The sequence below is a fragment of the Chenopodium quinoa genome, unplaced genomic scaffold (genome assembly GCF_001683475.1).
Source record: "Chenopodium quinoa cultivar QQ74 unplaced genomic scaffold, ASM168347v1, whole genome shotgun sequence".
Lineage (NCBI taxonomy): Eukaryota > Viridiplantae > Streptophyta > Magnoliopsida > Caryophyllales > Amaranthaceae > Chenopodium > Chenopodium quinoa.
Genome location: NW_018742931.1, coordinates 166,609 through 286,595, shown reverse-complemented (window position 1 = coordinate 286,595; position 119,987 = coordinate 166,609). Strand labels below are relative to the sequence as shown.

At 35.2% G+C, this 119,987-nt stretch overlaps 4 protein-coding genes, 2 non-coding genes and 1 pseudogene across 7 annotated transcripts; 4 read left to right on the top strand and 3 right to left on the bottom strand.

Annotated features, from left to right (window-relative positions):
- The first annotated feature begins 26,493 nt into the window (after nucleotides 1–26,493).
- On the top strand, nucleotides 26,494–30,578 carry LOC110728377 (protein indeterminate-domain 7-like). The gene is made up of 4 exons (XM_021908025.1): nucleotides 26,494–26,756; nucleotides 27,091–27,420; nucleotides 27,624–28,023; nucleotides 29,210–30,578. Exons 2-4 carry the CDS (start codon nucleotides 27,165–27,167, stop codon nucleotides 30,309–30,311), a joined length of 1,758 nt encoding a protein of 585 aa, XP_021763717.1. The 5' UTR covers nucleotides 26,494–26,756; nucleotides 27,091–27,164; the 3' UTR covers nucleotides 30,312–30,578.
- Nucleotides 30,579–40,151: 9,573 nt separating this feature from the next.
- On the top strand, nucleotides 40,152–48,345 carry LOC110728376 (ATP-dependent zinc metalloprotease FTSH 4, mitochondrial-like). Its single transcript, XM_021908024.1, has 7 exons — nucleotides 40,152–40,548; nucleotides 41,126–41,213; nucleotides 42,057–42,314; nucleotides 43,486–43,731; nucleotides 43,865–43,989; nucleotides 44,752–45,228; nucleotides 47,074–48,345. The coding sequence occupies exons 1-7, from the start codon at nucleotides 40,522–40,524 to the stop codon at nucleotides 47,998–48,000; spliced, it is 2,148 nt and encodes a 715-aa protein (XP_021763716.1). The 5' UTR covers nucleotides 40,152–40,521; the 3' UTR covers nucleotides 48,001–48,345.
- A 9,655-nt stretch (nucleotides 48,346–58,000) lies between these two features.
- LOC110728364 lies at nucleotides 58,001–60,247 on the top strand. The gene is made up of 2 exons (XM_021908011.1): nucleotides 58,001–58,192; nucleotides 59,645–60,247. The coding sequence occupies exon 2, from the start codon at nucleotides 59,658–59,660 to the stop codon at nucleotides 60,096–60,098; it is 441 nt and encodes a 146-aa protein (XP_021763703.1). The 5' UTR covers nucleotides 58,001–58,192; nucleotides 59,645–59,657; the 3' UTR covers nucleotides 60,099–60,247.
- A 753-nt stretch (nucleotides 60,248–61,000) lies between these two features.
- Nucleotides 61,001–61,074, bottom strand: TRNAI-AAU. Its single transcript has one exon. It is a non-coding gene; the product is annotated as a tRNA-Ile (tRNA).
- Nucleotides 61,075–61,156: 82 nt separating this feature from the next.
- On the bottom strand, nucleotides 61,157–61,230 carry TRNAI-AAU. The gene has a single exon. It is a non-coding gene; the product is annotated as a tRNA-Ile (tRNA).
- Nucleotides 61,231–61,800: 570 nt separating this feature from the next.
- Nucleotides 61,801–68,987, top strand: LOC110728374 (annotated as a pseudogene).
- Nucleotides 68,988–69,612: 625 nt separating this feature from the next.
- LOC110728373 (UDP-sulfoquinovose synthase, chloroplastic) lies at nucleotides 69,613–73,570 on the bottom strand. Of its 2 annotated transcripts, none has more exons than XM_021908023.1 (3): nucleotides 73,368–73,570; nucleotides 71,198–72,282; nucleotides 69,613–70,447 (listed from the first exon to the last, which is right to left on the bottom strand). In XM_021908023.1, exons 2-3 carry the CDS (start codon nucleotides 72,242–72,244, stop codon nucleotides 70,046–70,048), a joined length of 1,449 nt encoding a protein of 482 aa, XP_021763715.1. In that variant the 5' UTR covers nucleotides 72,245–72,282; nucleotides 73,368–73,570; the 3' UTR covers nucleotides 69,613–70,045. The 2 variants fall into 2 exon arrangements, with proteins under 2 accessions (XP_021763715.1, XP_021763714.1); XM_021908022.1 differs by having other exon boundaries at nucleotides 71,198–72,268; nucleotides 73,368–73,569.
- Between the last annotated feature and the right edge of the window lie 46,417 nt (nucleotides 73,571–119,987).

The window sequence follows — 119,987 nt, the reverse complement described above, 5'->3', positions numbered from 1 at the left end:
TCCACCAGAGTCTGTTGTACGACCACCACGGCTGCCTCGACCACCCCCACGGCCAGACCTGCCACCACGCTGACCACCACGCCCACCTGAATTGAAAGAGTCGGGCCAGCCATTCAAATCAAAACACTTCTCCTTGATGTGTCCTTTTTTGCCACAATGATCACAAACCCGAGACTCACCATTACCTGACCACGCGCCTCTGCCTGGAGTAGAACCCGAGGCGGCAAACCCAATAACATCCGTGCGTGAGTCCTGAGAATCAGAAACAGTCTGCTTTCTCTCATCCAACTCTACTTTCGCGTAAGCCACGTTCAAAGATCGATGGAACCGGGTCCATCATGAGAAGAGTCGTCGACCCAATACTCCCTGTTTCGGGTGAAAACAATGGGACCTTGTCGAAGGTCCGATAAAGTGGAGAAGACTGGATTCGGTCCAAGTGATGTTGGGCCGAAGGTTTCCTACACAGTAAACACACGTAAACTAGCCTCGGGGGTGTTGCCGAGGAAGGCCCCTCCGATGCTAAAGTCAGTACAGTGTGTAGAAAGAGAACACTATGCAAGAGAATTAATTGCTTGAGGCTTTTCTTGAATGAATGTACAAATGTAATATTGATGGCTTTTATACCTTTGCATATATGGAGAAGTTGGGCCTTAGCCCAATTGGCTTGCCTTGAGGACTGATCTTTGACTTTAGCACAATTGGAGAGATGAACCTTGACCTTGGGCTTTTAATTGGATCATTTAATGCCTAGGCCCAATTGGACTAAATTGGACCCAAACAACTTGCCCCCCAGACCCGATTTGGAAGGATGACGGGTCGGGTTTGATTTAATCAGAAAAGGAGGGAAGTGAATGATTTAATTAATTCAAAAATTTGAATTTAAACCGTAATTAAACCGTAATTAATGAGATAACAACAGTTAAGGCGGATAATTGTGGAAGTTGGACAGATAATGGGCCGTTTAATCGCAAGGTCGTGTGTTTAACGGTTACTTAGTGGGGTATTTAAGAGAAATTGAAACGCGGACTCCCCGTATTCCCATTTCTGGAGATATAATTCGAGGCGCGTCATCTCTCCTCACTTATTAACCAACACAAACCCAGAATTCTCGAGAGAACCCAAGAACCCGCATCAAAACTTCGCAAATTCCCCGAGCATTAAGCTTAGAAACTGAGACTCGCCACTACCAATTCGTAAATCGGCAATTTTCGCTTCAGATTAAGGTAAATTCCTTTGATTTTAGTTTATTTTTCTTCGAATTTGAACTCCTTCCCCTTTTTTCGACTTTTTTCTTCGAAATTATCAATGGCGAGAGGAGTTAGGGGTAGAGCTCGTGCTCCAAGAAGAGCAAGGCCAATTCCCGATCCCAGGAACAGGATTGGGACCTGGAATGGACAAAGAGCAGAGTCTGACCCTGCTGAAGGGATTAGGGCGACTCCAATTTCTTCGGCTCCTCCTCAGAGAACGGAGGGGCCGAGCGCTTCTGGGCGGGACGATGAAGTTCCCGCTGTCCTTTGGGATATCCTTCCCGAGTTTTCAGAGTGGGAGGATGCCGAAGTAGCTTCGGCCATGATAAAGAACCGCCCCTACTCATGGTGGGTGGAGAATGCCGAACAGTATCGGTTTGCCGAACAAATTGAGTTGCATTACGGCATCCTTGAAGCTGATGGGTATTGGTGCCGAATGCCCGTGGCATCCGATAGAATCCATCGTCCACCCCCGGGGTATGTGGGGGTGTACACAAGACAACTTCAGTATGGGCTGAGGTTCCCTTTGGGCGTATTCGTCCGAGACTTGCTGATCCATTACAATATTTTCCTATGTTAGCTAACTCCTATTAGCATCCGAAGGGTGATGACATACTTATGGGTCTGCAAGTTCTTCAGGTATGTGCCGAACCTGCACTGCTTCAAAAAGCTTCATCGGCTAGTGCCAAATATTCAAAGTGGGCACGGAAGTCATGGTTCTGGGTGGTACCGGATTGAGTCTCGGCCCGAGTACCTAACCATGTGGCCGAACGACTCTTCAGACAAGGACTGGAGAGGTCAATGGATTTGGGTTAGGGCACCCACGGACCCGGGCCACCCTTGCGTCTTCAGCGCTCCCCGGTACCTTGCTGAGCCTGATCCCGACATGGGAAGTTTAGGTCCCCCCGCAGATAACGGCCCAGATCCGAACCTTAATTAACAGAATATCTTCGGCAAGCTGCCGAACCGGGGGGGGGGGGCAGCGGCCAAATGCAGCATATCCCGGAGACTTGGCTCCCTGATACGCATTATGTTTTCCAAGAAAACATGCTAGCAGCTGTCGGCCTCAGCCAAAAGTTTAAGGATGGTAAGCTTCTTCGGCTGGGGCCGAGGCCTTTTAATTATCTCTTTTTTCTCCTCTTTCACTTCGCTTTTTTATGCTGTGCCAACCTAACTGAACTGACCTTTCCCCTTTTCTTTTTCAGAGCGGGACGAGACCAACGTCGGCATTAACTACGCTCGTCTTGGCGTCAACCGAGAATGAGTTGTAACTGATCGAGCCCCCTCTATCACTGACCGAGGCATAGAGAAGTTCATCTAGACTCTTCCCATTTCCAAATTGAGGCTGTTGCTCTGTATCAGAGGCAGAAGCCTTGGTAGAAGAAGAGAGATCCCTGGTTTCAGCTGCTGGACGAAGAAGCTGAAGCTGCCCGTACGGCCGAAGAGGTTGCACGGGTTATTGAAGCTTGTGAAGGAGGAGAAGGGTCCTCCAGGGCTGCTGAAGAAGAAGCTGCAGCTAGGGCAGCTGAAGAAGACGAGGCTTTGCTGAAGACCTCGGTGAGCTTTCAGACTTAATTTTGTCTGTTTCTGTTTGTTGTTTTGTTTTTTTTTTTTTTTTACTCACATTCTTCCTCCCCCCTGTCTTTTACAGTCTGAAGAGAGTAATAGACACAGAGAAGGGAAAGCCCCTGTTCGTCCCGAAGACCAGATACAAGAAGAGTCCTCAGACTCAGACATGGACGAGCAGCCGCTTCAGAAAAGGCGCCGAAGAATGGCCATCATCGGCCCCCATGACTTTCAGCGGAGGCCGATGACCATCGGCGTCGAAATAAGGGAACCCGAGGAAGGCAATGGATCGCCGAGGGTTCCCCGGCCACCACCTCAATCACCTCCAAAGACCCCTCCGCCACCTCCCGAGATGGAGGTGGATCAGAAAACTCCCGAACCTAAGGGAGGGGTCCAAGAAGAAGTTCAAGAGAGTGCTGCTGAGCACAATAATGAGGATGTTGTGATGCCCAGTGCAGAGGGTTTCACGGCAGACATTGCAAGAGAGGTTGAGGCCTTCGTCCTCACCCCTGAAGAAGAAGAAGTCAAAATAATTGACTCTTCTGAGAAGAAGGAGGATGCTGAGCCATCCAAAGTTAAAGAAGCTCCATCGTCATCCTTTCCTTCCTTCCAGACTCTGCAATATGGAGAAATGGGTTTCTCGGCCCCCCGAATTCCAATCCCATATCACATCTGGGACCTCATATGGGGTCAGAACCGAGAAGGTGCTGCAGCCTACTTCGGCGATTTTGCTGGCATGTCCGAAGTAGATAGGGCAAGAATCTGGTCGCTGAAGGCCACTGCTGGGATGGGCGAATCCAGCAGATCAGTTCCTGACCCAGCCAGGTCTAACCAACTGCTGATGATGCAGGTGATTTTCCTTGCCTTTATCTCCTTTAAAATTCAGCTCTTCAATTATCATTATTATTATTATTATTTATTTTAACTTGTGCTCCTGTTTTTAGTTCGTGCACAATCAGACTCTCACTGTAGAGCTGATAGATACCCTACAAGATAGGGTGGACGCTGCCGAGCACGACAAAAAGGTAGCCGAAGAGGAGTTAAAGCTTGCTAAGATGAAGCAAGCAGCAGCTGAAGAGAAGCAGCAGAATGGTGAAGAATATGAGAAAAAAGCTGCTGAAGCCCTCAAAACCTTCTGCGATGCTATGGAGAAGGAAGTTTTTCCCCCACTGATGGAAGGGGAAAAATTCCTCCAAGAGCACATGGGAGTGGACATCTCCAAATTCAAGGCTACCATTGAGAGCCGAATCCAGGAAGGAGCTGCTGCACAAGCTGAAGTGCAGCAACAGCTAGAAGCTCTTGATGCCAGCAGAATGGCTGATGAAGAGATACTCCAAGCCAGGGATGTCCAACTCTCAGAGGCTGCTGCTGAAGCTCAGAGAGCTAAGCTCCAAGAAGCTGAGGATCAGCTGATGGCCAAAAAGGAAGAAGTGGCCCAGGCTCAGACAGAGGCTTCCCAAGTTCAGCAGGAGCTGAATAAGCTGAAAGGTTCCTCCTCCAAGCTCGCCGATGAGCTGAAGAAATCCAAGGAAGACTTGGAGGAGACAAAGAAGAAGTTGGTTGATGCTGAGGCTCTACTCAAAGTCCGTGTCTATACCCAGGAAGAATATGAAATGGGTTTCAGAAACGAGTTCAGAGTGTGCCGAAGAGTCTGCCTTCATGCTGAGCCGAAGTTGGACTGGTCCAAATGTGCTGAATGGGTCCAGGATCCCGAAGACCCTCATATGAAGTATGCAACTCCAGTCGAAGCTGAAATCCTTAAGGCTGAGGAAGCCGAAGAAGAAGCTGAGAGAATGGAGTTGGAGGCTGAACAGAGGGAAAGGGAGGCTCGGCAGAGTGCAAAGCCTGCTTCTTCTACTGCTGGGGCTGAGACCACCATGGGGCCCAACAATGCTGACCAGTCTGATCCTCGGGCTGAAGCATAGGATCTCGGGCAGTCGTCTTCAGAATCTTGCGGTTCATCATGCGCTCAACTTTAGACTTGCCGCTTTCTGAATTTTTGCCTTGTTTGTTTTTTGCTTCAGCTTGCCTTGTCGTACAAAACAGTTTATTTTTTTGCTTCTGTACGTATTTCGGCAGCTGTTATTTTCCACTTGTGGGCGGCTGCCGATATAGTTTTTTAACTTATTTGAACTTGTAGCTCAATTTCTGAGCATGAATTATTAATTTGATGTTCTTTTCTTCAGCTGCTTTGTTTTTGAATGCTTTATCGTTTCTTCAATTCTGCTGAACATAAACTTGCACTGGTAGTGCTTCTTGCCCCCCCCCAGAAATTGAAGTATGGCTTCAGCTGAATAAACAATTTCTTTATTTCTTAAAAATGGGTATTCGAAACACAGGGCCAACTGAAGGCAATGCTTCGGATAATGGCTTTCTGGGATACAAGGCTCAGTTAAGGCAATATCCCAGAATTGTCCATGGACTCATGCCTTTGGAGAACAGATCTTACTGAAGCTTAACTTCAGCTGAAAGACTAGAGTTCTTTAAAAAGACGAGTTTGTCAGCAATCTGAAACACAGTTACCCGAAGGCGAAGGTTTCAGACGAGGCTGAATAAACAATTTCCAACAGTTGTTGTTATCCTTGATTTTCTGTCTATCATTGAAAAATGGATATCCGAAACACAGGGCCAACTGAAGGCAATGTTTCGGATAATGGCTTTCTGGGATACAAGGCTCAGTTAAGGCAATATCCCAGAATTGTCCATGGACTCATGTCTTTGGAGAACAAGTCTTACTAAAGTTTGACTTCAGCTGAAAGACCAGTGTTCTTTAAAAAGACGAGTTTTGTTAGCAATCTGAAACCCAGTTACCCGAAGGCGAAGGTTTCAGACGAGGCTGAATAAAAAACCCTTAAAGAGTAGATAGAACCAAGAAAACTTTGAAAGGATAAAAAGTTGCAAATATTTATATAAATGGTGGCTCCAAGGCCTTTCATTAATTCAAAATGTACTTACAAAGATTATTCTGCCCCGAAGGGTTTACACATGATATTTTTTCAGTACATCAGCGTTCCAGTGATTTTTCAACTCAGTTCCATCCAACTGCCGAAGTCGGTATGACCCTGGCTGAAGCTCATCACAGATTTCATAAGGCCCTTCCCATGCAGCTGAGAGTTTCCCATGGATTCGGCCTTTCTGAACTGCAGCAGCATTCCGAAGGACAAGGTCTCCAATTTTAAGAGGCCTTGCATGGACCCTTCGGTTATAAAATTTGCTGATTCTCTGCTTATAAGCAGCCATTCTGTCTCGGGCTGAGTCTCTTACTTCGTCGAGGAAATTGAGAGATTCCCTCATCAGTCGCTCATTCTCAGCCGAGAAGTGGTGCACTCGTAGGCTCTCAGAGCCAATTTCCACTAGAAGAACGGCTTCGGCACCATACACCAGTTCAAAATGTGAATAGCCCATTGCCTCTTTTTCAGTTGTCCGAAGGGACCAAAGGGTTCCAGGGAGCTCCTCCAGCCACTTGGACTTTTGATCTTCCACCCTCTTTTTGAGGGCATTTAGGATCTGTTTATTTGCAGCTTCGGCTTGTCCGTTACTTTGCGGGTGGCATACCGCTGAATATGCCAGTTTGATGCCGAACTGATCTGTATACCGCTTCAGTGGTAAGTTATCAAATTGCCTCCCATGATCGAAGACAAATACTCTCGGGATGCCAAAACGAGTGATGATATTCTGCCAGATAAATTTTCTGACAGTTTGCTCTGTAATGTTCGAGGCTGCTTCGGCCTCGATCCATTTACTGAAGTAGTCAACACCAACTATCAGCCATTTTTTCTGGTACACAGCCTCTAGAAATGGTCCTAGTATATCCAGTCCCCATTGGGCAAACGGGAGTGGATTAAGGATCGGCTGAAGATCCCTTGCTGGCTGGTGGATAACTGGAGCGTATTTTTGACATTTTTCGCATTTCCGGACCAGCTCCTTAGCATCTGCGATCATGGTGGGCCAGTAATATCCAGCCCTCAATGCCTTGTGGGCTAAGGTCCTTCCCCCAATGTGGTTCCCACAGATGCCGAGGTGAATCTCCCGTAGGATATAATCAGCATCTGTTGGTCCCACGCATTTCAGCAATGGGGCTGAGAAGGACTTTTTCAGAAGTTCCCCCCTGAAGACAATGAACCTTGAGCTGGTTCTCTTCATCTTGGAGGCCAAAGCTTTATCTTCGGGAGTTTCTCCCCGAAGTTTGAAAGCTAGGATGGGGTCCATCCAACTAGGCTCTGGGTCAGTGCAGCACACTTCAGGTGCTTCGTCGACACTTCTCTCTCGACGCACATCTACATATACAGATCTGTTCAGCTTGGTAAGAGTTGAACTGGCAAGTTTGGAGAGTGCTTCGGCTTGAGTATTCTGACCCCTTGGGATCAGCTGAACCTCAAAAGTTTTCAGCTTTGCAATGACTGATTTGGTCTTGGCAAGATAAGCTATCATGGAGGGCTCTTTGGCCTCGTAGCTGCCGCTAATCTGATATGCAACTAGCTGAGAGTCTGTTTTCAGGAAGACATGATCGGCTTCCAGGGAGATGCACAATTCTAGGCCGGCGATTGCTGCCTCATATTCGGCTTCGTTGTTCAAGGCCTTAAAAGAAAATTTTAGTGCATACTCGAAGGATTTTCCTTCGGGAGAAGTTATCACTACTCCTGCCCCCGAACCGTTTTTCATTGTCTAGCGCTTCTTGGTATGAGCATTCGGCCAAGAAATCCGCTAGAGCTTGAGTCTTAATGGCAGCCCTCGGACGGTAGCTGATGCTGAATTCGGTGAGCTCAAAAGCCCACTTGGCTAGCCTACCAGATTTTTCAACCTTGCCGAGAACTTTTTCCAACGGCTAATCAGTTAAGAACACTATCTGATGGCAATCAAAATAGGGCCTCAGCTTCCGAGCAGCTACTACTACCGCGAAAGCGACTTTCTCGAGTAGAGGGTAGCGAGTCTCGGCATCCGTCAGTGTATGACTGACAAAGTAGATCGGTTGCTGACTTTTGCTTTCTTCCTTCAGCAGTACTGCACTGATGGTGGCTGGGCTAACGGCCACATACAGGTACAAAGTTTCTCCTTCTGCTGGGCTAGCCAGCGTTGGGAGTTGAGCCAGATGCTCCCGAAGCTGTTTAAAGGCGTCTTTTTGCTCTTCCTCCCAAACGAGCTCTTTTGTTTTCGGGAGTTTCAGGGCTTTGAAGAAAGGTAACCCCTTATCCGAAGCTCTGGAAATGAACCTCGAGAGGGCTGCCATTCTTCCGGTGAGCCGCTAAACATCCCGCTTTGTTTTCGGCTTAGGAAGGTCGAGCGCTGCTTTGACTTTGGAGGGATTGGCATCAATCCCCCTCTTGCTGACTATGAACCCAAGGAATTTCCCTGACTTCACGCCGAAGACACACTTCTTCGGATTCAGCTTCATTTGATGCTTTCTTAAGGTGGCGAAAGTTTCAGCCAGATCCTTAACATGGTCCTCAGATTTTTTGCTTTTGACGATCGAATCGTCGACATAGACTTCCATGTTTCGGCCCTTTTGATCGGCGAAAACTTGATCCACCAGCCTTTGATAGGTTGCTCCCGCATTTTTCAATCCGAAGGGCATCATTTTGTAATTGTACACCCCAGCGTTCGTGACGAATGCCGTCTTTGCTCGATCGTCGGGGTGCATGAAGATCTGATGATACCCCGAGAATGCGTCCATGAAACTAAGCAAGGCATGGCCACTTGTCGAATTGACTAGCTGATCGATCCTCGGCAAGGGATAGAAATCCTTCGGACAAGCCTTATTTAGGTCCGTGAAGTCAACGCACATCCTCCAGGTACCATTGGCCTTCTGAACCATCACCACATTTGCCAGCCATTCTGGATATTGGCAACGCTCGATGAAGCCTGCCTCCAGCAAATTTTTAACCTCGGCTGCGATGTCTCGGTTCTTATTAGCGGAGTAATTCTGCTTCTTTTGCTTAATTGGTCGACACGTTGGGTCAACATTAAGCTTATGGGAGATGAGGTCTGGACTTATCCCGGGCATATCAGCTGCCGAGAAAGCAAACACATCTCTGTTGTCCCGAAGGAGCTGAATAAGTTCACAACGGGTGTTCGGATCAAGGTCCATCCCGATTGTTACACATTTCTCAACGTCTCCTTCGGCCAACTCAACTGTTTCAGTCTGTTGGTCCATGTCCATTGCTGATGGACTGGACTCTTCAGAATCTGGCCTGCTGCCTATGTCAGCAGGTGTCCCAGTCTTTTTGTTCTTCGGCTGGCTCTCTGAGTCTTGCTGTTCAGCTGAAGAGCTAGCCTTTTCCCTTTCGGGCCCTTTACCTCTGGGTACAGATCCTTGGGTCGAAGCACTTAGGCCTTTCGGCTTTTTTGTGCTTGGCTCTCTTTCTTTTTCTTTCTCCTCCTCATCCTTGTCGTCATCTGGGCGACTACTGGATGGTTTGAGGTAGTTGCACCTTCGGGCGTCCTTTTGGTTGCCCTGTATCCTTTCGGGGAAGCCAGCGTCTAAGACGTAAATCATCAGCTGATGATAAGTTGAGACGACCCCTTGGATCTCATGAATTATGGGTCTCCCCAAAATCACGTTGTACACTGAAGGAGCGTCAATGACCAAAAATTCAATCATGACGTTCCTGGTTGCCTCATCGCAGCCGATGGTGATAGGAAGTGTCACCTTCCCATCTGGATAAGTTGAAGCCCCGTTGAACCCGGATACCGGGTAGGGTACCGGCGTAAGGTGCTTGGGCTTCAGCTTGATTTGATTGTAGGCCTTTCGGAACAGAATGTTTGCTCCGCTGCCACCGTCAACAAGGACCTTACTGACGTCGTGGTTGGCCACCGTGGCGATGATCACCAACGGATCCTCGTGAGGGAACGTTACCCCCCGGCAGTCGGCGGCTGTGAACGTCATGTTCGGCACCGGCGATTGGGGAGACTGAATGTCAGCGTTGTTCACCTGGTGAGTCAAAGCCCTAAGGTGTCGCTTGTGCTCCCTCCGAGAGCATATTCCTCCCTAGATAACATTGATCGGAGAGAATTTCCCCTCTGGCTTTTTACTGTTCTTCCGGGGGAAGTCAAGGTCTTGCCGAGAGTCCTTTGCTGACTTCTCGGACTCTTTTTTCTCGCGGTGATCCGCGATGTATTTTTTCAAGTATCCCTTCCGGACCATGTCCTCTATCTGGTCCTTCAGTTGGATACACTCCTCAGTGTTGTGTCTCGGAGATTCGTGGAACTCGCACCACTGATTTTTATTTTTTCGCTGATACCACTCTGGGAGTAGTCTCGGCTTTTGGTAACTCTGCTCCTCCTTCGTCACGCTGTAAATTTTGGCGCGTGGAAGAGAGAGCGGAGTGTAGGACTCGTATCTGCCTGTGTATGAGGCAGATTTTTCCTCCTTTGGGTCGCTGGCCGAAGATTGCTCCGAGGCTTTTGACTTTCCCTTTGCCTTATGGCCTTGGCCTTCAGACAAGGGTATTTGTTTTTGTTTCCCTCCCCCGAATTGAGGTTGGGTTTTCTCTTTGTTCCATTTTTCGGCTCGGATGAACTTATCCGAGGCATTCAGAGCTTCCTCCAAGGTCTGCGGGGTATGCATGACCATGAAGTCTAGGAACTTCCCGGGCTGAAGGCCATTCTGCATTGCAAAAACGGCTAGCCCCTGGTCCAGCTGAGAGACGCTGGATGACTCGTTACTGAAACGGGTCAGATAGTCTCGGAGGCTTTCGGTTTCCCCCTGTTGCAGACTCATGAGTTCTGCAGTAGTCTTCTCTCGGCGGTTTTCCGTGGAAAACTTGCTCCTAAATTTGGAGGACAGATCATCCCACCCTGTTATGGAGCCTTGCTTTACTCCCTTGGAGATCCACGCTTGCGCGACCCCTTGAGAGTGGTTGGGAAATATTTGCACCAAGTCGCTTCGGATCTGGGGCAAAGATGCATATGAGTCTCATACGAGGCCACGTGGTCCTTCGGATCCGAGGTCCCGTCATATGTGATGTGCGACGGTATTTTAACCGTGGGCACGTGCTCTTCCAGTATCCATTGCTCGAATGGCGAACTGGCGGGTAGCATAACGGCCTTGCCCTTGTTCCTGGCCGAAGGGACCGCGCTCCGCCCTCTTAGAGAGGTAGGAGTGGTTTTCGTCCCTGGCTGGGAAGTCTGGGCCTCGGCCGCAGGGAACGAGAGGCGACTGTGCACGCTCGGTTCCTTGCCGCCAAGTCGGTCGAGGACGCTTCGGCGATCAGTCTCAGGTTGTTCTCGGTGAGTAGATTCTAGCCGAGAAGCTGAGCTGCTGCTCTTATGCGTTTCTGGTCGGGAGGATGAGGATCCTTTGAAATATTGAGGGTTCTTTTTCCTCTCTTTTTCAGTTTTCCAGGTATCCTCTTCCCACTCTTCCAGTTCCCGGAAGGAAGGAAGCTTCCCACCATCATGGTCTAGCTTCCTCCGTTGATGCCGGGTATGCGGAGGAGTTCGATCACGAGGTGGTGGCATATTTTGTGCCCTCATTGCCTCCATGAGCACTGCCAGCGCTCTTGCCACCTCCTCCGAGCTGGGCCCCGTCAAAGGGGTCCTCGGCCGAGTATGGGAATGAGAGCGCACAGTCGATGGTTGGCTTTGGGGTACTGAATGTGTCCTATGATCGGACTCACCCCTGCTAGACCGAGAGTGACTCGGCCTATGATGAGAGTTATGAATTACGGGAGAAAGGGAATCCTCCCTGTATGATCCTCCCCCCGAGCTGGCACCCTTGGGAGAGTTCCGGTCCGGCGAGGGTGATGGTGTAGGGGTTTTAGGCTTTTCGCCCGCTCCTTGACGGAGGACTTTGCTCTTGCGGTTCTTAGCCATTGCTACTAAGATAATTGCAAGATGATCTTGGTTAGAAATTTGGCTTAAAGATTTTTGAAAGTCTTCCCCACAGACGGCGCCAAATTGTTTCGGGTGAAAACAATGGGACCTTGTCGAAGGTCCGATGAAGTGGAGAAGACTGGATTCGGTCCAAGTGATGTTGGGCCGAAGGTTTCCTACACAGTAAACACACGTAAACTAGCCTCGGGGGTGTTGCCGAGGAAGGCCCCTCCGATGCTAAAGTCAGTACAGTGTGTAGAAAGAGAACCCTATGCAAGAGAATTAATTGCTTGAGGCTTTTCTTGAATGAATGTACAAATGTAATATTGATGGCTTTTATACCTTTGCATATATGGAGAAGTTGGGCCTTAGCCCAATTGGCTTGCCTTGAGGACTGATCTTTGACTTTAGCACAATTGGAGAGATGAACCTTGACCTTGGGCTTTTAATTGGATCATTTAATGCCTAGGCCCAATTGGACTAAATTGGACCCAAACACTCCCAAATTTCTTTGGGTCTAAACCAATACAAAATTGGTGAAGTATTCACTTTCAAGAATTTTGACATATTCAGAAGCAGCTTCACACGTACAATTAGGCAACTTACAATAGCTTGCTAATTCAGCTTGTATTTTCCTCAATTCACCAAAATATACGGTCATCTGCCTACCACTTTGCTTGCAATCCACAATTTGAGCCTTCAACTCAAGGATACGAGGACCATTGCCAAGGGAATATCTATCACGTAGATCATCCCATAAAGATTTGACATGGTCGGGAAAACGAACCATAGAACGCACCAAAACATCTACCGTATTCACGAGCATAGAGTTAACAATACCCCATTCATCAAAATCAGGAGACTCCTTGTCCGGCACCGCAATTGTCCCATCAATAAAACCAAGTTTGTTCTTAGAACAAAGATTATTGCGCAAAGAACAAGACCACTCCTCGTAGTTACCTCCTGTCAGCATAATAGGGCTAATCACAGCCCATGTACCTTCACTAGGGTGGAGATAATAGGCAGAAAACGGTTCATAACGGGGGCCCGTAGGAGGCGGAACATCACCACTAGTCATCACAACTCAAAGAATGATCAACACGAAGCAAAAGCACAACCAAGAACACTCAAACAAACTGGACGTTTTGTAAAATAAATAAAGAGGAACAAAATTAGAAGAAACTAGGGTTTGTTAGGAATAAACTGGAAAAAAAAACAAAAAAAACATAAAAAAAATCTCTAAATTAGAGGGCTCTTGATATCATGTTAGACTCACAAGAAATTTAGGAGAAAATGGCTTAATGAGCCTTTACCATTAATTACGAATATACAGACTTACAGCATTAACCTAATTGCCAAAAACTCCTAACAAGATATATACAAAATAACCACATAAACCCATGCATATCCTGTTTACATTCTTGATTGCTTTCACAGCTTATAACTTATTGTAGATTATTGTTCCACAAAAGTCAAACACCTCCGTTTCTTTTTAGTTGCGATAAAGGGGTATTATTTGTGAGACCTAAAAAATTCCTTTGTTACAACTAAAATGAAACGGAGGTAGTACAACACCAACTGGCCGCCTATTTCAAGTATCGATTGGGGTGGTATCAAATCTTGCATACAGCATACTAGATGATGTCTAAGGTTAAATATGAACTACGTATGGGCCGGGCATCATGTCTTATTCAAGTGCATATACCAACGAACTATTATTCAAAGTAACTGAATTTTCATCACCTAACCATGTGGGCTAACGCTTAATGGGCTTGGAGCATGAAAGAGGCCAACAGAATTCCTTCGTGATAAGACGAAAGACCGGACTCCCTGTCTAACATAAACATTCTACAAATTTAGAATAGAAAACACTGCGAATGATCATACAACATACAAGTGATACAACATGGTTTTGTAGAATTTGATAGCTATTAGAAAGATAATATTTGTCGCAGATTTAGAATACTATTTCTTATATGTTGTGAAACTCTTTCTTACCCACTTATATTTCTTTCTCATTCTCATTTCGATACTAGTAATTCATTAATTTGGGTCTATGGAATTTTAATTAAATTGTAGGCTTTATATTTCATGTTTAAGGGTTTTAATTTGATTATAAAGTGTATCAAAAATCTTAGATCAAATTTTGAAATAACATGCTAATGAACAACGCAAAAGATACACTAATTAAGATGAAAGATAAATGAATTTAATTGTATTTTATAAATAAAATTGATAATCTAATACGGAGTAATACGCATTACTAAACATTACATATTTCATGGTTAGAATTTCACAGAAATGCAACCCCAGCAAACCAGTATCAATCATGTCTAATGCAATTTTTACTTTCAAAAAAATACTACTATCATTGATAATTCAAGATTCCGAGCCTAAACCGTATTCAACGAATAACTAAAACATAAAATTACATGTTAAACCCCGAATTCAACTTGACTTATTACTTTTTTTTTTTTCTTTTTTTTAGTGTAAACTTGACTTGTTACTAACTTGACTCGAATTAATGTCGTCCTTGTTCACCTGTTGGTCTGTCTTGCTTGCAAGTTTTCCTAGATAAGTCTGAAAATTTTCAAAAGAAAGAAGTTTTCTTTGGTGGAGATCGAGCGCGGTTTCGTGATCAACCGTAGTAATGTCATGGATGCTAGCCCTCTTAGTGTTTTTTGGTTTTTTTTCCCTATCGTGAAACTTTTGGGCATGGCTAGCTACTTGGGTTGAAGACCTTGTTTTCACAATCATCCTTGCTATACTTCTCCAATCACCTCCTCCATAAATCACCTCACCGATCAAAAATAACCTACAATTTATAAAAGAAAATTATTTGAGATGTCAATTAATAACGTGCAAATATTATGCAAAATAATTTGATGTATAAGATTAATTATATTAGTTTTCATACCACGTATTCATTAGAAATTAAACATTATAATACAATCAAACTCGTAACAAATTAAAAGTTACCTTAAAGGAATTAAGGTTACCATAAAATTGTTAAAGTTACCCTTAAATGAAGGGTCATACAATAAAATTTACTTAAACCCACCTTATACAAGTAATGATAAGATGATACGTAGGGTTACGAGTTACTACACCAATTTTATTTTTATTTTTTCCAAATACAGGTTAAATCTGTATAGAATAATTTGTTAAAAAAGAAAAAAAAAAATTGTTAAAATAATTTGACGGATAACATATAATCAAACAGATGTTTTAAGAGAACAAAAATATTAAAAAAACTTACTTTCTCTAAACATAAATAGTTAAACATTGATGTATGTTAAATTATGATCAAAATTATATATAAAGATTATAAATTGATTGACTTGTGTTTCTTTTAATAATATATTACGTACCTGTGTTCATCTTTAGACCATTGAGTATATTTAGCATTGTTGTGGATGAAGCTGTCCTGACCATTATCGTAGTTTTCGTAGTTGTCGTCCTTGTACTTGGGTACGCAAACCTCACCATTTTCGATCGCGTTCACATCGTGCACAAGCTTGTAGTAGTGATTCTTAACCTCTTCCGGTGTTCTTTTGCCTCTGAGATATACGTTAGAGATTACATCCCACCAGCCGAACTCGTCCGAACTGTTATGGAAGTCCATTGCTAGACAATTTTCAAACAGCTTGTTTTCCTCAAAAGTCCACGCTTGGTAATTACTCAATGATGATGATGATGATGGTAATTCCATTATTTTTCACTAATTATAATTTAGTGGACCACTTAATCTATTTTGTACAAACAACAAAGTCAAACCTTCAAACCCTAATATTGTACTAGGGTATAGTATAAGAATTTATGAAACCTTTTCCCCTCAAATATATAAGACAAGTAGAAGAAATTTGGGAGAATGTAAGTTAGTTTGATATGAATAAAAGTTTGTGTATATATACAGTTTTAATATGAATAAAAGTTTGATTATACATAGGAAACCTGTAATTGAAAAGCTTATGCAACTAGATATTTTTTGGGTACAATGTACAAATAATACAACCAACTAGGTATTCCATTGGATAATATTTTTTTAAAAAGGAATTAATAAGATAGATTTTTCCAGAATCTTTCGAGTATTAAACTAGATACTATTAATTGGATATAATTTTATTTTTATTCTTATTTTTATTTATTTTTGAAGAAATTAATTGGCTATATTTATTACGGAATAAATTCTAAGTTTAATTATTTATCTAATTAAATAATAGAGTTACAATGATGAGCAAATAAGGTTACCCTGACATATGTGAGGTTACTTCATTGTGGAGTTATTTTTTCATTAGTCAAAACAAAATCATGCGAGGTTATTCGAATGAATATATGAGGCTATTATTTTTTAATTGCATGATATTACTCGCACAATGAATTAAGGTTACTCTCAAAGACAAAATTTGGTTATTTTGAGTAAATGAGTTTACTCATATAAATGAATAAATATTACTCATATAAACCAATGTGGCCATACACAAGAATTACTAAATTTTGTACGTTAATATATGCTAATATAATTAAAAAAAATTGATAATAATAATAATAATAATAATATAATAATAATAATAATAATTAAACATATAAATAAATAATACTAGGTAAAAAAAATTGGGATCTATACTTACATACTAAAGTAATCCCCATAATTATCCCAAAATAACGTGTCATCACCTTAGAAAAAAATTTCCCGCCAAAAAAATTTGTTATAATATTTTTATTTTTATTTTTATTGAAAAAAGGTTGTTACTACATATTAGGAAGAAGTTTTTGGTCTTATATTTAGGAAATGATGCACAACAAGAATTATTTAAATAAAATAAAATAAAAATTAGTGTAAGAAATGTTACGTAATACTATAAGATACCATGTGGTAGGATATTATAAAAAAGTTTTTTTTTTTTTTCAACAAGAATAACATAAATAGTGAGTACTGTTTGATTGAGAACAAGAGTATGAATAATATTTCATTACTCCATCCCACATAATACATTTTAATGAAACACTATTGCAAAACCGTGCATGGCACGAATTCTATACTAATGCTAAATAAATAACACTTAGTAAACAAATTGAAATGCTAAGAGTAAATAACACTGAGTAAAATAATTGGGGAAATGCCGCAATTTCGGGATGTGGTGTTGGGTTGAGAGTGGTAACTAGAGACCATATGCTGATGTCCAATGAAATACATCCCTAAGCCCAAAATCATAACCCAACTTTCTAAAACCTTTGGGCCTTTCTAAACCCTATACTCATATCAAATATTACAGTAGAAGCAAATAGAACTTCCAAATAGCAAGTTGTATGTATGTATTCAATAGATTATATTTAGGATTATATTTGTAGTAGATTAGGATAGATTTTGTGTATATTTTTTTAATCCTTATCGACTTATCGTATTAGGTTTTCTAACGTGATTAGGACTAATTTTGTAAACGCTATATATATTAATCAATGGTACACACTCTAAATTAAAGAGTTTTTCCGAAATCTAACATAGTATCAAAGCTTAGGTTATAGATCACAATTTTTATTCTTAGTTTTTTACGCTATAAATAATAATATATGAAAGTTGTAATCAAATTTGAGAGCTCTTCATTTGCTCCTTCATACTTCCGAAATCAATTTGTTTTACCTATGAAGTTGAAGTCAATGTGTTTCAGAATATAGACGAAGAACTGATATTTACGAATTTTAGGACTTTAAAACCTTAAAAAGCTCAAATTACCTAATCTTCATTCGATTATAGCAATTTGGGCATGGCTTTATAATTTGGCTCTAAAGGTATACTTGAACCAATATTTTAGCTCGAAACGACCTCTTAAGTTGCTAAATAAAAGTCCGGCCCGTCTGATGATCAAGTGTTAGTATGTTACCCTTACACATATTGATGAGGTACTGAACTAGTTAATAATGTTAGGACTTGTTTAGTTGACATAAAAAAATTAAAAAAAAAATTAAAAAAAATAAAAAAAACATAGAAAGCAAGGGAGATTTTCAAAGAATTACAAGGTAGATGTGTTAGTAACAAAAGTTTGATGAAATGGGTGAAGTGAACTTCATAGAAACTTATATACTTCCAACAAAATGTAAGAATTTGCTTATCAAATCCTCTTAAGTAAGTAGAAACTCTTATAAAAAAATAATTCCGATCTCTCATTCTTAATCAAACAATTTTAGAAAATTTTCATAATTTTGATTAATGAAGTTGATTCTCATATATTGTTACTAACCAAAGGTTGTACAAGTAGTTTAAGATTTGCTAATAGACAAAGAAGGCCACGGGTGGGCATGTCTCCTTGGGGATACGGGACACCAGCCGTCAACATCGCTTCACATGCTACTCTTTCTTTCTTTATTCACTCGCAACGTGTCCTTCTCTATATTGGACGACATTCGTCGACAGCTCACGTACACCTCCCATATTATTATTTTCATTCCTACATAAATATTGCACTTAGGTTATACTTAGTCGAGTTATTCCGATCCATCTTATATTAATTGCAACAATTTTATTCTCTATGTAATAAAACGATACTTTGATCTTTATTACTACATCTAATTAGCTCGACTATATTATGAAGTATTATGTACATATGTAACGGTTAAAATGGGGCAAATGTAATGATCTCATATATAGTCGTTGCAATAAAAGGGTCTAAGGCAACAATTTCATTATAACCATTGCAATGGATTTATCCAAAGTTATTGCATTAATTAGGTTTAAGAAAAAGTTATAGGGCATTATTGCTAGAGAACCTACTGGTTTAATGTGCTCTTTAAAGTAATCTTAAGGGTTTGAAACCCGCTGTCATATAGTTAAAAATAAGTAATTTACTATCTCATAATAAGTAATTTGAGACGAATAAAGTAATAATGGATTAATCTCATGTTAGGTTAAAATCATGCATGGAAAGTCGCCATAAAAATATACGAAGTACTATAAAAATAATAATAATAATAATAATAATAATAATAATAATATATAAAAATAAATAAAAAAGAAAAGCAAGTTTGATTGCCACTTAGAAGTTTGATGTCTGATGGTGCATGAGATCCTTTCATTTATGAATGCTTCCAAGGCTAGGAAACGTTTTTATGCGGCCTTGAAGCTAGATATGAATAAAGCATATGACAGAGTTGAGTGGGATTTCCTGAGTCGAGTTCTTCAGGTTTTTGGGTTTCCTCCCTACTGGGTTCATCTGATTATGCAGTGTGTTTCTACGGTCTCTTATCAGGTGTTGGTTAATGGTTCACCTACAAAGGGTTTTTGTCCTGAGCGTGGTCTGCGTCAAGGAGTTCTCTATCTAGCTCCATACTTGTTTGTTTTATGCATGGAGGTTCTTTTGGCAATGCTTCGTAAGGCGGAATCTGAAGGCCTATTTCAGGGTATTAAAATTGCTAGGGGGGCTCCTTCCATTTCACACTTGTTCTTTGCTGATGACTCCTTGCTATTCTTCCAGGTCTCTCCCCTTGCGTGTGATTAGGTGTTGAATGTGATTTCTGCATTTTGTGATATTTCAGGTCAAATGTTTAATTTGTAAAAGTCGTTTGTCAAGTTTAGCCCTCATACGCCGGAGGATTATCGAGCTTATTTGTCTAGTTGTCTGAAAATGCGGTCTGAATCTAAATTGGGCTCTTATTTGGGTCTTCTTGTTGATTTGGGTCGTAGTAAATGCTCTGAGTTTGGGTTCCTCTTGGACAAGGTGGCTAAACGGCTAGATGTCTTTGCAGCTCTGCATCTTTCGCCGGCAACCAAGCTTGTTATTATTAACTCAGTGCTCATTGCCTCCTTTAATCACATCTTGTCTGTTTTCAAAATTCTTGGTTCTATATGTTCTAAAATGGATAATTTGCTAGCCAGATTTTGGTGGAAGTCTTCTTCTTCTAGTCGAGGGTTGGCTCTTCGTTCTTCATCGTTGCTCCATCTTTCGAAGGGTTTAGAAGGATTGGGAATTCGCAGTATTGCCCCTTTTAACTCTGCTTTGTTAGTTAAGCAGAGTTGGAGGCTAATTCAAGGCCCTTAGTTGTTGGTTTCCCGGCTTTTGTTTGCGAAGTATTCCGCTCTTTGTTCCATTGACTCGATCTCGGCTTCTCGTTCATCTTGGGGTTGTAGGGGTCTTATTTCAGGATTGTCCTCGTTGTCAAAGGGTCTATTTTGGAAGGTTGGTTCCGGTTCTCGAGTTTATATTTTGGAGGATTCTTGGGTTCCGGGGGGACTGGTTCATTTTAAGGATCTTCCGTCCGAGTCGGTTCGACCGACTCTTGTGTCTTCTTTACTTAATCAGCGTTCTTACGCATGGGATGCTACTCTTATTCACAGGCTATTTGATTCTAGCTCTGCTGCTAGAATTCTTTCGTTGGATCAGCCAATACGTTTTATGGATGATTTTGTTTACTGGAAGTTTACTACGGATGGTGTTTTTTCAACGAAATCTGCTTATGTCCTTCTTTCTGAGCCTAGGGTCATGTATGGCGTTCAATCTCTATTTCTCCAGCATGGTGGAGGAAGTTTTGGGCTTTACCAATTCTTCCTAGGTGGAAAATCTTTGGTTGGAAATTGCTGCATGACGCTCTTCCTTTGGCGGCTGCTCTCCATTCTCGAGGCCTCCCGATTGATCCAGTTTGCGCCTTTTGTCATGTGGAGGTGGAATTTGTAACTCATATATTCAGAGATTGTCCTGCTATCTGCAGTCTTTGGTTGTCTAGAAAGTTGGGCATTTATTGGGATCTTATGTAGTTTCCTCCGTTTAGTGTTTGGTTATTGAGTACAATTTCCATTTTTCGTCATTGAGATATTGGAAGGGTATTGCTTCTTTATTTACTCTTCTCTAGGAAATTTGGATTTCTTGTAATCAACTGAGGTTAAGGAAAGTTGTTTGGTCCCCTAGGACGATCGTTGGTTAAGCGATAGATTGGTTTCTTTGTAGTATGCAGGCTCTGGATTGGAAGAGGTCTTCGGAGTCTTCTTGTTTGGTTCGTTTGGAGGCTAGGCGGGATGTCCAATGGCTATGTCTGCGGGGGTTTCCTTATATTTATCCAACGGCTTGTTTGATTATAGATGGGGCTTGGGATGGTTCTACTTATAGGAATGGAGCAAGATGGATAGTTCGTGATCTTCATTCTTCTAAGGTACTGGGAGGTGGATGTCGGGCTTTTATGGCAAGTTTAGCGTTGCAGTCTGAGCTTCAGGCCTGTGTCTGGGGTTTGGAGTTTGCTATTCGTACAGGCTTCCTAAAAATCCGAATTTATACAGATTGTGCTGCCCTCCTTGCTTATCTTCCTCCTTCTGGTTCAATGGAAATTTGTGCTTGGTGGCTCATTCAAGAGTTGCGAGCTTCGGTTCAATCTCCTTTGGTTTGCCAAGTTCAAAAGGTTCCTCGTTTGTGGGTTACTCCTGCTCACTGGTTGGCTGGTCATGCTAGGATTCGCCAGTTATTGTATTTTCTGTTTTAGCTGTTTGTTGACCGTTGTTGGTTTTGTTTTTCCTTTTATTTGTTAGCTCTTTTGTCAAAAAAAAAAAAAAAAAAAAAAGGTTGTTCATTTTTTGTTTATTGTTGAGAAGCAGCAGCTTACGGGATCATGAATAAGAGTAATGGATGTGTATACGTAGTAGGGTCTAGCAAAGCAATTTAACAAAGATTAAAACTTAAAGAATGTTACTCGTATATTTCATTACTAGGTGGAAGCCCGTGCGATGCACGGTTTTTTCATCTAAGATTTTTAATTATTTGATTTATTGTATTTAATAATTTTAGACAAAATTACAAAAGTTTAATTTTTTTTTTACTATAATTTATAATGAATTTATTAAATATAAATAAATTGTAAATATGATATTTTTTTCCGTTATATAAAATCTTTAATGTGAATGATAAATTTTTGATAATTTAAATCCTAAATCATTATTCATTGTTTTACCATATCTTTTATTTCGATAGAATCACCAACTTCGTCCACAACCAACCTACTACATCAATGGATAAATTGAACCGTGAAATGTTAGCCAAACTGAAATTGATATAAATTAAATCTTTACATTTATATAAAACAAATCAATATTTTTACCAATAAATGAAAAATTGTTGCGATATAAAATAAATCTATGCATTGGAATTTTTTCATCATCTCCAATAATAACCAAAGCCATACATATTAAGTATACAACATCTAATCGTATGCCATTACATAAACAAATAATCGTTAAGTATTCTAAATAAATACAGTGTAACTAATAATTACAAATATAAATTTAAACATAAGAATTTAAAAAATACCTGACATTGATGACCTAAAACTAACACAAAATTCGCTTGATGGGGTTTTGTATTGATACGAAATTTTATTTGTGTCGTATGATGTGTTAGATCTGCATGTAAAAAATATTTAGTAAATAAAACATAAACATATATCGTTGAGTATCCCAAATTAATACAATGTAAGTAATAATTAGAAATACTAATTTAAACATAGGATTTTAAAAATTAAGCTAAAAATTACCCGGCCATTGATGACCAAAAATTAACACAAAATTACTAACACAAAATTCGCTTGATGGGTTTTTTATTGATATGAAATTTTGTTCGTGTCGTATGATGTGTCAAATTATAATGGTAGGTATCACAAATTTTAATTTAATTATAATTAACGAACAGTTTGTATTTCTTATCATAAATACTATCAAAATCTATCTTGATAGGTATCAAACTTTATTATAAGTGTTTATCATTTAAATATTTTTTAGTTTTTTTTTTTTTTTTGGATTTCTTATACTTGTAGTATTGAATTAATAAATTTATCTTTTCCTATATTTTTACTTTATTTTTTTTCATTAAAATAATTTATTTCGTGGATTATATTCTACGTGGCATTAAAATTTTAGATACATCAAATCTAATTTGTTACTTTTATCTAGGTTGCGACATAATTTTTTAATTCAAAAATAAAATACAAATCTTTCTTCTTATTGGTCGAAATAAGTATATTTCTTTCTTGGCGCTCGGAATGCTCGCCTACTTTATTTATATAATATATATATATATATATATATATATATAATATATATATATATATATATATATATATTATATATATATATATATATATATATATATATATATATATATATATATTAGATTATTAAATGTATATATTTGTCTATATAGGAGTGAGCTATAAGTATGCATACATGATGTATTTGAGAATTATCTTATCTCTGGTAACTATATAAATATATTCTATAAGTATTATAATATAATAGTCTAGTATTTTATTTATTTATTTATTTTTTTGAATAGTATAATAATCTGTTATTAGAATAGTAGTATTATCCCAATTTTGAATTGAATCAGATTCGATCCATTGTCATCAATCCCTAGTTGCATGTGTGAATCTAGCAATATATCTTAAGTGTAAAGTGTCCGCTAATGAGGAAGCAAGCTGCGTGTGAGAAATGAGGAAGCTAAGGTAAAGTAGTCTTCACATACATTAGGAGCTGTAACTCTTAAGCAAAATAATACGAATTTATTGTGTGAATGCCCGAAAACTATAAGGTGAATTAAATACGAATGTATGTGAATCATAGTAACTAGATATCCTCGCATAAGGATTAGCTCGATTAAAATTAATTAAGACGCAATAAATTAATATATATCTTTTTGTAGACGGATTTTTTTTTAAAGTACGAGTATTTAATAAAATTAAACATAAAATATGCACCTATTTTTAATTTATAGTACTCATAGTTAACATCATTGAAAGTTAAAAATAATGAAATTTAAAAAAGAATAAGGGGGAAAGCATGCTAATCACTGGACCAATCATGCAAGTAAAGAGGGTCAGAGGAAAGATGATTTCCTTTTAAACAAAATTTCATTACATTTTATCGGTCCACAAAATCCAAGTCTTCATCTTCATCATTTCTCTCTGCCCTAGCTTTTGGTTTACGCTCAGGAACTTCTGAACCAAAAGAAATTATTTTAAATTTTGACTATTTCATTATGTTCTGTGTTTATATTATTATTTTTATTAGATCCATTAAAACGTCTTTTAATTAAATTGCGTGTCATTATAGTCCTGGTTTATACATTTTACTTATATAAAAGTTATTTCCATTTCAATTAACTTATACATTTCATCTAAATTTCCACTATTTTTACAATTAACTTTTAACCTATCAACTATTTCATCTAATTGGTAAATATGGTAACCTATCAACCATATATTGTTACAAGTGCTTTAACTGAGCACTTAGCTATTTATTTCAATGAGTGAGTGACACTAAAAAAGTCACACCTATACCTTTATTTTCTCTATGGGATGAGATCCCATAATCTTTTTCCTCATATTATTCGGATCATTCCTTACCATCCATCTTTGTAACTTGAAAGACACGTTAACTTTGATGGCTCAGTTTGCAACAACTTAACAGCAACAGGAGTGATCATCACATTCATTAGAGACATCAGTAGAGCCTTCATCAAGGCATATACGTTCAACATCGACAATACAAAGACATTCATAGCATAAAGTATAGCGCTTCATGAGGGAGTCCAACTAGCCTTTCATCATCAAGACATTCGTAAAATTCAAATTAAAGGTGATAATTTACTAGTAATCATTCAATAAAAGACATTTGGACAATCCCTTGGCAAATCGAGCATATCATTATAGACATCAATAATAACATACATTCGCTCCTCAACCAATTTCACATTACTAAGAAAATAAAAATATTTTCTAATTTACTACGAAATAGTAGTTATATCTATAATATTAACAATATGTTAGAAGTTCTAATGAATATACAGATACTATTTAGTAACAACACTAATTTAAGTATTTTATGGCTTAACGACTTAAAAGATTTGTGTTATTTTAGTAACAACACTACTTTGTGTTTCTTTTGACATTTGGGTTTCACTAATGTTTTTCTATTGCACATGCTTTATATACCAATATACCATCCATCTAAATAAAAGTGTTTTAAGTCAATACGACAATACAAATAGGTGAGGATTGCCACACTAATTTTTGGTTATTTTATTTCGATGATTTTAAATTTGTGTCTATTTTCATATTAAGCTAACTTTTCACTACTTTATTAAAAATAATATAAGAGGGAGAAGGTTGTGGACATTAATAAAGAGGAGGTGGGGGTGGGGGTGGGGGTGCGAGGGGGATTGGAGAAGGTAGTTATCAACCTTTTTTTCTTTTCTTTTTATTTTTTTATTAAATGTTGAAAGCAAAATGTCATTGAGTTTTCGCTTATCGGCAATTTTGCTCCGTAACAATCACCTATTAATTAAGAAGTTATAAAAATCAAAGTCGAAAAAATATTTAAAAGTTTAGACATAAGATCAAATCTCATCTGTATAATATATTTTTATAGCTCTTTTAAAATCTACTCATACAAAAGTAAATAAATAAATCATGCTGCAATATTAGAGGTATGAATTCTTTTTAATTATTTATTTAAGTTGCAGTTCTATCAAACACTACAAATGTGCTTTTCTATCATTTTAGGGCCATGTGGGCCATTGGTGTGGACTGAGGTTGAAAAAGAAATGAAATCCGCCTCTCCACCGGTAGGAATGTGTCTCCATACTTTTAGTTTTTTATTTACCAATGTGCTCCTATAAATTTTATTATTGTCTTAATCTAAATTATTTATTTAATTTCTTACTCCATTTATTTCTTAATAATTATTGAGCTATAACATTAAGTTTTATATATTAAAAAATGAATTTGGTTGTACTTTTCTTCTTTTGGATATACAGGAAATGACTTTTAAATTTTTTTATGTTTGTGTTATACATGGCTATATTTTTTTACAAATATATTAACAGTAAATTTAAATGAAAAGTAATGACGGATAAATTAATATCAAATGAAAAAACTGTACTCCGTAACATCTAATTATAATTTTTACTAATATACCAAAGTACTACAAATATTAATATAATGGTCGAAGTTGATTGATGTTGTTTATAGTACAGTAATTAAGAATCTCTTGAGTTATTTCTGTTAAAACAAAAAACTAATAGCTAAATTAGATTTCACTATGTATGTATACTCAATTACTCACTACTTTGCAACAATATAGAAGTGATAACAACTCAGTACACCATGACCACTTTTCACACAAAGATGATGAAGTCACATTGTGTGAATAATATGATGATCAATGTCCCATGTAATTTTAGCATAGTGCCCTTTTTTGGCATAGTGGTCACAGTAAGTTTTCCATTCTCAATTGTGTACTTACTGTACTTATCATTGCATCTCCTGATTAATAAATATACTCCATAACACAAATATAGAGCTAGTACACAACTCGACCAATCGATCAATTAATTTATACGACCTAAAAAAAAATGATCATTGCCCGTATATATCTATATTTTTCACAATGCAATAACTATCTACTTTTAAGATGGTTTAGCAATATTATATGTATCGAAGGGTGATTTGTAATGCTATAGAGATAGATGACACAACATATTGTTAGGGTGATCGACTTTTCATTTATAAAAGATTTATCAAATAATTATATAGTTCAAGGGTAACTTGCTACATATCGCACCTACTCCATATAAATTAACCGTGATCAATCATACCAATGACCAACAATAACACATCCAATCATTGACCCTCATTCAATGCATATACATATAATGGTATGAATGTCTCTAGTTACTTAATTCGAAGGTACAAGTACAAGCAAGCTAGGTTATTCAATAGAAGTAGCAGTAAAATTTACACACACACAAATGAGACAATAATAATTATTATTACTATTAACAAGCAAAGACAAATTAACTTGATAGTAGTAATAGTAAGAAAGAAAGAGAACAAAGGATAGGACAGAAAGTGCAACTTCAGAGGAGTGTGACTGCCCCAGTTTTTAGCTTTGGAAGTGTACATTACATAATTTAATTTAAATTACTAAATGATTTTTTTTTTTTTTTTTTTTTTTTTTTTTTGAGTGGTGGACTTTACAAGGGGGAGGAATCACCCTTACCTTCTCATCCACATCTCTTTCTCTCTCTACTTTCTCTCTCCTCTCTCCCCTTCTCTCTCTGTCTGTGGTTGCTGTTTTGTCTATCTTTATAAGCATCATCCAAGGTCAGTTTTATTTATTTATTTTTCCCTAATAATAATATCCTCTTTTTGGTTTCTTCTTCTTTGTTTTTAGCATCTTAGCAAGTATCAAAGAATTTTTCTATTTTAATAAACCTCATATCATTTAATTTTATTTGATTTCTACCTCCTTTTAAGATATATTCTTATTCATCAAAATTATTAATATACCTTAATATTAAATCAGATTTTATTTGATATTTATTTTTGTTATTAGGGTTTGTTTGTTGTTTTTTTTAGATCTCAACTCATCAAATAATTAAACATCTTGATCAAAATTATTGTTTTCTTACCATAATTATTTTTTTAATTGTTATAGATAGAATCACTATGCTTCATTAAGCAAGGTATAGTACAAGTACAAGTTTATTTATTTATCAAAGAATTTTGAAGATGATGAAAGGGTTGGGTTTAGATGAGAGCATGTCCAATTTGACTTCTACTATATCTGGTGAAACAAGCATTTCCTCAAATGCTAGGAATGATCAATCTTCCTCTACCACCACCACCAACGCCAACAACGCCACCAACACGAACACAAACACGAACACGATGCTATACACTCAAGCATCTTCCTCATCATTCGCCTCGCCTCATCAAGTTCAACCTCCTCCTCCTAAGAAGAAACGAGGCCTCCCCGGTAACCCAGGTTGGTATAATAATATCCTCGTAACATATCTATATCTGTATCTATATATATATCTGCAGTATCTAATACTGATAGAGTATAAAACCAGTCATGTGACTTCAACCATCAGCTTAAACCTTTGGTTAAGTAAGTTTCGCCGTTACATATATGTAACATTGATATAGTTATTATTATGACAACTCGATTTTAATGTCTATTATCAGACCCGGATGCGGAGGTGATAGCACTATCACCAAAGAGTTTACTAGCAACAAACAGGTTTATCTGCGAGATCTGTAACAAAGGATTTCAAAGAGATCAAAATCTTCAGCTTCATCGTCGAGGTCACAACCTACCTTGGAAGCTTAAACAAAGAGCGAAAGATCAGATAATACGAAAAAAGGTGTATGTGTGTCCCGAGCCTAGCTGTGTTCATCACGAGCCGTCGCGAGCGCTCGGCGACTTAACCGGAATTAAGAAGCATTTCTGTAGGAAGCATGGTGAGAAGAAGTGGAAATGTGAGAAGTGTTCGAAGAAATATGCAGTTCAATCTGATTGGAAGGCTCATTCCAAGATTTGTGGTACTAGAGAGTATAGATGTGATTGTGGTACCCTTTTCTCTAGGTAAGTTTATTACATATGTAACACATTATATTCATGTTCATATTTTGTTATTAATAGTATGGTGGTATATAGTATGAGCTTAATCTTATTTGGGAAATAATCACAATCCAATGATGATAACGTGTTGAGGTTTAATTTTTACTTTTTGTTCCAAGTCTTAGTTTCTAGTTTACATGCATGTATCCTTGACTATATGTATTGGTTCAAATGTGTCTAATTATTATGTTGTAAGTCATCACTAAACGTAATTGCACTTGTTGATCGAACACTCAATCTAGGATTTTTATTAGGAGAGGGGTTGAGGCGAAATTTAATAATTAAAAGGAGTTTCAAACGAAATCATCCTTTTTACAGTATCATCAGGATAATAAATACACTAGTAATAAGCTAACTGCTTTTGAAATCATATGCAAATTAGTCACCTTAAATTACTCAATGTAATGCAAGATGACTTGTATGATTGCATGTGAATTTCCCAAAATGGAATTATTATAAGCTAGATTTGTAATATAATCAAACTCTTTTCTCACATAGACTATCTTTTATACTAAGACTTTTAAACCCAACCATGGGAATCCCACTTTTAATTTTTATAATTATGTTTCACTCATTATTACAATTTGAATAACAAACATACATGATGCATAAAAATGTATTGGGATTACCAATTTGTATTCTTTTCTTGTAAAAATAAACAACTTTATTCTTTAAAACCTTGGGATGTCTTTTCATGAGTCAAGCCAATAATTATAATGTGCCCGTGAATGTGTGTGTAATGTGTATGTATTCATATGTGTGTGAAAGAAAAGAAGGGAAAAGCATACATGTGGGGTTATGCAATGAAAAAAACTGGTTGAAATTTTTCTAGCTGTTTGTTTCCAACTTACCTCCATCTTAGTTGTACTATTGCTAAATTTCATTCAGAGTTCATGTGTTTTTTTTGTCAAACAACAAAGATGGTTAGTACTCAGAAAAAGAGGAGAAAAGCCTTGCATTTCGGTGTTATTATTATTTTTTTTAACGGAGTGTGAGAATTGCGAAATAATCATTAATGACATGCAACGAACTAGTAATGCTACTATTTTAGCCTATTGCATTGTGGTGTAACGAAAATACTTTTGATGGTATGAGTAGTGTATTTTGTAATTTTTTAAATATATGGTCGATGTTGTTGTGGTGTGTGCAGGAGGGACAGTTTTATAACACACAGAGCATTTTGTGATGCATTAGCAGAAGAGAGTGCAAGAGCCATTAACCCTCTTAGTACACTTCCATCATCAGTATCACACCAAAGTGGTGGACTTGCAGGAATTACCGCTAATAATTCTTCATCTCACTTTTCTCTTCCACCTCACTTGACTTCTCATCATCAACTCCTTCAGTCTCTTCCTCTCAAGAGAGAACAACCTGATCACCACCAACACCAATTCGGCCAACACTCGAATATGATCAATGTTAGGTCGGATATCCCACCGTGGTTAGCTTGTCCTCCTCCTCCGCAACAACAGAATGTTGTTGATGGTGGAGGTGGACAACTCGATCATCACCCGCATTCGTCTCATTTGTACTCCTTCCAACACCACCACCAGCAACAACAACAGCAACAGCAACAACAACAGCATCAGCAGCAGCAGCAGCAGCAGCAACAACAACAACAACAACAGTATGAACAACAAAGTTCAAGTAATAATGCAATGGGGTCTACATTGTCATCTTTTCAAGCCCCGGCCAATCCCCAAATGTCCGCCACCGCCCTCTTACAGAAGGCGGCGGAGATGGGGGTGACCGTAAGTAATCAACAACACCGACAGCAACAGCAACAACACGGCGGCCATCAAGTAGTACTAACAAATAGTACTAGCTGTGGACTAACCGTTAACCCAGGGTTCATGGAACAAAATCAAGGTATGACAACACCCGAGGGGGACGGAGTCGGTGGAGGACAATCCTCCATGCTGCATGATGTAATGATGTTAAGCTCATTTCAATCTTCAGCATCATCAGTAAGTGGCGGATTTGACTCGTCGAGTTTTGGTGACTTTCATCACCAAGCTATGACCGCGACAAAGTCACAACTTAACGGTGGCGGTGGTGGTGGAGGAGGAGGAGGCAATGGTGGCGGTAATGGCGGCAACGACGGGTTGACAAGAGATTTCCTAGGGTTGAGAACATTTACACATAAAGACTTCCTAAACATGGCAGGGTTAGGACATATGAGCCCATCATCAGCCTCTTTTGAACAACAACATGAGCAACATCAGAATAATAATCAACAAACACCTTGGTAAGGGCATGTTATGGGTAAATGAGTTAAAATTACATTTTGTTTTGTTTTTGTATTTAAAATTTTTGTAATGCATGTTTATAGAAATTAGTGAACAATATTTCTCATGTTACAAACTTTGTAATTTGTCACCATGTTTAAGACAAAATAAACTTTTTGAGTAAATTTTTTTCAAAATTTTTATTTTTTATTTTTTGATGGGTATTGGTAGAGTTTATAATGGAATCTTGAACATGAGGGCAACTGATGATAATGCCAATTCATTTCTTCAGTCAGACACCTTTTTTTCCTCACTCCCGAGAAGTATAGTGTAGCACTGTATGCTTTAGTTTTTTTTTTTTTTTTTTTTTTTTTTTGAAACAACTGTATGCTTTAGTTTTGATTCCCCTTTTATCAAAATTTTTAACACAAAAATAGTTTTTGAAAATAATAAAAAGTCTTAATTTTTAATGGCCTGGAATATAATTCAAAGTAATATAGCTAGGTCCAGTTGAAATTAATTGTCATTCATGTTGATGTTAATATAATGAATGACATGCACTGTAGTTCACTAACAAATGCAAGTCACTTATTAGCTTATTATTGAGATATTGCATTCAATCAATAGTGCATTATCACCATATAATTGGGATATGTAAAAAAATACGGTCTATATATAATACAATTAGTACGGTTATCATACAATTATATTGCCCTAAAGTAAATTAAGATCAATGATATATTGTCCTAAAAATTCTATTATTAAAAACTAATCTAAACAAATGTATGATTCGATTAACCTTCATGGTTAACCATATAGTCATATAAAGACAATCTAGTGAAATTCATAGAAATCTTGCTTTTACAAGATAATGCTACACTATAGTGCGTAGCTTACTAGTTAACTATTTTCCATAATATATACTATTCCCATCGTCTTTATAAGTTCTTATTATTTTGATTTATATGTAAGATATTTGCTATTAAAACTGGCAAACTTTTAGAGACGAAAGAAGCACTTCATGTTTTCAATTAATCCGCATGGTATAACAAATTTTGTTGCTTTTGAATATTAATACAACAATATTACTTGTGTTTATAATTCCAATGCACATAAATACATTATTATTAGTCACTTTAAATAAAATACTACATCGTTTTTGAAAATTCAACTCACTTACTATTCATCTGGTCAAAATAAAATAACTTTGACCACATATTATGATTTATACAATAGAAATAAATTAGTATGAGGGATTTTATTAGATTCCCCTTATTATAAATTTTTCAAATATTAACTTTTTATGATTTTCACTTATGCATAGCCGAAGATATTCATGGTCAAAGATGTTCATTGGAGACCACGCAAATGCAAAGTGAGTCGAATTTTTAGGAACGGAGGGAGTACTAAGTTTACTAACCCTCCATCTCTATCTATATAAGTTCTTTAAGTGGAGTTTTTTGGAGCAAAATTTTCCTCCAATACCATTTTTAATTAATTTTTAGTTTATCTTGAAAATAATAAATCTATTACTCCGTATATAATTTTCCAAAAGCATTTATGATAACTCTATATCTTATGAATTAAGGTAGTTATTTTCTCTAAACTTTCTAATAATTGAATATACCAAATTTATTTATATTAATTGTATTGCTCCTCATTATACAATTTTTTTGTTAAAAGAAGTACATGCATTTTCTAATTTAAGCTTGATTTTTAAAAATAGCAATTGATGATGACTAATTCCTACTTACTAAATTGCAATTTATTTAACTATATATTTATTTAAAAATATAAGGATAGCTCGTACATAAATTAGTACAAAGTATTTATTAATATACTCATTAACAAAGACCTAAAATAGTAATGTAGCTAGTTTTTTGCCCTAAAATTTTACATTTATAGCACGATATGGTGATCATGAAAAGCACAGAGTTGTTTGGCAAATGGTTTTTTTTTGCCAACTTTTGATCGACTTTGACCTATATCAAATAGGCAAAAAAAAATATGATTGCCAGTAACGTATCCTATTTGTTGGCTAAAAAGTTAGGCATGAAGCCAAAACAATGCAAAAGTTGGTTAGATAAGTTTTTTAACCTGTGATTGTTGCTTTTGATAAAATAATATTTTGATTTATCAATATATAGTACGTAATTATTAGTATACTAAAGACTACTCCGTGTACATCCAATCAATACACATTTTATTTCACTAGATATGCATCTTTATATAATATATAATGGTAACAAGCGTTCATCCTCTTCACTGTAATGAAAAGTTGTAGGTCAAATAAGTTTCAATGTTATAGTTTACTCTTGCAAGCTTATTCTCTTATAATAAAAAAAGTCTAGCTAATATGTTCTCATTATCGTATGATGAGTCCTAATAAGTTTAGTCCACACGAGTTTAGAAGATTTCAAGTACTAGTGAAGAGTGAGAACACACCCTTATTACTTTGTATTTCTAATATGGAACCATCCCAACATTGACCCCTTAATTACATTCCAACACATTTAATTAGTTTGTAACTAAAACCATTTTATTAAAAGGTAATAATATATGAAGTAAATAATTATTAGGTTTTGTTGTACATATAAATAGTGTTATACATAAGTTAATTTAATAATGATTTTCCCTCAAAAAATAATAATAATAATAATAATTTAAAAATGCATAACAAAATTATGTGTCGATTTATATATTTAATTAATTTAACTTACTATTTTTCCTTTGGAATTCTAGTGCTGTAGTACATGTATGATACTCCTACATACAAAAATCCACCAAACATTTTATTTTTGAAAAAGAAAATAGTTTTTTTTTTTTGGTATGTAGCTATATGGTGGGCCTTCCTACATACTAAAATCCTACTCAAGTTATCTCATAAGGTCAGTACAAGTTATATACATGTGTCGTGAGAAGAGGAAGTTAAAAGATAATTGAACTCGTGTCCTATACAGATAATGTGATCAGTGTAAAAACTAATCGAATATATTATACACCAATAAAGTGTTGGCTCACTTGATAAGACTCTTACCTCAAATCCTAGAAGTATGGGGTTCGAATCCTACCAAGTGAGGGTACTAGGGGATAGGATTTCCCTAACCATCCCCTCTATTCCCAAGTGCTTGGCCTGTAAATACTGAATAAAAAAAAAATCGTAAAGATTGAGGTTTGGTCAGGATACTCCACAAAGATAGTATATATAAAAATCTTAAGTGAAGTAACTACTATTCATTTTGAAAACTAATTAAAGAAATTTCATAGAATAGTTACTAGCCAATGTCGATGATGAGCAAAGTAGTAGATGTGAAATGATAGAAAATTAATGTCATCTAGGGATCAACAAAAGAATTAAAATCATAATTGCAAAAAGAGTAAACAAGGCTAACAGCCATTACAATTTACAAGTACTACAACTAGCTGTTTCCTACTATACAAAGGTCAAGTTGTCATTATGCAATTGGCAATGGCAAGCTGTCACCTCACTAGATTGCATTCACTTCAACAAGTAGTAAAGTAGTACTCTAATAATAAAAGTAGTACAAAAAATAAACATATTCATCTATTTGAAGTTTGGGGTTATTGTAGATTTGCATTATTTACTTTAACATGGAATAGACTACATAGTCATAGATTTGATCAAGTGTGGATATTGACCTATATGGCTATCTGTTGTAGATTCTTTCTTTGGAACCGCCCTTCTATAGTCCTACACTCCTATACATTATCGTGTCTCTTTTGTTTGGATTCTTGCATTGTGTCGCCTCCGAGATGTTTAGGAGGTGACTAATAGTTCGTTTTAATAATCAAGTTTAGTTCAGAACATATTTAGCAGGTGAATTATTTGTACTTTTTATACGCTTTAAGAAAAATATAAAAAATTGCAACACTTTGATTAAAAAAGTGAGAGTTTTTTGGTTAAATTGTTGCAATTGTTATGAAACAGGAGATTTAATTTTTGAAATAGATATCTTAATATAGAAAGAAGTCTAAATTGCTATCTTTAAACCAGTCCACCAGTCTAAGTTTAGACTAGTTTGATTAGTCTAAGTTAGTTTTGATTTATTTATTTTTGATAGATGTCCGAGACTTAAATTTTTAAAACTCCAGTGTTTTGTTTGCTCTTATCTGATGTGTTTAAACATCCCTATTTGCCTTTTTTTTTTTTTTTTTTTGTGTTTAAACAACTGTACAATCGGATTATAAGAATCAATTGCAAATCTCTTAAAATCGAAAAGAAAGTTCTAATCATTTGAACTATCTCTCACTCTAATGCATATTAGCTAGACGTAACTAAAGCCGACTACATGACAAATTCGATAAATTAATATGCCACCTAATGCATATTAGATGTAACTACAATTTTTTTCAAATGTAAACTAAAAGTTTTGTTTATAAGCAAGAGACATTATACAAAGGACGACATCTTCAACAGTAAGATTTGGTCGCAAGTTAAGATGTGACGTAGTGGTAAATAGAGATAATTATACTTTGTCTAATCCAAATGGGTCAAGGAGGTCGGACTAATTTTGGGGTTGTAGGGATTACATTTATACTTCTTTTTTTTCTTTCAAAAACAGCCTCATCACTATTGTGGACCTCATCTCTATAGTGTACTTCAAATGAAGGAAGAATATATTATTCAACTAGGAGATGATCGAGGCTATACGCTTATACAAGGACTCTCTAATCTTAAAAGTCTTTCTTTTTACTCAATTTTTTTAATGGAAAAGAAATATTCGTGAATAATAACCCATACGTCATGATTATCAAGATTTGTAAAATATAGTTTAAAGATTTAATACGACTTTCATAATTAAAACAATTAATTTGTATATATATAGGTTAAAATTTTTACTTCAACTCCCCCGACCTTCACCCTTAAAAGTTAAATAAAATCTTTAGTCTCCTGAATAATTTCAGATTTCGTCTAAATTTATACAAGTATACAATAATAAGATCATTGCAACTAATGTATTATTCAATTTTTTGTACGATCCACTAGAAGAAGGTCCAATTTTCTACGTACTTGTATTATGGAGTACTAGTAATAGGTAAGAAAAAAGCAGAAGAATCTTCAAAGTAAGAATTAGGGTTAAGAGTTAAGTCCATGACAAATTTACAATACAATCATGATATTATTGTCATATGATATAAATAATTAATAAAGTAAAGAAAATAACATGAGAGTTATGGCCTACATTAAAAAAGACATTCAGAAACACATATCATACTGTTTTTGAAGAATCGTTTTTAGCAATAAATGCAAGAGTAACATGTTGTTGCATGCCCTTTTTCCTCTGTGTGCGTGTAACATAGTGCTCTCATAAGTTGAGAACTTAACACATTTTCTGAATTTCTATGTAATAGCTGGATCATGCTATAAAAATTGCTAAATCTTATAAAACCTCCTTTTCTTTTAGTTTGTACTATGAATAACAGCAATGGTAAGGGTGAAAGTTATTCGGATTAAGGGGGGGAATACGGTTAGGAACTTTTTGGAACAAAAAGAATTGTTTAACTATTTCAAAATTCTCTTTGAAGTGTTTGGTTAGGAGCTGTTTGAAAAAGTTTTTTGGTCTATAAAGCTCATATGAGGTTGAAAGAGCTTTTAGCTTTTTTCTTGTTTTATACACTACAATAACTCATAACTAACATGTATTTACCAAACACTTTTACACAAATAATTAATTACAACCAACTAGTCAAAATAGTTAATACAAATTAAACAGCTAATTGTCAAACAAAACCTAAATTTAAAATGCAATTAATTTAAATTGAATTGTAATTTAGGTTGCATTATATATATTTATGTAATATCCAAATTTTTGAATCAAATCGAATTGAACAAATTGAAATTATGTAAATAAATAATTCATTTTAACTCTTTAAGAGTAGGGTGATAAACTGATAATATGTTGGAGTTATAATTTAGACTTAAATTTAATCACGCACATTAGACGTCTATGTTGTCAAATAAAGTCAAGCGTAGATCCCCCCCCTCTCTTTTGTAAAAAAAAAAAAAAAAAAAAAAAAAAAAAAAAAAAAAATTAGTACTAGATTTCCTTAGTTTAGAAAATTTATAAATTAGAACTTAAGTCTATTTAGTAATTTTTTTTTTTATTTTTTTATATATTTTTTTTAAGAAGTCTATTTAGTAATTAGAACGTACTCATGTTAGATGTTTGGCTCCTCTTTCAGTTGTTTTCTTAGTAGCACGCACTGCCAAAAAGTATTGTGTTGAGTTATAAGTATACTATTAATTATGTTAGATTAGATGTTTAAAATAATTCTATGATTTGAAGTAAAGTTGCTTATTAATATCTTAATAGTGCGCTCAATATTCTATGAGTGGCTTAAAAAAGTCCTTATCCTTAATAGCCATAGATGATTAGAGGAATAGCAAAATCGGATTATTAGAGATATGTACATTGTTTTGCATCCACACAACCATAGAATTATGATAATTTTATTGATTGTGTTTTGAGGTACCTAACTCCCTTTTGAAAAGTCAATATGCACTTAGTTCAATTTTCTTAGCCTTAAAAAAATTCACATTTTCAAAAATTGTCTCATATTTTAAATTAACTTTTACGGTTGTTGATTTCAAACTTTAAACATTAATAAACCTAAAGATTTGTAAGTATAAATAATTAGAAAATTAATATTTAAAATTTGTACGTTAAGATAAATCTGTTAGTAATTTACATAATGAAACTTATTTATATATATTAGTTGAAAATAAGACACGTAAATATTACAAAATTTTATAAAAATAAATAAATAATTTTGAATTACATATATTTTTCCATTAATCAAAAACTTTTGTCATATCAAGTGATTTTTGATTTATTTATTTTATAAAAAATAAGGTTAAACTAGAAAGACAACCCTATTGAATAAAATTTCTCATAGGTCAACTTTGGTCAAGCTTTGGATTGGAGGTCACGGCAGTAAACGAGAGGGGGTGAATGGATGATCTAACCAAATAGATCGAGTTATGGACAAAATTAGAACATGTGACCTTTCACCTTTGTCGACTTATATAATGTGAAAGTTCTAACTTCTAAGAGCAAATAGGTAAATAATGATAAAAAGAGATGCAAAGTAGGAGTATAGACTACATTTATAATTTTCTTAACATTTTACTTTTAAAACGGAAGTTTTGGTTGTATGTTCTCACGTTTCTCACTGATATATAAGAGTTTTAATATTTTTTTTTTTCGTTCACTAATAATTTCACCAATTCACTTATTCATTTGAAAATTAAACTTTTAAAATTTAAAATTTACTCATTAATATATAAGAATATAAATAATTAAGTGACATCTTGTTATTAGGTTAGTCTTTATATATATTTTATCAAAATATTAACTTTTTATAATTTTTAAAGTTATTCAATTAGAAATAATATCCATGAAGATCATGATATAAGAACTGAAGCAATCATTGGCGAACGGAGGAAGTAAAAAATGGTGGGAGTAAAATTTTAAAAAAGGAGGCCAAGATTGCGGTATTTGTGGCTAGTGAGCACACACATTAGTTGATGTCCAAATTTAGAAGACAGCCCAAACCCGAAAACCACATACTTGTAGTAGTTTAAAATGAAATGGCCTATACAAGCAGCCCGGCCCTATTTACCACACCCAACCCCATTTAGAGTTTTGGACCAACCTGTTTGACTAGCTTTATATGTAGATTAAATATTGAAAACAAATCGTTCTTCTGTTTCATTTGATTGGTTGCATTTCACTTTTTAATCAAAGCCCAATCAAATCATTCATTGAAATGCAAGAAATAGACCTGAAAAACGTGGAATGTGTAAAGGGTCTCAATGCTTCAAGAATAAAATTGTACTTGCTCTGTTTTAAATTAGATAACACATTTGACTTTTAACACTATTTATAAACTTTATTTTGTTTGTGATTTATAACTATCAAAAAAAAAAAAAAGGTGGAATATGTAAAGGGTCTCAATTTTGAAGGCCCGCTATTTCAAAAATGCATTTGTAATAGAGGCTTTTAGGGGGCATGATCCTAGTTATTCATGTGGGGTGCTAAGTCTCTGCTGCTTGAGCCTTGAGGGGTTGAAATGGTGAATTGGGAATGGCGCGAACAATAAAGTTTGGAGTACGGGCTGGATTCCAGGAAGGGTCTTACCTCCAACCCCAAAACTGGGTACTACTGCAAACCCGGACATGCTGGTTGCTGATCTCATCGACAACTACTGCAGAGAGTGGAATACCAGCAGCTTGGTGAGCTATTTGAGGTGGAAGATTGCAGAGCTATTACACAAATTCCATTGCCTATGTATGAACAACATGACTCGAATGGAGAATACTCGGTCAAGTCAGGGTATTGGCCTGGCTTACTTGGACGCATAAATGCAAGTAATGGTGAAAATAGTGAATTATTAGTAGAAACAAATTTGTACATGAACAAGTGACTACGGATCCTTTTATATCTGCTCATGGTTTTGTCCAATTGGTTGAAGACTACCGCAAATATAATGCGAAGGTGTGCAACGTCTCTTACCCCAATCCCAATGTTTCTGCTGCTAGTTGGGCTACTCCACCAGAGTGAGTAATTAAGCTCAATGTGGATGCACATTTTGTTGGCCGTGAGTACGTAGGCTTGGGTATTGTGGCTAGAGAAAAATATGGGGGAGGTCATGCTTGCTGCTGTGAAGGGTTTGAAGGTGGGATTGACTGCAGAAATGGCGGAGGTAGCTGCTGCTAGATATGGCTTGGCTTTGATGGAACGCTATGGGTATAGGAATGTATGGTGGAGTGTGATGCATTGGCTGTGGTGAAGAATATAGCACAAAACGTCTCTGGTCGGTCTCCAAGTTATGTGATCTATGATGATATTAGGAAGTTGTCTAATCACTTTTCTTTTATTATGTTTTAGAGCCGGTAATGCTGTGGCTCACTTAATTGCTAGGTGGGACACTCTTGGTTGTTCCGAGCGTATCTGTACAGACTCGTTTCCCCAAAGTCTCTTAACTTTGGTGGAACTTGATTTGCATTAATATTATCGGCTCTTACTTTTCCTAAAAAAAAAAAGAAAAAAAAAAAGAAAAAGAAGCTACATATGTAAAAATATACAAAGTATGAAATTTGAGTAAAATATTGTGGATCACAAATGTAATATAAAAATTAAATTAAATAAAGATAAAAAGGGGAGAACATTATAATTCTTTTGGTGCAATAAAATCCAACGAATATTATAACGAGAGATGTATTATTTGTGTGTTTATTTTAGTCTAATCCAAAAAGTGCATTTATAATGACATAATGAAAGGAAGGCATGAAATATGGATATAGAATTCAAAATGAGTTGAGAATTCATTTGATCTATTCTGATATGGTCTATTGTGATTTTCATATTTAACTAAATATTTAGGAACCCTCAAGATAAAAATAATAGATTAATTTGTCATTAGATTAACGTATCAATTTCATAAGTAGGCGAGGATTTCAACTTCACACCATATGACCATATCCTTTATTTTATTTTTTCTTCTACTTTTTTTTTTTATTTTTTTTTCTAACTAAACAAATAATAAAATATATAATTCATTTATAACTTATAAATCAATACATGTCGTTTAGAATCATTTTAAAAAACAAAACAAAAATCATGCACATATTACACAGTCTCGATTAAATAACAACTTAACGTGACCATGTGGTATGCACTTATGTCCATTTTGACCAAATCACAAAAACGAATCAAATTGTTTGAGCACTAACAAAGTGACAATGTTACTCACTCGTAACTTGGTAAGTACTCGAACAAATGTACAAATTGGAGATTAGGACAGTTAATCACTCTCAAACTACACTTATAGCGTGGGCGAATATGGATCACCGACCCATTTGATTCATACCCGTTAGATATTTTACTCTCTTGCTCTGTTCATTCCAAAAAATTAAAAATTAACAAAAATTCAAACTACTTGTCTCACAAATTTCTTCATCTCAACCAAACGCTACATTTTACTCGTACATACATAAAGCTTTCTCTCTCTCTCTCCTCTCTTTCCCCTATTTTTCGCGATTGCTGGGCACCCAAATTATTAATTTTTTTTTTATTGTAACAGATTCAAGATTCAATTTTAATTGAGGGTTTGCAAAAATTGGGGGAAAATTTATTGGACAAGAGGGAAGATCATTTCTTTAGCTCTCTTTAGGAGAGAGAGCTAAATTAAAAGAGGGAATAGGGGTTTAATGGCTTGGAGGCAACTTATTAGGCAGGTTTGTGATTGAATCTTTCTATTTTATTGATACCCTTCTATTGATTTTCTTTGAAGTCTGGTAATTTATTGGTTTTGTTGATCTTGGAACCCTAATTTTTTTGTTTTTAGTTGATTTGGGGAATTTAAGGATTTGGATTTGTTGAATTAATTTGTGGGTATTGATTATTTTGCCCTTTTTTTGTGTGGGTTTGGTTGAATTATGTTTAATTGGGTAGATAGAGTTGAAAGTTGGGGGTTTTGAGCTTAGGGTTTTCGTAAAGATGGATTCTTGCAGAATATTTTAGCCGGTTAGTTTGGATTTTCAGTGAAATTAGTTGTTCTTAGTTGGTAGCTTATCCATTTGATGATGGTAATGAAGGTTTGAAGTAGTTGAAATTAGAACTGTCACATGAAATGGCTACAGAAATGAGTTTGAATCTTTAGATTTTGATGAAGATTGTACCTTTCTTTTGTGTCGATTGTCTTCCTCTATATGTAGATCACCTTAACTTGGAAGGTATTTTGATTTGGGAGAAGGGTGTTGATTGAATGTTATGCAATTGGAAATTTACGATTCTGTTTATTGTTTTTGGCAGGCGGCAACACGGGAATACGAGCTTGTACGATTGAGGACTATTTCAACTAGGCTTTATTCAACTTTACGACAGCTGCACAATGTTGGAGGTGAAACTTTTGTCTTTTTGACATGTTACTGGATTTTCCTTTGATGTGTTTATAAAAGAGTTGTAGGATTTTGACCTAGGTGATTGTTCATTTGATGATATCTATGGGTTGTTGATAATCAATTATCTTATAATTGTTTGATTGTTAGTTTGTTACGCACGTGTAGTGTCTACTAACTAAGAATTGGACGCAGTATGACACCATGATTGTAGGAAATTGGTTTTGAATGCAATAAGTTTGTCAAGGATTGAAATAGGAGTTGATAGTTTTTAGACTCGTATATTCATTGTTCCTATGGCTTCATTTATTGAGACATGAGTACTGTCAAAACTAAAACCGAAGGAATCGATTATTGGATTTTCCCAATAATACCACTACTCGACATGTGTTGGTTTTATGTGGGAATAAAGAAACTGATATAATGGTATGAGCTTCTAGCTATTTTGTAGATCATTTGGCTTGATAGGAGTGCAAGGGAGTATTTCATACAAGTCTATTTCTGTGATTAAAATCTTAGACTATGTGGTTTATTTTGTGTTGCTTTGTGCACTTCCGGAGGTATTATGTTTAAACAATCTCTGAGTGAGATCCAACTTTATTTGGTTTGTCTGGTGATAATAGTTTCTATTATGAGGATGTCTTAAGCTCTAGCATCTTAATTTTTTAATAAGAGCTTCTCAGTTAAATTTGCTTTAAACTTTATTCTGGTTTGTGTCCTGCCCAATTACTCTTTATTTGATTAAATTGTTGTTTGGTTTGTTTGTATTTTTGGCTAGATTCAAGATTTCATTTTTAGTTTGGGTGACCAAACATATATTACTAACTATATGATTTGTTTTGCAGAAAGTAGACTTGCAGGATCTCAGAAGAGATATCAATCGAGCTATGTTGGCAGCTTAGGTCAAAGAGGTCGAGATGCTGAGGGAGCAAGTGATTATTTTAGGGATGTTTATCGCCGAGGCGATCCAGAAGCAGTGATAAGAGCCTTTGAAAGTCAACCTGCTTTGCATTCTAGTCCTACTGCTGTGGCCGAGTATGTTAAAGCACTGGTCAAGGTTGATAGATTGAATGAAAGCGAGTTGCTCAGAACATTGCAGAGAGGTTTGTGTTGGAATATGTGTTTTACTTAATAAGTTGACAACAAGCTATGGTGACTACTTTCTCTTTTGACATCTCATACAATGTGTCTCTTGCCAATGGTGTCTGCTGATGAACTGAAAACTATGACTTCTCTATGGAAAAAGACTTGCATGTTGTCCCCTGGAATAGGCTTTGTTTCTTTGGGAAATTAAAATTTTATCTATGCATAATAAATGGCATTTTGTGGATAATGTGGTGCTTACTTTTCTCCTGACAAGTGAATAATTGTAGGGTCTTTTTTAACTTCTTGTTGTGGTCTTTGACTATTTGTATGTGCCACTCTTGGAATTGTTGTTTGTGAGTTTCATGCATTCGGTTGTTTGATTTTCATCTCAATATTTACTTGTTTAAGTATATATCAAGTTCTTTTATGTGGTGCCATTCTGTCTCTACTGTTATTTTTTTTTTCTCCTTTTGAAAGGATGTCCCTACTCTGCTTTGATCCCTAATTTCACTAAGCTATTTGTCTAAGCTTTGAACTTCAGCTTTTAGTCTTGGAAGATATTTAAAAAACACCTTAAAATTATGTAAATAATGAATTCCTGTGTAGTAAACTAGACACTATGACAATGGCTCACTTGCTCATTTCATTGACCTCTTAAATTACCAATAGCCTCCACCTAATAGCTGATCCTGCTGCTGGCTTGCAGGTGGAGCATTCCATCTGTGCATTGTTCTTGCTTCTCCTCAAAGTCATCTCTGAACTAATCTCATTTGCTCTATTTGTTGCCTTGATCTCTCTTTGGCGCCCTAAAATATTTCTCTGTAACATGTACATTTTTTTTGCCATCTGTTGTCTGCTGTTAGAGAGGCAGGTATTTCATGCCATCTCCTATCTCCCTCTCTCTCTCTCTCACCCACACACGCACGCGCACACACACACGCACGCACGCGCATACACAAATCTTTAAGTAGCGGAGGTTCTTGGTACATGTGCACTACATGCACGCGCAAACACACAAATATTGGTTTTTTTCGTGTGCAATCTCACAAGCCATTATTTTCTTGTGTCTAATGTAATTAAGTGCTATATTTGTAAGTCATTTGGTTTTTATCTATCTCAGTTATTTGTTCTCTTTCTATTTATTTCACTGTCCTCTCTCTTGCTTAATTGAATTGCTAATATCATCAGGAATAGCTGCCACGGGCCACAGCTTTTCTGAGGAAGAAAGCATGGGTGGACTTTCTGCTTTCCGCAATGTGGGAAAATCCACAAAAGATGGAGTACTTGGAACTTCTAGTGCTCCAATACATATGGTGTCTTCTGAAGGAGGGCATTTTAAGGAACAGCTGTGGCGTACTTTTCGTACCATTGCTTTAGCATTTCTCTTAATATCAGGAGTTGGGGCACTAATTGAAGACAGAGGAATTAGTAAAGGTACAGAAACTACAAGTGCTCTGAGTACATTGGTCCAGGGGCAAAAGGGCTAGGATCTTTCTCACTTTTAATTTTTGCTATTTTATAGTTTGTCTTTGAGCTAATTCATGAAATCCGCCTTTTCATAATTCAGGACTTGGTCTGAATGAAGAGGTGCAGCCTAGTATGGAGTCCAACACTAAATTCAGTGATGTGAAAGGTGTTGATGAAGCAAAAGCTGAGCTAGAAGAAATTGTTCATTATCTTCGAGATCCTAAGGTATGTTAATCCATGTATATAGTTTCTTTTATTTCTGACTGCTTTGAAAGTCTTTCATGTTCTTTTATTAAAAGTGGTTAGCATCTACAACTGGACTTCTATTATTTTTCCTCTTTCCTTTTATCTGCAAGTGTTTCTCAGAGAGACTCATCAATGAACTGCGTTAATATCTTTTAATCTATCATATTAAGAAGGCAAAGAGTATATACACTTTTCAATTATGACCAGTGTTATAGAGAGACTTCATTTTACCTTATGCTAACTCCATATGGTTTGGGCTCTTGACATTTAAATTTGTTTTAATAATACTTTGTATAATACAGTGTGGTTAAAACTCGTAATTATCTGGTCCTGTTTGATACTAGTAGCCAAGTCTAAATGACACTGATCAGTGATCATGACATCTAAAAAGTTGTTCCTTGGTTGTTGTTACGACTCCTCTCTCCTGCTAGTATGAAAATGTTAATGTAGGTTTTGACTCCTCTCCCGCTTCTTATCTGTACTGTACAGTACTGATAGCAAACATGAGGCACTTGTATGATGTGCAAATTTATGTTGATATGTACTACATTATTTTTTCCTTTGATGTCACTTTTGGTGTCTTGAAAGAAAGCATTTTCATTCTTTTGTATAGTATCTTGGTGAACTATTGTGCCAATGGATACTATTTTTTCCCCAAAATTATGTCTGCGATGTTAGATTTATTATGATTCTTGCGTGGATAGTTATGTCTTATTGATACATATTTTTTTATATCTACAGCGTTTTACTCGTTTGGGAGGTAAACTCCCCAAGGGTGTTTTGCTTGTTGGCCCTCCTGGTACTGGCAAAACTATGCTAGCCAGAGCTATTGCTGGAGAAGCTGGAGTACCTTTCTTCTCTTGCAGTGGTAGTGAGTTTGAGGAGATGTTTGTTGGTGTTGGAGCCAGGAGGGTTAGAGATCTGTTTGCAGCGGCTAAGAAACGGTCACCTTGTATCATTTTTATTGATGAGATTGATGCTATCGGGGGAAGTCGTAACCCCAAGGATCAGCAATATATGAAAATGACATTAAATCAGTTGCTTGTTGAACTTGATGGCTTTAAACAAAGTGAGGGAATTATTGTGATAGCTGCAACCAACTTTCCTGAATCATTGGACCATGCGCTGGTTAGACCTGGACGATTTGATCGACATGTTACCGTTCCCAATCCAGATGTTGAAGGACGCAGACAGATTTTAGAAACTCATATGACTAAGGTATGAAATAGTGGTGACAAATTTCCTGTTTCCCTGGATTAAATAGTTCACGTCTTTTGCATTGTTGTTTTGAATGAACTATCATTTAATCAGATGTTCAGAAGTTCATAACACCTTGGGAGGGGAGTAATTTATATTTTGATATTGCCCTTAGATGTTACTCCCTCTATCCCAAAAGTGTTCCACACTTTCCTTTTCCATCTGTCACAAAATAGACTTCCTATTTCAGTATGTACCTGCTAGGGATGGCAATGGGTAGGGTCTGGGTAGGGTCTAGTGATACCCGGACCCGTACTTGGAATTTTCAATCCATACCCATACCCATACCCTACCCGAACCCTTAGGGTCTAAAATTTTAAGACCCTTACCCGGACCCTATGGGTCTAGCAGTCTGGGTAGGGTCCAGGGTCCAATATGGGTCCTTCACTAACCTTTTTTTCCCAAATTTTAATTGTCTGTTTTTAATTGTACGATTGCATGTATTGCGCAAAAAGCAAATAAACTAATACATAAGAACATGACCGATTAATTTGGCATATCGTAAATCAATTAAATAAAAAAAAAAAATATTAGAATGATATATAAACAAATTATTATCCATAAGCTCATTACAATTTAAGTCTTGTAGAATTAAGTGCACAAGTAGAAAGTTAATAGCCTACTATTTATAATCGTCTTTCGTATCATACTCGATTTCATCATTAACATCCTACAAAATCAACATCCTTAAGATTTTTTCTATTTGATTTTGAAAATTTGTCTTAGTTAATATATTATGCGGGTCTATGTACGGGTCTGGGTAGAGTACGGGTTTGAAAACATCATATCCGGACCCTTACCCTACCCGATGCCGCCTAGACCCATACCCTACCCGTACCCATAGGGTCTAAAAAAATTAGACCCATACCCGTATTTTAGGGTAGGGACTGACAAGGTCTGGGTAGGGTCCCGGACCCATTGCCATCCCTAGTACCTGCCCGTCTATTATTTCTTATCTTCTTTTTGGATCCAATATCTCCTTTCATTTCTCTTTTTCTTCATACTCCACTTTTTCCTACCATTCCACTTTTGCGTTAAAATAACAATAGGTAAGGCAACCACAAGGCCTACCAACTATTCTCTTGATACGTTGTCAGTTGTCACGAACAAGTATTTGAATTATTCTAGGATAGAGGGAGTATCATTAATTGTAGACAGTGTCTTGACCGTCAAAACCTGTACATGTTTACCCCAAACTCAAACCCGGACTGTACCCAAATTACATGACCCAATCATGAGCTGAACTGGTAACCTGAAAAGTAATGACCTATATTGCTTGATTTATCATAATAACTACTCGTAACCCATGTATGACCCAAATCAAACCTGATCCAAGCAATTCGTTTCCAATGTTTTCATAGAATTTCTTTGATGAAGGCAAGAAAATAGGAGTAAATCAGCTTGTTTTCTGTTGATCGATGTTCTGGAAAGAAAGCACTGCAATTTTTTCTCCCCTATTCTTTGGCTTTAATGTTGGGTTTTATTAGGTCTGAGTTAGGAATTCTGATAGACAAAAGCCCTGTGTTGATTGGGTGTGGTGATTTCTTTAGCTCCGATTATCTGTTGTCATTGTGATAATAGTAAGAAACTCTTGTGGTTGTTAGTTAGATGAGCGTACCAAGTATAAGCTACATATATTTATTTATTTTGTTTTTGGAATAATAGAAGTGTAGTTCTGAACTTTTGGTTATCCTGTCAGTTGTCACCAAGACACTATAGATTGAGTGCTAAATCTGTTGATTGCTGTGTACATGCACTAATGCTATTTCTACCTTTGGGTCGTTCGACATGTTTTACTATATACAGGTGCTGAAGGGAGAAGATGTGGACCTCATGATTATTGCTCGAGGAACGCCAGGCTTCTCTGGTGCTGAGCTTGCTAACCTAGTTAACATAGCTGCTCTGAAGGCTGCAATGGATGGGGCCAAGGCAGTGAGCATGCCTGATCTTGAGTATGCCAAGGACAGAATTTTAATGGGCAGTGAGCGCAAGTCCGCTGTAATCTCCGAGGAAAACCGGAGGATGACAGCGTATCATGAGGGCGGTCATGCCCTCGTCGCTATGCACACTGCTGGTGCCCTTCCGGTTCACAAAGCTACAATCGTCCCTCGAGGTGTTTCCCTTGGAATGGTTACTCAACTTCCTGAGCAGGATCAAACAAGTGTTTCCCGGAAACAAATGCTTGCCCGCCTTGATGTTTGCATGGGAGGTCGAGTTGCTGAGGAGCTCATTTTTGGGGAGAATGAGGTAACTTCTGGTGCATCCTCTGATCTCCAACAAGCAACAAAACTTGCACGGTCAATGGTAACAAAGTATGGGATGAGCAGAGAGGTTGGGCTTGTGACTCATGATTATGATGACAATGGCCGGAGTATGAGCACTGAAACTCGGCTCCTTATTGAGCAAGAGGTTAGGTTTTTACTTGAGCAAGCATACAACAATGCCAAAAACATTCTTACAACTCATAGCAAGGAGCTCCATGCCTTGGCTAATTCATTGTTAAAGAATGAGACACTCACGGGCAATCAAATAAAGGAGTTGATTACAGAAGTCAACTCAGAGCAGAAGCAACAGCAGCAACAGCAGATAGTGGCCACTCAGAACAGTGAGCAGTCTAATCCGTCTCCACCATCAACCCCAGGTGCCGCAGCATCAGCAGCTGCAGCTGCAGCAGCCGCTGCAGCCGCTGCTGCAACAGCCAAAGCAAAAGGAGTTGCTCCAGTGGGGTCTTAAATGTAGACTCTATTTATAAAAAAGCTTTTTTTCTTATATAAAAAATTTACTGAATCCATTGTGCATATATTTAGCTGTTAATTTTTATTGGAGGATGATGTTCTATTTCCTGTCATTCGCTACCATTTCTTGCGTGCATTTGCTGCAAGTTATCTGGTGTTTTCCCTGTATCATCAATCCGTGAGTTGGAAAGTGAACTAGAGATGTAGAGAAACTTAGCGGCCGAAGCAGATCTGACACGTTAAAGTTGTGTAGCAATATAAAGGTGGTTTGTTCTTTTGCATATGTGCAATAACAGGTTCTACATTTCTCAATAACACTCAGTTTAAGTCGTCTCTTTATTTACTTAAGCTTATTTTGGTGAAGAGGGAGACTATTATATGGGATACACAGCTTACAGCTTGAACGGTTCAGGCATACCAAACTTTTGTTAGATTGTGAATGAAATATATGCCTTTGCTATAAAAAGAGGTTGAATCCTTTCTCGACTTTGTATACTTCATCGAATACCTAAAGAGGAAATAACTCAATAAGGCTCGGAGAATAGACGTAGATTTTGTACTTTGTTATTATGTATTACTAGATGGAAGCCCGTGTGATGCACGGTTTTTTCATCTAAGATTTTTAATTATTTGATTTATTGTATTTAATAATTTCAGACAAAATTACAAAAGTTTAATATTTATTTATTTTTACTATAATTTATAATGAATTTATTAAATATAAATAAATTGTAAATATAATATTTTTTCCGTTATATAAAATCTTTAATATGAAATGATATATTTATAATTTAAATCCTAAATCATCATATCTTTTATTTCGATAGAATCACCAATCTCGTCCACAACCAACCTACTACATCAATGGATAAATTGAATCGTGAAATGTTAGCCAAACTGAAATTGATATAAATTAAATCTCTACATTTATATAAAATAAATCAATATATTTACCAATAAATGAAAAATTGTTGCGATATAAAATCAAATCTATGCATTGAAATTCTTTCATCATCTCCAAAAATAACCAAAGCCATCCATATATTAAGTATACAACATCTAATCGTATGTCATTACATAAACAAATAATCGTTAAGTATCCTAAATAAATACAATGTAACTAATAATTACAAATATAAATTTAAACATAAGATTTTAAAAATTATCCGGACATTGATGACCTTAAAGGCTAAAACTAACACAAAATTACTAACACAAAATTCGCTTGATGGGCTTTTGTATTGATACGAAATTTTATTTGTGTCGTATGATGTGTTAGATCTGCATGTAAAAAAACATTTAGTAAATAAAACATAAACATATATTAGTTGAGTATCCCAAATTAATACAATGTAAGTAATAATTAGAAATACTAATTTAAACATAGAATTTAAAAAATTAAGCTAAAAATTACCCGGCCATTGATGACCAAAAAACACAAAATTACTAACACAAAATTCGCTTGATGGGGTTTTTTATTGATACGAAATTTTGTTTGTGTCGTATGATGTGTCAATTTATAATGGTAGGTATCACAAATTTTAATTTAATTATACTTAACGAACAATTTGTATTTCTTATCGTAAATTCTATCAAAATTTATCTTATAATGATAGGTATCAAACTTTATTATAAGCGTTTATCATTTAAATATTTCTTAGTATATTTTTTTTGGATTTCTTATACTCGTAGTATTGAATTAATAAATTTATCTTTTTCTATATTTTTACTTTATTTTTTCCATTAAAATAATTTAATTCGTGGATTATAATCTACGTGACATTTAAATTTTAGATATATCAAATCTAATTCGTTACTTTTATCTAGGTGGTGACATAATTTTTTAATTCAAAAATAAAATACAAATCTTTCTTCTTATTGGTCAAAATAAACATAATTCTTACGTGACGCTCCAAATGTTCTCCAAAAATACCTACTTTATTTATATATATTAGATTTCCAAGGATTCAAATCCTCAAAATTTATTACGAAGTATATATTTTAATTTTCTAGAGATTCAAGTCCACTACTTGTTTACCTTATATTATCTTTCCTCTACTTTTCATCATTTTGATTGTTTTTGAAGTCATCTTTAGTACATCAAATACCATTTTTTTACCTTGACCATACATAATATATATACGGAACGAATCAAGCAAGACTTGACAAATTGGAAATGTTTGAATCTCGAAGCTTTTTGAGAGTGAGGAGCTGGGGATTCCCTTATCTTTCCTTAAGACCTTACCTGCTAAATCGGGATGAATTGACCCGTGAGGATTCCATCCAAAAAGAGCAGTTTATAGAAAATAATATTTACGGGGCGTTTGATTGGAGGGATGGAAATGAGAGGGATAAGAAGGGAGGATAAAGATAGGGGATTGATAGGTGGGACAAGGATAAATAATTTTTATCCCATGTTTGATAAGTATGGGAAATAAATTAGGGATAAGTAATAAATTTATAAAAATATCCTTATTAAGTTCTATCCTTTCCCCTTACCCTTTCAATTTCATTAAGGGTAATTTGGTCTTTTAATACCCCTTTCTTATCCCTTCCCCTTATACCACCCCCCTTAGTTATAGAAATGGAGGGATAAGTGGGTATTTTTATCCCTATCCCTAACCCTCTTTTAATCCCCATCCCTCTAAACAAACACTACATTTCTTTTATCCCTATTTTTCATCCTTGTCTTACCCCTTTTATCCCCTAAACAAATACCTTCCTAGTTTTCTATTCTTATCCCTCCAAAAATATATATTTAAAAGTTCTGTAAACTTTGTATCCACCAACCACCCAACAAAACCCTTCCTAGGCCTCAAGTCAACTTACAGAAAAGTGAAAAACACCCAAATTACTTACAAAAAAATGGCTGAAATTCTCTCGAATTCTGTAGAAGGCAGATTAACCTCACCCCCAAACACTCTTTTGCTGGAAATCTTCTCACTCCTCCCATTCAAATCAGCAGCTGCCACCTCCATTTTATCTCGCCGATGGTGTTACCTTTGGACTCAACTCCCTTACATCTTCTTAGATGGACCATGTGTTAGGATTAGTGTGGAGATGAATCAATGCATTGAGGCATAAGGTGAGAAGCTAGAAGCTGCTATTGGTTGTGAGTTCGATCGAACAAGAAGGAGTTCGGCCAAACTCGTGAAAAGTTCGTTCGAACATGCTGGGTCCGATCGAACCATGTTTTGAGGCAGTAGCAACAACACTTCCATTTTCTAGCATAGGTGTGACCGAACCTTAAGGGAGTTCGACCGAACTCCGGGTAGGTTCGGTCGAACCCCTGCTGCTCTGTTTCTACGGTGCGATTTCAGCCCGTGTGCTTGATTAATTGCTAGCCCTTGGATTGTCATTTAATACCTAGACTATATATACTTTTACTAAGCCTCTTTTATATGAATACACAAAACATAAACACATAGAGGGGGTTTGTGAGAGATTTGTGAGGAGCATTTGAATGTCATACCATTCATGCTTGTAATCTTGATTTCATTCATCATCAATACTACTCCATAGTGCAAAGGGTGGGGTTTTTTCTCCCGGGTCTCGGGTTTTTCCACCGTAACATTATCTCCCTTTTTTTTACTTGCTTTAATTTCTTCATGGTTGTTCTTAGTTGTTGTGCTTGTTTTGTTCTTCATTGTTGTGGGTTGATTGCAATTAGTTTGAACCCTTAATCCTTTCAATTGGTATCAGAGCCAGGGTTAATCTTTGGTGTTTTAGGGATTTAGGGTTTGTGTTAAACTTGAATTTGTGATTGAGTTACAAAGTTTGGGTCTTTAGGTGTTCAAAGTTTGAATCTTGGGTGTCAAGTTGCATTCTTTGTTGTTGAAAAACTACTGTGAACTTTGTGTGTTTGATTTTCAATGGAAGAAGGCAAGTTGAGAATTAAGAAGTTTGATGGGAAGGTTTTGGGTTTTGGAAGATGCAAATAGAGACTATTTGTATCAAAAGAACCTATATTTTCCCCTTACTAGTAAACCATCAGGTATGAAGGAAGATGAGTGGAAAGTATTGGATAAACAAGCTCTTGGAGTGATTAGATTGACATTGGCAAAGAGTGTTGCTTACAATGTCAAAGATGTGACAACGACGATTGGTGTGATCAAAGCATTGTCCAATATGTATGAGAAGCCATCGGCTATGAACAAGGTGTTCTTGATGCGTCGTTTGTTTGAAATTGAAATGAATGATAGTGGTTCCGCCCCCGAATATATAAATGAATTCAATTCGATAATCCCTCAACTAGCTTCTGTTGAGATCAAGTTTGATGATGAAGTGAGGTCCTTGATTTTGTTGTCATCGTTGCCTAGAAGTTGGGATACCGTTGTAGCCTCCATTAGCAACTCTTTCGGAAAGTCGAAGTTGAAGTGTGATGACGTGAGGGACTTAATCTTGAGTGAGAGCTTGAGAAGGAAGAACTCGGGTGAGTCATCGGGTGGTGCTTATTCTAGTGAAGGTAGAGGACGTGGAAGACAACAAAGAGGTGCTCAAAGAGGAAGATGGAAGTCTAGAGGGAGGAGTAAGTCGAAAGGGAAGGTGAACATTGTGTGTTGGGGTTGTGGTGTGAAAGGGCATACAAAGAGGGAATGTCCTAATCCCAAGAAGAAGGGTGGTTTAAACCACAAGAACCACGATGATGCTAGTTTATCGGTTAGCTTGGCATCAAGCGATGAAATCGATGATGCATTGATCTTGAGTGTTGATAGTCCCATTGAGTCTTGGATCCTTGATTTGGGAGCTTCATTCCATTATTCTCCATGTATGGAGATTTTCCAAAACTTCAAGAGCGACAAGTTTGAAAAGGTGTACCATGCGAATGATGAACCGTTAGATATTGTGGGGAAAGGAGATGTCATGATCAAGACTTCAAGTGGGAGCTCATGGAAGCTTGAAGATGTTAGGTACATACCTAAGCTAAGAAAGAATTTGATTTCGGTGGGTCAACTTGACTCAAGTGGTTTTAGAACCATGTTTGGTGAGGGTACTTGGAAGGTGTAGAAGGGAGCTATGGTGGTGGCTCGGGGCACGAAGACCGGTACTTTGTACACTACCTTAGGGTGTACAAGCATGATTTCTACAACCGCAAATGATGAGACTAGGCTTTGGTATACTCGGCTTGGTCACATGAGTGAGAAAGGGATGAAAATGCTAGCTTCAAAGGATAAGTTGTCGGGGTTGAAATCAATCGACATGAGATTTTGTGAAGCATGTGTTTTTGGCAAGCAAAAGAAGGTGTCTTTCACAAAAACCAAACGGTCCTTGAAGAAGGAGAAGCTAGAACTTGTGCACACGGATGTTTGGGGCCCATACCCCATCAAGTCCCAAGGTGGTTCTCACTACTTTGTTACTTTCATTGATGATTCAACCCGGAAAGTATGGGTGTATTTCATGAAGTACAAGTCGGAAGTGAATGAGAAGTTCAAGACTTGGAAGGCGGAGGTTGAAAATGCTTCGGGCAAGAAGATTAAGGCAATCAAGTCCGACAATGGAGGAGAGTATGAGTTGGAAGCTTACAAGAACATTTGTAAGGAGCATGACATTGTTTTTGGAGAGGACCATTCTCGGTAAACCTCGCCAAAACAGGGTAGCAGAGCGGATGAATAGGACCTTACTTAAGAGGGAAAGGTGTATGAGGTTGTTTGCGGGCCTCCCAAAATTCTTTTGGGCGGATGCCACTAGTCCCCCGACTTACTTGGTAAACCGTGGACCTTTGGTGCCTTTGGAATTCAAGATAACGGAAGAGGACTGGAGTGGTAAGGAGGTGTCCTACACTCACTTGAAAACTTTTGGTTGTGTGGCCTATTTGCAATCCGAGAACAGAGACAAGCTAGACCCAAAGGCCATCAAATGTTACTTCATCGGGTATGGATGTGAGAAATATGGTTATAGATTGTGGGATCCTAAGAATCGAAAGATTGTTAGGCATTGTGACATCACTTTTGATGACAGCTCCTTGTACAAGGACAATTTTGGTGGGAAATCCATTGAGAAAGAATCAATTGGAGATGAGTGGGAATTTGTTGAGCTAGATGGTAAAGTTAGAAGTGGCAAAGAGGTTGAACAAGTAGAAGTTGAGGTGACAATTCAACAAGCATCTCCTTAACATGGTGTTCATGTTCCTGTGGATTCGGATTCAAGTGATTCAGATGATGATGATCACTTGGAAACGGATGAGCGAGTAGTTATGGGTGAGCCTGTTGTGGTTCAAGGAGAGCCTTCTACACCACCAACGGTGAGTAGATCATCAAGACCAATCAAGCCATCAAACCGATATTCTCCATCCTTGCATTATTTGTTGTTGACGGATTTCGGTGAGCCGGAATGTTATCAAGAGGCAATGGGCATGGGTGACTCGTTGAAGTGGGAGCAAGCAATGGAAGACGAGATGTCTTCATTGGAGAAGAACAACACTTGGGTGTTGGTTGAGTTGCCCAAGGGCAAGAGAGCACCTTTGTGCAAGTGGATCTTTCAAAAGAAAGAAGAACCGGATGGTACAATTCGGTACAAGGCAAGACTTGTGGTGAAAGGTTTTTCACAAAAGGAGGGCATTGATTATCACGAGATCTTTGCTCCAGTTGTGAAGTCAACCACTATAAGGATCTTGTTGGCTATAGTGGTTTCGGAGGACTTATTTCTTGAGCAAATGGATGTAAAAACCGTGTTTTTACATGGTGATTTGGAGGAGGAAATTAAATCTACATGAAGCAAATTGTTCGATATTTTCTGTGTACTTGTGTATTTGAAAATGAATCACTTGTAGAGCTTGAGTTGGGTGGAAATATTTTCTGTGTACTACCAGAATTTGGGACTGTTAGTCTTCCAAAGTTGAAGAAACCTGTGTTGGTTGACTTACCATCCCTCTACGTGTTTAAAACTATAATTAAGTCATGCCTAACTTTGGAAATGTTGTCTTTGGAATTAGATAATGATTCTGCTTACCTTAAAATCTTCGATATATCAGCTCTGAAATTGAAGTCCTTGATTATCAGAGGAAAATCGCGACAATTTATCCTAGTAATTGATGCACCAATGCTCGAACACATTGAGATTTGTGGTTTTCTTGGAATCTATAAACTTGTCAAGTATCCAAGCATATTGTTCAGGGCTAATCTTGACATTTGGAATTTTAGTTATAGTAGGACTGATTATCTTATACTTATACCAAAAGTTCTTCAAGGGATTTCTAGTGTTGAGTCTCTTAAACTGTTAAATGGTCTTATTGTGTTCAATGCACTTAATGACTTTGATGTTGATGTTTGGTCAGCCTTTCATAATTTGGTCCATCTAACTATGGATATGTCTACGAATGAAGTGGATTGGGGTGACTGAAATCCAATACCTATGTGCTTGTTAAGTCAGCTTAAGAAGATAAAACTATTGAATGTCAAGGGTAATGCTAATGATGTGAAGTTGCTAGAGTACATTTTAAGTAAGGCAATTGTTCTGGAGCGGCTTTATGTTTCCTCTGCTTGTGATGGTTATGGCGATGATGATAGAGAAAGAGATCAGCTATGGAGGCAATATAAGTTGTCTAAAACACTGTTGTTGGTTCCGAGGAGTACCGAAGTCGAGTTTGTTGGTGGTTACATCCATTTATCTAATAATAGATGCATCTCAAAATGGATGCATTGTAAGATAAAAGGATGAGGATCCTGCTTGTGGCGAGACACCTGACACTGGAAGGCGGGTATGATTTTTATCATCATCATCGTATGTGAGCTCCTTTTCTCTTGGATGTAGCAAGAAATTCAAGACTAATCTCGCTTCAGCTTGAAATACACTCTTGCTGCTTCCTGTACATCTATTGTGTTCCTGTAATTAATCTGAGAAAAATTGTTCTTATAAACCCATTGGTTCAAGGACATATACTGTTTTCTTAATCAGTTTGTTTGGCCGCCTAATCACCAATATATGATGTCGAATCATGTCTTACTTTCAAGTGCTGTAAGACTGAATTTTAAGTTTCTGACATTTGTACATTGTAAGTGATATTATTTTGATAGGTGCGGACATTGCAAATCCAATTCTGTTTTGTCACTCTATCAACCTTACACCATATTAACCTACTGTTGTGCAGTTTGCAAATCAGGTTTGGAGTGTTCTTTTTATATAAAGAACATGAGTTACAGTGATTATTTATGTACAATTATCCCGGACAATTCCTGATAACTGGCTGTTATTCAAGGTCTCTCTACTTAGTCTCATCTACATAGCAATCGTTTTCATGCTTACAATATCAAATAACATAATCAAGACTGCAAATCAATGAAAGGTAAAAGAGTACAGTACAATCAGATTAAAATTTGCCTTGTAAGATCAGTGCAGGTCGAATTTCCTCCCACAACTTCATTGCTTCATCAATCTCTGTAATATCATAAAAGAGCATAGAGTTCGGAATTCCATGGCAACGCATACCATGCTCATGACGCCCTTCATAGAAGTGCCTCTCAAAAGCAATTTGATCCTTGTAGGTGTAATTTCTACATATATGACACTCGAATTCTTGATCTATCGCATCCCAACCCTGCAACAACTCATTAACCTTTTCAATATCTTCTTCTCCGTGGCTTTCTATGTCAGATTCAAGCACATGATCAGCTTTAATTACAGTCATAGGCTATTTAGTTAGTAGTCATTGCTAGCCTGTTCTTAACATCATGTCTAGTTACAGTCTCTTCCAGGATCTCGCACAACTCGTTCACTTTCACTTCTACAAGTATTGTTGCTTTATAATGAAAATGTTGTTCATCCTCTTCTCTTCTCAACTTTAAGTACTTCCGGTCCAGCTTGTCTACAAGGGTGTTCTTGGCCAAAAGAAGCCTCGTTGCTCTTTGAAGGACAATACCTTCTCAGATTTGAGTCTTAAGGCATCTTAAGCCTCTTTAATTCATCTTTATACTAGTTTTATATTATTTATTAACAAATCACAACTTTTTTTTATAAAAAATACCTGAACATTTTTTTGAAGACAAAATAAAAAATAAAAAAAAAAAAAAAAAAAACTCAACATTATTTGCAAAACTATGTAACTTAAAATTTTGAAAAAAAAAAGCATATATTATTAATGAGTTTGATTTTCCTTTTGTTAAGTTTGATGGAAGACAGGAAGAAAGAGGAGTACTTGTTCAGGGGAAAAAAATTACGCCGGGGGGGGGCCCGGGTAATTTTATCCTCGTTTTTAGGGGAATATATTATCCTCTTAGGTGACGTTTGGTTGCTATGGGAATTTACTTCCCATAATAATTTGGATTTCATGGGAATTAAATTCCTACATCAAATTCATGGGATTGCATAAAGTTGTTTGGTTGGCATGAAGAAAGTTGCAAATCATGGGAATTTTGACTTACTAAGGGGGGGTTAGGTAATTAACTTCCCATGTTTTGTGGGAAGTCATAATTCCCATGATTGCAATTCCCTCATTTACACTTTTTATTTTCAACCAAATAACCTTTACATTTTCAAATTCCCATGATTTTTCACTTTCCTCAATTTCTTTAATATTACTCCCCATCCAGGCAAATAAAAAAAATCTGAATTTTTCTTCCCATAGCTTTTACCCTCCTTCTACTGGCATTCAGGCAGGCCCTTAGTGAATAATATTACCCCCAAATTTCATTATAGTCACCTTAAATCACATAAAAGTCACCCCTTTACAAAGTTGTGCCATAAGTGATTAGTGGATAAGGTGATCAAATTCGTGTTTCACAATTGTTTAGGGACCATATTGATTTGAGCCAATAAACAAGAGTTTTAAACACAATTTTCAATTTGAAACCTAAAACAACCCGCAAAAGTTATCAAAGACTAATATTCACCTTAAAGTGATATGAAAATTGACTCAAATCTAGAATTGTCCAAAAATGGCCCGATCCAATTAGATCCAACCTTACCTAAAGTGATTTGTTGAACAATTCGACCTACATTGACACAATGATATAACATGACGAACTAGACCCAACCCAATCACCTGAAATTCCCAAATTGACACCATGACCAACCGGAACAAAAATTGACCAAGTTAACCCATTTGAGGTGTCTAGACAAACAGGCAATTGTGCCACACAAAGCGCTTCAGAAGTGAACTGCCTCGTACTCATTTGTCATCATACGCTCAGAACACCTCCGGCAAATTGATTTTCCGGCAATCTCTCTCTTCTCTTCCGACTGACGAAATCCTTTTGGTAAGCTATCCCTATCTCTGCTTCTTCCCCTCATTTTACTATTGATTCATGATCTTGTGCTTACTTTTGAATGTGATAATTGATTTATTTGGAAAATTTTCTGGCGAATTTGACCTTTAATTAGCATGTTTTAATTAATTTTTTGCAAATTATGTTTTTAATATTAATATTGTAGAGCAGAAAAACCCTATAATTGATGAATATTAGATATATTAATTATGCAGTTGGGTTGTCATAATTGGGAAACCTGGAGAGGTTTGAGAGTGCTCGTGAACAAATTGTGGATTATAGATCATAAAATTAGTAATTTTGATTGAGTTTGCTTATGAAGGGGGAGAAATGTAGATATTGGGCCTTGTTTATTTGTGAGAGTATGTAATAGACACTGGAAATAGAAAGTTGAAGAAAATTGCTATCTTGCAAAGTGGAAAGGTGAACAACAAGGTCGGATTCTTGTAACTTTTAGATCAATGTAAAAGAACGAAATCGATTCACGGTTGTAATATTATCCAGTCCAGCTAGAATGTTGAATACTAATGTATATTTGAATTGGTTTTAGTTGAAATGGGGAAACATTAGGTGAATGGAATTAGGATAGAGTTGTTTTCTATCTTTAAATTAAGGGAATAGATTATTTTCAACAGGATTCATTGCCTCTTACATAAGATTGGCTTCTGATGAAGTTATAAATGGGGTTATTTTTAGGTGTGTATAATCTGTTTGTTTTTGATTGTTGGTTGAACATAGCTCTTGAAATTCATTTACAATAAATAAAGGCGATGTTTGTCCTGATTTTGGCAGATTAATTCCAGAATGAATATGTTTATACTTCGTATGTTGCATAAATTTCCACCTGAAAATTTCACCTATTTTTGATGTATATACTATGCCACTAGTTTAGCTGCGATGATACCATCTTGTAGCACCTGTCATGCTCAGTTGTGGAACTCAGTGGAACGTGTTGGGCAAAGACAAGTGCTACAAATTATTTTTCCTTCCGTAACCGGTCTTATATTCGTCTGTTAAAATGTTTTGTAGTTTAAGTTCTTGTATATACTCAAAGTGTCAAATCAAGCATCTATAGAAGAGGCGATTCTCTTTTCTGTAATGTGTCAACATATGCTACTTGGGAAATATCTTAATCCATTTTCTTGTTAATTCTCATTAATTTTGGAGTGGATAAAGAAGTATCCATAACCACTTGATTGTTTAGAGCCAATGTATGTTTCTTTGCAAGCCATAGATGTACTTTAATATATGGTCAGGTCTCGTTGAATGCTCATTAATTTCCGAGTGAGAATTGCACATAACAAACACTCCATATAAAAATAATGAGGATATATATAAATATACAAATAACTGAATTGAAGCAGCGGATTGTTCTAGTCTGTCTCAAATCCTGTCCAATCTGTTGTTCAATATGTTCACTAAAGACTAATTCTTGATTGTCAGTTTTGGCTGTGCTATGTTAGGTGTTAAAACTCTTTCAGACATCAGAATACTTGCAATCCCAACTCCAAGACGATGCATGACACACCAAATCCGGCCATATCATGTAACCCCTCGAAAGCAATTTCAGAACCTTAGGAAACTTGTGGTTTGTGCTAAAGAGCAGAAGAATGGAGATGAAAATGAGATAAGCAAAGAGCCAAAACCCAACAATGAAAATGGTACTGAGGCCAGTGACGATCAGCAGACACCATTATTCAAACTGAGATGGACTGATTTGCTGCTTGATCCAGATCCAGACAATGTATTGGCTGTGGGCCTGACAGGTCTGCTTACATGGGCGAGTGTCCAGGTGGTGTGGCAGCTGTTAACTGTCTCATTGGCTATCGTAATTGCTGCGCTTAAGTACTCTTTCGTTGCTGCTCTTCTTATTTTCATTCTCGTTGCCCTTCTTTAACTGCATCAATTGTTAAGATTCCTTAGCTTGTGAAATGTACAGTAGTTTTAAGTCTTGTAAACGTTATTGAATTGTAAATGTGATTCATATATATGGTATTATTGGAGAAAATTTTATCAAAAGTTATTGTTGAGGCACTATAAAGAGGTTGTACAGGGAAATCATACATTGTAGTTTTGATTAGAGGTGTCAATTCAGATGATCGGATCGGGTCGGATCGGGTCAATTTTTAAAGTTGAGTCATACCAAATTAATGTGTCCACGCGAGTCGAAATCTGAATCTAGGTCGGGTGGTTTTGACACCTCTAGTTTTGATCTCCATTCATTTATTAATTAAGACATTTTTTTCCCCTAAAAATCCATAACATGTACATTATTGCAGAATTATAAAACTACATTCTGTAACTCATTTTTTATTTGAGCTGATCTTTTAAAGTGGACTATCATGAACAGATTAATTCCCACACTTCATTTTCATATTATGCAAGAGATAATATTCAGCCCTTTCTCTTCACAACTTTGCCAATCTTGCTTGGTATTCTTAGTTTCTTACAGGTTGAACTTTCTAGTCGGAAGCTTCAAGAGTCAAGACTATTGTTGTCTACTGTCCATAGTGAAAAGAGCAGTTTACTCGACCAAATGCTTCAGTCACATCGGTTTTGAATGCACAAGTGCATGAACAGAGAGTTTGAAATTTGACGGATGAATTTAGGCAAGGCATTCAAGATTGATAAATTTCAAGAGCTGAAGGACTCGTTCGAATCAACTCTACATAGAGTAATATAACAACTAAAAGGATGTTTGTGTCAAGCATATAGTAAGATCGCATGACAACTAATTCGAGACAAAAAGTGTGCTTACAGGATCCAAGCATAACCAGAATGCAAGTACCAAAAACATTTTGGCCCATGCAGGGGTCGAACCTGCGACCTTGGCGTTATTAGCACCACGCTCTAACCAACTGAGCTAATGGGCCACAATAATGATGATATTATCTATTATAAAAATATATAAATTTGTAATTAATAAAAGTGAATTAAAAAGTGAAAACTATAAATTGGCCCATGCAGGGGTCGAACCTGCGACCTTGGCGTTATTAGCACCACGCTCTAACCAACTGAGCTAATGGGCCTTGATATTTTAAATGGCTCACTAATACTTATATTGAAATTATAAATTGTTTATGTCATAGATGATTAATCAAGTGAGGTTGATCTTGAAGAAGAGTAAAGCATGTAATTTGAATGCAATCACAAATACAATGATAAAATTGTGAAAGAAATCACCAAAGGTACAAGCAATTGAAGATTCTATAAATTAGAAAATACTAAGTATTGAAAATAAATCAAATTACATAAACAAGTCAACGGATTGTACGTTGATGGTGTTTGATACCTCGTTAGCCCTTTTCAAAGAGCTCCTAAACCCGCCTAATATTTAAATATGTTCTTGCAACAAGTAACACCAAATCACACTTGACATCGCCTAGGAGGCTAGGACGCCTAGGATCATAAAACATAAAAAGAAATCCTAGTTCATAGTTCAATGTTTGTAAGTGCAAGTCTAGAAAAATTCCGATCTAAAAACCCAAAACTTTTTTCGAATATCCAAAATCCTAAAATCGGATTGAATACCCGAATTTTCGGGTCAAATCATCGAATTTTCGGATCAGATATTTTTTAATACCTCTAATTAGGGAGGAGATGAAATAATTAATAATTAATAACAATTGCTCTGCTATGTTGACAACATTTCTGCTCTGCTTAGAAGCAGGTCTTAGTGGTTTATGGGCTTCAGTTAGCGAAATTTACTCATTTTATCGCTGAATATTACAAATTTGCCCCAATATCCTGGAGATTAACTTGTATTTTCTCATCTTTTGCTCAATCTCATTTTTTTTGTCTTTTTTTTTTCACCTTTTCTCCTCCAAAAATCTCTCTAGTATGGCTGATCATCAACCCAAAGACTTTAATTCTTCCGTTGGGCAAGATAATGCTGGAATTAACCAGTCTAATCATTCTCAACGTAAGTATTTTATATTGTTTTACTCACCTTAATTCTCACCTTAATCTTATAAAATTATAATAACAATGTGATCCTGCAAATGGGTTTCGGATTATATATTGAGAAATTTGTGGGCTTTTTCTGTTTTCAAATTTATGGGGTTTGATTTTATTATCATTTGTATAAGTTGAATCCAAATATAGAAAACTTAATATTGATTTGGGATCGTAAAATACTTGCTAATTTGATTAAAATAAAAATGATTTAAAATTTGATATTAATTGGGAATTCGGTGAAATTGGAGACTTTATTCCGTTACAATTGACAATTAAATTTTCCATTTACCTGGGATTGGCTGCAAGTGATGAATTTGTAACTGATCTAAATTGTTTGTTTGTTTCTCATTGCTGGGCTTACATTGTATATGCTTAAGGGTATTGTACCACAAATGCCAGATGGTACTAGGGACGAACTCGGAACTCGTTGAAAGGCGCTATATTTAATGCTTAAATTGGATGTTGAGTAGTTTAGCTGTTAGAAACGAGGCATGGAGTTTTTGTGATCTTTCTAAGTGAGTGAAATTCAGTGAAGTTTTAGATATTGATCATGATTTTTGTTATAGGTAGTGGCAAGTAGTAACTATTAGGTCTTATATAAATCTTGTGTTACTTTCTATTCTGATATGGGGCTGGGTGGTTGTATCACATTGTAGATTATTTTTCATTAACCTTGAGACAAAAATGGCAGCTGAAAACAGAAATATCTCTATATGCATCTAGGAGTTTCTTGTAATTTGAGGATGATAAGGATGTGGTGTGCAGAACACAGAGAACAACTCGATCATGTTATTCATTAGAAAGTTATGAGACGACTCTAAGCGTTTAGTGATAGTTTTGCTTAAGCTAGTTGTAGTTTGATTTCTATGTTTATAGCTTGTTTGTCATCTTGATCATTAGGTTCTTTGTCTATGAACTCGGAGACTGCTAGGCCTTCTTTGTATTCATTGCAACGAATTCAGGGAATATGTGAGAAATCCAGCTTTCGATAATGATATTCCATGGAGCTTTAGTTTCCTTTGGTGTTTAATATGGTGCCATTCTGGAACAGGAAGTAATTGGCTTAAGGGAAGTGGGGGTTGGTCACTTTAACTTCTTCTGCGAATTTGTTTTCCATAACACATTAGCACAATCAAATTACTTCACAACCATCAAGATTCTCCGTGGAAGGAATGACCCAATCAACAATTTAGTTTTTGTATCATCATTTTCTACAGATGATGAGTAATGGTAATGGGAAAGTGCTAGTTATTGACTAGAGAAATTAAAAGCAAATGTAGAAGTTAGGCCATGAAAGATGTCAATGCTTAGTTTCAAAAGAAACAAAGTATTGGAGAAAGAAGATTGTGAAGGAGCTAAGGAAACATAATGTGGATGTCAAATTCTTGGAGTAGACCTAGTAAGGGATTTTACATGGAAAAATGACTTTCCAGATGTAGCAGACATTAGTAAAACAAACAAAGCCTAAATCTACTTCATGGTGGCAAGGAATAGATTGTTCTAGTTTCTATAGTTTAGGGGACTATATCTCTATGTGCTCAAATAAGTTTTGGGGCAGACTTTTTTTTTTTTTTTTTGAGGCAAAAGAAACGGAACCTTCATTAAGTAGTGGACAAATTGTCCATTAGTACATACGGTGTTACATCACTAGGACAATGATTAATCCAAATTTGCTCATCACCGAAAGGCACCAATTTAGCTAAATGGTGCGCTACAAAGTTCCCGTTTCGCTTAACATGAGATCAATGAACGGAAGTGAAAAAAAAACAAACTTCTAAGACATCTTCTAGCAAAGAATCCAAATCGGACAGAAAAATAGCAGCTTTAGAGAGGCGAGATATGATGCTCATACAATCAGACTCAAGAATGATGTCCTTGTACCCATATCGATGAGCAAGGCGAGCAGCGAAGAGGATGGCTTTACCTTCAGCTATCTCTGGTGGCCATCTACACTTTGTTCTCCTGGTACCAGCGAAGAGAACCTCACCCTTATGGTTACGAGCAACAGCCCCAGCACCTACCCAACCTTCAACGCAAAGAGATGCATCGCAATTGATCTTGATGATGCCTTCAGGAGGGGCAGAGCAGATAGCAGGGCTCTTCTTCCTTGTGACTACTTTCGAGCCATATATGCGAGTGTTGTACTGGTCATAGTCTGAAACAAGTTGCTGCATTCTCGTTATAACTATGTTGTGAGGAGTCTCCTTGCCATTGAAAACTTTGTCATTTCTTCTAGCCCATATAAGCCTGAGTAATGCAGCCCCCCTTTGTTGCATCTTCACATCCTCTTCACACCATAACTCAAACTGATCCTTAAAATCAGAAGAAGCGCCAACCCCGACCAATTTCTCGCATTTAACCTCCACCCACAGGTCCTTGACAGCTGCACAGTTGAACAACGCGTGATGCATTGTTTCAACTTCATTTCTGCACCACGGGCACTTATCGTCATCTGTCATGTGTCTGAATTTTAGCAGGGCACGCACGGGGAGGGAGTTGGTGCATACCCTCCACAGCAGATGGCGCACTTTAGGTGTGGTTTCCAGCTTAGTTTTGGGGCAAACTTCTAAAACTTGTTTCAGTTTTCATTGATATACAGTGGTTTTTTATTTATTTATTTATTTATTTTTAATTTTAATTATATTTTTTTTATTCTTCTGTTTATTTATTGTGCTTTAAGTCCCGATCTATAGTATCAGTCATATGTTCCAAAGCTATTTCATTGAAAGCTATTGTCGCTTCTTTCTTGCCGTTGTAAAATCTCTACTTTATTACTATATAGGGACTGTACAAACTAAGGTTGTCATACCAAATCATCATGGTGAAAAGCTAGTGGGGATATTACATGATACAGGTTCCAAGGAGCTTGTAATTGTGTGCCATGGAATAAAGTCTATGAAGGTAAGTATTTGCTATCAGAAGTAAGACTGCCTATATTTTAAGTTGAACACCATTGCTATAGAATGCATAACCTATTTCCTAAACATTGCCATTAAAGCCTTTTGCCCTGCATTGCATTTTCTCCATCAATTTTAAGAGACCGCCTACTGGATGTTGTACAGCGGGACTTGTTCTTTTGATTGAGAAGCCAATCATTGATCATAGACAAGAAAGATTGTTATGCCTTGATGTTAATTACTTCAATTTTACATTGTCATTGCATCATTCATGCTTGTGACTCTGTGTTTTCTCCTGCCACAATTGTCATATGTTATTGGTTGTGAAATGCATCGTGGATAATCTTCTAGTATCATGTATAGGCTGTAGATGCAGATAAGCTTATGGTTTTCGTGGCTAAGTTGTGGTAACAGTGTTGTGTTGGGTGGTAAACTGATATGTTCTTGACAGACTTTTTAATATTGAATTGATTTGTTGTTGTGTTTAACTGAAGGAAGCCCAAATTTGTTGGTTATACAATAAACATTCTTTTAATGATGTCAGGAACGCATTCCCATGGTAAGCCTTGCTACTGCTATAGGAAATATTGGAATGAGTGCCTTCCGCTTTGACTTTGCTGGAAATGGGTGAGCCATGTGAACTCGTCATACAACTTGTCTATTCTGACAATAGAATAAAAGAAAGATGTATCCAAAGAATGAAATATTCCCCCTTCCCTCGACAAAATAAGCAGAAATATATCAGCTACAATTATTACACATGCTTTGGGCCTTTGGCAGTAAGAGTAGAAGTTTTTTGTATAGCAATAGCAACTATTAGTGATTTATTTTGTCTGGAAATCTATTGTGGAGATTCTTTGATTCCTGTGAATAAGGTTGTTTTATCTCAATTGCTTCACACAATAATGATAGAAATCTACTCTTATATATCATTTGTTTGAATTGGCTAAAAGCTCACTCTGCATTGCACCCTTCTTAATGCAAAATATTGTTTATATCCTATGCGCTCTACTCTATCAGTCTTCTCAGGTGTTGGAGTTTTTAGACCCACAAAAGCTACATTGTTGAGAGGAAAAATGTTTACAACTGTGGCCTGTGTAGTATACCTTAATGTGGCTTTCTGAATACTGCATTACTCTCTTTTTAAAGCAGGACTTAGATACACAAATGGGGCATGGAAATTTTGGTGCAATATGGCAATAAATGAATCAGTAAATTACTTAATTGGTACATCTGTAGGTCGAATTTGGTAAAAGTTGTATCTACATGACTCATTGATTACTGTGCTCTTTTTGTAGCGAAAGTGAAGGCTCATTTCGATATGGCAACTATCGCAGAGAAGCCGAAGACTTGCGTGCTGTTGTCCAACATTTCCGTGGAACTGGCCATGTCATAACCACAATCATTGGTCATTCTAAAGGTTTATATTCTATATCTAATTTCTAGCCTTGAGTGGTAAGGAAAATTGATATTGGGTATGGGAGGACTTTGCTTTATTGTTACTAATTTGACGAAGCATATATAAAGTCTCCTTATATTTGAGCTACGGAGTTTTATAGAGCACACAATACAGGGTTCGGGAGTACTTTATGGTATGTCACATTAATATAGTATGAATGATTTGCATTGTGTACTGCTCAACAATATGCTTATGGGATTGGAAGTTGCGGATTTAGTAAGTGTTGATATCAGCTATTAGTTCTGCTAAATGGTACCTCCTTCCCTTCCATGTGTTGGTCGTCAATAGTCAACCTTACATTTCAGAGTCTGTGTGTTGGGTTGGGGTGGGGTTTAGTGGGTCGGGTGGGGGGATGAGGCATGAAGAAAGAAAGAAATTAACTTAGTCGACCCGTTATTAGAACATGTAATTATATTGTGGGAAGGCCTGGAACATATTTAAAGAGCATTTGCAACTTATGACTATACTTGTCATGTCTCATGAACTTTCTTTGTTTAAGTCTAATCTATTGGGGTTAGATTTTTGGTTTTTGAATTGCTATGTTCGCTGCTCTAGGCTGCTTACTAGCAAATTTTAAACTGTATCCTAATTTAACTCTGGTATTAAAAAAGGTCCATGCAGGTGGAAATGTGGTGCTGCTGTATGCCGCTAAGTACCATGATGTTCATAGAGTTGTAAATATCTCTGGCCGCTTTGATCTTGAAAAAGGCATTGAGGGTCGCCTGGGCAAGAATTTTCTGGAAAGGATTGAGAGCTCTGGATTTATTGATGTTCGTGGTAAAAGTGGTAAGTTAAGGTTATACAGTGTTCAAAAAAGCTATTTTGTTGCCAACTGTTTTATTTCTTTGTAACTGTAGTCCTGTAATTGCTCATGATACATCTTTTTTTATTTTTTTTCCTTGGTATGACATGCTTCCCACTCCCTATTATGCAAGTTGGAGCTAGATACCCTGTCTTTTAGCTTTTAATACTTGTATGTATCATGTTGTACTTTCAAATCATCGATAGTCAAGTGTTTACAAAAAGTGAGAGTGCATACTCCTTGACTTTCCCAACCATGGGCGACACTGAAATTCACTTAGTGGTGTCTTGTTGCAGGAAAAATCCAGTATCGCGTAACTAAGGAGAGCTTAATGGATCGTCTATCTATGGATGTTCGAGCAGCATGCCACTTAATACCTGAGAACTGCAGGTCAGTTTTGGCTCCGTTTATATCAGAAATCGATTCATAATTTTCACTAAAGGGTCATTAAAGGTTTTGTCTTTCATTACATCAATGTATGCCTTTTGATTTCCTATTGCCTCCTTTTACTTTAATGTGTAATGGACTCTAAGATTCTAGACAAGAGATAGGTTTAATATGCAACTGAGTTTTGAAAGTTTAGTGCAGTGTTGTGACAATGGTTGTAAATCGATATATTTAAGCAATTAGCACAAACTATGGAGAGAGCATGTACTGATCGACTTTCTGGAGCTTAAGTGCTAAGACTTTTCTTTTATTATTTGATGTTGTACAGATCATGAATATGTAAAATCTGTCTACTTACCATTTACCAAATATTATCATCTTTAAAATGTCTGAAAGTGTTGTCAATTTTAGTGGATCCATGCACAAGCTAAATATCTAAGACAACTTGTTACTCTTGCATTGTGCACTGATTAAACTGCTTGTTTACGTTCCTGGATTTGTTGTCACTGGAATGATGGCTATGGTTATCGCGTTTAATTTTGCTTCAGGTATTATTAGAATTTAGGTGTCTTGGTTACTTTGGATACTTCAGTCACATGTGGTTCTCATTACTGCTTCGGGTGGTATAAAGTTTAAGGTTCCACTATCCTCTGTCAAAGACTGGTTGGTGATTGATAGCTCTGCTAATTCAATAGCTCTTCCTTGCAGGGTTTTGACTGTTCATGGTTCCATGGACCAAATTGTATCTGTTAAAGACGCCTTGAAATTTTGATAAAAGCATTACCAATCATGAGCTTCGAATTATAGAAGGGGCTGATCACGAGTATACCTTGCATCAAAAAGAATTGGTACGAGTAGTTCTTGATTTTATCAGATATCAAATTCAATGCAATGACGGGATGAAGCACTCACCATCTCACGTACGAGGTCGGCTTTAATAGTTTTCTTTACATCAGAGTATGCCTAACGCAACAAACACCAGGAGGCAAAAGGGGTCGGAACCTTGAAGACTCTAATACACCAGGATCTAGAATCAGGGAACAATAGTCTATGGCTCATAACCTGTATTATGTAATTTTTTTTCTTTAGGGTAATCCATTGAAACTTTTACACATTGTATGACCTTTTTTTCAAACTTTTCAGGAATGATTGAATTTATAAAAATTACGAAGTCTATTTTTAAGAAACTACCGTTTTCCAAAAAAGATGCATCATTGGAAATCTGTAATTGATAAGAAAAAATCCTTGATTCCTTATAGCCCATTTGAGGTGTTGATAGATTTTACAACTTTTGGCTTAATAGCTTAATGAATGTCAAATTCCAGAATGGGCATTGTTTATCAGACTCAAAAAATGGGTATGGCTGATCAGAAAACAGTGTAACGGAATCGAAACTGCCAGGAGCCTTAAGTCTGCCCACAGCTGCAGAACAGTCAAGGCATAGGTAACATACATCAGGAGAATGTGCTGTTATGTATACAGCATTATTCCAATTGTGCTGTTGATTTGTTCATGACATCAGGGTACTATGGTGTGGAAAATTGGTTCATGCTTGTTTTTTACTTAATAAACTTTTGATCAAGCTTGTTCAAGTGTTCCATGAAGTTCATTAATAACCGAACTTGAACAAGCCAGATTTTTAGCTCTTATCAACAATTCCTAGATTTGTTTGTTACATCCATAAAATGCGTAGTAGAAAGAATAAATATGATCAGAATGTTAGAAAAGATAAAATGCAGTACTAGCACATTAAGTATATAGGTTTTGGTTTGTCAAACCACATAAAGATGTTTCCGGAAAAAAAAAAAAAACCACATAAAGATGTTTCCGACGAAAAAAAAAAAAAAAAAAAAAAAAAGAAACCACATAAAGGTATTATACATCAAAATAATGTAATTAGACATTAGTATGAAGTGAATAACATTATTCAGATTGCGTAATTTATTTGTTCACATACAGCAAGAAAGTGAATACTGCTCAACTCTAAATTGCAGATAATAGAAAATTGGTTCATGTTTGTACTAGAATAACTTTTGATTAAGCTTGTTCACGAGTTGTTCATGAAAACATTTTTCTTTTGCAACGCTATTGAGCAACTGTTTATTTATACATAGAGGGAGCAGGGACAGTAATGTCCACAGCAGTGACCAACAGCAAGCAGAAGCACATTTCTATTAAAGAGATAACCCTGAACTGCTAGCATAAGCTCCACATCTACAGCTTCCTAATTTTCTCTATGTAAGAATAACTTAGTTGACTAAAACAACACCAGAAAAAATATTGTCACAACAAATGATCAGCAAACTCTTGAAAGGTACTCTTACGGTCTTACTCCTGTTAAATTAAGCTCGAAGAGTTTGTGGCTTGACCCCGATCTTTTTCCAGGAGACACTTGGCATAATTTGTTTCGTGTCAACACGATCTTTGTATTGAATTGCAAAATTCAGCACAGAGTCTAGGAGTGAGTCTGATAGAAGGTGTGGTTTGAGACCTAATTCAACGAGTTTAGTATGCTTAGCATTGTAGTAATGCTCCTCTGCCTCGACTCTTGGGTTAGGCACTGAGGTGGTTTCAACACTGAGCCCAAGTTTTTCTCCTGCTTTTGTTACGAGTGCAGCAAGTTCTCTTACTGAAAACTGCTCGGTGAATTGATTAAAGACTCTGAATTCACCAAGTTTTGCAGGGTTTGCAATGGCCAACTCTACACATTGCACTGTATCTCTTATATCAAGATATCCCCTGGTCTGAAACATTTACATGTAAAGAACGTTAGAATGACATCTATGCTAGGATTTCAAAAAGGCTACAAAAAGGAACATGTACAGGTATCATTCTCCTGCTTTCTTGAACAATCATCTCCAATATTCCATTAACTTTGTGGGAGAAGTCAATTTATACTCCGTAAATTCTAGTATCAAACTTAAAATACTTTACGCCTGAAAAATTTCTGTTTGGCTACTAGAAAAAAGACAAAACTCATCATTTGGGGTAAATAAAAGTAATTGTTTAGCACCTATGGACAACAAGATACATTGATTGCTTCCTTAATCAAAAGAAAGCAAACACAGGAAAAGACCGTATTTATGCAATTTGTAGATGACAGAAAGAAGCTTATAACCAACCAAGATCAATCTTTTAGATCTGTTCAAGGTTTTGGCCACTCATCAAGACCGAGAAAGTACCAGAGTCAGGGACTCAAAACCTCTATATATGGAATCCACCAACTGTGAAAATCAAAGATATTTTTTCAAGTATCCAACAGGCTGCATAGTGGTTTAGATCTTGGCAATTAGAACCTAAATGCTAATATGGACTACAGTACCATTATTTCAATATTTAAGGGGGGTTGTGAGCTTAATTTTTATCCTTACATAACCAATTACCTCACGAGAAAATGTTTTCAGACAAGTTAATCAATTCAAAATTTAAAAGCTATTTCATACAGTAGCCTACAAAAAGATAAACACTTATTAGTGAGCAATTCACAGAATTACCTGACCCCCTTTGCCATAGACTGTAAGAGGATGACCAACAGCAGCCTGAACACAAAATCGATTTAATGCAGTCCCGAAAACAGCATCATAGTCAAGTCTGTTACATAATTCTTCATGCATTGCAGTTTCATCTGTCATCACACCATAGACCACACCTTGATTCAAATCAGTTGCTCGAATACCCCAAGCCTTGCATGTAAAAGCTATATTATGTGAATCATGGACCTTGCTCAAATGATAGAAGGAGCTAGCCTGCTTGGGGTAAGGTAAAGTATCTGTTCTACCGTTGTGAGTGATTGTTATAAAACCTTCTTCAATATCAATATTTGGAGTTCCATATTCACCCATAGTTCCCAGCTTTACCAGATGACATTCTTCCCTGAACTCCTTTATGGCAAACAGAACATTAAGAGTCCCAATAACATTGTTCTGCTGAGTGTATACAGCTCTTGAACGGTCAATCATAGAATATGGGGCAGATCGTTGCTCTCCAAAGTGGACAACAGCATCAGGCTCAAATGACTTGAAGGTTTCTGCTAAGAACTCAAAGTCACAGATATCACCAACATGAAGTTCAATTGTTTTACCAGTTAAGGACTGCCAGCGGCGTATGCGGTCTTGAATGGAGGCAATAGGGGTCAAGGAATCAAGACCAAGTTGGTGGTCAAATAGCCGACGAACAAGGTTGTCAACAATGGCAACCTCATAGTTTTTATTGGATAGGTGAAGGGCTGTCGCCCAACCACAATATCCATCTCCACCAATAACCATAACTCGCTTGCGACCAGATGAATTTCCGTTGTTCTCAAAGGAGCTAGTGCCAGATTGAGCTTTAGTTTCCTGGTTTAAAGGTACAGTGGTAGCACGAACAACATATAGTTTTTGTGTTTTAACTCCTTGGTGAACAAGCCTTTTAAATGCTGACTTTGAAGTTTGTGGAGTAAATGACATGGGACAATTTGACAACCCTACGTTCCAACATCTGGAGGAAAGTTTCTCACTTGGAGATACTTTCATGGAGCAAGAAGTTGAAAGTAGATGAGCCATGCTGACAAATGGATCTCCACCAATCTGCAAAAAAAAACCTACAATTAAAGGGGGGAAATTATATGGAGTACTTCATAAGCTAAAAATACACCTCATATTTCGAACAAAATTTCAAAACCAGGAACTCTTGTTCAAGTACATAAATTTATATTTTGTATACATTAAGAGATATATAAAGGATAACATGAAAAATAAATTCCTTCCGGAATTAATAACATGAATTTCAACAATAGTCAAAACTTAACAATAGCATAAGGCAAATAACATTTTGGGACATCCAAAAATTAATACACAATTATGAATGAAATAATTAGTACAGAGTACAAACTGATGCAATTCTCTAACACAAGCAAGTCATCTAGCATGCAGTCATGCACCCTTTAACTCTCTTTATATAGAAACTACTATGGCTCAATTCTCATTTTATTTCGGAGTAATGAGTAACAAATACACCCATAACTCTTAGCTTCATGCCTCAATCCTACTACATCTACCAATATTCATCTACTACAAGGACCCATCTAACCCTATTCAAAATCACAATTCAAGCAGCAAAAATGGAGATTTTGCAAAATTTGAGCAAACTACTAACAAAAAAATAAATTTGATCACTGGAAGTTTCCTAACTTGTTCATGCATACATATTTCGAAGCGAAAAAAACGCAATTTGCCCTCCAATTTATTGAAACCCCAATTGACAATCTGCAATTTAGATGATGAAAAATAGAACCCTTTTTGCAATTCAAAGAACATCCAAAAGAATTATAACATCCCAATAGACGAGCTGCGATTCTATCAATGAAAAAAGAACCCTTTTTGCTATCCAACAACATCCTACGGAATTCCACAATTTCAACCACAAATGTTTACCATTTAGCAGTACAAACTACAGAAAAAACGAGCATTTGGAACCTTTTTCACACAGACAAATTAGCAAACACGTAGCAGGCATAAACAAATGACAACAAACAACTCATAAAACACTGATCTTTCAACAACCCATTACAATTTTAAGTATTCTGAATTCAAGTAACAACACATTATAGCTTAAATTTGTCAAATCAATTGGATTAAAAAGCTTCAATTATGGTATAATTAACAAGTTTAGAGAAAGAAATAATACCTGGTATAGAATCAGAAATCAGAGCAAAATTTTGAAGTTGAGAGAGAGAGTAAGGGGACTTGGGTTGGAGTTTGGGTGATTGAGTAGGAAAATCACATAAATTTCGTAGGTTTTGAGCTTAATTATCTGTAAAAATCGAGTATCTAAGAATATTGCAGGATATTCCTCATATCTTATTTCTTTTCTGGTAAATAATTCCTACGGAGTACATCATCTATTTGTACGTGGTAAATAAGAAAATTCGACTTTTACTACCGATAAAAAGCACTTTGATTTTTGCTATCCATTTAAATTTTTATGGAGTATTTAATTTTACTACCACCAAAAACAAAAAACAAAAAAAAAAAAAAAAAAAAAAAAAAAAAAAAAAAAAAAATTAGATTTTGCTACCACTTGACATTTTTCGTTAGGGTTCCGTTCGTGGTCAGCATTAAATTATTTTTACTTAATTTGCATGTCAAAAAATGTTCCGTTAAGGTATAGGGGTCATTTTAGTCCTAAAAACTCCAAATTGAGCTCGAAATTAGCAAAAAAAAATAACGTAAGTGTCTCGTTTTGCGTGTCTATATATGTTTCGATTTACATGCAACTATTATTTTTGCCACGAAAATTGCTCGGGTAAAATAATAGGGTAGTAAAAGTATGTGATGTTTTTTAGCGGTAGTAAAAGTCAAAATTTCCTATGAACTGTACTACGGATCTTTTGTTAATGTGGCTACTGCCATTTTGATTTAATATATGCTTTTCCTTTCTGTGTCAAAAAAAAAAATCAAAATTTCCTAGTAAATATATATATATATATATATTCTTTTTTTTTTTTTGAGGAATGGTAAAGTAAATTAAAAATTTGTAATCTCAATCCCTTTTTATTTGCCCTAATTTTTTCAAAGTCGTCTCTTAAAGATTGCTCCATATATATAGTCCATACTATTAATGTATGTATTAGGGACTACTACTTTAGGCTCATAAAAATACTTTAGGTCCATCACTTTTCTCTCTCATCAATTCTACTCAACTAATACGTACTTAATCCCTACCTTGTAAAAAAAATACAAGATTACTCTTATATATATATATATATATATATATATATATATATATATATATATATATATATATATATTTATTTATTTATATACACACACACACACTCCCTCCGTTCCTGAAAGTTCGACTCACTTTGCATTTGCACGGTCTCCAATGAACATCTTTAATTATAGATATACCCTCATTAATATGTACATATTTTTTAATTATATGAATAATGTTTGAACAATTACGTCCTTTAAAATATTTATTTATTTATTTACCCTCATTAATGATAATTTTTTTTTCTAACTTTTAAAAATAGCGCGTGAACATTTATACCCTAAATATATTTATTTTCATATTTTCTCTCATTAATATTGTAAATAGCTAAATTTGTGTTGTAAGACTAAACCAAAAGAGATTCGGATATGGTTAGCTATATGGTTAGCTATAGTAAATTAAAGTGAAATGTTTTTATAGAGCAAGAAATTGGGGATAGAGGTAATAATACTAGTAGCTTAGTGGGAATTAAAATTTTAAGGCTTTAGCAACAATTTTCTAAGCTAAACATACATTTGGAAAACTGGAATTAGTATTTGGTTTGTTTAATGTTAGAGAGAATAGAGAGACCTTATTGCTTATTATTTCCCAAACTTTGAAGCTCCAATTTTAGTAACATCTTCCCCTCTCTATACCTCTCTTAATTTTCTGATTTTATAAATTTTGTGGTTGGTTTATTATAACTTATCTTAATTGTAATTTAAACTTGAATTACCCTTATCATTTTACAAAAAATAAATTATAATTAAAATAAGTTTTTAATACGGATAAGTTTTGATAAATTTCAGATAATATAAAACTATATATATACTCTATACATTCGAGTTACCTTTGCTAAATTTATAACAGTTTTATTTGATGCAAATTGAAATGATTGTAGCTTTGCTTCCTATGACTTTTTAAAGTCAGACCTATTATGTTCACCTTATTTTCACTTATTTCATGTCTAATAAGTTCAAATAAGTTAAGTTAAGTTAAGTTCTTGTTTTACTCGAGTTCAGATAAATTTAATTAAGTTTAAATAAGTTCATAATTTCAGATAAATGAAAATCAAATAAATATAACACAACCTAAATACCTAATTATGTTTCATCTCAAAAAAAAAAAAAAAAAAAAAAAAAATTCATTCTTTCCTACCCTAAACCTAAATTATTTTAATATAATAATATTTTCAAAATTCCCCATTTGATTTTAAAATCAAACTACTGCCAGTCTGCCACCACTAGCATAATTAGTTATCAAAACATATCCTTTCATTTTCCTTTTTTAATAAAGATTATTACTCTACCCTTTCCCTTTCCCCACTTCAATTACCTAAATAATCTCCTTCAATTACCTAATTATCGCAACATTCTCCCTTATTCTTCTCTATTAAATCATGCCCCCAAAATCAAACCAATCTACTACTCCCTCTCCTCAAACTCTTACTACCGAAGTTACTGTCGCTTTTCAAAACCCGACAAAATCAAGCGCCGAAATCAGCCCTAACCCTATTCCTCCTCCCCCACCTTCCAACGCTTGCGCCGCATGCCGATTCCAACGCCCAAAATGCGCCGAAGACTGCCCTTTAGCGCCACACTTTCCCGCTCACAAGCACCAACAATTTATCAACGCTTACAAACTGTTCGGCGTAAATAATATCGTCAATACTTTGAATTCCGTCGCTCCTTGGTTACGTGACGACGCTATGACTGCCCTAAAGTATACTGCTGATGCTCGTGCTAAAGACCCTGTTGGTGGTTGCGCCCGTATTATCGTGTCTTTATACGAACGTATCGCCTTTTACAATGAACAACTTGAGGATGTTCTTGCTCAGATTGCTGCTGTTAGAGCCATTGCTGTTACGAATGATGATTTAAATTTGAAGCCTTTCGTTGATGATCAAGTTCAAGTTCGTGAGGAGTTACCGCTTCATATTAGGTTTGTTTTGATTTGTTTCAGTTTTTTTTGGTATATCTTCTATGTCAGTACGAGTAGAATATAAGTTCTTGAAAAGTTGGACTCACTTATTAATTACTTCGTCTTATTATTTATAATTTTAATATGAAATAAGGAGTAATTAACGTGTAAGATCTGATCTTTTGCATTGAACGTGCAAAAGGCAAAAGAAATTAAATGTATATATCACTGTGCAAAAAGCAAAAGAAATGAAATGTAAATATCATTGTGCAAATGAGAAGAGTTTTAAAATGATGAATATTTTTATGTAAATAATTTTCTAATTGAATGTGCTTAAAATTTTAATTAAGTGTGCTATTTTTTTTGAACTTTAATTTTATTATTTACATAATTGGAATTAAATATGCATAATTTTTAATAAAAGTTTCACTCCAATAAATTAATTCCTTTCTAGGCCAAGTATAGTCTATAGCCCTATATAAGCAAAAATTAAAAATTATGTCTTACTCCGTATCTAATTACTGAGTGTGGAAGATTGTTTAGTAAGGGGTTTAGAGGTATTGGCAAAAAATTATAATTTGTTCAAAAGAGTCCTAATTTTGAAATTATAACTACCGAGTACAAAAAAAAAAAAAAAAAAAAAAAAAAACCACATTCACAAAATAACCTATTACCTCCGTTTCATATTATTTGCAACTTTGGAATATTTTATATCTTACAAATAATTCCCTAAAATTGCAAATAATATGAAACAAGGTAGTAAAACAAATGAATTCAAGCGAAGAGTTTTTATGGTGGTACTCCGTATTGGCTTAGTAAAGTTAAAGTGTCTATCTTTTCTAATAAAGTTCCATAGTTTTGAGGACTAGTTGTCATATTTAGGGTGTATTCAATTCATCTGATTTTTATTTATTTGAACTTATTATACCTAATTAAAATTTATTTCAGTTGTAATTTGAACTTGGTAACCCTTATGAGAACTTATTTTTTCTAAATTGAAAATATAACTTATATCCATATTAGCCGTTAATTTAACTAGTAATCATTATTAATCCTTATCAAATTTATCTATTTTATTTGAACTTATTGGCCCTTTTTGAACTTATTAATTTCTTTATATATATATATATATATATATATATATATATATATATATATATATATTTAAAATATATATATTTAAAAAAAAACTCAACAATCTTGAAATGTGTATACAGTACTTACCCAAAAAATGAGCATTTTTGCATTAAAATTAATCCAGCAATGCTTATAATTTTATTTTATTTTTTGATATAAAACACTTACAATTTTGAAGTTAAAAGAAATGAGAATTGGTGTAGAGAGTTGCAATTAGACAATTTTGTCTAATGTCTGATGTGTTCAATTCAATTACTCCCATAGGATTTTGAAGGGTAAACCTTTCTTCTTTTGCTTAGTTTTAAAAGTTTACTTTTGGGGGGCGAAGGACCTTACTATATCACTCAGATTTTAAACGTTTAAGGGCTGCGTAATATATTCCTTTCTAATTAGAAATATTTTATTTGTAAATTGAAATTGGTTAGCGCTTTTTAACCCTTGTTTGGACTTATTAATTCTTACTAAACTTACCTACGCACTACATTGATGCATTTTTGTGTTAGCTTGAAAATCTCTAGCTTGTTACGTTATGGAGGAAAATAGTTGGAGTGTAATTTGTTCTTAATGCACAATTTTATAGGTGCGTTTCATATAATAGGTTTTAAATCGATAGAGTCTATGTGAACTTGTTCTAATCAAATACTTTATGTAATTGGATTTGCTTGATGATTATCTACATTTTTTATGTGTAAATAATACATTTTCTTCCTAGAAATTAACTAGTTAGCTAATAATATAGTTCACATCATATCATATATATGTGTATGTTGCAGTGATCAAGTATGTTCTTATGAAGACATCAAACCAGATCTAAAGGATCTAAAGAGAAAACGAATAGCCTGAAGATTCTAGGGGGGCGAGGAGGAGAAGATAGAATTGAATAATTAGCAATTTTAATTTCTCGATCTCAAATCTTTTTACTATCTCTGTTAATTTTAAGTTGTAACAAAGGAATTTTTTATATCTCACAACTAATACTACACCCTTTTGTTGCAACTAAAAATTAATGGAGGTAGTAATTAATACAATTTTGGTTTTGGTTTATATATTAGAAATAGAAGGCGAAATAATACCTTCAAATCTCTTCCCTGGCCATATTATATGCGCACTTTTAATTTTGTTCCCTTCCTTTTTCTACAAATTCCCCTATCTAAAAATCCCTGTAAAATTATACATGTATTTGAGATAAACACCATGTAATTTGATATAGTGTTTACTGTATCTGCATTTCTTATGATGATAAATAAATATATATAAAATCTCATTTATGTGGATTCTTATACGAGTACATAGTATTTTGTAGTATATTCATATTTTTTTTTTAGAGGGGTTCCCTGACGATACTCAAGACTCGTGATTAAACCACATTTGCATCAATGTCATTTTGGTTCCCGTATTGCTATACATAGAAAAAATAAAAATAAGAAAATTGCAGATACCATTACAGAAAAAAAGACATTATATATTTTGATGTTGATGTTAGATGTAGAATGTAATTTTCCAAGTGTTTTGCGTAGAAACCTTTGACATGTATAGTTTCAAAATTAATTGAAACACTCATCTATTTTGGGTGAAATACTAACAAGATGTACAAGAATATCTGAATATTAACATATGATGGATGTACACCATATCAAGTATCAATCAATCCCTCTATCAAATTGGTAAAAACTTTATTTAGTGTGAGAATAGTAAGCATTGATCTAGGATTTAATTGGATTATACATTGAAAATGAAGTCTAATTGTGTTAGGGTTACCATGTATTCCAAACTTTATACGAAGTATGAGTTTCGTTATATCCTTTATATACTAGTCTCTCTATCCCTTTTTGTTTGCATCAAGGCCATGAGCTCACTTTTATGAGAGCTCTTGGGTTATATGGTGCAAATAATAAGGGATAGAAGGAGCAATAGAGTATTTAGTGCGTGGTGATACGGTCATATGGATTGTGTACATAATTTGAACCTGTAACCAAGTTAACGCGCTTAAGTACTAACACTAAGCAATGTTATGTTTCCTCCGTTTTTTAATACTTGCAACACACAGTTTTTCACTTTAATTAAGTAAAGTGGGTTTCACATGCTTTAACACAATAGGGTTAAAAGATTGTTAGAGTATAATTAATTGGGCCACTAGTTTTAAATAAGGGTAATGATACAACTTTTACTATCACAAAAAAAAATTCAATTATAGTATGTTATAGGTATTATGACAATTCTATTTTGGGAAAATAGGTATTAAAAAACAGAAGAAATATTTCTAAGTTGAATAGGATGTTAAAAAAAATTAATATGGGTTTGATCTAGCCGATGCTAGAGACAACTGTTTTTAGGCTACTAAGTCTAGAAGCTAAAACTAAGGCTTTAGTGAACCGTGAATTATATTCAACCTTAATCATGTTGATCGTTGGCAATGCAGGCAATCAAATACTACTTGGAATCAACTTCTCCTTCTCGGGCCTTTTGCCAAGAGTTTGGGTGGGTATTTACTAATTAGTTTACTTGGTAGTCTATGCATTTTAGGCTGAGTAGGTCTTAAAGGTCCAAATATTAAAAATGGCTCTAACATTAATTTTAATGGAAAACTAGATAATACCTGAGCCATACTCATCGGTTTTTATAATTAATACGGAGTAATAATTGAAATATAGAAGTCTCTCTCTATATAAATATAAGTTAATAGTCAACCATAAATAATAAGCAAATATTTTGATTACTCATAACTAAGAATAAGTTGACCTTTAAAGTATATTTTTTATATAGGTCAAATGAACCAAACATGTCACTTTTTCCTATTCAACCACCACCTGGCCACCAATTGACTTTTAAGGGGGTTGATTTATATTTGGTTGTATTCAGGGGGTGGGTAGGTTAATTTGTTGACAGGCCATTCAGGTAGGGAGGGGAGTTATTTTCGGTTGTGTTGAGGCAGCGCAGGGAGGGGGGAAAGGTATCTAGGATGTGGGTTGGTCTATGAGTCAAGGTGGGGGATTGTCTGCGAGAGAAAAGGGGGTCGAGTAAGGAGTTTTGTTTTTATTTTTAACATAGATGCGAACCAATCAAATTATGACACATGGCATACCCAAACAATCGGTTAACCCCAAAACGAATAGGTCATAACTCATTTTTGAAACATCCTCTGTAAAAGTCGACTTAATTTAGTTTATCAAAAGATTGCTTATTCTAAGCTAATCGTGCAAAGGTTTGCTTATTTTTGACAATTTTTTCAATTTTACTGTTTTAATACAATATCATTATTGATTTATGACAAAATTCTTAGGATATTTTACATAGAAGGCAAGAAATAATCAATTTCTAATGTCCTTAACCTTAAGTGCATGATGATTTATGTCCTAAAGTGTTTGATACGAATCTACAATAACCAAAAATACAAATCAAAGAGATTTGTATGATTTATTATTAGACAATAATGTGATTAATCAATAATTAAATAATTAAAACTTAATTATAACGATTGAAGGGCCGGGTCAATACTTTTCACTTTGAGAATAAAAGAGAGATGGATGAAATTAGAACCGTGATTTTTTGTCACGTTAATTCTTAATGTCGTGTCAAAGGACCAATCCATGATTGCATTATCACATACATTATAAATACTACATGGAAATGACAAATTTATATATGTCTTGGTCACTCCAGTGTAAATCACTAACATTTTCCTCTTCTTTATTCCAATATACTAAAATCTCTTTTGATCATTCTCCAATATCATTCTTGATAGATCATATTCTTTATTGAAAATGGATATCCCATATTCTTATTCTCCGCCGTTTTCAATTCACAAAATTTCATTATTTTCACTTGTCAGTACACAGATTCACAAAGGCCAAATTTTCGAAAGAAAACAAAATTTAAGGCTTAATCTATTAAGCCTTACAACATCAAATCAGTGAATTAACTGAATGTATGTATAATTTTTATTTTTTCTATATAAAAGTTAACTTGGATGATCCAAAATTATATTATATTAACCATTTAGAATTTACTTTGAAAAATCAAATTTACTTTGAAAAATCAATAATACAACGTTTATTGGTCATATTCACGTATTAATATCAATTGCTTTTCCACTAGTATTTATTTTAGCCCCTAAATTTGCTTGCATTAGTTTATTCTGATTTATTTGAAAAGTTAAATTTATGCAAGAAGATGGTCAATTTTAATTTTGGCAAAATTTTGGTAAAATAATCCCCTTTTTTAGAATATATTTTCTATTGTTTGATTTTAACAATACTAATGATTGACAATGACAGCAGCGGCAGCCAGCGGCAGAGCCAGATGAGGACAAGAGGGGACAACCCCCCCCCCCCCTTTAAGAAAAAATAATTATAAGGTATATGTGTGCAATATAATAATAAAGAAAAAGTGGTGGTATAGTTATTAAAGTGTTTACAATTGTTTTTTAAGATCAAGCCCTCAAGGGTTCAATTCCTTTAACCTGTATTTTTTTTCTATTTCAAAATTTTCCCCTTTCCTTACTCGTTTTTCCTATTTCATACATATGTTTGTTTTTGTATGATATTCCTCTATCAAACTGTTCTTTTTTTCCACCCCTCCACTATGTATCGTTATGTCTCTTATATAACATCAAAAGTCCATTGATTCACTAGAAGTAATACAATTTACGAAATCATGTTCTAACTTCTTAGCAATTTACATAATTTTAATAATTGCTCAAATTACAATCCCAAATTATTGGTTATAATAGGGATTTTATGCAAAGGTATTTGATCTCATTAATATGTATATCTCAATATAAATTAAATTGTCTAAGGGTTTTTCTCAAATTATATAACGACTGAAGTGCTAGTCAGGTTGTCGGATTGTTATGCAAGCAAGAATGTTAGGAGATTTTGATAAAATATATTGTGATAGTTGTTTGGTAAACATAGAATTATGAGTTTATGACTTATGGTAGTTTTTTTTTTATCCTAGCAAGGTTGTCTTGATTCAATTCATTATTGTACACATACTACCTCCGCTTTTTATTATGTGCAATAAATAAATACTTTGTATGTCATAAATAATACTTCTTTATTGCACATAAAAAAGACATAAGTAATACGAGCATGTATTTTGGGCCTTTGGCACTACATTAATTAGCCGGCTCAATAACTAGTATTTGTATTCAATTATTGATAATGAACATTGAGTGTTTGATCCCCTATTTATAAATAAGTTATAGGATTAAATTATAACAAGAATTATTTTCATGTTTTTATGAGAATTTATTAAAAAATTGCTAACTATTTGAAAGTCAAAATGTTATTCAAAGTATTGATTTTTAATTGATGTATGTATTTAAAGTTACTTGTATTAAATTATTTGCAAAAACATTGAGTTTACACAATTAATAGCCCAAATTGTACAATAGTTTTTATGTGCATTATGGTGCACCTACCTAGAAATAGGTGCACCACGACTATAATATGAACATTTAGTAAAAAAATCTGAACACTTTACAAAAAATGAACATTTTGTGAAAAAATATGAATACGTCACAAAAAAATGAACATGAACATTCAATTTTATATGTTCATATTTTATAGCGTAATGTTCAATTTATATGCAATAAATGTTTAGTTATATTACAAAACTATTGAATTATCATGAGGCAGTAAACTTCTTTCAAAAAATTGTTGTTCATTATAAAATAGTGTTATGTTCATATTTAAATTTCAATATTCATTTTCAAATAATAAATGTTCAAATTCGAGTAGTGTCATATTCATATATATATTGATGCTCTTTATAAAATTGTGTAATGATTATATTTGAAAATTTCAATGTTTATTTTCAAAAATTATATGTTCAAATTCTAAAACTATAGTTTATATGTTCAAATTCTAAAATTATATGTTTATTTCAATGTTTATTCATATTTTATGTGTTCTTTTTCAGAAACTATAGTTTTAAACTTTATTTATATAAAGGAAAAATATATTATATTAATTTATTATAAATTCTTTTATGTTTATTATAATGTACTAAATGTTCATTTGAAATATTCTAAATGTTCATTTTATATATTAAATCCCAATTGAGGTTCATATAATTCCTTAACCCAAATTAATTTATGTTCATATATCGATCTAACTCAAAATGTTCATAAAAAACATATACATGTTCAGATATGTAACATAATATGTTCATAATTACAAAACTTAAAAAGATTTTTAAAATACATAAATCGAAAACAAAATAAATTTTCATATGCAAAAAATCAAATGTTCAAATATATAAATTATAAAGTACATGCCAAAATTTTTAAAATGATTAAAAATACATAGATATAAAACAAACAAAAAAGTTCATAAGTAATGTATCACATGTTCAGAATTATAATTAAGATGTTCATAATTCTAAAAATATATGTCGGTAAAAATAAATAATTATTGGAAACGTATCATAATTTCTTATTTTTAACTTAAAATGTTTAAAATATGAAAATATAACCAAATACAGAACTGTTCATAACAAAATACACAAATATTACTAACAAAAAAAAATCAAAATAATACAAAAGTTACATATTCCACTCCGAAACTCAAACCAAGCCATGGCGATTTAGATAATGGAATCTCATCGAAAAATAATCATCTCCGCCATCTTAACCACCTTCTCCTCGTCAAAGCCACCATTTTCAGCTTCACTTTATGCAGAAACTCCATTAACAAAGTTTCAAATTGAAAGTTGAAGAAAACGAAATTTGAATTTAATATATTGTGATCAACAATAGTGATGAAGAAATTCAATCTATGGTGATCAACAATGGTGATAAATGATTTCAATAAAAAAAAACAAATGATGAACAAATTCAAGAGAGGGAGAAATAGAGGAGAGAGAAAAATGGAGGAGGGAGAAAATAGAAAGAAAATTAGAGGAGAAAGAAATCAGAAATTAGAAAAGTGTGAGAGGGGGAAAAGAGAAGAGAGAGAATATATTTTTACTTGATGTTTCACTTAGTTAAAAATTTGCAATTGCTCAAATATTTAAACTAAATGTTCAAATTATAGACGTGGTGCACCTTAAAATTTGCGCAAATTGTATTCATTAAATCATCGGGCTAATTATATTCCCTAAGCTCAAACATGTTAGATCACATTATGAAACCCACTAATTTAGGTAAATGTATGTTCTCTACATCTTATTTTTATAAAATTGAAATATTTTTTAGTTTTTGATGTTTATGGTTATGGTTTGTAATGGATTATTAGCTGCTTTGTTATGAAAGCTAGAAATATGCGATAGTTTAATTGAAATAAACATAGAGGGAAACACTTGACACCAAAAAATCATTTAAGTTATATCCAACAACATACAGTATATAACTATTGAAACACGCATGTTTAATTTAACTCATCAAAAGACCAAGAATGAAAAAAAAAAAGCACATTGGTAAAACAGAATCATTTCAAGAAATCAGTTCTTGAAACCCATTTCTTGATTCTTGATCGAACAAAAACCTAAATAAAAAAAGCAATCATGTACTATATACATACATTAATATATACCTCTTAAAAAACCCATAATTCTACTTCACATTTCATTACTACACTAACTACTTGATCATTCTCACCATAAAAATCTCTGTCGATCTTCTCCCGCAAAAATGATGGTTGCTAAAAGAAGTTCTAGCGCCTTATGCAAACTCCGTCGTAGGAAATGCGACGCTGAATGCGTTTTAGCGCTACATTTTCCCCGGGATGGCGAAAAGGGAAAGGAAAAGGAGAAGCAAGCTTCGAACGTTCTCAAAGTTTTTTGGGTATGATAGAGTCAACAAAGCCCTAGAACGCCTCAATTCTCAGCACCATACCGACTTTATCACCTCTATAACCTTCAGTGCTGACGCTCGTGTTCGAGACCCCGTTGGTGGTTGCACACGTATTCTTCAAACTTTGCTCGGAAACATAACCTTCTACTCCGACCAACTTCATGTTGTTTGCAACATGCTCTCGAACATTAAACTTGCTCAATTTTCATCACAAGCGTTATTAGACGACGACTCCTTACCCGCCTTAGCCAAACGACCCACTTCTTGATTTTTTAAGGTTTAATTTCTATATCATTTCCTTTGATTGTCTTCTTAATAATAATGAGTTAAAGGCTTATGTAATAATTTTCTTTGAGTAGAGTCTAATGAATTCTTTATTGTGCAAACTCTAACGAACATGTTTATGTACATTCTTGTTAGGGTTGGTGAGTGCACAGCGGAAGCGAAGATGTGTTTGATTGAGAAGTATAAATTGAATTGATAATTTGGCAAGATAAATAATATAAATGAACACACGATTTTATGTAACAAACGAGCACTTTTATTCCACTATTTGAAAGTAGGAGAATAAAAGAACCCTTGAGGGTGATTATTACAAGAGAAATCTCACTATAAGAAACTCACAAGAAGTATTATGATAGTAGTGGAATATTACAAGGATGGAGGATATTTTTGTAGAAAGGCTTGTGTTTGGTATGGCTTCTTGTGTTGTGTTTTTTGTGTTGCGTTGTTGTGTGATTGAATGCCCTTGACCTATATTTATAGGTGTAGATGGAGCTTGGAAGATTTGTGTGGAAACTTCCACATATGTAGATATTTTTAAACTCTCCACATAAATCTAGAATTTTCATTGACATTTAATAATTCTAGATTTTTCCTCAATTTTCCATCCTTCTTCGTGTTTGTCGTCGTCAAAGCTCCAAACCAACCCAGATCTCCTCTCCAAACCAACCCAGATCTCCTCGAAGCTCCAACTAACCCAGATCGCCGTCTTCGTCTTTGTCGTCCATTTTCGACGAACGGCTTTTAGTAGGGTTGAGCAAAATTATCCGAAAATCGGAAACCCGAAAAGTCGAACCGTAACCGAACCGAAAATTAGGGTACCCGTTCCGATAACCATAACGGTTCGAGTACCCGATCCGATAATTTGTTATCGGGTACGGTTATTGGGTATCATTTTAAAATTAACGGTTACCCGATCCGATCCGATAAGTAATTTTTTCTTTTTTCCAACTTAAATCTAATTATCCAAAATCTAAACTCTTATTTTACTTCATAATCACTTCATAATTTAGATGATTAGTAATATTATTAGTAATTTGGTCATGATCATGTGGAATCATTGTTAATTAGTGTTGAATTACATCATAATAACTAAATTTTAAAATCTATTGGTTCAGTTAATGGATATCATTTTTAATGTTATTGGTTATCGAGTACCCGAACGTTAATATTAATGGTAAGGGTACCCGTCCCATGCTCTCCCCTAGCTTTTAGGGCTATTCTTGATGTTCGGGGCAGAAATCTCCATGGATTGGCAGAGATTGGCACAAATTGAAATTGAAATTGAAATTTATTTTCTAGAAATTGAACACCACCGAAGCGTCGCAACAAACCACCGCACCACCACTCCACCTTCACGTAAGGGCATATGTATATGGAAAATGCTACGTATATTCTTTTTTAGATTGTATACGATGGCTGAGTTATGTGTATGCTTGGTGGCCTTGGTTTCATAACCAAAAAACTAGTCAAACCTCTCTCTAGCTTAGATTGTCTCTCTGGAATGTCATCAAGGAGTTCCCACCTTGCCTAGGCAAGGTGGCCTTGGGAGCCTTCTTGAGAGTAACATTTAAGCTCTTCTTCTCTCAAATTGTTTTCCTTTTGTTTTCCTTTTTGTTTTTGCAGGTGTTCATCCTTCGTCCCTTGGTTCCCGTCCTTTCGTTCCTTTCTTTATGGATCTTTCTTCTTGTGAAGATAATCCTTTGATCCTTCCTTTACAAGGGTTGGATAGCTCAATGCAACAATCTCATTCATCTGTTGGTGACCCAATGGAAGGCGTCATTGTAGAACCTCTTCCTTCGCTTGCTCCATCTGAAGCTCAGGTTTCTGTTATGGATCATGCCCCATTGCATACTCCGTCTGAAATTAAGTTGTCCTTTAGGGAGGCGGTCAAGGCTTCCTCGCAATGGTTCTCAGAAGCTCAAAAAATAGTTATTACCTCAAATGAATGGGATGATGATGCATTCTCTCCTCCAAATGATGCTAGGGCTGTTGATTTCCCAAAGGAGATCTTACAGAAGCTTAAGCACCCATGGAAATTAACTTTGATGGGTAAATGTTTGGGTATCTCGGTAAGACCTTCTTTCATTACTCAGAGAGTAAGAGCCATGTGGAGACCTAAGGGTTCTCTTGAGGTCATTGATCTAGGCAAGGATGTTTTTCTTTTCCGATTCTCTGTCCCAGATGACTATGAAAGGGCTCTCCTAGGAGGTCCTTGGTTTATTTTGGATCATTATCTAATGATCACAAAATGGAAACCTAATTTTAGGCCATCAATGAACTCATTCGATAGAATGACGATGTGGATTCGTTTTTCAGAATTGCCAGTTGAGTACTACAACAAAGATGCTCTCTTTGAGATTGCTAAACTGGCAGGAATCCTATTCGAGTTGATTACGCAACTGACCAACTCACTAGAGCTAGATACGCGAGAGTATGCTTGGAGATTAATCTGGATTCTCCTTTAATTACAAAAATTTGGGTAGGCAATAACTGGCAAAACGTTGAATATGAAAATATCAAGTGCCTTTGGTTCACTTGTGGTAAAATTGGTCACTCCAAAGATCATTGCAAGGATCAATCAAATCTCCAACCTTTGGATATAGAAAATCAAAACAACATGCAGAGTGATAACCATGGAAGTCAACTACCACAGTCTGCAACTTCCACTATCTCTCTTTCCCCTGATTCAAGGGTCTTGGTCCCCCACCCACATTCAGATTATGGCCCTTGGACCTCCGTGACAAATAAAAAGAAAAATTGGGGAGGTTCAAAGGGGGGGAAAATTTTCCATGGCTAGCAAATCTAAACAAGCCCATTCTCTTTCAAACCAAACTAACACAAAACTAATCTTGCCAAAGCCCAATAAAATTACCAACCCATCAGTGAATGAACCCAACAAAGTTATATCTATTTCTGAAAATTCATTTTTCTCCTCTGACTCAAAAGAAATTCGGAAAGCTCAATAGTCATTGAAGCTGATTCTACCAATTCAAAGTCTTTAAACTCATACTCCCATAACAAAAAATCACAGAACAAAAAAACCACAGAAATAACTACCACGAATTCAATTCAAAATGGAGAAGAACAAAGGGAAACTAACTCCGATTCATCCTCCAAGGCATCCAGGGAGGGGCTCTCGGATCCCACCACCTCCATCTCGGCCATCATCATCCTGCTCTCGACCCCTATCCAGGATTCCTTTATCCCCTCAACCTCTATCCATGAGGGTGCCCTTCTCTCCGTATCCCCAACCACCCTTACCTCCGTCAATCAATCCACCATTTCCTCAACCAACCTCGTTACTAACTCGAACCATCTCAATTGCATGACCAATCAATCACCACCTCTATCATCCCCACTTCTATGGTCGTCGATAGAAACCCCTCCGACCCCGGAAAAAATAGCAATGATGTACAACTCCCTACTTCAAATTACCAATTTGATGAACAAGCAGTTACATCATTCTCCTCCAATAATCAACTCTCCTCCTCAACCTCAATCCCTACAGACACAACCTTGGTTTCCCCAACAGGTTGCATGGCCAAATTACCCACCCCACAATCTTATTCCACCTCCTCCAAATCCTCAATTAATTCATCTTCTGTCGGGGAACATAGAGAAAGATCTAGAAAACCCCGATCACCATATGAAAATATTCTTGATAAAAAGAGAGGAAGTAGGATTTCAACTCGAGGTCAACTTTTGGGAGACAGTCAACACGATACGGGAGTTGAATGCAATGATGATCCCGTTGAAAATACACGATGTAGTCCTGATGGACGGGAACTATGCATGGAGGGATTGGGACAAATTTGACCCTCTTTGCTCAATGGAAGATCCTATCCCTTCTTTTCCGGATTTAAATATGAAAATTGTTATGTGGAATGTTAGAGGAGCAACTAGGAATGAGTTTATCCCTCCTGCATGGGATGTCATTATGACTCACAAGCCAAGTGTTTTCATCCTTTTGGAAACTAAGAGTGATGGTTGTCGTGCAGCCGAAGTCTCTAAACTTCTCGGTTTTGATCATTCCAAGTTCATCAATCCTAATGGCCTACGAGGTGGGATTTGGCTTCTCTATAAGTAATCGGTCGAGCTAATTGATTTTCTGGAAGGCCATACTAGGAATTATTTCCATGCTATTTCTAAGTTTAGTCCGGAGGCCAAGGATGTTCTCCTTACAGCCGTGCATGCCCTTTCTTCTACTTCTGAACGTCACAAACTTTAAAACGATCTTCAGGCTTCCCTCCCTCCTGATGATACTCCATGTTTATTTTTAGGGGATTTAAATGAAGTTATTGGTCCTTCTGAGAAATCAGGAGGGCTGAGATTTAGACAATCTCAATGTACTGATTTAAATAGCTGATGCTGCATGCTTGGTGGATCTTGGTTTCTCTGGTAATCCTTTCACTTGGCACAATGCTAGAGAAGGAGATGACTTAATTCGGGAACGATTGGACAGGGCGCTTGGGAATCCCAGTTGGTTGAACACCTATCCTAACTCTCAGGTAATTCATCTTCCTCGTACTTATTCAGATCATAATCTTATTCTTTTATCTTTATTTGATAATCGTGAAAAGGGAAATTATCCTTTTAGATGTAAAGCCGCTTGGTTAGAGCACCCTCAGTTTAAGGATTTCTTCATTAATAATTGGATCTTAAATGATTTTGACTTCCTTAAAGGTAGGGAACAGTTTCTTGTTAAAGTTAAAAATTGGAATCACAATATATTCGGGAATGTTACTAATAAAAAGAAAAGACTCATTGCTAGAATCGATGGAATCCATATTGCTTTATCTAGGAAATATTCGAACTTTCTTACTCAATAAGAAAGAGACCTTCTTTTTGAGCTAAAGCAAATATACAAAATTGAAAGAATAATTTGGGCTCAAAAGGCGGGCTTAGATTGGAGAAAACATGCAGATTGTAATACTAAATTCTTTCACTTGTTAGCTAACGTTAAGAAAAGAAGGGGGAAAATTTTAACTTTGAAAGGTGATGATGATGTTTGGGTTACGGATTTAAATACTCTTAAAAAGCATGGCTAGGAATTATTTTTGTAATGTTTTTAAAAGCCACCCTGTTGATGTAAATCTTTTACAGCAGCACTCCATTACAAAAACTATAGACCAACCCCTTGTTGATAACCTTGGTCTCCCTCCTTCATTGATTAAAATTAAGCAGGCCCTTTTTCAAATGGATCCCATCAAGTCTCCTGGACCGGATGGCCTTCAACCAATTTTTTATCAAAAGAATTGGGATGCTATTGGAAAGTATATCTTCAACTTCTTTTCAGAATGTTTTTCCAATGGTTCTATCCCAAGTTCAATTTATGACTCTTACATCTCTCTTATTCCAAAATGTGACCACCATTCTACAATGAAAAATTTTAGGCCTATTGGGCTTTGTAATTCTATCTATAAAATTCTTACCAAATGTATTTCCAATCGTCTAAAACCTTTCATGAATGATCTCATTAGCCCTTTTCAATCTACTTTTATTCCTAATAAATCTATTGAGGAAAATGTCATTATTATCAAAGAAGTTTGTCACTACTTTAATAAAGTTTCTAAATATGCCAATCTTTTAGCCTTAAAAATTGATTATCAAAGGCCTTTGATAGTCTGGAATGGAGTTTCATCAAAGATACTCTTCTTAGCATTAACCTCCCTCTTAATCTTGTTAATCTTATCCTAAGTTGCATCTGTTCCCCTTCCATTTCCCTTCTCTGGAATGGAGAAATTACTAATCCTTTTAAGCCTACTAGAGGCATTCGACAAGGTGATCCTTTATCTCCTTACATTTTTGTTCTGTGCCTGGATCGTCTTTCTTCTATGATTGGACAAAAGGTTAATCAAGGTGACTAGAAACCAATGCAGATTGCTAAGGATATTAGAATCTCTCATCTCTTTTATGCCGATGATGTTTTCCTTTTTGGAAAGGCATCTCAGGCTAATATTCGTGTCATGATGGATGTTCTTGATTCCTTCAAAAAAATCTCAAGCCTTTCCATCAATATTTTGAAATCTTCAGCCATTTTTCCTAAAAAGATGAATCATAATGTTAGGAAGTCTATTTGTGATATCTGTGATATTACCAATACTACTTTTGTTGGCAAGTACCTTGGGGTTACCATTTCTCACAAACGTCTTAGCCTTTTGGATTACTTTCCTTTATTGGATAAAACTTGTTCAAGAATTTGAAATTGGCAAGCTAAACTCTTAAACATGGCAGGGAAATGTACTCTAATTAAATCTGTTTTAAACTCTTACCCGGTCTATGCCATGCAAACTAATGTCCTTCCTTGCAGCGTTCTTAGTGAGCTTGAAAAAAAATGCAAACAGTTCCTTTGGAACCGTGTCAATCGCTCTAGATATATTCCAAGAACCAACTGGAAGGTGATTTGTGATCCTATAGCTAAAGGGGGATTGGGAATAAGAGACCTAAAGAGATGGAATATTTCTTTTATGGCTAAGCTAGGATGGAAGGTTCTCACCCAACCTCACAAGCTATGGGTCAAAATCCTTAGCTCCAAATATTTAAAATACTCTAATTTTCTAGACTATACTTTGAAGCCTACTGATTCGGTTATTTGGAAAGATATTCTTTCGGGGAGATCTTTCTTAAAACAAGGAATAATCATCAATATTGGCAATGGAGAGGATACTTCTCTTTGGTATCACCATTAGATAGGAGAGTGTCCCCTTTACCTTATTCCAAACATGATTATTCCTGATTCAAAAGGTCATTGGAGAGTCTCTAACATCATTCGGAATAGGTCTTGGTATTTAAAGGATGTGGCTCATATCATCCCCTTTCATAGCTGTTCTTTAATTTTGGCTGTTCCTCTTCCCTCTCTTGTTGATGTTTCGGATTCTTTAAAATGGAGTAAAGATAAAAAAAAGGAAGTTTCACCATTAAATCGGTTTACAACTCTAATAACCCTGCTTTCAACCTTCCTTCTCCTTTTCTAGCTAATTTTTCATGGAAGAATATGTGGAAAATTAGGGTCCCTTTTAAGTATAAAATGTTATTATGGAACCTAGTTAGGGATATCCTTCCGGTGGGTAGCACCCTTCAAAAGAAAATTCCATTCTTTGATCAGCTTTGTGTTAGATGTGAGGCTCCTATTGAGAATACCATTCATGTTTTTAGGGATTGCCCAAACTCAACTGCCTTCTGGTCCTTAGTCTTCCAAAAGCTTGCCCCTTCTAAGTTTGATTACAATTACTTTTATAACAGCTCTCTTTCAGATTGGCTTGACTTTAATTTAACCAAGGACTGTTATTGGAAAACAATTTTTGTGATTGGGATCTGGCATTTATGGATTACTAGGAATATGGCTATCTTTGAGAAAAAAAATGTTGTTTATAAAATCCACTTTTAATAAATTTTGGGTGGATTACCATTACTCTCTTGATCAAAAGCAGGGAAATGCTGGAGCGGTTTCTTCTTCCACTTCTATATCTAGAAAGTGGGCTCCTCCTCATAAAGGTCATTTCAAACTTAACACTGATTGTTCTTGGATGGCCCTTGATAATGCTGGTGGAGGTGGTGTCTTGAGGTGCGACAAAGGTCTTTGGCAGGTGGGATATGCCATGAAGTTCAATGCTCTTTCTCCTGCTGTTGCTGAGCTACTGGCTATCAAACAGGGATTAATTATTGCTTGGGGAAGAGATGTTAAACTTCTGGAACTAGAAACAGATGCAGCTGCTTTAAAAAAGATGTTAGAAGATCCGGATACTTTCAAGGATCATGATCTTCGTAATATTATCAAGGATGTCACCTCTATGCTTCAGCAATCTTGGAAGGTGACTATCTTCCATGTTAACAGGAGTGTGAACTGTGTTGCAGATAAATTGGCTACCATGGGCAGAACTACAAGTACCCAGGGGGACCAAGCTCTCTTCCATTACCCTCCTGCAGAGCTCTTCGATACTTATGCCTCAGAAATTCCGGATATGGTGGTTAATTAATTTTCAAATAGCATCCTCATTCTGGTTTGATCAACAAGCTATCCTACAGCAATCTTTTGTGAACTGGTCTTTTGTTTTACTTTTCGCTTTTATGCACTTCTTAGGTTTTGTAAAACTATGGAAGATTAGCTTGAAGTTAGGAGCTTATCCTTTGCTTCCTTGTTCTCTGATTATGTGATCTAATAGATGGTTCCATTTTGTGTTAAAAAAAGTGTATGCTTGGTGGTTTGGTGGCTACCTTAGCTGTGGAATTAATGGTTAGGTCAGGGGTTACTAGATTCGGTCAAGGGTTATTAGGTCTGGTTAGGGGTTACTAGGTGGGGTCAAGGGTTACTAGGTCCGGTCAGGGGTTACTAGGTCAGGGGTTACTTGGTCAAGGGTTACTAGGTCCGTTCAGGGGTCACTTGGTCAAGGGTTACTAGGTCCGGTCAGGGGTCACTTGGTCAAGGGTTACTAGGTCCGGTCAGGGGTCACTTAGTCAAGGGTTACTAGGTCGGTAAGGGGTTACTGGGTCGGAAGGGTTACTTGATTAGAGGGATGACTTGGTCAGGGGTAACTAGGTCGGTGGGATTACTTTTGTCATGTGTTAGCTGGCCATACACAAAACCTCCTGTAGTTATAGAAATGGGGGGATAAGTGGTTGTTTTTATCCCTATCCCTAAGACCTTAACTCCTACTAATCCCCATCCCTCTAAACAAACACTACTTTTCTTCTATCCCCATCTTTTATCCTTATCCCACCCCTTTTATTCCGCTAAACAAACACCCTCTAATTGTTGCCTTAGTCAGGTTCGTTGGCACGTTTTGGCGTAATGCTCTTTTACTTATTTTTTTACCTTATTGTTATGCTTATTATGATTATTTTGTTAGCTTCTTTGTTTGTTTTTCAATAGAGGGTCCAGTCACCAGGCCCCTAGCTAGCCGGGCCTTACCTAGAGTATTGCCTCGATAGTTTCTCGGGTTTTCTTCGACAAAGAGTCCATGGGCCGTTTAAATGGGTCGTGATTAAGAATAATTAGAGCTCTACTAGCATTTGTCCTGAGTTTAACCAAACTTATAGGATCTTTTACCAAAACGGCTAATTATAAATTTTAATTCCAAAATTAGTTAAAATGTTGATTTGGAAGAAAATTATTTATTTCTTATTTTCTTTTGAACCGGTTTGGTTCACCTTTTTGGTTTTTTTTATTTTATTTTTTGGGTTTTTTAGTTGAAAAATTTAAAAGCTATATACAGATACACGAAAGTCGCTCATAAAGAAACCCTAATTTCAAGATCACACACACAAAAAAAAAAAAAACAATTTTTTTTTCTTGATCTTATCATAAAAAATTGGAATTTGAAGTAGTATTGTTCTATCAACACAACCGCAAATTTATACGGCGATAAGAGATTTTAAGGTGTTGTTCATCTTTTTCATGTTCACTAATTGTATGCTCTCTGCTAATGTCAGCTAAATTTTGTTATTTGGAAATTTCGAACATTTTTTTGATGCGTGATTTTTTATTTTGTATAACTTTATAAAAAAAAAATTGAAAATTGTTGCAAATATATTAGGTGGAATGTTGTTTTCCAAATTAATGGATATTTTAAACTATGGATTTAGAATTTTTCAAAAAAAAAAAATTATAAAAACCCAAAAAACAGAGAATGTGGGCAAGCCGAAATTTAAAATCCATATACTACGTACAAATTACTGACCATTTCCAACTAAAAAAATTAAAAAAGAAAAATCTAAAATAAACCCAAAAAAAAATATTTAAAATAAACCCAATAAAGTGAACTCCGGTTCAAAGGAAAATAAGAAATAAATAATTTCCTTTCAAGTCAATTATTTAGCTAGTTTTGGAATTAAAATTTAAAATTGGCTATTTTAGGAAATACTTCTGTTAAATTAGTCATTTTGGTAAAAGATCCAAACTTATACTACGGCTCAAGATTTCTTCAATGCTCCTCTTTCTTATACTGGTAATTTAATTTAGCACAATGTCTTATTTTATTATCTATTATTGCTACTTCATACTTGTGTTTAGTTTGTTAATTTGTGTTATTATATAATTAGTTAGCTTAATATAGGTGGACATGAAGAATAATTAATTACTGAAGTATATATGTTAATAAAGCACACATAGAATATTTTTTGATGCTTGATTATGAAGATATATATGTTGCATTTTTTAGTTCTTAATCTTGACTTTAAGAAGTATAATATAAACGTGTGTTGAGAATTGAGATTAGTGCATGGTTCCACATCTAAGGAAAAATTGAGTGAGGATGACCAATTGTAAGGCTAATGGACAACCTCATTGGGAATTGAGATTAGTGCATGGTTCCACATCTAAGGAAAAATTGAGTGAGGATGACCAATTGTAAGGCTAATGGACAACCTCATTGGATGTAATCTTGTTGAGTTTGTATGTGGTCAAACTCTTCTTTGTCGTAGGCTTCTACACTATGAATATTAAATATATCATCTCCTAAAAATTACCGCTAATTGCTCATGAATATTCAACATTTGTACATTACCTTTATACAGGGGACAAATTACCTGTCAGATGACAAATTAAGCTCCTTAAGCTAATAAAAACCCTAACCCTACCTAGCAGGTGGCAGCCCTTGCCACCTCCAGCAGATGGCAGCCCTTGTCGTTTCCGAAAGGCTTCATTCCTTTCCCACCGTTTTAAAATGATAATTTTAAAATAAAGTTGTATTTATGAAACTTTATATCAATACCTATCTAACAACATATTTTATGATAAAATATGTTGTTATTATGTTAACAAAAAAAATTATAATAAAAGTTAATTAATGAGTAATGAAAGATAGTTACATGTCAGTTATTTTGAAACTGAGGGATTAGATGTTAATATGTTATAGTAGATTCAATACTGCGTTCCTTCTTAGTAAAAGTTGGAGTTAAGTTTAGCAAAAATAAAGTTACCTCTAAGGAAAATAATAAGGTTACCTCTAAGGAAATGTTTGCAATGCTAATTTTCTTGGGCCATTTGCCTCAATAGTTTGGATGGGTAATTAGTTTACTTGATAGTCCATGCATCTTGGGTTGAGAAAGCTGTAAAGGCCCAATTATTAAAAAATGGCTCTAATACTTTTATTTTAACATTCTAGAACAACATCTACACTGATTTATGACAAAATGCTAAGGAATTTATTTTTATTTATTTATTTATTTATTTATTTTATTTTTATTTTTTTTAGAAAATGCTAAGGATATCTTAGATAGTAGGCAAGAAATAACCAATTTCAAAAGTCCTAAAGTGCATGATTTATGTCCTAAAGGGTTTGATACTTATCTACAATAATCTACATATTTAACCAAATTAAATGTATATAGTTATTTGATCCAAATCGAAAAGATTTGTATGATTTATTAGACAAAATTATAATTAATCAATAATTGAACAATCAAAAACTTAATTGTAGGTAGAGGGTCAATATTGTTTTTATATTTTATAACATCTCTGGTCAAACTTCTCTAACGAGGTCAAAGTCGGCAAAATTTTAATTTGGATGTAACAGTCCCCCTCATAAGAGAGGGTCAATTATAGACCGTAAAATAATAAATAATAGGTGGATGAAATTGGAACTGACCATGATATTTTTTTTTTTTTGTCACATTAATATTTGATGTCATGTTAGAAGACCAATCCAATCTGATTCAAGTCCCATGATTATTTTATCACTTACTAGTACATTATACTACATCAAAATTGACAATTCATATATGTCTCGGTCACCCCGACTTAAATCACTAACATTTTTCCCTTTCTCTATTCCAAAACTAAAATTCCTCTATTTTGATCATTATCCGATATCATTCTTATAGTTCCTATTCTTTTAAACACGTCGTAAATCCCATTTTCTTATTCTTGTCAATTTCATTTCACAAAATTTCATTATTTTTACTTTGTAAGGTACTCCACAATGTACACCAATCCCTAAAAAGGCCATATTTTTTGAAAGAAAAACAAAATTAAGGCTTAATCTATCAAGCCTTACAACATCAAATTAGTGAATTACCTAAATGTAAGTGTAATTTTTATCTTTTGCATTAAAGTTAACTTAGATAGTCCAAAAATATACGAAATTAAACCTTTTTATTTACTTTGAAAAATCTATAACAACTTTTGCGCTGTCATATTCTACTAATAATCTCAATTGCTAATTCATTCATAGTTATTATTTTAGCCCTAATTTTTTTTTTTTATTATTATTATTATTATTATTATTATTATTATTATTATTATTATTATTATTATTATTATTATATATATATATATATATATATATATATATATATATTTTGTGTGTGTGTTTAGAGAGCCATAAGGACAGAGGTGAGAATCGATCCCAAAATCTTCTGAGACCTAGAGAGAAGCTCTAATCACTTGAGCTATCCCTCACTCTCTTTATTTATTTTATACTCCCTCCCATAATATTGTTCCTGTTTTTCTATTTTGGAGATCCAAAATGTTGTTCCTATTTCTATTTTTGGAAAGTATGTAGAGACCATTATACCCTCACTTTTTTAACTTTATTCATTGTACTTCCTAATTTACCCTTGAATTTTGCACAAGCCTTGTACTTTTTTCCACTTTCTCTTTCTAACTTTTGTCTATGATTGTACTTTTCACATTTATTAATGTACTTCATCCACTTTCTCCTCCTATTTACCGTGAAAAAACACAAGCAATAACTATATTATGGGATGGAGGGAGTATTAGACTTTGTTTAGAAAAAAAAAATTCTAATGTTTTATTTTATTAACACTATTAATTGCTTTTTAAATTCATTATGACCATATCAACCTAGCCTCAGCCTCAACCTAAGGAGTCAAGCCAGATTTCCTCGTTTGAGTTGTCTCTAGTGTAGCAAGACAGCGACAACAACCCAATTTCGCTCCCGAATGTGTTAGTTTGATGTCTACTACAAGAGGAGGGTATGAATTGTAGACTATAAAAATTTGTGAACTTTATGCAGAATTAAACAAAGTATGAAAAGAGAGAACACACAAGATAGGCTTTTCGAATTATTTCACTATTCAAAAATTCTTTTACAAATGTGAAGATTCAGCCTACACTTAAGTTCCTCTAGGAACTCAAGTATCCTAGCTATGGTCCCTCTAGCGCAGCTTAACTCTCTTAGTGATTCGACTCTGAATCACTTACAACTTTGTAACAGACTCACTCAAGTCTCTCAATTACAATTCTCTCAAACCCCAATCCCAATTACAAAAGTAATTACAAGACTTTCCTAATGCACTAGAGAAGATTAAGGCAAGAAGGAACTCAGCTCTAAGACAGTTATACTTTGAAAACTTAAAGCTCAGAAAACTGAATATTTTTTTAGGAGGACAAACTCAGCCAAGGCCAAGTCAAACCAGTTTCATTCACTCATCATTCAAATCAAGGTAAAAATATTTCATTCAATTCACATTTTCATGAATGATGCAGATTGTTACTTTAATTTGTTCTTGTTTAATTTTATTTTTAGTTTATTATTTTGAGTGCCCGGATGATTATTTTGTTTACCGAGTTTGTCTTGTTTGTCATCATCAAAAGGGGGAATATTGTTGACCCTCTTAGTATTTTGATGATTGACAAAACAGACAAACTTTGACTAATGATGTTTGATAGTTTTGGTAGAACGAAAAGATTCAGGTGTTAACAAACTGTTCCGAGTAGGAGCAAAAGAATTGGAAGTCTTGATATTCATATCAAGCTTTCAAGAAGAAGAGCAAACTCTAGTACTTAGGATTCTCTGTAAGCACTAAAGTCTTTATGTGTAGAGAGGAACTCAGTTAGGAATTAAATGTTTTAACGTAAATATAAAATCAGCGGGGTTACGGTTTAGGGAGGGGCTGGGGGATCGCGACGGTCGGGGAAGGTAAGGTTGGGATGCTGCCGTCGATGGGTTGCCGTAGTCAGGGGAGGGGGAGGTAGCTGTGCGGTAGCCGGTAGGGATGAAGGTGGTTTTGGTTTTTTGTTTTTATTTGAGAAGATGAAGAGGAGAGAGAAAGTTAGAGGCGGTGGGGGGTTTGAGGGAATGATTATTAATTAGGGTTAGTAGATTTGGGCCTTGGGCCTTTGGGGAGTATTTTTAATAAGTGTTTTTTTCGGATGATATCCGATATCCGGTATTCGACATCCGGCTTTTTTCGTATATCAAATATCCGACCCGATCCGAAATCAAATTCGGATCGGATATCCATTATTTTCGGATCGGATGTGGATCGGATCATCGAATTTTTGGATCTACAGATAGTTTTGCTCAGGCTTACTTTCAGTTCCCTAAGCTTACTTGTTTTTATTTCCACGAAAAGTTTGACAAATCTGTCATACTACAATTCAACCCTCCCCCCCCCCCCTTCTTGTAGTATTCATTGAAACAACAAAGGTTAAAATAGCTAAAACTTTTGAGGGATCAAATGTGATATTCAGATTAAAATACCTTGTACGGAATAACAAGTTGTATTGTACATAATCACTATTGGATTACCATTGAGTACATGCACATCACTCTTTGAAAAGGCAAGCTAATGTAAGTAAGACTAATTATTAACATTAGCTTAGTTGCCTTCTAGCTAATGTAAGACCACGCACTCATTATTAAAGTTAATAATTACGAAGTATTTCAAAACTTCAAAAACATTAGTTTCGTAGCCTCACTAATATAACATCACATCTATAAAAACCTTTTCATTTTAAAGTATACGAAACATGCAAAGGCGAGTATCGAACAACTAACACCCAAAATCAGCCTGTAAATCCTTGTCACCCCTGCAAATAAATAAATAAATCAATAAATCAATTATCAAAAAATAAGAAACTTAAAAATAAAAATAATAATAAAATAAAAACGTAAAAAATTGTCGGATCTGTTGCCAAGTCGGAAATCGCAAAATGCCCTATGGCAAGGATCAAGAAACCCACAGACAAAGCAAAAGTCAACCTACAAAAATGTGTTAAATTAATAATAATAAAAGTAAGAGAGGAGGTAAAAGCCACCAAAAAATAATTCTGATTAATTATTTTGAATATTTAATGTATAAAAAAATTTACCCCTATATCTCAAGCTCAGATGGACCGGGTGGATCGAGCGGACTTATAGGACCGGCCGGGTGAGCTGGGTGGACCGATCGAACTTGTAAGACCGGTCAAACCTGGTGGGCCTCGCGGGCTGTGAGGACTGGTCGGTTTGGGTGGGCCTCGCGGACGGTAGGCGAACCAGTGGGGTCCTGAAGTAGCGACTTACAACAAAACAAATATAATTAGGTCATACAAGTTTTTTATAGTTGTTTTTATTCTCTTTGGTTTTTCAATTTCCCAACTACATGTTTTGCGAATTCTCTATTATCTTGGGAGAGAGAAGTTTGGTTTTTAGAAACAAAATGCTATTTGTGATGAACTTATAACAATTGTAATTACATGCCGTAATTATTATTGATTTAGGCCTTATTCTCTTTACGTTAAGATATATTGTTTAGTTAAAATAATTGTAGTACGAGTTCAGTAAAAATAAATTAAGTTCAGTTTATTAAAAATAAGTTATTAAGTTCAATTTCGTAAATATAAATTAACTTCAGTTCAATAAAAATAAGTTTTGCTCAATAAAAATAAGTTTTAGTTCAATAAAAATCATTAAATTTAAAGAATAAATATAATAGAGAATTAGTAAAAATAATTTCAGTCCATCAATAATAATTTTCGTTCCTAAAAGTAATTTCAATTCAGCAATAATAATTTCGGTTCAGTAAAAATACGTTAAGTTCGGGAAAAATAACTTCATTTCAGCAAAAATAGTTTCTGTTTAGCAAAAATAAGGGGAAGAGGATAGTGCCTTATTAAAAGATTATACTCGTATGTCATAATTTATTGATTTAGCAGAATTATTTTATTGAAGATATTAAGGAATTATATTATGCATTATGACTCTAGTACGTTTTGCTTGATTAAGGGCAAGTTCTCTGCACCTAATAAATATAAACTTTAGGTATATAAGTTCGGATAAGCTACAATCATGTCTAATAATTTTAATAAAGTCCAATATGTTCAACAGGGTCTAAGAGGTTCCAATAAATTTAATATGGTCCAATAAATTATAATCATGTGTAATGTAATTATATCAAAACTATTTTTTAAAATAGTATATTATATATTATATTAATGGTACCATTATACTACGTACTTACGTAGCTATTTGATTTAGTATTACAATATTTATTTTCCACTCCATTCTTCTCAGAATAATTAACACACTTGACTTTTTTTCACTATTCACATAGTAACTCTGATTATATTTTGTTACCAACAAAATATAAACATATGTGTTTTTTTAATTTATTTTTTTTGACACAATCATAAAATATGTTTTTAAATAGGTATTAATATAAAATAAAGTTTGTTGGTAAATTTTTTTATATAAATTTTATTATTTAAAAACAAGGTCAAACTAACATATTGACATGTGTGTAAAGTTTGACCGTGTCAATTTTTCTGAGACAAAAAGAGGTGTATACATAGTAATAATAACCTTCCAAACGGTAATTACAACCTATAATAATGTCTAATGAAGTTCATAAGTTTTAATAAGGTCCAATGAGTTAAATCAAATCTAATAAGTTTTAATAAGTTGAATATATATAATGTCTAATAAGTTCAATCATGTCTAAAAGTGCATTAAGGTTTTATAAGTTCAATTTAGATACGTTCATGTCCTATAAGGTGAAGAGAACACACTCTAAGGGCATGTTTTGTTCACCTTATTTTCACTTATTTCAAGTCTAATAATTTCAGGAAAAATAAGTTTTGATAATTAGGGTTACCCAATTACAAATGACAACTAAAAATTAATTTTAATAAATTCAAATAAGTTCACTTAATTTCAAATATGAGAAAATCAGGTGAATTAAACACACTGTATTTTAAATGTGATGCATTATTATTTTATCATAAAATTAACAACAGTACTTACTATTCGGCATCCATCCCTAAATAATGTATGTATCACTATTTGATATAAATCCTTAGCTTCACCGGTTGATTTTAGCCCTTCAATTTAAGTTTTGTCGTTAGTATATGGTGGTTGAAGCAATATTGAATATTTCAATAGTTAGTCCTTACATTAAAAATATTCTTTTTTACATAATTATTTCACTTTTTGGTATGAGATCATACTAGCTAGTAATGCTAATGAAAATATTTTTTTTAAAAAAAATTATATAATGAAGATTATTTAGAATCACTTTAAAAGCACCATTTTACGAAGAAAAAAAAATCTTTTAAAAGCTTTTTGGTTAAAAAAAAAAAACATCACCTTCATTTTTTTTTGCGAACTTAATTACCCACTAATTATTATTCTCTAATTTCCTTCCATATATATATGAAACATTCATCCCATATATTCTAATTAACCTCTAACCACCTAATTACTTGATAAATAAAATTAATTAATTAATTAAAAAAAAAAAAACCACCATCCCCAACCACCAGCCAATCACCCACTCCCCTTCCTCCTTCCTTGGCAGCAACCCCTTTCCCCATTGGACCCGCCGCCCAGATCCCCCAGCCCCACCCCCAGTGACCTACTTCCACCGTTGGCCAGCCCTCCCTTTCCACCTTATCTCCGCTGGCGACCACCAAACAACTAAAATACAATTTGGTTACAATTCAGACCAAATTGTGTACACCCCTAGCTAAAAGGAAACAAATCCTATACTTAAATTTAATTTTTTTTTTATTTTTTTTTTAGTTAAGGTAACAATTAGGGACCAAATTTTATTACTTTTCACCTTTTGAAACCTAAGTTTTTTCTTTCACCGTTTGGGACCTAAGAAAGAATTTTAGTTGAAAATTTTAACTATGGTTAAGCGGTGGGGCCCACTAATTCTAATTATTTGCAAAAGAGGATTTTTGTTTGTTTTCTCCAAGAAAAAAAAAATTAAGTTAGGCATTTTTAATGCTTAGTGTTGAAATTATTTGTTTGTTCTTGTATTTTAATTTAGAATTTCGAAATTCAATTTGAGGTCAATTGAGAATTATTTTGTTCATACGATTGTTTCCGACACGGTGTAAAATTGCTTTTGAAACCATACCTACCCATTTCCATATTTTTTTTTTTATATTTGCACAATATAGTCGCTTGATGGTAACTATAGGCCCACTCAATTTATGCTCTGCAATTCTCAGTTTGCTAGATGGCATACTAATGTTTGTTTTAACAGTAAATGACATAATGCAAGGTAGGAATAAATATTTGAAAAATATTGCAATTCGGAAATTTTTAACTACATCTCCGGCTTCACCATTTCAAATTCATGATTGTAGGCTGAAAAACTTGATTCTTGGAGAGCAAGAAAAAAAAACTTAAGTAAGTGGGTAACTCTTGTATGTGGCTAGCCACACGATGTGGCCACATTAGTTTATAAGAGTAATCTACATTTATATGTATGAGTAACCTTATTATTTCATAAGAGTAACCCCATATTGTCCATCAAAGTTACCCAAATTCATCATACGAGTAAAATAAAATAATTTAGAAATAAGTAACCCCATTTGTCCATTCGAGTAACACCTATTATTTTGTTTTAAAAAATGAAGGGAAATTCTACATGGTGGCCTCATGGTTTGAGTTTTCTACGTGGAAGACAAAGTTTTTTTCAACTCTCTTTAGTGGCACCAAGGTTTAGAAAAATTGATCATAGTGACCTTTTTTAGGTTTATGGCTAACCATTTTAGTTAAAATGGTTAATCTTTAATTTTTTTTATTAAAAAATTAATTAATTATATTTTAAAATATAAAACTTAAAAAAAAAAAAAAAACAAAAAATTCCCAGTCACCCCGCAAACCCTTACCTTGCCGGAATCCGGCCACCCCCGACCATCGACACCACCAAAACTGGTTGGCCGGCCTTCCACAACCCACTTGACCTAGCCCTGACCCCCAAAACTGCCATCCCGATCCCCAAAACAACTAAGAAGTCCAACGAAACCACCGCCACCCCCACCGCGAAACCCGCCCTAAATTCGACAAAAATTGGTCGGTCGCACCCCTTGATCGTCCCGTCGGCCCTTCCCCTTCCCCCTTGAACCACCACCCTCGTGAACTCACCATCCCCGTATTCATATTGAAGCATAATTCGAAGTTTAGGTTGGTGGTGATGGTGGTTGTTTGGTGATTGCGGGTGGCGAATTGGTGATTAAGGGTGGCGAATTGATGATTATGTGGAGATTGGTGCTCCAGTTGACGATTTAGGCTGGTTGTGATGGTGGTTGTTTGGTGTTGTCGGTTGTGCGTGTGGTTGTTTCAGGCTTTGTTTCAGGCAGGTTTGGGAGGTTTTATGGGCTAGGTTTCAGGTAGGAGGTTTTCGGGGGTTAGGGGATTCGACGGTGGGTGAGCGGGGTGGCTGGCGTGACGGGAAAGGGGTGGTGCAGTATGGGTTGGCTGGTGGGCGGTGAGGATGGGGTGGTTAGGGAAGGGAAGGAGGGTGGGCTGGGATTTCTAATTTATTTTGTTTTTTTTTTATAATTATATTTTTTATTTAAATTTTATTATTTTAAAATATAATTTAAATAATATTTTAATAAAAAAATCAAAGGTTAACCATTTTAACTAAAAAGGTTAGCCATAAATCTAAAAAAGTCACTATGGTCAATTTTTCTAAACCTTGGTGCCACTAAAGAGAGCTGAAAAAAACTTTGTCTTCCATGTAGAAAACTCAAAACCATGAGGCGATCATGTAGAATTTTCCACAAATGAAAGAATAATTTCACATATTTAAGAGAGTAACCCTTTTTTTCTTATTTAAGTAACCTATATATACATTAAGGTAACCCCATTTGCTCATCACCGTGACCCCTATTACTTAATTAATTGCCTTATATGTGATTATGTGAAGTGGCCACGCCATGTGGCTAGCCACATATAAGAACTTGTGTAAGTAAATTGGAGACCATATGAAGATGGCTTGCTGCTATTTTTGGATGTTAGGGATGGGTTCGGGTTTCTCTCCTCGTCCACACTCGAACCCTTTGTTCAAGGCGAAGGCAAAGGCCAATTGAAATTTCATATGAAGATCAACGAGGATGATGCGCGAGTTGAGAACAAGACTGTGGACTCGATCTCTCGTGATTTATGGGATAAAAATGTGTTACACTTTGGGTTAAAGGCTCAGGGTCGCTTTAATTTTTTGTGGACAGATAGTATTGAAGAATGCAGCATCAAAGTGATTTGCAATGACATCAATCTTATGTTTTTATCCGAGAAGTGGGAGTGGGAGTATGATTGCTGCACCACTTTCCTGCAAATGCAACTCTGATTGTTTTGATGTTCAAAAGTAAAATATGCATGCCTCTGTGTAACGTTTGTATTAATCTATATTAGTCTATTAGACTATTTATTTTGCAAAAGATTGGCTTTTATTATGTTATTTTGACTAATAATCGATCTAATTCAACCTTATGCAGCTTAATTATTGGCTATGCCATCCGTTTGTTTTTCATTGATACATTGATTCTCTTACAATTATTTCATAGCAACCTATGCCTCATATGCAAAATACTATAAATATTAGAGCAAATAATATCTATACCTACTCTAATTTTATTATCAGTATAAAAAAAATGTTCCCAAAAATGTTTATATGTCGCGTAAACTTACTCATTACGTCACGTCATCTATTCAATTACTCACTACGCCACATGGCTCTTCCTTCTATATTCATTTGTTTCTCATTACATGTCATATACATATAATAAAAACTAATGAAAAAAAAAGGTTATCCACAAGATTTGAATATGCAAAATTGCAAATGCAACATCTACCTTTTGTTGGAAGTTCTTGATATATATAAAACAAGAGTGTTGGAAGAAAACAAGCGAGAGACTCACAAATGAAAGGGAAAAATTAAAGTCCCACATTAGTTGGGGGGAGAGGTTGTGCCTTGTTTATATGTTGTAGTGTCTTAGCACTACTTAGTTGAGTGACTTGGAGGTGGATGTTGTACCACACACACGTGCGCTCTAAGCGGGGTTAAAGTTGAAGGCGTGAATTTTGACTTTTACTCAAAGGCCTGATGATAAGAGGGACGAGGTGTTGAAGTCTGTTGTTGATTATAATGCTCTGGGGAAGTAAATGGAGAGAAGGAACCACTCTCCTGCGAATACTTTATAGCGGAGAGAAGGAACCACTCTCCTGCAAATGCAACTGTGATTGTTTTAATGTTCAAAAGAAAAATATGCATGCCTCTATATAAGGTTTGTATTAGTCTATTTATTTTGCAATGGATTGGCTTTTATTTTGTTATTTTGACTAATAATCGATCTCAATGAACCTTATGCACCTTAATTATTGACTATTTATTTTGCACATTGATTCTCTTACAATTATTTCATTGCAACCTATGTTTACATGCTTCAAATACATGCGCAAATTTCTACTTCGTAGATGTTCTTTTCCAGTTGTTATGATCAAATTATACATACCAAAGAACATGTATAGTTCACTTCTTTTTAATTTTTAATTTTAAGATCATAATAGTACAAGGAAAGCTGTTTTAATCTTAATTCGAAATTAATGTTGTCAATCAAATTGCCTATCCTAGTACGTAATGTAGGTTCTCTTGTTCTCTTGTACATTCATTTTCATAAATTCAGATTTAATTTAAGAAAAGAAAAACCTCAAGTACAAATTGGTATTTGAATCATGTTGCGGTGGTCAAATTTCTTCAGATGGGGTGCGCGACCTACTCGATTTCGAACCAGAGCCAAAGAGAAGACATTCATCTGAAGATTCAACTCGTACAAGATTAGCAAATTCTGATATGTTCCTACAAATTTGTTTATGATATCTCTAGGTCGTAGCTTTTACAAGTAGTGTTATTGCAAACTATCATTTCGATGTTTTACTTTTCTTCATTCTCTTTCCGCATGATTCAGATAGTATGTTGTTAGTATATTCGTTTTTTTTAGAGGGGTAGAGTGGCGATACTCAAGACTCGTGATGAAATCATGTACATTGTATCAATGCCGTTTTGGTTCCCTATATTGCTATACATAGAAAAATAATTATAGATATCATTACAGAAATAAAGAAATTATTTTAACTTTTCATATTGATTTTAAATGTGAAGATCAATGATGAATGTAATTTTCCAAGTGTTTCTAATAGAGACCTTTGACATGTATAGTTCAAAACTTAATTGAGAACCTCATCTAATTTTGGGTGACATACTAACAGGAATATTAACATATGATGGATGTGCTACATGCCTACATATCAATGCAAGTATCAACCACCCCTCTATAAAGTTGGAAACCACTTCATTGTGAGAAGATTAAGTATTGATCTAGGATTTAACTAACTCTCCGTTTACATTATTTGCAACGATTTAAATGAAGTGTGAGTAGAGAATATCTAATCTTTACCAATAGGTTAAACTTTTGGTTGAGATGGTCCACTAACATGGTATCAGAGCCAACATGACACAAAGGTCACGGGTTCATCTCATTCACCCCTCCTTTCAAAGTGGAATATTAAGCGCAAGGTATGAGGTGGGCCCATGTTGCATCCACATTTCAAGCCCAAAGGGCTCTCATGTGAGGAGGCGTGATAGAGGATAAAACATATTCTTGGGCCTCAACCATCAGCTTAACTTTTGTCGTAAACTACTATGCAATATAATCGAGTAGTGAAGATATGGATTGTGTACAAGATTTAAGCATGTGACCTCAAGTTTAGACGTGTAAGTACTAACCATTAAGCTACGTTATATAACTTATATTACATGTTATTTTTCTAAAATAAATAGGAATTGAAATACAAAAAATTAACTAGGATTTTCTTGACATTCATGCATGCATCATAATATTTCCCACATAATCTAGATGTGTTTTTTAAAAAAGAAAAATTACATATTGTAAGTGTTATTAAGAGGGAGGGAAAAATCACAGTACTCGTGACACATTAACAAACGACGTGTGAAATTAATATTGGTGAGCATTATTCAAACTATGTAGTATATCTCTCCGTTGACGTAAATAAAATGCAAACATGCATCTTGGGCCTTTTGCCTCAAGAGTTTGGGTGGGTAATTACTAATTAGTTTGCTTGATAGTCCATGCATCTTGGGCTGAGTACGTCTGTAAAGGCCCAACTATTAAAATGGCTCTATCACTTTTATTTTAAATACTCTAGTAACAGTATCTTACTGATTTATGACAATGCTAAGGAAATCTTTACATGATGGCAAGAAATAACCAATTTCCTATTTCCTAAAGAGCATGATCATATGTCCTAAAGTGTTTGATACGTATCTACAATAATCTACCTAGCCGAAGAATACTTGTATGTATATTATTTGATCCAAATCAAAGAGATTATGTATTATTTGATCCAAATCAAAGAAATTACGTATTATTTGATCCAAATCAAAGAGATTATGTGTTATTTGATCCAAATCTAAGAGATTATGTATAATTTGATCCAAATCAAATAGGGTTTGTATCTAAATTATAACTTTTACTTTATACTTCATATAAATTTTAAAATAGACTTCCTAAAATATCTACTTATACATTATAAGTATTAAAATATTTAAATATTTTCTCTCACATATTTTAATTATTTTATATTTCATGTGTTTTAATACATGGTGAATCAATTCATTATATTTTATATTTTTTTTTATATAATTATATTGTTATTATAATTTTTTATAATTTTGTGCATTGCATGGGGTAATCTAGTAACCATAAAAGAGGAATAGATAAGATTGAAGCCGTGAATTTTTTTTAGTCACGTTAGTTTTGATGTCTTGTCAAAGGTCCAATAATCCAATTAAAATGATAATTGAACTCGTCCCATGACTGTTTTGTCACTTATATTATAAATACTACATAAAAATTGACGAATTCATAATACATCAAGATTGACGAATTCATATATTTCTCGCCCACTCCGACATAAAACACTAATATCTTCCACCTTCGCTATTCAAATACTACCTTCTCTATTCAATTCCAACATACTAAAATCTCTTTTGATAATTCTCCAGTATCATTCTTGATAAATCTTATTTTTTATCGAAAACGCAAATCTCATTTGCTTATTCCTTGTCGATTTCAATTCACAAAATTTCATTATTTTCCATTTTATTCACTTGTAAATTACCACAATGTACATCAATTCAAGGAAACACCAAATTTTCGGAAGAAAATCAAAATTAAGGCTTAGTCTATTAAGCCTTACAACATCAAATCAGTAAATTATCTAAATGTAAGTTTTTTTTTTTTTTTTTTGTTTATGAGAGTTAACTTGGGTAGTCAAAAATTATATTAAATTAATCATTCAGATTTACTTTGAAAAATCTAAACCAATTTTAATGGTTGTATTCTCCTAATAATTTCAATTGCTTTTTCATTCGTAGTTAGTTTAGCCCAACATGTGCTTATTGGTTTATTCTGATTAATTTGAAAGTTAAATCTTTGTATGAAAATGACCAAATTTTGTAATAGTCTTATTAAAAATTTATATTATTCATTTTAGACTTTGTTTAGAAGAAAGTGTTCTAATGTTTTGAAGGTTCAATGGGCACTCAAGAGGGGGGGGTGAATTGAGTGTTAAGTAATCGTTAGCGATTTTTGCTTCTTTTCGGATTATGTGTAAGGAACCAGTTGTGCTGGTTCCCTTATGCAGCGGAATAAAACAAAGCAATAAAGAACACAACAAATTTAACGAGGTTCAGCCAACTCAGGCCTACGTCCTCCTATCCTAAGTCCTTTATTAATCTACTCCGAAAAACAAAGACAAAGAACACTCTACTGTTTCCCTACTCCGGGAACCAGTCTACCCCACACTCTACTCCGAGTGTGCTCTCGACTTACACTCGTAAGCCCAATGTGTTTGAACTCACAAACACTCACCCAGCCTTTAACCCCTTTGTTAAAGACTCAATACAAGAATCAAGAACTCTCCTTTGATCTCACTTCTACGAAGCTAATTAAGAGAAAATGTTTTTGTACTAGAATGCTCTTGTATATGACTTGATGAATGGGATTAGTGCTTAAGTATATGCTCTCAAATAATTGCTCTTTTTAATTTCTGGAGAGGCACACGAAATATGTGAAATAAGATGAGTTTATATAAGCTTAGATTCCTAAAACCTAGTTTCCTTAAATCACACAATCTTAGAGAATAAGATATATTGTAATTTTAGGAAAGTATTTATCTTATTTGATTTAATCACAAAGATAGAATCAATTAAGATAAATACTCCTAGTTTTTAGGTAACCAAGAATATTTCATCTTATTTCCAGCTGCACAAAATATTTTCAAAATAATCTTTTCGAAAAAATCTTTTTGTAAAATCTTTTTCCAAAACGGCAGCTCGAATATTTCGTACAGTGAACCTGGTTCCCCGACCTGGTTCCCTGAATTGAAACATGTTATGAAACCTGTTCCAACTTTGTACCAGATTTCATATCATACTTCAATATACTTTTAAGCACTTATATAACCCAAACATGCAAGCATACTACGGAGCATATTACATGAAAACCTAGATAACATATTAAAGCATAAATCGTCTTTTCTTCATGTAATCTTCAAGACTTGAATCTTCCTTGAATACTTCTATTATGAGCAAACAATCTTTCTTCGAAATATCTTCGAAAGGCTTCTATGCTCCAAGTCTTGGAATCAACTCAACTACTGCACATGTAACATGGTTAATGCACAATAAAGAGTATGTGACTGCTTTTCCGCATAGCAGTCAAGGAAACGGTTCATACTGGTTCCCCACCAGTACATAGCACATTTATCATCTAACTTTTTCCTGTATATAGATAAGTTAGTTCAATAGATAACTCATATAATCAATAACTTATCTAGGAAAACAGTGTTCTATTTTAGTTGGTTCCCCCAACTGTATTGAACACTTTCAAAGACCTGTTTCCCTTAGCTGTTTGTCATCATTCAAAACTATCAATCAAAACCTAAGGGACTCAACAAATTCCCCCTTTTTGATGATGACAAACTCTTGAAGTTCTTGAACCTGTGGACATGCTCAAAAAGAAAACCGTCAAAAACTTCAAGGACTCAAAACTCTTTGGAACAAGTCAGTTAGGCTAACTGGTCCCCTAAACAGAAAATAGAAAATACGAAATAAAAAGACTCAAACTGACTCAATCTAAACTAGCTAAACCTCAAACTGACTCAATCTAAACTAGCTAAACCTTAGGCTTCAACTTCAAACTACTTCCCCCTTTTGGAATCATTAAAAAGTATCCACAAGTAAAAGTAATGTGCACAAGTTAATGTGCTTATCCATACAATGGCATCAACCACCATTCAAGCATTATGCTGCAAAAAGAGATTAGTCAAACAGTTCATACCATAGCAGAGTTAGTAGTTCATACAAGCCAACAAAGATCAACCAAAGGAGCCCAAATCCATCCAAAAAGAAAGTGCATGGAATGAGAGAGAAGTAGACAGACCAACAAAATCAGTTATTTTAGAATAAACATGAGGGTGAGGAAACAAGAACAGAAACAGCATCACTCCTCATCATCATTCTCGTTCCCTTCCTCCTCCTCGAACTTTGCAACATCTTCTGTATTATCATCTGATTCCTCTTCATCCTTGTCACCATGCTCTGCTTAAACCAAAATCATTATATTACTAAGCATATTCTTGTGATTCCCCAATCTGTTTCAAAACCACTTCCTGACCTGCTGGTTCCTCTATTTTTTATTTTTTATTTTATTTTTTTTTTTTTTTTTTTTTATAAATCATGAGAGATCCGCACTTATTCATAAAGTTCTCCTTGTTGCATAACGAGTACAAGACTAGCATCACATCAATCAAGCAAAGACCTCCACCCTTTTGTGGTGTGAAAGGTTCTTGCTGGTACCCTTTTTCTCTTGGTTTCCGGAAGAGAATTAATGGACTGTTCCTCCTACACCTTCTCAGTGAACTTCTTTAATGAAGATTGAGTTACTCTACTTCGTACCATGGTCTTAACAATGAGTGTCTCCTCATTGTAACCAACAATCTCTATTTCATCCTCTTCACTCTGACTTTTCCGAATTTCCTCCAACTTCGGGCTTAAGGACATTTGAGCTTCCTTCTGATGTTCCCCCTGAGACTGAGCTGGTTCCTTGAGTGAACAGTAACCGAATGAACAATGATGAATTTAAAGCATACGAGAGAGAGAAAGAGAATTTCGAGTGATGATGATTGATGATCTGCACAAAGGGTTAGTGTATATTTTTAACAATGAAGCACAAAGAGAGAAGAAGGAAAGAAAAGAGTTAGTTGAGCCAATAAAAAGAAACTGTAAAGGATATTTTTTTTTATTTTTTTTTTAAATTGAAATCAAAAATTTGGTAATTATCTTTTACCATAATTATCTCAACCAACTATAAATAAGGCATATGATATGTTTGCCTTTTATATGGGATTAAATAACTGAAATAAGATAAATTCCTTCCAAAAGGAAATATCTTATAGTAATCTTCCGAAAATAAAAGATATTATCGGATGACATATCAGAGCTGGTCTGCTGTTTCCCTTTGCTGGTACCTGTATAGAACCATGTCACGCTGTTTCTGGCAATTCAACCTGATTTCACCTGTTTCTTACAACAATGATTCTCAATCCTTTTGAGATTTTGAACCATCTACACAACACTTGAAAGATATCAACATAAGTATGTACACACACTATACAAGAGAATACCATTCTAATCAATCATTGAAGGAAGTAATTGAAGCCAATACCTAAAATCTAACTAGACCTAAAAGGACTCTTAACCTACAAAAAGACTCTCTACACAAAGGCTTTGTGAAGATATCAGCAATTTGATCTTCACTTTTACAAAACAACATCTCCACCAATCCTTTTTCCACATTGTCTCTTAAAAAATGGTGTCTTATTTCAATGTGTTTTGTCTTGGAGTGTTGCACATGATTCTTTGAAATATTGATTGCACTAGTGTTATCACAAAAAATAGGAACACTTTTATAAATAACACCAAAATCTTTCAGCTGGTTCCTTATCCACAGTAGCTGGGAACAGCATGAAGCTGCAGCTATATATTCAGACTCTGCTGTGGATAGGGCCACTGAATTTTGCTTTTTAGAACCCCATGAAATTAGACAAGAGCCAAGAAAGTGTGCCATACCTGATGTGCTCTTTCTATCAACTAGGAAACCAGCATAATCTGCATCTGTATATCCAATGAGATCAATGGTACTGCCTTTGGGGTACCACAAAAACATATCTGCTGTTCCCACAAGATACCTAAGTATCCTTCTAACAGCCTTCAAGTGAGATTCCTTTGGATTGCTTTGAAACCTAGCACACAAACCAACAGAAAACACAATGTCAGGTCTACTAGCTGTTAGGTAAAGTAGAGAACCAATCATTCCTCTATAAAGCGTAGCTTCAACATTTTTTCCCTTAAGATCAGCATCCAACTTTGTGGATGTGGGAACAGCTGTATCATAAGCTTTGCTGTTCTCCATGCCAAACTTTTTCAGCAGCTCTTTTAAGTACTTTTGTTGATGAATCATTATGCCATCATTTGTTTGCTTAATCTGCAGCCCTAGGAAGAATCCTAGTTCTCCCATCATGCTCATTTCAAATTCACTCTGCATAAGATTAGCAAATTCATCACATAAAACCTGATTAGTAGCACCAAATAAAATATCATCAACATAAATTTGTACTACAATCAAGTGTTTCCCCCTGGTTCTTATGAACAAGGTCTTGTCTACTGTTCCCCTCTTGTAATCATTTGCCATCAAGAAATTGGACAATCTTTCATACCAAGCCCTCGGAGCTTGTTTCAACCCATATAATGCTTTGTCCAACTTGTACACATGTTGGGGGAACAGTGCATCTTCAAAACCAGGTGGCTGCTCCACATATACTTCTTCCTTTAAATATCCATTGAGGAAGGCAGTCTTTACATCCATCTGAAACAGCTTAAAATTCATGTGAGCAGCATAAGCAATTAAAATCCTAATAGCCTCTAGCCTAGCTACTGGTGCAAACGTCTCATCATAGTCAATTCCTTCTTGTTGATTGTACCCTTGCACCACTAGCCTTGCTTTGTTTCTGACTATAGTACCAAGGTCATCTAACTTGTTTCTAAAGACCCATCTAGTGCCAATGACTGATCTTTCCTTGGGACGGGGAACCAGGTGCCAAACCTGGTTCCTCTGAAACTGATTTAACTCATCTTGCATAGCTAGTACCCAATCAGGATCAGTCAATGCCATTTTATAGTCAGTAGGCTCTACATTAGACAGGAAAGAATAGAAAGCACAAAAGTTTTGAAAAACATTTGTTCTCGTTTGAATCCCCTTATTTATATCACTAATTATTTGATCAGTGGGATGAGAAGATTGATATCTATAACTTTTAAAATTAAGACTGTTTTGTGCTTTCTCATTAAGTTGGGAACCAGCATGTTCATGGATCTCTCCTTCTTCTGAGGAGCCAGGAGGATTCACATTCATGCTGTTTCCTCTATCATTACTTACCTCAGGTTCAGGGGTGGTACCTTCTTCTGTTCCCCCTGAACTCATTACCTGTCTATTATTTGAGGAACCATCAGGACTTGGTTCCCCTTCAGAGTCCTCATTATCTTCATTTTCTTCTCTAGGCACTTCATCATTATCATCTGGTGGAGTATTTGGTAGGCCTAGATCTGCTTGCACTTCATCTGTGGGACCAGTATATTGGTTCCCCGTGAAATCCATCAATCCAATCACTTCATCAGGTTGTACCTGCGCAATCTCAGAAGACATGTTAAATTCATCAAAAATGACATGGACACTCTCCTCAACACAAAGAGTCCTTTTATTGAAGACTCTATATGCTTTGCTGTGAGAAGAGTATCCAAGAAAGATTCCCTCATCACTTCTAGGATCAAACTTATCAAGTTGATTCTTCCCATTATTATGCACATAACATTTACATCCAAAGACACGAAAGTATGTGATGTTGGGCTTTCGACCTTTAAGAAGTTCATAGGGAGTCTTATTTAACTTTGGTCTAATGAGACCTCTATTCAATATATAGCAAGCAGTGTCAACAGCTTCTCCCCAAAAACTCTTTGGGAGACCACTCTCAATGAGCATCGTCCTCGCCATCTCCTCAAGAGTTCTATTCTTCCTTTCTACAACACCATTTTGTTGAGGTGTTCTAGGGGCTGAGAAGTTGTGATTAACTCCATGTTCCCTACAATAATCAATAAAGTTAGCATTATCAAATTCAGTACCATGGTCTGATCTTACCGAGACCAGCTTGTGGGTGAGCTGGTTCTCCACTTGTTTCACCAATGTTACCCATTCTTCAAACGTTTCATCCTTTGTGTGTAACATCATTACCCAAGTGTACCTGGAATAATCATCAACCATAACACAGACATATCTATGACCTCTTCGACTTTGTACTCTCATGGGACCACACAAGTCAATGTGTACAAGTTCGAAGGGTCTGCTGGTACTCATAATAGTTTTAGGCTTAAAAGAAATTTTGACCTGTTTCCCCCTTACACATTCAGAACAAACTTTATCAGCTTCATACTTAATGTTAGGAAGGCCTACAACTAAGTCACGTATTTTAAGTTTGTTTAGAAGTGTTAGGCTAGCATGTCCAAACCTCTTATGCCAAATCCATTGATTATTGTCAGAAACAGCTCTCAAACAGATGGACTTGTCTTGAGGGATTTTATCTAAGAAGGTGATGTAAACATCATGCTTCCTGGTTCCCTCACATACAAGTTCTCCTGTTTGTGAGTTAACTATGTGACATAGGTTGGCTTGAAACTCAACTCTATTACCTTTGTCACATAATTGAGAAATACTCAAGAGATTATGTTGCAAGCCTTCAACATAATAAACATCATCTATTGCGTTAGAAAGTGTCTTACCAACCTTACCTAAACCAGTGATGGTTCCCTTGCTGTTATCCCCAAAGGTGACACTTCCTCCATCAAAGGCCACTAGTGAAAGGAATTGATCTTTATCCCCGGACATGTGTCTTGAGCAACCACTGTCCAAATACCAATAGGTGTCTCCCTTCACTCTAGCCTGCAAGAGTAAATCAAACATTAGTTTTAGGAACCCAAACACACTTGGGTCCCTTTTCAACAACATTAACATCTTGTTGATCCTTTCTTCTCCACACATACATTACACTCTTGCTGTTCTTATTAGCACTAATTTTCTTAGCTGGACATTCATGTATCTTATGTCCATTTTTACCACAATGAAAACACACATGCATCTCTTTAGTCATGACATACTTGCCTCGTTGATATTCTTTGATCCAGGTGGTTTCTCTGGGAGACCAGTTTGTCCTGGTTCTCTGTCTAGTATAACCGAGACCAACTTTTCCTCTGTTTCCTCTTGATGAAGTCAGGTAATTTAAGGATTTTTGAGCATTCAATAATTTGTCCACATGTCTATGACTATCATTAAGTTCTTTTTCTCTGGTTTCAAGTGTCTTAGTCAACAATTCGTTTTTCTCTTTAAGAAAATCAAAGTTACTTTTTAAAGCTTCGAATTGTAGATTAAGCTTTGAAACCATACGGTCAATAGACATGTCAACAACCACTGGTTGCTTGTCCTTTTTCAGTTGATTGATTTCCGCATGCAAATCACAAATATTACTTTCATACTTATCAATCATATTACTGACATCTACACTGGTACCTGTAGGGGAAACAGTGAACTGTGCAGCTTTAAGTGAAGCAATTTCCTTGTGAGAATTTTCCAGGTTGTAAGCCAATGTTTCAAAGGCCTTCAACAAGGAAGTTCTAGTACATGAATTTGCTTTACTTATAGCTACTGAAAAATCAAGAGTATCACTAGTGGTTGATAAGTCTCTAGGGAACCAGGAGGTCAGATCCTCTTCACCATCAATTGGTTCAAACGATCTTTCCTTTTCTAGTTCCACTTTACACTTGTCCAATTCAACCTCTAGTTCTGCTACTTGATTTTTTAGTTCAGAACAGACTCCTTCTAGATGATCACAGCTAGCAATAGTAATATTACATTCACCACTTTTTTCTTTTAATTCTCTTTTGCAAATTATGTATGTTTCACTTAATTTATAGCATTCATCTAGTAAGGAATCAATACAAGCAAGCATATTTTCTCTATCATATTCATGCATATCTTCTCTAATTTGCTCTAAGCTTACCTTGCGTTCATGTAGTACATCCTTCTTTGCCATAAAGCATTTGTTGAATGTACTGGTTCCCCCTCTGGTTCCTGGACCAGTGTTGTTTTCCTTGATGTTTGTAAAGGCAGTTAGGCAAACATCTGAGTTGGGTGATCCTTCTTCTTCATCTGACCCTGAGTCAGAGTCTCCCCACATGGAAGCTATCATGGCATTCTTGTATGCTTGTTTATCTCCGGATTTAGACTGTTTGTCATTCCACTTAGGACAATCTCGAATAAGATGTCCTTTTTCTCCACACTTGAAACATCCTGTAGAAGAAGAATTAGAGTTAGATTTTTTATAGTTTTTAAAATGCTTACCTTTGAAATTCTTTCTTTGATCTCGAAGAGATCTCTCAAATCTTTTTGCAATCATGCTAATTTCATCTTCATCATCTTCTACTGTTCCCTTAAGCGCCATGCCTCTTGCTGGTTCCTTCTCAGACTTAGAGTCAATCAGCATCTCATGAGTCATAAGGGAACCAATCAGCTGTTCCAGAGACAAGGTAGACAGATCCTTTGCTTCGTATACTGCTGTTACCTTGGCTGTCCATGCATCTGTTAAACTACGCAATAATTTTCTCACAAGATCCTCGTCAGATAAATTTTTACCAAGAGATCTAAGATCATTTACAATAGTCATAAACCTACGAAAGCAATCATTGATTTTTTTCATTTTTATTCATGGCAAACAATTCATATTTAGACATGATTAAATCAATTTTAGACCGTTTTACCTCACTGGTTCCCTCAAACGCAAGTTCAAGGGTGTCCCATATCTCCTTAGCACTACTGCAGCCAGATATACGATTTGTTTCGGTCTCACCTATTGCTTGTTGTAGTATTGACATTGCCTTAGCATTCTTCTCCAGCAACTTGTGATCAGCAGTGACCAATTCGCTATCTTTCTTGGGAACCTGGTTCCCCTCAACATCTGTCTTGAGAATGATATTAGGACCATTTTTAACTACGAGCCAGCATTCATAATCAATACCCATGATAACATTCTGGATCCTGTTCTTCCACCAAGCATAATTATTTCCATTAAACTTGGGTGACTTGTTGTCATAACCGATTGCACTTAATTCTTGAGTACTCATTCTTAACTCCTCTAGATGTTACTCTTTCGAGAAGCTTAGGCTCTGATACCAATTGAAGGTTCAATGGGCACTCAAGAGGGGGGGGGGTGAATTGAGTGTTAAGTAATCGTTAGCGATTTTTGCTTCTTTTCGGATTATGTGTAAGGAACCAGTTGTGCTGGTTCCCTTATGCAGCGGAATAAAACAAAGAAATAAAGAACACAACAAATTTAACGAGGTTCAGCCAACTCAGGCCTACGTCCTCCTATCCTAAGTCCTTTATTAATCTACTCCGAAAAACAAAGACAAAGAACACTCTACTGTTTCCCTACTCCGGGAACCAGTCTACCCCACACTCTACTCCGAGTGTGCTCTCGACTTACACTCGTAAGCCCAATGTGTTTGAACTCACAAACACTCACCCAGCCTTTAACCCCTTTGTTAAAGACTCAATACAAGAATCAAGAACTCTCCTTTGATCTCACTTCTACGAAGCTAATTAAGAGAAAATGTTTTTGTACTAGAATGCTCTTGTATATGACTTGATGAATGGGATTAGTGCTTAAGTATATGCTCTCAAATAATTGCTCTTTTTAATTTCTGGAGAGGCACACGAAATATGTGAAATAAGATGAGTTTATATAAGCTTAGATTCCTAAAACCTAGTTTCCTTAAATCACACAATCTTAGAGAATAAGATATATTGTAATTTTAGGAAAGTATTTATCTTATTTGATTTAATCACAAAGATAGAATCAATTAAGATAAATACTCCTAGTTTTTAGGTAACCAAGAATATTTCATCTTATTTCCAGCTGCACAAAATATTTTCAAAATAATCTTTTCGAAAAAATCTTTTTGTAAAATCTTTTTCCAAAACGGCAGCTCGAATATTTCGTACAGTGAACCTGGTTCCCCGACCTGGTTCCCTGAATTGAAACATGTTATGAAACCTGTTCCAACTTTGTACCAGATTTCATATCATACTTCAATATACTTTTAAGCACTTATATAACCCAAACATGCAAGCATACTACGGAGCATATTACATGAAAACCTAGATAACATATTAAAGCATAAATCGTCTTTTCTTCATGTAATCTTCAAGA

Bases quoted from the DNA above. Each gene is read 5' to 3' on its own strand.
- LOC110728376 (XM_021908024.1), top strand. From the start codon at position 40,522: ATGGCTTGGAGGCAACTTATTAGGCAG. The intron at 43,732-43,864 runs GTACAGAAACTA...TTCATAATTCAG, and splicing joins AGACAGAGGAATTAGTAAAG to GACTTGGTCTGAATGAAGAG. The intron at 45,229-47,073 runs GTATGAAATAGT...TACTATATACAG, and splicing joins TAGAAACTCATATGACTAAG to GTGCTGAAGGGAGAAGATGT.
- LOC110728364 (XM_021908011.1), top strand. From the start codon at position 59,658: ATGTTAGGTGTTAAAACTCTTTCAGACATCAGAATACTTGCAATCCCA.
- LOC110728373 (XM_021908023.1), bottom strand. From the start codon at position 72,244: ATGGCTCATCTACTTTCAACTTCTTGCTCCATGAAAGTATCTCCAAGT. The intron at 70,448-71,197 runs GTAATTCTGTGA...TAAATGTTTCAG, and splicing joins TCTATGGCAAAGGGGGTCAG to ACCAGGGGATATCTTGATAT.
- LOC110728377 (XM_021908025.1), top strand. From the start codon at position 27,165: ATGATGAAAGGGTTGGGTTTAGATGAGAGCATGTCCAATTTGACTTCT. The intron at 27,421-27,623 runs GTTGGTATAATA...GTCTATTATCAG, and splicing joins AGGCCTCCCCGGTAACCCAG to ACCCGGATGCGGAGGTGATA. The intron at 28,024-29,209 runs GTAAGTTTATTA...TGGTGTGTGCAG, and splicing joins TGTGGTACCCTTTTCTCTAG to GAGGGACAGTTTTATAACAC.